The sequence below is a fragment of the Eumetopias jubatus genome, unplaced genomic scaffold (genome assembly GCF_037043125.1).
Source record: "Eumetopias jubatus isolate StellerSeaLion01/CBP00866 unplaced genomic scaffold, mEumJub1_p1.0 scaffold_7, whole genome shotgun sequence".
Classification (NCBI taxonomy): Eukaryota; Metazoa; Chordata; class Mammalia; order Carnivora; family Otariidae; genus Eumetopias; species Eumetopias jubatus.
Genome location: NW_028274813.1, coordinates 139,770,190 through 139,914,368, shown reverse-complemented (window position 1 = coordinate 139,914,368; position 144,179 = coordinate 139,770,190). Strand labels below are relative to the sequence as shown.

The window sequence follows — 144,179 nt, the reverse complement described above, 5'->3', positions numbered from 1 at the left end:
TCAGTTCGATGCAATGAGGTCCCTGGGCTAAGAATAGGATGATCGTGTAATTTATCATTCACAGCAGGACACTTTGTACATTAAAAGCAGCGTTGCCAACTTGAGACAGAGTACTGCTGGAACTGGCAAGCTCCAACCAGAGAGAGGCATGACCAGCCCAGGGCAGGACAGCAGCTGGGACAAGGGAAAAAAAACATGCTGTCCCTCTGTCAAGCTTCTGTCTTCCCTCTTGGCCACACTGAGCATTATGAGACTGTGGCTGTCTTAGGCTTTCAGGAGAGCCCTCCGGGAGCCCCAAGGGCTAAGCAGAGTCCTGTTGGGGTAGAGAGGCAGGACACTGGCCTCTTCATTTCCTTTATCTAAGAATACCACCTGATTGGAGCCAACCACTTTCTGAACCAAGAATCTTGACTCAACTTACTCAACTCAGCAGCATGTACCTCAGCCTCCTGCCTTACCATTCTAGGCTCTGATGGGTAACCAGACCTTCCTAAAGAGTCAGGGCTGTTGGAGTGGCTGGGTGGCTCAATTGGTTGAGCATCTGACTCTTGATTTCAGTTCAGGTCATGATCTTGGCAAGGTCATGAGATCGAGTCCCATGTCAGGCTCCATGCTCAGTGGAAAGACTGCTTGGGATTCTTTCTTTCTGCCTTTCCCCCTGCTTTCTCTCTCTTTCTCTATCTCTCTCTTGCTCTCTCTCTCTGTCTCTCTAAAATAAATAAATAAAATCTTAAAAAAAGAAGTGTCTAAAACTAAACTCTCTAGAACTCATCAACAGGCAATCCTGTGCCATACACACAGCTCCCAAGTTCTCTTTTGACCACCCACTGGGTTCCTATTTCCTCAGAGAGCCAGCCAAAGCCTCTAGGTCATTTGGAGAGCGGTCCGGAATCACACACCTGGAATCCCGTCATAGACCAAACCTTTCTTAATTTAGAACAGCACTTCCACCTGTGTGGTTTTTAATATTATTTTTTTGTGATAACCTCTTTCCCCCTAGGGTGGGAAGATAAAACACAGGATACCCAGTGAAACTTGAATTTCAGTTGAATAACTTTTTAGTGCAAAGATATCTCATGCACTATTTATCCTATCCTGTCTTTTTATGTTCTAAATCTACAAACCCTACCTTCCCTCATTCCCCTCCCCCAAACTCAAGGAGATATTTTCCAAAATCCTATCGTGGTTGTATAGTATCAAAAATACATGTTTAAAAGCTTTATTTGTTTGTTTATTTAGATTGGTGTGTGACGTAGGATACAGTGGTGACTATTTCATACCCACACCATGAATTCCATGAAGGGAGGATCATCCAGTAGAAACTGTACACATGGGCGCCTGGGTGGCTCAGATAGTTAGGCGTCTGCCTTCGACTCAGGTCATGATCCCAGGGTCCTGGGATCAAGTCCCACATCGGGCTCCCTGCTCCTTGGGAGCCTGCTTCTCCCTCTGCTTCTCTCTCTCTCTCTCTCTCTCTCTCCCTCTGTCTCTCATGAATAAATAAATAAAATCTTAAAAAAAACTGTACACATGTTTAGATCTCCTCCATGTTTTATACTCCTAGGAGGGGTGGAGAGAGTCACTGTGCAGAGAAGACAATGTCTTCTGGAAGCTTCCCTAACTCCATCTTCAACTCCAGACTCAGACAATATGTAGGCTGCTCAGGCATGTATGTCAAAGGCTCCATATGATGTGCAAAGGTTCCCTGACTTTGAATATCTTCCTTTGAGTTATTTTGCTAAAAGTCTATAACCAGAAACTTTAAGTTTTATTTATTTATTTATCATTTCCTTATGCTAATGTTTAAAATTAACAATTTTTGTGCAACTCAGTGAGCACACTGGTGGTGAATATCCATTATAGCACCTTCTTTGTTTTTGTTTTTTGAAAAAAAAAATCTTTGAAGGCAGATACATAGTAATTGAAAACTAATGGAGTGTGTGCCTTAGGGACACACAGCAGGAGAGGTGGGAAGGAGAGTTTAAAGGCCCCAGGTGGTTCTCATTAGTTACTAGTAGAATCAGAAGATTAATAAGTGCAGAAAATATGAACTCCATTTTCATGAAGTTACTTCTGGTATTTATTCAGACACCACAAAAAATACAAGGATGTTCTTAGCTCAGAAGGTAAAATACTGAGTGTTCCAGAATCCTCGGGTTTAGCAAAAGTTATATTGTCATGGAATTGATGGCCAGGTGGGGTTGGAATATATAAGTTGTTTTACATATTTCAAAAGACCTCACGGAAATTAGCCCATAAATGCTATCTGAATATATTGTAACTGAAAATGTCCTCCAGCTGGAGACCCACAGGAACATGCTTGCAGTTGAACAAAGTAGGCTTATTGCTCCTTTGGAGCTGGAGAAACCACACATAGGGCACCCATGGGGAGTTGTGGGGCATCTGGGGAAGGGGGTGTCAGAAAGGATTCATTACAGGACTAGGGCTTGTGTTGGGTGACTCTGGAGGAGGGGTCGAAGAAGTGGGGCTTTGCTCTGGATTGGATGCTGTCAGGAAGCATGATGCTTTGCTTGGTGACCTAATAAATCACATCTAGAAGAAAGGCAGACTAGGGCGAGGTGGCATTGTTTTAATTATAAGGAAGCAGCACTCTCACTTTATCTGGGAGAAGGGGATGTTCAGCCAGTTTTGTGGCTTGAACAGTGTTCCTGTTTTGTCTGTATTCAGACATGATGATATACTGGTCTTGCTCTCATCCTGATCCATCACGTGCACCAAATGGTTTTGCCTGCTGTGTGCAATATGATTGTTTACATTCATCAGGAGAGCACCAAGGCCCAGTTGTGAGTGCCAGGCCAGCTCCTGCCTGTCATTTCTCTTTCTCATATCAAAGCACTAATAATCAATGCAAAATGTGACTAAATTAGCACTTTTTTGTTTTTGTGTACTGCAGGATTATTGATGAATAAGGTATCATCAACATTCTTTTCTTTAGAGACACTGGGATGGAACTGAGTGAGTAGATATGATATTTCAAATTATGGGATTCATAAAGGAAAAGTAACAAAAAGTCTTGGGCTAAAGATAATCAAATCTTGCAATATCCAAAGATGCAATGGTGCTGCAGCCAATAAACTGAACCCCAGGAGACCACAGAGAGGTTACGTCTGTCTTCATGAGTGCCTCTTGCACTGTGGTTCCCTCACTTGGGCTGCCCCTCTGCCTGTAGTCCCAGGGATATCTATCCAATACCTTCGCATTTCCTGGACTCCATGGGATGTTTCCCAACAATCCCTGACAATGCATCCCCCCCCCACAAGGACAGTCTATGATAAAGATGTGGGATGTCCCCATTTCACTACCCCATCTACCATTTGGGCAAGATGGGTGGATGCCTCCTTGCTGCTCTAGGCACAACCAGAAACCTAGAATAACACACAGGAGGCAATCAGAGAACTCTAAAAGGTGGTTAGAGGACAGTGGGCTGGTTTGGGACCCTAGGAAGGGAGGAACAGTGGCAGGAAAACCCAACAGAAGATGATCCCAGCCCAGTAGCTGAAGATGGCCAGGTGGATGTGTTCCCCCCTCTGAAGAAATAGGGTCCTTCGGACAATTCCAGCTCAACACCACTAGCAAGGGGGATGGATCCCAAGACCCCCTCCCCCCCCGCCAGTGTGAAATGTCAGGGGAGTCACTTCCCCTTCTTGAAAGCTGAGACCTTCCTCCCTACATAGGAATACCTGGTAGATAAATGTCATCTGCAGGGGGACCACACCTGGGAGGCCTCTTTGTCCAGCACAGGTTACCCTGCCTCACTGAGAGACACCCAGGGCTGGGAGAAGCCTTTTCTGTCTAGCAGGTGGCATCAGCAGGGACCATGGGAGTCCCAGGGACATCAGAGAGACCAAGCAGGGAAAAATAACATAGCAGAGACTCTGACACTGTCGCTGAACTGCAGCCCACAAAATAGGCCAGGGCATGCATGCCTAAACAGGCGACTGCCTGCTGAAGTAAAAGATTTGAAAAGGACTGAGAGTCCCCTACATGACAGACAAATGTGTCCAATATAAGGGAAAATAACCTGTCATATCACGAACCAAGAAAATCACAACTTGAATAAGAAAAGACAAGGGCTGCCAACACAGAGGGAATCATATATTGGAATTATCTGACAAGAACATTTAAAGTAGCCATCACAAAAAAAAAAAAAAAAATGCTCCAACAATGATACACCTTCTTGAAATAAATGAAACCCTGATAACTCTGTCCTTCCCCTCAGCTCCAGGTCTGGCAGTCGCTTTCTGTGATCCCAGCCTCTCTACACCTTAGAGCTCTTGATCTCTCCTTTCAGTCTTGGCTACCTTTGTCTGCTTGACAGTTCTTCATATGACATCTCCCATGCTCACATTTCTGCCTCCCGTCCATACTGACTAGCAGAGGGGGCTTTGCAAAGTTTAGAAAATATCATTGGGTGAGACGAGGGGGGTTTATATCATACTTGTCCAGAAAATGCCTCAAAAATCCCCTTTTGACTTGGTGTTTTCTTCTGAGTCGCTCTGTCCTGGGCTTTGATCAGGGGTTGGTTACTCATTCATTCATCAACCAAGTCTCATTGGTGGTGACCTTCCATCCCACATCCTGCAAATCTCCCCTGGTATCTCACCTTAAAAATGGAGGAACTTCAGGGGCGCCTGGGTGGTTCAGTTGGTTAAGCATCTGACTTTTGATTTCAGCTCAGGTCACGATGTCAGGGTCATGAGATCAAGCCCCACATCGGGCTCCACGCTCAGTGGGGAGTCTGCTTATGATTCTCTCTCCCTCTCCTTCTGCCCTTCCCCCCTGCATTCTCTCTCTCTCTCCCTCAAATAAATAAATAAATGAATAAATCTTAAAGAAGAATGAGGGGACTTCAGCTCCTATTTTCAAACTTGTTCAGGCTTTCAGCTTAGTCCTCAACACATGCTCTCTCACACCCTATGGGGTGAAAGTGGTGGGAAGGGATATGTTGTCTCCCTGAAATCTGTCTTCAAGAATCTGAAGACAGAGGGGGCAGAGCAAGATGGTGGAGGAGAAGACCAGGATTTCGTCTGGTCTCAGGAATTCAGCTGGATAGGGATCAAACCATTCTGAACACCTACAAACTCAACAGGAGATCAAAGAAAAGAATAGCAACAACTCTCTGAACAGAAAAGCGACCACTTTCTGGAAGGTAGGATATGGAAAAGTGAATCCGAGGCAATATTCGGGATGATAGACGGTGGGGGAGGGGGCCTCTGTCGGCCACTACCGGCAAGTGATAGAGCCACGGTGCACAAAATCGGAAATCTTAGAAGTCTGCTCCGCTGAGGAACATCGCTCCAGTGGATAAGTGGGGTTGGAACCCTTGCTGGGACAGTGTGGTCTCAGGACCCTTGGGTCACAGAAAGACCAGGGGTGCCTGAGTGTGGCAGAGCTCCCAGGTATCGGAGCGGGGAAGCTGGCTGCAGAGACGGAGCCAAGGAGCGGGCTCTCAGTTCGGAGATGCCATAAACTGTGATCGGCGACACAGTCGGGCCACCACTCCTCCAGCAGGGACGCAACAAGTGGCAGATCCGAGGAGACTCCCCTTCCTATTCGGGAGGAACGGCACGGGAGCACAACATATGGATCTGCTGGGTTTGGAGACTCCACACTGAGTCGGGTGCCAGAGATAGAAACGCTCGGTCACAGGCCGGGTGAGCACAGAGTGCGGCCGGAGACCGGGGAGACAGGAGTGACTGACTGCTTTTCTCCGGGGGTGCACTGAGGATCGGGGCCCCGAGTTCTCGGCTCTTCCAGGGCGGAGATTAGGAGGCCGCCATTTCACTCTTGTCCTCCAAAGCTGTACCAAAAGCTTGCAGGGAACAAAAGCTCCCGAGAGCTTTCCTGGACGTGGCAAGGGCGGGGCAATTCGGCCTCCGCAAAGACATTTGGGAACCACGGCAACAGGCCCCTCCCCCAGAAGATCAGCAAGAACAGCCAGCCAAGACCAAGTTTACCGATCAATGAGAATGGCAGAACTCCAGAGCTAGGGAAATACTGCACATAGAATTCATGGCTTTTTTACGATGAATCATTAGTCTTTCAAAGTTAATTTTTTTAACTGTCTTATTTTTTTCTTTTTGAATTTTTCCTTTTCCCTTTTTCAAACAACATCTTATCAACTCTTTTTTTAAAAAAAATTTATTTTTCATTTTTAGAGTCATTCCCATCCCTTCATAGTAGTTACCCTTATTTTTGACTTATATATATAAGTTATTCTCTCTTTAAAATTTTGAGATACAGTTTCTTCTAACAGATCAAAATATACCCTAAATCTCTAGTATATGGCTTTGTTATAGTCTCCTGCCTGATCACAATCTCCCTTCTTTTTTTTTTAAATCCTCTTCTTTCTTTTTTCAAACAACTTCTTATCAATTCCTTCTATAATACTTTTTATAATTTTTATCTTTACAGACATATTCCATCATTTCATCGTATCAACACTTCTTTTTGTACATATATGTTTATCTTTCTTTAAAATTTTAGGAGGCACTTTCTTCTAAAAGACCAAAATACATCCAAAATCTAGTGTGTGGCACTGATCTATACACTAGCCTGATCATATTTGATCATATTCTGCTTTTTGTTATTTCTTCTGCTTTTGTTTGATTTTATCTTTTTGTTTTTTCTTTCTTTTTCTTTTTTCTTTCTTTCCCTTTCTTTTCCCCTGGTTTCAGGTCTATTCCGATTGTTTAGAGTATATTATCTGGGCACATTGTTATGCTGTTAGCATTTTGTTCTCTCATTCATCTATTCCCCTCTGGACAAAATGACAGATGGAAAAAATCACCCAAACAAAAAGAACAAGAGGCAGTAAAGACTGCCAGGGACCTACTCAATACAGACATTAGTACGATGTCAGAACTAGAGTTCAGAATGATGATTTTAGAGATACTAGCTGGGCTTGAAAAAGCATGGAAGTTATTAGAGAAACTCTTTCTGGAGAAAAAAAGAACTAAACTCTAACCAAGTCGAAATCAAAAAGGCTATTAATGAGGTGCAATCAAAAATGGGGGCACTAACTGCTAGGATAAATGAGGCAGAAGAGAGAATCAGCAATATAGAAGACCAAATGATGGAAAATAAAGAAGCTGAGAAAAAGAGATAAACAACTACTGGATCACGAGGGCAGAATTCAAGAGATAAGCGATACCATAAGACAAAACAACATTAGAATAATTAGGATCCCAGAAGAAGAAGAAAGAGAGAGAGGGGCAGAAGGTATGTTGGAGCAAATTATAGCAGAGAACTTCCCTAATGTGGGGAAGGAAACAGGCATCAAAATCCAGGAGGCACAGAGAACCCCCTCAAAATCAATAGAAATGGGTCAACCCTGACATTTAAGAGTAAAACTTATGAGTCTCAGAGACAAAGAGAAAATCCTGGAAGCAGCTCAGGAGAAGAGATCTGTAACCTGCAATGGTAGAAACATTAGATTGGCAACAGACCTATCCACAGAGACCTGGCAGGCCAGAAAGCACTGGCATGATATCTTCAGAGCAAAAAATGAGAAAATTATGAATCCAAGAATACTATACCCAGCTAGGCTGTCATTGAAAATAGAAGGAAAGATAAAAAGCTTCCAGGACAAACAAAAACTAAAAGATTTTGCAAACACGAAACCAGCCCTCCAAGAAATATTGAAAGGGGTCCTCTAAGAAAAGGGAGAGCCTAAAGGCAACATGGACCAGAAAGGAACACAGACAATATACAGTAACAGTCACCTTACAGGCAATACAATGGCACTAAATTCCTATCTTTCAATAGTTACCCTGAATATAAATGGGCTAAATGCCCGAATCAAAAGACACAGGCTATCAGATTGGATTAAAAAACAAGACCATCAATATGCTGTCTGCAAGAGACTCATTTGAGACCCAAAGACACCCCTAGACTGAAAGTGAGGGGATGGAAAACCATTTACCATGCTAATGGACACCCAAAGAAAGCTGGGGTGGCAATCCTTATATCAGACAAATTAGATTTTAAACCAAATACTGTAATAAGAGATGAAGAAGGACACTATATCCTACTTAAAGGGTCTATCCAACAAGAAGACCTAACAATTGTAAATATCTATGCCCCTAACATGGGAGCAGCCAATTATATAAGCCAATTAATAACAAAAGCAAAGAAACATATTGACAACAATACAATAATAGTGGGGGACTTTAACACCCCCTCACTGAAATAGACAGATCATCTAAGCAAAAGATCAACAAGGAAATAAAGACTTTAAATGACACACTGGACCAAATGGACTTCACAGACATATTCAGAACATTCCATCCCAAAGCAATGGAATACACATTCTTCTCTAGTACCCATGGAACATTCTCCAGAATTGATCACATCCTAGGTCACAAATCAGGTCTCAACTGGTACCAAAAGATTGGGATTATTCCCTGCATATTTTCAGACAACAATGCTTTGAAACTAGAACTCACTCACAAGAAAAGTCGGGAAGAACTCAAATACATGGAGGCTAAAGAGCATCCTACAAAAGAATGAATGTGTCGACCAGGAAATTAAGAATTAAAAAAATTCATGGAAACAAATGAAAATGAAAACAGAACTGTTCAAAATCTTTGGGATGCAGCAAAGGCAGTCCTAAGAGGAAAGTATATAGCAATATGAGCCTTTCTCAAGAAACAAGGAAGGTCTTAAATACACAACCTAACCCTACACCTAAAGGAGCTAAAGAAAAAACAGCAAATAAGCCTAAACCCAGCAGGAGAAGAGAAATCATAAAGATCAGAGCATAAATCAATGAAATAGAAACCAAAAGAACAGTAGAACAGATCAAAGAAACTAGGAGCAGGTTCTTTGATAGAATTAACAAAATTGATAAACCCCTGGCCAGACTTATCAAAAAGAAAAGAGAAATGACCCAGATCAACAAAATCATGAATGAAAGAGGAGAGATTACAACCAACACCAAAGACATACAAACAATGATAAGAACATATTATGAGCAACTCTATGCCAGCAAATTAGATAACCTGGAAGAAATGGATGCATTCCCAGAGATGTATCAACTCCCAAAACTGAACCAGGAAGAAATAGAAAACCTGAACAGACCTATAACCACTAAGGAAATTGAAGCAGTCATCAAAAATCTCCTAACAAACAAAAGGGCAGGGCCAGAGGGCTTCCCAGGGGAATTCTACCAAACATTTAAAGAAGAATTAATACCTATTCTTCTGAAACTGTTCCAAAAAATAGAAATGGAAGGAAAACTTTCAAACTTGTTTTATGAGGCCACAATTACCTTGATCCCCAAACCAGAAAAAGACCCCATCAAAAAGGAGAATTACAGACCAACATCCCTGATGAACATGGATGCAAAAATTCTCACCAAACCACTAGCCAATAGGATCCAAAGGTACATTAAAAGGATTATTCACCACGACCAAGTGGGATTTATCCCTGGGCTGCAAGGTTGGCTCAACATCTACAAATCAATCAACGTGATACAATCTATTAACAAAAGAAAGAACAAAAATCATATGATCCTCTCAATAGATGCAGAACAAGCATTTGACAAAGTACAGCATCCTTTCTTGATCAAAACTCTTCAGAGTATAGGGATAGAGGGTATATACCTCAATATCATAAAAGCCATCTATGAAAAATCCACAGTGAATATCATTCTCAATGGGGAAAAACTGAGAGCTTTCCCCCTAAGGTCAGGAACACGGTAGGGATGTCCACTATCACTGCTTTTCAACATAGTATTAGGAGTCCTAGCCACAGCAATCAGACAACAAAAAGAAATAAAAGGCATCCGAATGGGCAAAGAAGAGGTCAAACTCTCACTCTTTGCAGATGATATGATACTGTATGTGGAAAATCCAAAAGACTCCACCCCAAAACTGCTAGAACTCATACAGGAATTCAGTCAAGTGGCATGATATAAAATCAATGCACAGAAATCAGCGGCATTCCTATACACCAACAACAAGATAGAAGAGAGAGAAATTAAGGAGTCGATCCCATTTACAATTGCACCCAAAACCATAAGATGCATAGGAATAAATCTAACCAAAGAGGCAAAGGATCTGTACTCAGAAAACTATAAAATACTCATGAAAGAAATTGAGGAAGACACAAAGAAATGGAAAAATGTTTCATGCTCATGGATTGGAAGAACAAATATTGTGACGATGTCAATGCTAGCTAGAACAGTCTACACATTCAATGCAATCCCCATCTAAATACCATCCACTTTTTTCAAAGAAATGGAACAAATAATCCTAAAATTTGTATAGAACCAGAAAAGATCCTGAAAAGCCAAAGGAATGTTGAAAAAGAAAAGCAAAGCTGTCAGCATCACAATTCCAGACTTCTAGATCTATTACAAAGCTGTCATCATCAAGACAGTATGGTACTGGCACAAAAACAGACCCATAGATCAATGGAACAGAATAGAAGACCCAGAAATGGACCCTCAACTCTATGATCAACTCATCTTTGACAAAGCAGGAAAGAATGTCCAATGGAAAAAAGGCAGTCTCTTCAACAAATGGTGTTGGGAAAATTGGACAGCCACATGCAGGAGAATGAAACTGGACCATTTCCTTACACCACACACAAAAATAGACTCAAAATGGTTGAAAGACCTCAATGTGAGACAGGAGTTCATCCAAATCCTAAAGGAGAACACAGGCAGCAACCTCTTTGACCTCAACCTCAGCAACTTCTTCCTAGAAACACCACGAAAGGCAAGGGAAGCAAGGGCAAAAATGAACTCTTGGGATTTCATCAAGACAAAAAGCTTTTGCACAGCAAAAGAAACAGTCCACAAAACCAAAAGACAACCGACAGAAGGGGAGAAGGTGTTTGCAAATGATATATCAGAGAAAGGGCTAGTATCCAAAATCTATAAAGAGCTTCTTAAGCTCAACACCCAAAGAACGAAAAATCCAATCAAGAAACGGGTGAAGACATGAACAGACATTTTTCCAAAGAAGACATCCAAATGGCCAACAGACACATGAAAAAGCGCTCAACAGCGCTCAGCATCAGGGAAATCCAAATCAAAACCTCAATGAGATACCACCTCACACCAGTCAGAATGGCTAAAATTAACAAGTCAGGAAATGACAGATATTGGCTGGGATGCGGAGAAAGGGGAACCCTCCTACACTGTTGGTGGGAATGCAAGCTGGTGCAACCACTCTGGAAAACATTATGGAGGTTCCTGAAAAAGTTGAAAATAGAGCTGCCATAGGATCCAGCAATTGCACTACTGGGTATTTACCCCAAAGATACAAATGTAGGGATCCGAAGGGGTACATGCACCCCGATGTTTATAGCAGCAATGTCCACAATACCCAAACTGTGGAAAGAGCAAGATGTCCATCGACAGATGAATGGATCAAGAAGAAGTGGTATATATATATATACAATGGAATATTATGCAGCCATCAAAAGGAATGAGATCTTGCCATTTACAATGACCTGGATGGGACTGGAGGGTGTTATGCTGAGTGAAATAAGTCAATCAGAGAAAGACATGTATCATATGACCTCACTGATATGAGGAATTCTTAATCTCAGGAAACAAACTGAGGGTTGCTGGAGTGGGGGTGGGGTGAGAGGAATGGGGTGGCTGGGTGATAGACATTGGGGAAGGTATGTGCTATGGTGAGCACTGTGAATTGTGTAAGACTGTTGAATCACAGATCTGTACCTCTGAAACAAATGATACAATATATGTTAAAAAAAAAAAAAAAAGAAGAAGAGGAAAGCAGGAGGGGAAGAACGAAGGGGAGGAAATCAGAGGGGGAGACGAACCATGAGAGTCGATGGACTCTGAAAAACAAACAGGTTTCTAGAGGGGATGGGGGTGGGAGGATGGGTTAGCCTGGTGATGGGTATTAAAGAGGGCACACTCTGCATGGAGCACTGGGTGTTATACACAAACAATGAATCATGGAACACTACATCAAAAACTAATGATGTAATGTATGGTGATTAACATAACAATAAAAAAAAGAATCTGAAGACAAAACTGGATTACCACTGTCCTGCTGACAACCTTCAAAGCCTCCCCATTGCTCTGAGGAAAAACAGTGACACCCCAGTGTCACCGCTCCCAGCTCTTAGCCTTACCTGACTGCTTGTCCCTCTGTTGCCACACATGGCTGGGGGCCTCCACTGTGTTGCTGCCACTCCTGTGCACCCTGCTGGATAGCTCTGCTCATCCTCGCTTTATGTGCTGCACGAGGTTGCCTTCCAGAGAGACTCCCCTGGCCCCTTCCCTCCACTCCACTGTCCCAGGTCTTCACCCTATCACACCCATCCTGTCTCATTAGCGTCCATGTCCATTTACAAGTTTACCATCCTCCCTACCAGACTCCTAGCTTCACAGGGATAGGCTTCTCCCTCTTTCCATGTGGAAACCTGTGGAGCGTGTAGGAGACAATGAGTACTCATTCTGTGAGGGCTCTGTTGCTTTTCATGGGCAATGGCCCCTCCCTACCCAGCTGCTAGCTTCTCTCAGGGTTCACTACCAAAGCCCCTCTCTTCGTGTTTGACTTGTGTTTTTCAGTACTGGGGTTCTGGAAAATACCACTCAGAAGGGATGGCAGACAGTGTCTCTCTAAACTTTGCTTTTTCTCCCCATAGAACATGTGGCTGGATGTCCTTGCCAGTGGGTAAAGAGCCATTTGTTAAACTTGAAAGCGATGACTGTGACAGAACAACTGGGAAGCTGTTTGTCATAAGCTTTTAAAAATAAGAATAGAGTGTCGCCCGTGTGGGAGGATGAGGTTTGATCTTGGTGAAAATAAACTCAGGTGACATTTTCTGAGTGTTTCCTGTGTCCTGTATCTAGACACCTGTCTCAGCAGATTCGGCTCTTAGTCACTTACTCTTTACAGATGGGGAAACTGAAGTTGAATAGCGTGCTGGAGGTCAGTCACTGGGGGGACAGAATTGGGTTTGTGGGTGTGGTGGGCTGACCTGGAGTGGCCATTTCTATCCACTGCATTAGAGAAATGACAGAGGGTTTGAAGGGAATAGATTTGCAAGCCACAAAGTGCCTTGGAGAGATTTTCTTAATCACTGCCCACCTACACTGATTTGATCTGTGGTAACTTAGAGCACTAAACCACTCTGTGGGAAGCTCTAATTGCATGGCCTCAGGGAACCATTCTCAGCCACCCCTTACTGCCTGTGCCTCAGCTAAAAGCACTTTTAGGGACCACCAGTGCCCCAAAAATCATGGCATTGAAGAATTAACCTTACAAAGAAAAATGGTGTCAACCAAAAATTTCATTCACAGCTAACTAATGAAGACAGCACACACCAGTAACAAAAACAATAAATACTTTGAATGGAAGTAATTCTGAGTCAACAAGGCAGTCATAACATCTCTACATTTTTGTTTAAATTCTGGTGTCAAAAGACAGGACAACATCCTCCATTTCCTGCCATTTCCAAGTTAGGACAGACATGTTTGGGGTAAATGAATACAGTGTTAGGACATTGAGTCTCCAGTCCTAACTCAATCATTTGTGAGAAACTGAACACATGATCAGTTTTGGCCTCAGTCTGGCTGTCTGACTGTAGCTGAGGCACCACCTTCTCTGGGAAGTCTTCTATGATTCCCAAGGCTGAGATGCCTCACCCTTGTCTACCTAAGTCTCTTCCTTGGAAAGACCTCTTGTTCTAGCTGAAGAACTGTTCTTACATATGACTGCATCCACTGTGCACCACAGAGCTTGGCAGGGGGAGCTTTATTAGTCTGCTAGAGCTGCCATACAAAGAACCACAGACTGGGAGCCTACACAACAGGGGCTTATTGTCTCATGGTTCTGGAGGCTGGAAGTCTGAGATCAAGGTGTCAGTAGGCATGGTTTCTTCTCAGGCCTCTCTGCGTGGCTTGCCAATGACCCTTTTCTCTATGTGTCCTCACATGGTCTTCCCTCCGTGGGTGTCTGTGTCCTAATCTCCTCTACTTAGGAGGACACCAGTCAGATGGATTAGGGCCCTCCCCTCAGATTGTAACCAAAACAATGCGTGTTCACTCCTTGGGGAGTCATAAACCAGATTGAGTTGTCGCACAAAGAAAACTTTATTTGCAGCAAATAAGGACATGATGGGGAATAACTTCCAAAGCCAGACTCCCCGAGCAAGGGTGGATGCCCTCCTTTTATTTAGGGTTAAGATGAATATTTAGATAGGGAAGCCTTGTCATAGTATGTAGGGGTGGGCATAAGGTCTTGCAGTGACCTTAAGGAAACATGCCTGTACATGCATCGTATGTTATGTAAACGAGGCTTGTGCTCCCCCTTGGATGGGGATTTTAGTATTATAATGAGGTAAAGGTAGTTGTCCGTCATTCTAGAGGTCACTCAGGGCTCACACCTGCACAGGGGCGAGTCAGGGGTTACTCTCAAACTGGTCTGGGTGGTCTGGGCCGGCTGCAGATCTTGTCAGGGAAGTTGTTATTGTTCAAGGGGCAGTTTCTTTGTCCATTTGCCTGAGTTAAGAGATAAACTGGAAAGAAGAGCTGAAGGAAAAATGTAGGACAAAGATCGGTGAGCACAAGCAGGTGGGCAGTGAAGGTCAGGTCTTGGGGTCTAGCTGGTGACAAACTTAACTTCTTCCCACAAAGGATTTGAGTCACTGATTTCTCAAATGCATAACCATGCTTCCCTTTGTAGAAAGCACGTGGGTCTTGGCAAATGAGGATGCCCGAGGTTGTCACAGTGGAACCAGAGGCCAAGGATGACAGGGTATAGGGAGCATGCTGAAGTATGGACAGGACTAGATCATATTGTAATTTCAAGTGGATAGTTATTTTCTGAGCCTTATTATGTTTGAAGAGTATAACATCAGTTCATACCATATAGTAATTACCAAAAAGCACAGGAGGAAACACCACACTCATTTTAACTCAGAAGTATTTATTCCTTTAAGACTATCCATATCTTAAAAGATAGTTCGGTATAACATGTCTTGAAAAACAGCTATGTAGTCAGTATTAATAGAAAGATACACAACAATGAATGGCCAGTTCTTGGCTACTTGCATTTACTATGGGGAGAAAAATGGGCAAATAGAGGTGGAGGAATATTAAGCTCCACAACTATAGATGCTCCTTCAACATAAAGATCCACAGCTTTGACATAAAGTTAAAAATACCTGCCAGGATACTTTCAAATTATTCAGAATATAACTTTCCACTAGCCTTGGTATTTAAGTATATAATACTTATTCTCCACTGTTACTCATTTTTCTGAATATAGATCAAGGGCCCTAAAAAGGCATTATGAGTGGAGGAAAGCAGAACCAGATATGCTCCCAGCCAAAACAGCGATAATGCTGAACAACAGCAGGGAGGTAAATGAAGTGACAGATTTGCATGCCACACTCTTCAAAATACCACAGCCAAGAAAGGAGAGACCAGAATGGTGTGGACCTGCAAGGCACAGACCTGGCCTCAATGTGACACTCCTACATACACATCCCACTGAAGCACCTGACTCCACTCTGCCCGCCTCATCCACACCAACCTGGAGTGTGGCTCACTGAGAAGGGAAGTTGCAATCCAGAGGGGAACATTTCTAGAAATCCCGTGAGTGCAGAATGCCCTACCGACCCCTTGAGGATCTCTGCAGAAGCCAGAAACCTACCACAGGTCTTCACATTGTCTCTCCCAGATGGACAGAAAGAAAAAGGGAATGTGATTTTAACCACCTAAAAGGCACAACCAGATCAAAAGGTAATGTTCCCACATCCCACCCGCTGGTGGGACTAGCAGCTCCATCCACGAATGTTTTTTCTTCTCTCTGGCCTGATGAATGGGTTTAAAGGTAGGGGTTGGGTCATGCTGCTGCAGAGATCAGGCTAAAATAACCAGCTGGTGGGAGGCTCCAGGATTTGATGCTGAATTAGAGAAATAAATGCAAGTCTTCTCTCAGAGTGGTACCTCACATGTCAGTGGTACTTAGCAGGCCAACAAGTGCAGCAAAAAGGTAAACAGAAACCCTAGATCTTCCATCTCTCCTCTCAGAATCTCAGGGCAAAAGAAAGGAAAAAGAGGGAAGAGTGGGCTTTCACCACAAGCTTGAATGGGAGAATAATTAGAGATTTAGGAAAAAGGGTCAGAGATCTTCTCAATCAGAGGAAATGGAAGGTCCACACAGAGCTGCTCAAATTAAGCAGAAGCAAGACGAAAACAAACGGCAAGGCATCCATGCAAACATGCTCCTGGAGAACAGAAAGGAAAGTGTGGCCCATGGCCTGTGGGAGAGAGGCAAAGATTCTACTCAGCAAGGACAAAGAACCCAACGAACAAAGGAAATGCTCCAAAATTGGATATAAGAAGTTAATGAGAAATTGATTTCAATAAAACAAGAGCTAAAAGATCGATGAATCAAATGAAAGACAAATTGCAGAGCTTGAGAAACAAATTGAGAATCCAAAACCCACCATTTCAGAACACGTGAGAACACTGGAAACAGGTTCAGACTGATAAATCATGAACTATAGATTATATTATGTAAAATATATAGGTAGCCACTTTAAACAGATACAAATAATAAATCTTCCATTTTAACAAAAAGAATACCCATATATCCAAAAGAGGGGAAAGAAAACCCAAAACATAGGATGCAAAAGAAATATTAATACAGAAATCATTTGAGAAAAATAATATCAGGACAAACATATCAGTTATATTTAAAGTGTAAATGAATATTCAAAATGAACCTACAACAAAGCAACTCAAAAAGAGTTAAAACTAAAATCATGAGTGAGGATATATGAGGCATAAGCCCAGGGAAAGAAATCTGGGGCCCTAATTTTGAAAGCAGACAAGTGTGTAATTAAGATAGACATTCAGAATAGAAACGTCTGCCTTCGGCTCAGGTCATGATCCCAGGGTCCTGGGATTGAGCCCCGCATTGGGCTCCCTGCTCCGCAGGAAGCCTGCTTCTCCCTCTCCGTCTGGCCCTCCCCCTGCTTGTATTCCCTCTCTCACTGTGTCTCTCTCTGTCAAATAAATAAATAAAAATCTTAAAAAAAATAAAAAAATAGAATAGAAACAAAATATGATGTGTTATTAAATATTATATGGTAAAAGGAAGAAAAACAAAATAAGTACAGCTAATAGAGAGTGTAGCCCCTCCTGCCGGACTCTGACAGGTCAATGTCAAAGGGTAGAACTCCAAGGTCATACTCTGGGCAAGACCCATTCATACAAACTGATTATATTTAAAAAACAAAACAAAACCTCAAAATATAACTCAATAAATTATAAATAATAGAAATAGTACAGAATACATGGTGCTCAAAGAAAAATGTAATACAATAATAAATTAAATTTTAACTTCTAAAAAATGTGGAAATTTTTTAAATGCTCAAAAAAGCTCATTTCAAAGAAGATATCAAAACAGAACTTAAAGAATATCTAGCAAATGAAGGTAAAAAAAAAACCTACATATCAAAACATGGATTGCTGTTAAAGCTTTGGTTAGAAGAATATTCAGACCCTAAAGTACTTATATGATTAAATCAGAATTAATGAAAATAGATGAACTAGCTACATACTGAATGAGTTAGAACACCAACAACAATAACAAAAAACAATAAAAATAGAAGAGAAGCTACAACTTGGATGAACCTTGAGGACATTATGATAAGTGAAATAAGCCAGTCACAGAATGACAAATACTCTATGATTGCACTTACATAAGTTACTTAGAATAATCAAATTCATAGAGACAGACAATAGAATGGTGACTGTCAGGGTCTGTGGAGATGGGAAATGGGGAGTTAGTACAGAGCTGGGTGTAGAGTTCCAATTTTGCAAGATGAAAAGAATTCTGGAGATGGGTGGGGGTGATGGTTGCACAACAATGTGAATGCCCTTAATACCACTGACGTGTACACTTAAAAATGGTTAAAATTGGGGGCGCCTGGGTGGCTCAGTTGGTTAAGCATCTGCTTTTGGCTCAGGTCATGACCCCACGGTCCTGGGATCGAGCCCCAGGTCAGGTGCCCTGCTCAGCAAAGGGCCTGCTTCTCCCTCTCCCTCTGCTGCTCCCCCTGCTTGTTCTCTCTCTCTCTAATAAATAAATAAAATCTTTGGGGCGCCTGGGTGGCTCAGTCGTTAAGTGTCTGCCTTCGGTTCACGTCATAATCTCGGGGTCCTGGGATTGAGCCCATCGGGCTCCCTGCTCCACGGGAAGTATGCTTCTCCCTCTCCCACTCCCCCTGCTTGTGTTCCCTCTCTCGCTGTGTCTCTTTCTGTCAAATAAATAAAATCTTTAAAAATAATAAATAAATAAATAAATAAATAAATAAAATCTTTGAAAAAATGGTTAAAATTGTAAATTTTATGTTGTGTATATTTTAGCACAATTAAATATTTATAATAATTTTTTATAAAAAGATCAACTTCAAGGCTTACTCTAAAGCTATAGTAATCAAGACTGTGGTATTAATAAAATAACAGACAAATAGGAAAGAATAAAGAACTTAGAAGCAACCCAGTGGAACAGAACAGAGAGGCCAGTAAGAGACATAAATACAGTCAACTGATTTTTGATTGAGGAGCAAAGGCAATCCAGTGGGAAAGGATAAATTTGATTTTTTTTTGTTTTTTTTGTTTGTTTGGTTTTGGTTTTTTTGAGGGGGGAGGGGCCAAGGTAGAGGGAGAAAGAGAATCTTAAGCCAGCTCCACATCCAGCACTTTCCTGACGCGGGGCTCGATCTCATGACCCTGAGATCATGATCTGAACTGAAATCAAGAGTCAGATACTTAACTGATGGAGCCACACAGGCACCCTGGGAAAGGATAGTTTTATTTGTTTGTTTTGTTTTGTTTTTTAACAAATGATTCTGGAGCAACTGAACATCCATATGCAATACAATGGAGCAGACAGTATTTTCAATAAATGGTACTGGAAAAACTGGATATCCACATACAAAAATAAATAAATAAATACATCTAGATTCAGACTTTACACTGTCTAAAAAATTAACTCAAAATGGATCACAGGCCCAAATGTAAAATATAAAATTATAAAACTCCCAGAAGATAATGTAGCAGAAAACCTAGATGACCTTAGGTATGGAAATGACTTTTTAGATACAATAGCAAAGTCATGATTCTTGAAAGAAAAAATTGATAGACTAAACTTCATTTAAATGCAACACTTCTGCTCTGTGAAAGACAATGTTAAGAGAATGAAAAAAAAATCACAGACTGGGAGAAAATATTTGAAAAACACATCTGATAAAGGTCTCTTATCCAATAGATACAAAGAACTCTTAAAACTCAACAACAAGGAAACAAACAACTTAATTAAAAAAAATAGGTCAAAGTTCTTAACAAATACTTCATCAAAGAAGATAGACATATGGCAAATAGCATATTGAAAGGTGCTCCACATGAAATGTCACCAGGGAAAGGAAAATGAAAACAACAAGGAGGTACCACTACACACCTATTAGATGGCCAAAATCTGATGACTGACAACACCAAACTCTGGAAAGGAAGGGAAGCAACAGAAACTCTGATTCATTGCTGGTGGGAATGCAAAATGCATTCCACTTTGGAAGAGGGTTTCTTACAAAACTAAACATATTTTCACCATATGATCCAGCAATCGCACTCCTTGGTATTTACTCAAAGGAGTGGAAACATTATTTCTAAACAACAATCTGCTCATGGATGTTTAAGCATCTTTATTCATAATTGCCAAAACTTGGAGACAACCAAGATGTCCTTCAGTGAGTGAATAGATAAATAAACTGTGATACATCCAGACAACAGAGTATTATTCACCTGTAAAAAGAAATGAGCTATCAAGCCATGAAAAGACACAAAGAAACCTTAAATGCATATTACTAGGCAGTCAATCTGAAAAGGCTATCTACAGTATGATTCCAGCTATATGGCATTTTGGAAAAACAAAAACAGAATTATGGAGACAAAGATCAGTGGTTGCCAGAGGTTGGTGCAGGTAAGGGGATAAATATGCAAAGCGCAGTTTTAGGGCAGTGAAACTGTTGAGTGTGTTACTATAATGGTAGATACATGTCATTATATATCTGTCCAAACCCATAGAATGTGTAACATCAAGAGTGAATCTTAAAGCAAATAATGGGCTTTGGGTGGTTATATTGTGACAATGTATCTTTATCAGTTGTAACAAATGTGCTACTCTGGTTGGGGGTATTGATAATGGGGGAGGCTGTGCATGTGTGTGGCTGGGAGGTGTACGGGAGCTCTCTGTATCCTCCCGTTTTTCTGAATCTAAAACTGTTCTAAAAATAAATCTTAAATACAAAAAAAATAAAATAAGAGTAGAGGTAAAGGACTGAAATATTGAAAATAATAGCAGAACTTTAAGAATTATAAAACATTGCAGTATAATTTGTTAATGGACAGTATTTATTAGAAGATAAATTCATAAAAATCCAACCCAGCAGAAGAAGAACTGGCAATAAGGTTTTTGGAGGAAAAATGATCAAATTTAGGAGAGTGTACAATTTTAAATAAGACTTTGGAAAGTCAAACAAGAAAGGTGAAGAACTGGGCTGAATTGTGGAATGTTGTGCACTCCTGTGATTCCTAAAATGGGGTGTGCTGAAGACACAATGATGTTTAACCACAAGAGTTCAAAAAGGCTGAAACTGTGGACAGTACTTCCTGCCCTCGCCCTCCCCCCTGGTGTGAAACATCAGGACCCCCTCCCCATATTATAATAAGCTCTGATATTAGAAACATCAAACCCATATGCAAATGAAGTAAATGGTAATTAGATAAGGAGCCATGAGCAGTGAGGTCAGTCCTGGGTGGACTGGGGAGGGTTTGGGTCAGAAAGAAGGCAGTAAATCAGAACATTAAATTATGAGAGAAAGGGTTACATCTTGTGCCTCAAGATGGCTTCTGGTTAAAGCTTTAAGTCAGTCTGTTCTCCAGCTAACTGTGGTGGTCCCATCAGTAGAATGGCTAGTCACGTGTGCCACATCTGTGCTGCCTGGCCTGGTTTGACCCTCTAGCTCCCGCTGCCAAGTGAAACTCCTGTCATGGCCCCAGAAGCCAGTGGGGAAGGTGGCTCCTCCCCGCTGCAGCTCTCCCTGCACAGGGTGCAAGCTATCCCAGGACAAGTCAGGTCAGCACAAAGCCAACAGGGGCTGCAGCCAGTTCCCCAAACTGATGAAAAAGTCTAAGGGTTTGGTGTCTGAAAATACAAAAACAAAATCCTTGGCGAGCCGTATCAATAAAAACAGAAGAAAGGAGAAACGTACACAATTAGAAATGGAAAACTGAGAAGTAGCCACCAATACAGAGGAAATTAAGAAATCCTAAGTGCCCGTATTGTAAAAACTGTACAAATATGTTTAAAAAAATGGATTGTCATTAATTTTCTTAAAAATATGTAACTAAAGTTTACTCCAGAAGTGCTTGCGGGCCTAACCTTCCCAATGGGAGGAATTCAGAAACATACCAGTGGATGCCCAGGCAGCCCCCAGGTGAGTTCTTTTACACTTAAGAAGATGATTCTAAAACCACGTAACCGGTTGCAGAATATAGAGATTTTTGTTTAGCACACAAAAGCAAATGGCAGAATGATTAATCTCAATTATCAATATTAATAGGGGAAATCACAAGTAGGGATCATCTCAGGACCCTAACAGTGGTTTGGTCTTAAGGAATCTATTAATATAATACAACATACTACCAGAGCAAAGGGGAAAACCTTCTGATCATCTCCATGGATACTGAGAGGCTGTGACAATAATCTAACATCTACATTTTCCCCAGAAAGCCTTAATAGTTGCAGAATACATGGATACTTTTTTATTATGACAAGGAAAATACATGTCTTAATACAAGTTGAATAGTGAGACATTGAACCATCCCATTAATGTCAGGAACAAGATAGGTATGCCACCTGAATCACTATTATTTGATACTGTTCTCAAGTGCAATTGCCTAAGGGATAGAAATAAGGGAAATTATTGGAAAGAAGAAGGCAAAAGAAAATCTTAGAAACAATAAGAAAATACAATTAAAGTGGTTGATTAAGACATTAATACACAAAATCAACTATATTCCTATACATCCAGTTAGCAAATAAAATGGAAGAAATATCCCATTGAAAATGGTAGCCAAATCGTAAACTATCTAGAACTAGACAAGAAATTCATAGGACCTATCTGAACAAAACCATAAAAATCTACCAAGCAGCGTAAGATAAGATTTGAACACAAGCCTAGGCTGCAGCACTCTTGAATAGGAAGACTCATATAAATTCACTGTGACTTCAATGAGGGAGACAAACCATGAGACTCTTAACTATAGGAAACAAACTGAGGGTTGCTGGAGGGGAAGTGGGTGGGAGATGGAGTTACTGGGTGATGGGCACTAGGGGGGGGCACATGATGTGATGAGCACTGGGTGCTATATGCAACTGATGAATCACTGAACTCTACATCTGAAACTAATGATGTACTATATGTTGGCTAATTGAATTTAAATTAAAAATATATGTATGGGAGAGGGAAATAGAGAAGAGAGAGGAAGGGGGGGAAGGGAGAGGCAAAAAAGTGTTAAGGGGATGGTTAACTTGAAAATATTAATATATGAATATTTGATATTAACATGAATAAAGCTTCCAGAAATGAAAGGCATTCACAGAGAGACAAACCAATAAGTATAAATAGCCCCAAAACACTTAACAGGAATTTAGTTTACAAACAGGGAGCCATTCTGAACAAAATGGGGAAAAGACTAACTGTATTATAGGGATACACTATTATATATTTTGTTGGCACAACTGACCATTTGGAGAGAAAAAAATTTCATTTTTACCTTCATTTCCTGCAGTAAATGAATTCCAGGGAGTTAGAAGATGTAAGCAAATGAAACCATAAAAATTTAGAAAAAAATATGAGTAAATTTATTTATAATCTCAGAATGGGGAAAGGCCTTTTAGAACTGGAAACAAATCCCAGGATCTACCAAGGCAGATATGGATAAATTGACAACATAAAACTTTAAACCTTCTATATGCTAAGAAATAAATCAATAAATAACATCAAAAGACAATAAACAAAAATATTTTCTAAACAAATAAGAATATTTTCAAGATATAAGACAGGGAAGTTCCAAAGTACACAGGCTAAAATTAATTAAGAAAAAGCCAAATAACCCAAAATTATGTAAAGGACATAAATTTACAAAAATTGAAATTTCTAAAAAATATCTGAAAAATACTTAACTTCATTCATAATAAAATGAACTACATCAGAATAACATTGCAATATAATTTTTACCAGATTGGAAAAAAATATATATGAAGTTTAATAATACCCAGTACTGAGAAAGTTGAGAAACCTGCCTTTTCTTTATATTCTTGGTAGGTATATCCATTGATCGGTGTTTGGAGGGTAATCTGGCAATATCTACCAAAATGTTAAATGCACATGGCCTTAAATCCAGCAATTCCCATTTCCCACTTAGAATTTATACCAAGATATGGTCAAAAATGTATCCTAAACTATAAATCAAGGTTGCTAACTACAGATTTGTGTATAAAAATAAAAACTGGAAATACTCTATATGTTCACTAATAGATTAACCAAAGAAATTATATCCACCAAGACAATGGAATGCTAAGCAGCTATTAAGAAGAATGAGGTAGATCTTTATATGTTGTTATGGAAAGATGAAATACTAATCGCAGAAAGCAAAGTGCAGAGTGCTGTGCATATCATGAGTGGTAGCAAAGGAGTCTCTCCCATGCCCCCTTCCTCCCCCTCCTGGCCTCCCTCCCTTTCATTTTCTTCCTTTCTGGAAATGTCCCCCAGCCCTCAGAAGCTCATTCACCAGTGGTCTCTGTAGTTATCCATGCCTTTCTTACTACATGTGCATCTTTTCCTTATTATTACTTTTTAAATGGCAGAGTATTAGTCGAATGGTCAACATATAAACTACTTTTGTTTGCTTTTTTATGTTTTTCTGTATAAAATACAAAATCAAAAAAGTTTTTTTTTCTAAGCAAAAGTGTTATGGGGTTAATTTTCAGGTAGCAATAAGAAATGAAGCATTCTCTGATATATCAAAACACTTCTACTTGTGTCTATAATAGAAAAAAGAGAGAGAGAAAGAAAAGATTGTGCATTGTTCATCCATCCCATGTAGAATGGCTGAACTCCGAGGACAACCTTGCTCCAAATGGCGTGATATTAGCTAGAATGCGCTTACTTATCAACCTTCTTGTCCTAAACAAGGTGTCCCCCTGCAGCTGCACACTCAGCGCTCACACACCCCCACACATGGAGCATGCACAAGCCTCCATTCTCCTCAGGGCAAACAAATCCATGTGCATTACCCAGAAATGAGTGAAATAAATGGCCGGAGAGAGGTATGCAATTTCTTTTGCTCTGAAAATCTAATCTTCTCCCCATAATATACCCATTTCAGGGGTTAGAAGCAAATTAAAGATCCCCAGGAGCTCAAAGCCTTCTGCAGTTTTGGGCTCAGATCTGTTACTAGACGAAACAACAGAACAGGAGAGATTTTGTTGTCTCCCTCTGATCGCATTAAAAAAAGGAGAACAGGAACAGGCAGGGTGACCATTGTCAGCTAGATAATGTAAGTGGAGAACTGTGTCATCACACAGGTTTAAAATGAAAGTTTCCCTTGCTTTCAAAATGCTTATCTCCAGGGAATCTACCTGTTTGAGCCACCTTTCTGGGCTAACGCTGGGGTCATTGAGCTGTGGGAAAGCAGATCCCTAAATGCCAGAGACTGGAGTTACTGGGTGTGTAGCCACCCTCAGCCCGTCAGCCCCTCCTGCTGACTTCCACTGGCCTTGTGTCCAGGAAAGCCACTGGCCACATCATCCCCTTTCCTGCCATACAAGGAACCAGAAGAGGTCCCAGATCCTGATCTTTGGCCTTGAGACATAAGGAAAAGCCTAGCATACTTTCACTTTATGTTGTGCATTTGTACGGACCCACAAGTTTCTAAGACTAATCAACTCTAGTACACGAGAAACATTTAACGCATTATTAAACACACACACACACACAGCTGGCTTAATTTAACTTTAGCTATTACATTGGGCTGGTAATTCTAATAGAACTCTATTTGTCCTTTGGGTTTTTCAGAATAGAGCAAACTCCACTCCCCAATGTCTGAGGGCAGCACAGGAAGTTTGGGAGTCACCTTGTATCTACAGAAATCCCCCTAACTTGTGCGGGTCTGGTCCTAGTTCAGAATCAACACACATCCGTGTACCTCCTGATTCCCACCACAGGGTAGGTTGGCAGAAATCAAGCTGGTAAAAGCATAATTTACAAGACCAACTATGTCTCTCTCTCTCTGTTATAAAACGTAGGAACAGTGTAAAATTGTTTCTCCCTACCATCTTTGGCAGAGAAAAATAAAACCTGAATCACGGAAAAACCAGCAGTTAGGTTTTTAGTTTTAGTTGTGTGTCCTTTTACCAATTATTTGAATGGATCTAGTGAGTGTGGTTTATTACTATTATTATTACTTTCAATCTAGGTTTGTAAAGAGGCAAAAGCTTATGTTGAAGTTTCAGTAGGTCTTCTTGGCAAGTGACATGCACGCATGCAAAACCAACTGTACAGGCCTCCCCTGGCAGTCCTGAGCCACCCTCACCTCTCTGAAGGGCTCACCAGGCATTCGGAAATGGGCAAAATGACCTCTCAGTGGTCCTGGTGACCCTAAGGATGTTCCAAGAATATCAAGCAGCCCATCTGAGAGGATTAAACAAAACCGTGCGGAGATCCTATTACGGAAAGTAACAAGGAAACTATAACGGACATGACTGGCAGCGAGCGCTACGGGTACATCAGCGTCCTCACGTCGAGTATGGCTGTGGGATTAGCACCCCAAGTTCTCCCCAAGCCAACGGCATCGCTCATCTGTGCGTTTCCTACATGCTGGGAACCAGGACCAGGTTAAGCGAAGTCTTTGGACACAGCCTCGACGAAGTTTGGAGCTGACATCAGGATGCCGATAGTGCAGATGATGGTGAAGACGGAGAAGGCCATGAGACACAGGCGGTCCACCACGCAGGCCGCAAATTTCCACTCACTGCAGATGGCCTCGCTCTCGTCCTGACAGCGGAAGCGGTTGGCGATGTAGCGGACCTCCTCCAGGATCTTGGCCAGATCCGGGTCCCCCTCGGAGGGCTGCCCGCCGTGCAGGAGGTGCTCGTCGTGCGTGGGGGAGCAGGCCATGCGGCCGCACACGACGCCCGAGTCGGGGGTGGGGGCGCAGTGCACAGCGTCCAGGCCGCGGAAGCCGATGTAGAGCAGGTTGCCGTTGGTGGTGGGCGGTGCCGCCACTGCGCTCATGTCCACACTGGCCAGGCTGCAGCGGCGCGGCTTGTGCTGGCATGCCGGCCTCACCTTGTCCTCCCCCGGCCTCTTCATGCGCAGGAACCACGCGCACCAGTTCAGAAGGATGACTCTGGTCTGGGGAGACGACAGGGCGGTTAGGAGTGGGCGGAAGCGAGCATCAGCGGGCCCCGATCCCAGCCCTACTTGGGGGACCCTGGGGGAGACAGGCCCCCACTCCTTCCCAGGTGAGTTTACACAGGCAGGCACGCGTTGCAGTGGCTGAGTCAAATGTGAGACCAGAATAAACCAATGCAGAAAGTCACCCTGGGAATAAGCGGAATTCTGTGGCTGACACACTGCCTTCTCTGGGCAGACAGGCATGTGGGAGGAGAGCCCTGTCTCGGAAAGAGCCCTGCCTGAGCTGCATGAACAAGAGAAGTCACTTTCCCTCTCCAGTCTTTCCTCATCTGTCACTAGCGACCATCATACTCAACTGCCCGTGAGACACCCCAGTGCCATGGTGGACTTGCAAGGGCACACCCCTGGAGATTTTTAAAATGTTCAAGGACAGCCCTGTGACACCTATCAGATGCTGCGTGAACCCCTAGTCTGAAGCAGTTCCAACTAGAACATTGGGTTCCTTGCAATGATGGCATATCCTTGCAAAGCAGGTTTCTGTTGTCCTGACGAAAAGCAAGTGCCAAGACAGTCAAAGTGGAACAGAAAATGGGGGCACTATGCTCCTAAGATTTGAAAGGGTGTGCTGCCAACAGGTGCCTAGGGGTCAGGGCATAAATACTTAAGTTGTTTTGACCGATGTAATAAAGAGCCATTAGGTATTTCTTTTGCCCTAGGGGCTGTGAAAAAAATCCCTGAGACACTAAAGGTGCTGTGAACCAGGGAAGTTTAGGAACCGCTAACCTAATTCGCTAGGCTGAAGTGAAAACTGAGTATGATGATGTGCAGGAAAGTACTTGGACTTTCTTTAAAGGGCCATACAATAAAGTCCATAAGGTCTCTGTTGCAGCTACTTGGCTGTGTTAATAAAGTACAAAATAGTCATAGAAAGCATGTAAAGAAATAAGCGTGTCTTTTTTCTAAAAACATTTTATTTGCAAAAGCAGCTGGTAGGCCAGATTTGACTACTGGAGCCATAGTTTGCTGACCTCTGGTTTAAAGTGTTTTATCAACATATATTGCCTACATGCATAGACGATGCTGGAGAGAAATCATGGAGATTTCTTGTTTTTCCCTCTAATGAAAAGAAGGAGCCATATGAAACCTCAGGCCAGGTTAGAAAAATTCTTGGAAGCCTATTTAGACAAGTATATGAAAAGTGGGCCCTTTCCCTGAGATTATCCAGATACTGATTTTAATTTTGGTTTATGACTGTGGGTGAATTCCATCAGCAACATAACAGGTTATGTTTCCCATCTGTAAGTACAGGCAGTAAGTTCTGAAGGTCATGTCTGTAGTACTTTTTATGGCATCTTATCAGAGATAACAGCAGTAGACCAGTTTGGAGACAGGCAATGAAAAGAATAAGAAGGCATAAGAGCAGATTCACTGCAGATGTAAAGAAAAATCTTTGCTCAGAGCAGACAGCACTCTATATATCCTGCCCATACCCTATGGACAAACCTGCAGAGCCTGGAAAAGCCTGTCTGCCTACCCTGGAGGGTTTTCCATGATTAGTAGAGAGCAGGGACACATGGTCCCACGTGAATCTGCAGGTCAGTCTGGCCCTCCACAGAAGGCTCATAAGACATGCCAGCTCAATTGGGCCTCTCAGGGGCTCTGTGAAGTGAGTATAATTCCCCCCAGCCATTTTACAGATAAAGAAACTGAGGCTTCAAGGAGGCTAATAAATTGGCTCAAGGTCACACAGTAAAGCAAGTCACCTATGTGTTTAGGCTTCCACAGCTCATCTGTAAAAGGGTCTACAAAGTCTTCTTCAAAACTCCTGTGACTTTAGCCCAACCCCCACTTCGAAGGCACTGGAAAGACTGGACCAGAGCTCAAGGGAATGCACTGGGCAATGAGTGCTTCCAAACCCAGCGACAGCTGTACACATGGACTGTGTATGTGTGTGTTGTGTGTGTGTGTGTTGGGCGGGGGGCGGGCTGTGCCTACCCCAGAGCACATCTCAAGCTACTGTGACCCACACTCCCAAGTCTGTTTTGAATTCCAAGGCCTGAATCATTCGCTTTCGAAGCTAAAGCATCTCAAAAGATGAAATTATCCTCTTGGCACTCATCCAACTGTGCTCATGACCTCTTCTGTTAGGTTAGGGTCTTGTGTCTGGCTGCGTAAATGTCACATAATGCCAGGGCACCGGCAGTATCTTCTTCATTGCAACACATCATAATAAAAGTTCCTTGGAGGCTGTTTATTTTTTAAATACACACAGAAAGAAAGAAAAATGCAGGAGGCTTTATAAATTGAAAGCAAGAGATATAAGCTTCATATTTCATTTGCAGCCATTGGTTTTAACATACTCCTGTGCTGAGAAGTGAATAATTAACATAGGCTCGTAATTAAGATTTTTTTCTGGACAGTAAAGTACTACCAGGTCATTAAAAATGGTTTTGTGTCTTCACGTCTTAAACAGAAGAAATAATAATATGCGTTTTGAGTCTTACATTTGCATAAATAAACACTTGAAGGATAATGGAGAAATTGCTTAAAATGGCTATCAGTATTGGTGGTGGAAGCACAGTGAGGGGCAGGAACGAGAGCAGGATTTCCTACGGTAGGATTTTACTTTGATTTTGACGTCCGGAACATGTGAATGTATCACCTATTTCAAATGAAAGGAGGGTAGCCAGAGAGTGTATCAGGGTTCTAAAAGTCAGATGGCAATGTAGGTGACTATGTGCAAATGTGTCCAGATTTTAATGAGGGGACCTTCTCAAAACAGCCCAGGGACCACAGTGACGTGAATGTGTGGGGGACAGCACCACTTCTGGGAGCTCACTGCATTGCTATGAGAGAAAGTCATTATTAGTGTACAGATTTGCAGTGGAAAAGAACCCAAGAGGACACAGTAACTTGGTAAAGTCAATTTTTTTTTTTAAATTGGTCTTTCCTAAGTTCACTTTTGGGTAACTGTAAATTATTGCACAATGAATATCTTTAGAAGGCCTGGGAACTCTCTCTTCTCGGAGGTTAACAAAAAGCACCCTACTTCTTGCACCTGTATTTAGCATGTTGGGGAGTCTTAGACTCCCTTCTGAACTTGGATGCAGAGTTACGGGTCTCCAAAGAAAACAGGCTTGTTTTGACAGGAGAGGGCTCCTTTAGAACCTGCTGTCTGTAGGCCATGCTCTTGGGACAAGAACACTGGAAGGTTTGCAGGGCCCGAGGAAGACTCAATCCCTCCCCTGGCCTTGGATGTTGTCACGCTGTTCTCACACAGGTGAGAAAAAATTTGGCCCTCATCAAGGTTTCCTGAGTGTTAGGTGAGGCTGGGCACACAGCTTCAGATCCTGGACTCCGAAGGGCACAGCATGGGTAAGCATCTGCCCACGTCCCAGTGCACGGGGCTAAGCAGGTGCTGGGAAGGGGTGGTGTGCCCCGGGGCTGACACAACAGGCTGTTACATTGTGTATCTTTCATCCTTTTGCTTTTATCCTAGCCCCCTTCCCCACTGCTAACTACTGACCTGTATTTTAGAGGCCTGTGGTAAGATTACATTCCTACATGTATTGCCTACACGAATTATTACATGGCTCACTCTCTCTCACCATTTTGGCTCCTCATTCTGTTTGGAAGATCCAACCACATGGCTGGGTGCTTATCTCATCCGTTGCTTCCAACCACTGTACTGTTCTCCATAGAGCACGTACAAAAAGCAGTTTTAGAAATACTCTGGTAGCAAAATGTACAGAGCGGTCAGTGTGTGGGCCGTGTTCTGGAATGTCAGATTGCAGGAACAGTGCCATGGGACCCTGCGAGCATGCTCACTGTAGTGGTCCAGAGATAATGCAATAGTGCAGACAGGTGAGGAGGTATGAGAAACATGGCTCTGTGTTGAGGAACACTAGCTGTTTTTAGGACTTTTAACATAGATAATTCATCTGTGGAGTCACCCCTGGCGAAGGCCCCCGACTCCCCATGGTGAAGGGCAGGAGGAACGCACCCACTTGGGCATCTTGCCACCGTCGGGGTCGTGGTGGTGGTACTGCAGCACAATCACCGTCACGACCACAGAGAGGCCCACGATGATCATGGTGCTGGCAAAGTACTGGGCTGCAGAGACAAGAGACGCAGGTTGAGCCCCGGGCCCTCCACAACACAAGCATTGCAGCGTGGCAGGCAGACCCAGACGGCGCTCTCTGATCACCTGCAAGCAGGTGGCGAAGCCTAGAGCAGGGCAGGGCTGTCTCCAGGCCGGCAGACCTGCACCGCCCCCCCGCCTCCAGTCCACATTCCCGGCAGGCAGAGGTCAGCGCAGAGCATGGACACCTGCTTTCCCATCCACGCAAGCTGCCTGGCCAGGCTGCCTGCACTCCTGTGAACTCCATCGGCCTCTTCCTCCAGTGAGGGTTAACAGTGCCTCACAGGATGCTGATTCGGTTGTTCTCAGGAGAAAGGCTGTGGACTGTTATGGGACCTGAGAACACTGGGGTAGCGAGGGTCTGGTCCCCACCATGATAATTGCAGGCCAGGGACATGCTGGGGTGGGCAAATCTGGCATCACTGGTGGGGTACCTAGTATTAGTGTGGAAGATGAGTCTGCTTCCATCTAATGAGAGATAGGAGGAGGTGCCAGTTGTCTGAGGAAGACGGGAAAGACATTGACTTTCCCGGCTAAGATCAGCTTCAGCTCCGATGGGCAAGGATGAATTTCTCCACCCTGGCCCAGGTGAGAAGAAGCATGGAGCATCCGAAACAGCTCTCCCCTAACCCACTGGCCCTGTCCATGAGTTCAGACATCTATGAGTTTAGATAGGCTACTCAGCCTGCCTGGGCCTCAGGTTCTTCACAAGTATAACAGGGATGGCAATGCCTTCTTTTGCAGGGTTGGTGCAGGAATTAGCAAGTATATGAGCCAAGAATCTAGAAGAAAGCCTGGCAAAGGGAAGACATTCCTTGATTGGCAACTCCAGTTATTAAACCTTTGGTGTGGCTTTCAGCTCAAGGGGGCTGATCTCTAAGCAGAGAACATCCTGGTGCAGAGGCTAAGTGCATGGCCACACACCTGGTTAAGAACACCTCCTTCTCTCCAGGCAGGAAAGAACTCACTGCCCCACTGTGAGAAGCTTCCAGAGATGGACGTTTGAGACTTCAAGTTAGCACCAGGGACCTCTAAGAAGGGGAAGGAAGGTGAACAAAACTGTGACTGCTATGGGCTGAGTTGTGGCCTCCTAAAATTTAGATGTTGAAGCTCTAGCCCCTGGTATCTCAGAATAGGACTGTATTTGAAGACAGGGCCTTTAAAGAGAGGGGCTTAAGTTAAAATGGGGTCCTTAGAGTGGGACATGCCCCAATCTGACTGGTGTCCTTATAAGAGGGGAACTTTGCACACACAAGGGGGTACCTGGGATGCACCCAGACAGGAAAGACCATGTGAGGGCACAGCAAGAGGGTGGTCATCCACAAGGCAGACAGAGAGACCTCAGTAGATATCAAACCTGCCAGCACCTTGGTCTTGACTTCCAACCTCCAGAACTCTAAGCAAATACTTTTCTGTTCTGTAGGCACCCGGTCTGTGGAATTTTACTGTAGCAGCCCTAGCCGACCAAGACAATGACCTGTGGAGGTATCCAGGGTCAGAGGATCCCACAGCTGAAATTTCAACCACAGAGGTCAGAAGCCAATAGCATCCCATCTTTCTAGACATGGGCTATGCATCAACCATGCCTTTTCCCCACCAGTCCATCAGTCAAGGCAGGGCTGCCCATTGCCCCACAGAGGGTGCTTCCTGTTGCAAGGCTCTACTGAAAGCATTGTGCTGGAAGGTAGGAAGAGTGGGTCAGACCGTCAAGGTGAAACATGGTTCCTTGCCCTCTGGATGGTAGTGAGAGAACTAGGAACACCCACAAAGGCTTTTCATACCAATACTGTCTCTCTGGCCAAAAGATTACACATTAAGGGAACAAAGAAGAGCTTTGGGAGTATCTGTGTAAGAGAAATAGGCTCCCCTACTCCTATCCTCCCTTGTTAACTACACAGGGTGGCCCTCCAGTGGCCTGGGCCAACAGGAATAATCATAGACTCCATTCCTCTTTCTGAACTCCATCACCAAACCGGAGGAGTGATTCTCATATTAAACCAAATATCTACTATCAGACTGTTTGCTTTCCATTCCCAAAACTGGCCTGGGGCTCTGGTTCCCTGACCAGTAACAGAGCCCTGGCTGTGGTGGCAAGAGTACCAGATCCTGACCGCTAGACCGCCGAGCACCCCTGTGCACACTCCTGCTTATTCCAATCCAGGGAGGCGCACAGGCACAAGGGATGTTCTCTCCTGTTTCTGTCATCCTGCCTTGGGCAGAAGGTCATACCTTATATCTGTCTTGGCTAAAACATATTTGTCCTGTTTACATTTCCTCACAAGCTTTAATTTTATCCAGAGATGTCGAGGTATCTCGGGAAACGATGGCCAAGTGTTAAAATGTGAGCTCCTCCCATTTTGACAAAAGATTTGTGGAAGAACAATGACTCAAAGCTAAAGTAACAAATCTCTGATGGTACAATCTCTGGCTGCGTAACAAGTGTGAGGGGGAGAACGGTGGGAGGAAGGGTGCGTTTCTGCAACTTCAAGCCAAACCACAAAGCTCGACTCCCCACACTCCCCCTACATGTGCCCAGATGAGGAGAGGCCATGGGCCACTTGAACAGGTACAGAAAGTCACTCCTCCTGGGGCCATGTGGCTCTCCAGGGCCCTCTCTAAGCCCGTGTCTTCAAGAGAGGCCTGACACTTGCTTACCTATCAAGGGCACCGAGTCGGATGTCGCAGGCATGATCTCAGCCACCAGCAACATGAAGACAGTAAGAGAGAGTAAAACCGTTATCCCTGAAACATAAACACAGCAGTGCCTGAGACAGAAGAGGTGATAAGGCCTCAAGTCCATTAACTGTGCCTTAGCGGAGATTCAAAGAGCTCGGGAGGTGCAGGGGAAGGGGCAGTGACATCCTGAAACCCAGTGCAGGGTTCTCTGTATGTAGGGGCATGGCCATTTTTCTGGGGGCTGTTCACAGCATTTACCAGAGTCCCAGATGGAGGTAAGCTTAGGAGCCAGAACTGTAGAACAACAATACAAAATGAATTACTGAACCTAACACAAGTATCTCTCATTTTCTTAATTACATTAGGATTGAGAGGTAGTTACATATAGCAGGGGAAAAAAACATGCAATCTTAAGACCTGACTTTTGGTCTTGACTTTGCTACTTACTACCTGTGTGACCGTGGATAAGTCACTTAACGTGCCTAAGCCTTGCTGTCAGAAGATAGAGGTTTAAGGACGATTTCTACATGTACTAAATATGACCTTTAATAACTCTTTAAGATGTTGAGAAATTCATTTCACCATTCTAAGTCTTATCCTTATCTTCCTGTTGGATGATCATAAGGAATTACCCTGTGTACCGCAATATACAGATGCAAACTGATACTAAACTAACTAAACTGTTTCCTGTCCATAACAAATGCTGGCCAGTTGCCCCCAAGGAACAGGATGGGGTGGCAGGAGAAGAGAAAGTAAGGCCCCTCAGGACAGAACCCAGTGGTCTCTTCCTGGGCATTCCTACCTTCTGTGGAGGAGCAGAGGATATTACAGATTTTCAGGAGGGCATTGGGCATCTAGCATGAAGCCTAACTCAGGAGCCTGTGGTGTTGGGGAGATGCCCTGGGCTGGGAGGTCAGTGTGTGATGCACCAAGCAGGCTCTGCAACATCTCTGCACCCAGAGCCGTGACATGTCCTGCACCGTCCACAGGGATCCCTACAGAGCTGACCTCAAGGCAAGGCCCTCCCATCCTGTCTCAGACTCCTGCCCAAGATCAGGACACTTACCCAGGGAAATTTTCTCCCCTGAATCTGCAGGGAGCAAGAAGACGAGGAGGGCCAGCGCAGAGATGAGCACACAGGGGATGAGCAGATTGAGGCCATAGTAGAGGGTCCTGCGGCGAATGGTCACTGTGAAGGTGACGTCTGGGTAGGGCTCTTTGCAGCACTCATAGAACTTCTCACTCCGCTTGCCTGGGATTCCTCCATGAGCAACAGGGGAAAGGAACAGTGTCTGAATAAAATTACCCTGCTTGTTTATTTTAATGAGTATATCATACAAATAACCATGGAGTTTGCTAAGTGCTAAAAAAACAAACAAAAAAAAAAACTGGGTCATCAGTGTTTGCATAAACTCTGGTATGTTAGAGTTGTGCAGGAATATCTTAGTGATAATGGAACAAACTGGGAGAATTTTTTTAATGGATTGAAACTAGATGTGTATATGGTAAATGTTTGTGTCCCTCTCAATATTCCTATGTTGAAACGCTAATGCCCACAGTGATGACATTTGGAGATGGGACCTTTGGAATGGGATTATTGCCCTTACAAAAGAGGCCCAGAGAACTCCTTAGTCTCTGCGATGTAAGAATACGGCCAGCTATGAACCAGGAAGCAAGCCCTCAGGAAACACTGGATCTGCCTTGATCGTGGACTTGATCTTGGACTTCCCAGCCTCCAGAACTGTGATAAATAAACTTCTGCTGTTTATAAGAGACCCAGTCTATGGCATTCTGTTTTAGCAGCCTGAAGGGACTAAGACACCATGATTATAAATAATACATTATGAGCTTTACAACATTATAAATGTAATTATTGTTTTTCTATTTAAAATCATCAAATATAGGTTCTCATGAACTGCAATTTGCTATCCAACCTGATTTTAGGAATGGAGCAGATTTGAATAATATAGGGATGCCTATACTATAGCACTGACTTGTTTAAATAGCTGCACGTTTTCTTGGAAAGTGTTGGATTTTCTAATTGTTTTTTATTTCTTACTGTATAGCTCTCAGTAAATTATAGAGATTGCTGCAGGGTTCAATAAATGCTCACACTGAAAAGCAGAGTGGCAAGTCCCAAACTTTCAAAGCCAGCACAGGAATAAAAAGTGGCTTTCTACGAGGCTGGTAGCCTCATATCTTTGCTGGGCTTACCCACAAGGTCCCATTCTCCGTTTGGGATATAGCCGCTGATATCTGCCTCTTGCATCTGTAGATCCAAGGACCACCCTCCGTAAGACCAGGACCCAAACTTCAGTTTGCACTGCTGCACATCAAAGGGGAACCAGCGCACGTCGATGTAGCAGGAGCTCTTGAATATGCCTATATGGGCAAAAAAACAGTCAGAAAACCGAAATGGAAGGGGACCAAGCTGGGCTTTAAATACACAGCAGTCCCACACTGCTGGTGGGAAAGCAAACTGGTGCTGTCATTATGAAAACAGTATGGAGATTCCTAAGAATATTAAAAATAGAACTACTATATGATCCAGTGACCCCACTTTTGGGTATATATCCAAAGGAAACAAAATCATTATCTGGAAGAGATATCTGCACCCCCATATTCATCATGTTCACGGCAGCATTATTTGCAATAGCTGAAGAATGGAAACAAGCTAACTATCCATCGAAGGATGAAAGAAAAAAGAAAAAGATGATCAAATCATACACACATGCAAACACATACACACACAATGGAATACTATTCAGCCTTAGGAAAGATGGAAATCCTGCCATTTGCAATAACATGGATGAACCTGGAGAGCATTATGCTAACTGAAATAAGCCAGACAAAGAAATACTGTATGATCTCACTTACATGTGGATTTTGAAAAAAAAAAAAAAGCTGAACTCATAGGAACAGTGAGTTGCCAGGGGCTGGGGGAGGTGGGGAAATGGACTGTCCAGGGGTACGAACTTTCATTTACAAGGGCAGTAAGTTCAGAGGATCTAATGTACAGCATGGTGACTCTAGTTAATAATACTGTATACTTGAAATTTGCTAAGAGAGTAGATCTTAAACATTCCCACAGAAAGCAAAACAAAACCCAACCATGTAAGGTGATGGATGTGTTAACTTGAGTGTGGAAGTCATTTTACAATGTATGTGTATATTAAGTCATCATGTTGTACACCTCATTACATTTTCATTTATCAACCATACTTCAATAAAGATGGAAAAAAATTGAAATAATCATAACTAAATAAATAAATAAACACAGAGCTATCTATCCCTTGGGTCTCTAACCTCGTATGCTGTTCACAATATGCAGTGACTCTTCTTCCTGGAAAGGGCTGGTGAGTTAAATGATACATTATTTTTGATGTTCAGCATGTCTTTTTGATCAGTGTCTCATGCACCCATTGTTCTGGCCCACCTGTGTTCCCTTCAAGAAGTGGAGACGTAGGCTCCTGGGTCTCTAGACTTGAGTGCAACCAGAGAGTTCTTCACCCCCTCCTCCTCCTCCAAACTACAGCTAGACCTGTCCAGAATAAGCTTTTTTTTTTTTTTGAAAAATCTCTAGAAAGGAAGCTCAGCTGAAGCTCCACTGTCTTTTTAAAATTCACAGACAACACCATCATGCTCTGTTGAAGACAATTCTTAAGGATTTCTGGGCAAAGAATTAGAAGTTCTGTAAACTTGCTCCTACCATGTCTATGCATCTTCAAACTCTAATAGGAGAAAAGTAAAGAATGTACAAAACAATGCCAGAAAAACTGATAAAAATGATGAACGGTTTAGAAGCAGAATATAAAAGGGATGTGTGTGTGTGTGTGTGTGTCTGGTGAGGAGCAGGGTGGGCATTTCCTTAGGTTAAAAATTGAGAAAAAAAAAATACTGGGGCACCTGGGTGGCTCAGTCAGTTAAGCATCTGCCTTCAGCTCAAGTCATGATCCCCAGGGTCCTGGGATCGAGCCCCGAGTCGGGCTCCCTGCTCAGCAGTGAGTTTGCTTCTCCTTCTCCCTCTGCCCCTTCACATCCCCCGCTCAAGCTCTCTATCAAATGAATAAATACAGTCTTTAAAAAAGTTGAGAAAAATACTTGGTTATCTAGATATATATGTGGAGGATAATTTTAACTAGTTTAGATTTTAGATTAAGAACAAAGGCTGCTAGGTTTAAGTTGAAGACAGTGCTTGGGCACAAGTGGGAGTTTCCACTGAAAAGAGTGACTTCCCCCTAAGACAAGTTGGAGGTGAATTTCTGGCAGGTTATGGAGAGAAGACCAGATAAGCCCCCTCCAGCAATTTATGCCCCTGTGCTCTTCCCTGCCCAGAAAAAGGCTTGAGGGCAGTGGAAGGCACAAAGAGCTAAGGGTGCACTCTGTTCCTGGGGACAGGGTCAGAGCTCCATATATTTTTGCTACTAAATTAAAAAAAAAAAAAAAATGAATGGAGGAAGGGACTCAGCAGCCTTGCAAACACGAACCCTCACCCCATAACCAAGCTGGGAAAGGATAAAAAAATGTCCTGTCCTCTCAAGTTCCTTTAAGTACCATGTCCAATGTTCATAAGAACACATGGATGCTGCCCTCCCATTAATGGGAGAGATCTCCCAAAACCCACACTAATTGTGGAAAATGTAACTCTATAACTGAATTATTCCATTTCCATGAAATAGCCAGAGAAAGAAAGTCTCTAGAGATGGAAAGCAGATCAGCGGTGGCCCAGGGCTGGCAGTAAGGGTGGGGATTAACTGCAGAACGGCAAAAGGGATCCTTTCGGGGTGATAAAAAATGTTCTAACCCTAGATTTTGGTAATGGTTGTACAACTGTGAATTTACTAAAAATCACTGAATCGTGTACTTAAAATGGGTGAACTGTATGATATGTAAATTATACAATAAACCTGTTAAAAATAAAAATATGAAATAGAAACATAATTTCATAACCAAGTCTCTATTTCAAATCCTGCACCCAAAACATTTTTTTTTTTTTTTTTTGCCTGTACTTGGTTGCTTGAACAGAACAGCTTCCCAGATCAGTGTTCCATGACCCCAGGGCACAGGCTTGCTCCCCCAGGCCAGAGAGCTCCACAGGGCTCCTGCCAATGTAGGGGAGACTCCCACACTCACAGCACAACACACCCTGTCCTTCCCAGGCTCCTGGGGCCATGAAGGCTGGGACAAACGCAAGAAGCCCCAGAGGGGGCTGCTACACACAGGCAGCTTGGGGCTCAGGCCGCTTCTTGTAGCTAAAATAGCCTCAGCCCTCAAAACAATCTGCAGCACCATATTCTTGTATACCGATGACTGCTGGAGATCATTTTCTAAAATATCCCTCATAATAGAAACTGCAACTCACAGGCTGGGGAAAAAGAATGTATGGGTGTGTGATGGGAGCCTCATCCCGTAGCTTCCATCCCGCAGGGGCCTGCTGTTAGGCAGAAAACATGCTTGGGCTGGGGGAGGGGTGAAGGAACCAGGGAAGGAGCAAGGAAGCCCGAGTTTTCAGATGGAAAACCTGAAAATCTCTGGTTCTTCAGTCTATACAAGCATTATTGGGAAGAATCTGCCTTTGATGGGTTTAATCACTCACGCATTCATTTATGAACAGGTGGGCCAGGCACCTGGTTGATTAGTGGTGGTTCTAAGGTGTGTAAACACAGACTCTGCCCACGGGACGCTTCTCATCTGCTAATGAGGAAGAATGTGTAAGTAACAACTAAGAAGACAAAGCCAGTTTTGCTGTGTGCTGTGAAATGAAGATGTGAGACTGGGGTTCACTGCAGCAGAAAGGCAGTGTGTATGTGTGTGGGGGGGTATGTGTGGTGTGTAGTGTGTGTATGCAGGGGTTGTGGTTGGTGTGTGAATGTGTGCAGGAGGTATGCATGTGGGGTGTATATGTGGTGTGTGTGGAGGATAGCAGGTGTGTGTATATGGTGTGGGGTGTGTGTGTGTGGTGTGTAGAATATGTGGGGGATGTGGTTGGTGTGTGAATGTGTGTGGATTTGTGGGGGGGAGGTATGGATGTGGGGTGTATATGTTGGGGGGGTGTGTGATGTATAATGTGTGTGTATGGTGTGTAATGTGTGTGTCAGGGGGGAGTGGTAGGTATGTGGATATGGTGTGGGGTGTGTGTGTATGGTGTGTAATGTGTGTGTGGGGGGGGAGGAGTGGTAGGTATGTGGATATGGTGTGGGGTGTGTGTGTGTTTATGTTGGTGTTGAGGTGGGAGTTGGCTGCAGATTGCCTGGGACCAGGAAGTTAAACAGTTGCAGTGGGGGAGATAATCTTGGAAAAGAACTTGTGAAAAAATCATCCTAAAGATTTTTAAAACTCTGTTAATATCTGCCTCAAAGCATTAAAATACAGGTTCCCTATGCTCTGTATTATTCAGTGAGCAGCCCAGGGCCCAATGAATTCAGAGAAATGAGGGGCTGGTGGGAAAAAAAAAATCAATCCCAAGAAGCAGTTAACCATCAGCTGGTTGCAAAGGAGAGAAGCTCAGTCAGGAATAAGGCACTAATGAGCCCCACTTTGAAACCACTTGCTCTTATATTTAACACGCAAGTGCTCCTTCATGCACATCCTCAAGAAGCCAGCAAGTCCACCATCTCGCCCCCAGCACCTGGAGAGCAGCCCCTGCCAAGACACACAGTCTGGCAGGAGAGAAAATGGCCAGCTGACATGGAGGAGGGAAAGGCTGGGGGGTTGCCTGCAGGCTGTAAGGAGAACTGGAAGTGACCTGAGGAGGGAGACTTGCTTTAGCTGTGGATTAACTTTAAAGAACACTTGACACACAATAAGGACAATGACACATGAGCCATGACCCCAAGACAAAAAAGAGGAAGATGGTATTGTCATGTTCAGGAAATATTTGCAAGCACAGAGGGGAAGAAAGCAGGAGGCGTTGGGTGTGAATGAGGCAACGGATGCCCCACATGCGTGCGAGCACCATTGGTCTGGCACACTGAACTCGCTTAAATTGTCTAACTATAGGACAAAGAAGTGGGTCTTACCTGGAGGCAGGTACTGGCAATGCCCAGAAGAATTAACTAACACGTTGGTGTGGAATGTGGCATCGAATCGCTCATCAGCACTAGAAACATGAGAAGGATTTCATGAGTCAGCACTGCCAGGTGGTAGATTTCCCGGGGCCCTTAGGTCTGTCCTGACTGCAGCAAGAATAGCTTTGGGAAGTGCCACTCTTTGTGCTCGGGTCATGCCGACACCATTTGCAACTGGCCTAGGAGATCTCAGAGCGCAGGTTGCTAGTGGCCAATGTCCACCCACCCCCATTTCATATGCACTATGATTTTCATATGCCCATAAAACAAAGTTTTCTTAGCAAAAGTTAAACCTGAAGACAATTTCATAGGACATCAGCTGATGAGACATTTCTATCTGTAGGAGATAAAGAGTGGGTAAAGCACTCTGTCACTGATCAGGGATTTTGACCCACCAGCTCCAAAGCTCCAGTTCCAGCTTCCTGAATGCACCTAATGCTTGGTTGGTGCTTAACCAATATATCTTGAGTGACTGAACTGCAAGCACAGGAGGTGGCGGGGCACCAGCTGAGCCCAGAGGCATCCTGGGCTCCATGATTAGCAATGACAGGAAGGAGGCAGGTGAAGAGAGCAGAGTTAGGTACAGGTTTTAGACAGGTGCACCCCAGCCCCCTCCCTGCCCAAGTTCAGAACCTCCCACAGCCAGGAGTTACCAACTTGAACAAAGGGGGTAGAAGACACAAAACAGGAAAAAAGGACAACAACTAAAGCCAACAGCCCTTATTATCCATGTCTTTTATCTTCTGTATTCTGATGCTTTGCGGACCCTGGAGGAACTGTCCCCACTCCACTCCCAGGTTAGCCAGTTCCTAGAGACAGGAAACAACATGCTTACCAGTGCATCTCTCAATCCAGAGCCCATACCCCAGCCACCTCCTTTATCAGGGTTTCACACTCCAGCCCTCTATCCCTCTGCCCTAATAACCTGAGGGCCAGGTACCAAGTAACTAGGGACAGCCCCTATGACCCAGAGCCCACTGAAATTCTTCAAACTAACCAATCCTAACCCTGCTCACCCTGCTTCACCAGTTCCAGTCCACCGAAACCACAACAAAGCCTCTTTCCCATCCAAGAAGATGCTGTCAACGAAAGGACTAAAAAATTGCTCCTTAAAAAGGTAATATCCTCACAGAAATTCAAGAGGACATTGCATCTAGTAATACAAAGAGCAATATGAAAGTTAAAATATGATTTATGAAATAAATTTTTATAAATGGGTGGGAGGTTTGGGGCTGAGAAGAATCAGAGACAAAATGTAGGACAGAAATGAGGAAAGCCCCCAGAGTACAAGACCAGAGGAACTCACAGGACAGATGCTGAAGAGACAAAAGGGCGGGAGATAATCACCCAAGAAATCACACAGAGACATACTAGAGCTGAAAGAAACTAGTCAAGCATGAAGGCCAAGTGAGGCACTTTCACAAACGTTGGGGGCTCAGAGGGCTCGTGTCCCACGTATATTTTCTCGGTCATGGATTTGAGGATGAGCTCTAGGAAAATGAGGGTGAATACTGAAAAAAGAAGAAATAAACTCTTGGACTAAACCTGGGGATCAAGAAAATGTATTTTCATGATGAGCTGTGCAGTGGGCCTAGAAAAGGCAGGGGTGGGGGACGTTCCCAAATTATAGCAAGAGATGAGGAGTCTCTGAGGAGAGCGAAGTAGATTCAGAGCAAGAGAGAAGAGAAATAAGCTGGAAAACACCATGCATTCTATCAAGGACGCATTTTTAAAAATTACTGTAATAAAAAAGAAAAAATATCAACCAGACACTTCGGGGGGAAGAAAACCTATACAAAAAAGCCAGGGTTTGACTACGAAACAAAAACGTGATGAAGTGCAGAGGGAGAAGGAGGGGAGAGAGACAAAGCGACCAGAAACGGATAATCCTTTGAGATGAAGGACACTCCTACCTCCTTACTTGCAAGCACGCACAGGCAGAGAGAGGAGGAGACAGGGTCAAGATGCAAATATTCTTTGCTTGATTGTGGTCTGTACCCAACTTTCTCCATGAATCACATGATAAACAGTGACTGAGCACAAAACAGCTGAACGTGTGGACCTTCACAAAATTGCTCTAGATCAAACCACAATTTTCAAACCAGGTTCTCTGGAACTCAGAGATTCTCTGGGTGTGCTCTGGGGTTTCTGCACCTGTGGATTCCGATATTCTCTTTTCCTTGTAGTCTAAAAGGCTAATAAAAGTCCAAACACACTCAAATGACTTTTGGAAAATTCTACCAGATGACCAATGGATTACTACATGTGGCCCATTTAACTCCTTTTTTGGTTGAAAGTTAGGCTAAAACTTCTCTTGCCATGCCTGTGCATATCTTTGAACCTCTTGTAAATGAGTCACCCAGTAAAGTTTCAGTTTTGCACTGCTTTTTTTAAAAATCCACATTTGAGCCTACAATTCCAGCATAGACGCTGGACCCCACCTCATAGCACCTGATCTCACCACTGCAACAACTGAAACTGTCTTGTGACACATGACACAGGATGCATGGTTTTGCTTATTTTAAGCTTGGGTTTCTTCTTGTCTGATTTTTACATTTATAACAAAGACTGTGAGCATCTGTTAGATCAGTGACTTAATTCTGGAAGGAAAAAAAAAAAAAGAATTCCTCCCAGCTCTTCCTCCACACACTTGGATCAATTTAATTGAAGAGACTCTTGAGATCACAAGACAAATGAGTAAAAGCAAGATAAAAATCGGTTTCCATTAGCAACAGTTTACCTGTGCGACTCACTGATTTCTAAATACAGTTCAACCAAAACAGAATATTGAGATAAACAGAACTGTAACACTGTTATCCTTATCAACATGCAAATCTTAATATTCATTTTGGCAGACTTAGAGTTCTTTGCTATTTTATACATCAATGATATAAAAGTAAACTGCTGTAATAATTGTATGCTAATACCACTTATCTGTTTCAGCCATTAGAGCTGGAGATAAGGTTTGTTTGCAGAAGGGCTCTATTCTTAAAAACTGAGACTGAAACGTGAGTGGCCCCAAACCAGCCATGACACGGGAGGTAACAGTACCAGCTGCTTGTCTCAGGGCCCAGGACTAGGTGCACCGTGAAGTGACGTACAACAGGAGCCAGGGGATAGCAAGCATGAGGCCGTGTGATAATACAGCCTTGCAGCCGGCACACACAGATAACCCTGGGAGCTGGGGTGCATCCACAGGACTCAGTTCACTCCTCCTTCTGTTCTGGTGAGCATGTGAAACTTTCTGTATTTAACAGTTTGAATATATATACTGTTTATGTACTTAAGATCCTTTTTGACGACTCAGGCATGTGGCCACTTCATTTTGTTCAGCTGCCTGGGTCCTTGTCCAGCCAGCAAAGAACAGACAATTGGTGTGGGAACTCTGATTGGGCAACAAAGGGCAATGGGGCCTTGTCACTGAAAAGTGACCATGGAGAGGAGGGATATTTAGCCCAATTATTCAGGGTGCAGATCCTAATATCCTTCGTGGAACGGTCAGAAAGAAAGGGCAACTGGACAGGCTCTAAAGATGGGCATAATTCCAGCAGGTAGAAAGGAAGGTTGGTGTATCCCCAGCAGAATGCATGGTCCAATCACATGCCTGGAGGTAAACTAGACAGAAAGAAACTTCATGAAGGTGTGGTTTGCCTGGACGCTAGGGTGAATGAGGTGTTGCCCCAACACCTTACATTAGCACTTGCCTTAGCAGGAAGGCCAGCATCATGGCTTGAGAGAAAACCATGGGTGGCCATGGCTGCAGGATCCAGGGTTCAATGCTTATGGATTAACTGCAAGCTGTGCTTTCAGAAGTCAGTGAAGGCACAGGCACGCAGAGTGAACCTGGGGTCTACGATTAGATTTCTTCCTGTTCTCCATCCCCCTGGAGCTCATGCACTGCTTGGTTGCACCCCAGCTCCTGACTCTGGAAGCAGAGCCTCTGAACCCAGCTCAGTGCAGCTTCCTGCTCAGCTTGCCCTGTAGCACTGACCCCCCACTGCCGAGCCTGGAGGAGCTCAGCCCTAAGCCAGGGAAAAGAAAGTGACCATGCCACTCACAGCATCATCTGGCTCTGAGTCCAGCTGTCAGTGCCCTGAGAGAAAAGAACAGGGTGGCTAGCCATAAAGGATGCCCAGAAAGACCAACGCCCATCAGGACACATGCTCACTAAACCAAAACTCTGCATAGAGGTAATGCTGAAGGATTAGGAAAAAAGAATCCAGGGTCACCCTGCTGTATCAAAGAGGGCACTGGGTGTATGGGCTCATGAGGACTCTAATGAATAAGGACTTGTATGCAGCCCATCCTGTCCCCTCTGAGCTCACATAGTCCTTTAAAGAGAAACAGAAAAGCAGAAGAGAAGAAAAATGATCTCAACTGTTCTCACCACAAAATGAAATAATGATTATGTGATGTGATAGAGGTGTTAGCTAATGCTACAGCGGTAATCATATTGTAATATACACATGTATCAAATTAACATGCTGCACACAGTATACTTACATTAGGTTATATGTCAATTATATATCAATACAAAATAATAAAATTAAAATGTTGGAAGGGAGAAAAAAAGTAAAGGAGGAAGACAGAGAGAGCCAATCTATCTCAAAAGACAGTGATTTAAGGTATCATTTATATTAAATCTCTTAAAAAAAAGCTGTCAATTACATGCTAAGACACCTCTGATGTAAGGTATGCCTAGATGTCAGAGGGAAAACAGTCTGTTTAAAATAGAGGCATGGGGTGGCTGGGTGATAGACACTGGCGAGGGTATATGCTATGGTGAGCGCTGTGAATTGTGCAAGACTGTTGAATCACAGGCCTGTACCTCTGAAACAAATAATACATTATATGTTTAAAAAAAAGAAGAAGATAGTAGGAAGGGAAAAATGAAGAGGGGAAATCAGAGGGGGAGATGAACCATAAGAGACTATGGACTCTGAGAAACAAACTGAGGGTTCTAGAGGGGAGGGAGGTAGGGGGATGGGTTAGCCTGGTGATGGGTATTATTAAAGAGGGCATGTTCTGCATGGAGCACTGGGTGTTATACTCAAACAATGAATCATGGAACACTACATCAAAAACTAATGATGTAATGTATGGTGATGAACATAACAAATAAAATAAAATAAAATAAAATAATAAATAAAATAAAATAAAATAAAATAAAATAAATAAATAAAATAAAATAATAAAATAAAATAATAAAATAAAATAAAATAAAATAAAATAAAATAGATGATTTTTGTTTCAAAAGAAAGTAATGAGTCCTCTTTCTGGATACTTTGATTTAGTTCTGTATTTTAATCTAAGATGTTAAGGGTCTACAACCAGCATTGTGTCCAGTCATAGTCCATGAACAAAAAGTCTTGAGCAGAACTGAAATTTTATGGTCATTTCTACCTGTCAGAGATCCCAGGAGGCAGATATCTGGGCATCAGCAGGAGGCTTCCAGAGGAATGTATGCAAGATCCTTCCTTTATCCACCAATTTACATGTTAGGTGGCATATAACATGGATGTTATTATTTTTTTAAAGATTTTATTTATTATTTGACAGAGAGAGACACAGCCAGAGAGGGAACACAAGGGAGGTGGGGGGAGAGGGAGAAGCAGGCTTCCTGCTAAGCAGGGAGCCTGATGTGGGGCTCGATCCCAGGATCCTGGGATTATGACCTGAGCTGAAGGCAGATGCCCAACGACTGAGCCACCCAGGAGCCCCACATGGATGTTATTATAACAATTGAATGTAACATTGGATGGATTATAATAATGTTATAAATAGGATAATATTATCACAGTAGTATCAAGTTTCTGAGCTCCCTATTTTGTTCCTTGAACTGTATGACTATCCCTGACCTAGTATAATATCATTTTTTTTTTTTTAGAGAGAGAAAGAGAGAGGGTGGCAGGAAGGGCAGAGGGAGTGGGAAAAAGAATCCCAAGCAGGCTCCGTGTTCAGCACAGAGACCGATGCAGGCCTTGATCTCAAGACCATGAGATCATGACCTGAGCCAGAATCAAGGACCAGATGCCCAACTGACTGAGCCACCCTGAACCCCTAGTACAATATTATCTTAATCACTATGACATAATGAAAATGTTGGTATTTAGCAGAGTGAGGGCCCTAACTTCGTTCTTTTGTTTAAACGTTGTATTACCTATCCTTGACCCTTCACTCATCACTGTAAATTTTAGGATCCACTTGTCCAGTCCCACAAAGACCTTGTTGAGACTTCAGTTGGAATCAGATTAAATTTACAGAACAGTTTGGGAAAATTGGACATCTTTGTGATACTGAGTTTTCCCAGAATTAAATATGATATAATCCATCCTTTGTTTTGGTCTTTCTTATGTTTATTTATTAGTAATTTTTACCACTTGCAGATATTGGAAATAAAATTTGTTAAATTACATTTTCTAATTGTCACAAGGGTAAAGAAATACATTCAGTATTTTTACACTTGTTTTGTATCCAAGATATTTTGTCGAGATAGTCTCTAAGGAGTTCTTTTTAATGTAAAAAAATCACAGTTTATGAATGATGGTAATTTAGTTTATTCCTTTCTAATCCTTGATATTTTATCACTTTGCTTTTATTACTACTTAGATTCATACTATTATTAAGATATGTGATGACAATGGGTATCCTTATTTTGTTGCACATACAGAAACTTCTAATGTTTCAGCATTAAATGGGCCTTTGGTAAAGACCTTACATCAGCTGAAATCAAGTTTTATTCTATTTCACAAATGGGTATCAAATACGGTCAGTTGATTTTTCTCCACTTACCAAGATGATCACATGAGGATGAATTATACAAATGGATTTTTCTAAAGTTAAACAACACTTGTATTTCTAATAGAAAACTAAATTTGATTGGATTTGTTTTTAATTATTGCTAGATTTAGTGAACTAATATTTTAGTTAAAGATTTATACCTGTATGTTCATAAGTGACATTGTACATTAGGTGGAACTTGACTATAAATCCCACCTTTTCTGATTTCTTTTTCAAAACATGTCAATCCAGAGAATGAAAAGGCAAGCTTCAGACAGGGAGAAAATATTTGAAAAAGACATACCTAATAAAGATTATTACCCAAAATATACAAACAACTCTTGAAATTTAACAATAAGGATAAAAATAACCTGATTTTAAAATGAGCATGGGGCACCTGGGTGGTGTTAAGTGTCTGCCTTTGGCTCAGGTCATGATTGCAGGGTCCTGGGATCAAGCCCCAAGTTGGGCTCTCTGCTCAGTGGGAGCTTGCTTGCCCTCTCCCTACCACTTCCCCTGCTTGTACTCTCTCTCTGACAAATAAATAAATAAAATCTTTAAAAAAAAAAATGAGCCAAAAATCTGAACAGACACTTCAGCAAAGATATACAGATGTCAAATAAGCATAAGAAAAGATTCTCCACATCATATGTCATTAGAGAAATGCAAATGGGTTTTGGCCAACCTCTTAGATTGGCCAAAATCCAGAACACTGACAACACCAAATACTGATAAAGATATGGAACAACAAGCACTCTGATTCATTACTGGTGGGAACACAAAATGGTACATACAGCCACTTTGGAAGACAGTTGGTCAATTTTTTACAAAACTAAACATACTCTTACCATACAATCCAACAATCCAACAATCACACTCCTTGGTATTTACCCAAAGGAGCTGAAAACTTAGGTACACGAAAATCTGCACATGGATATTTATAGCAGCTTTATCCATAATTCCTAAAACTTGGAAGCAACAAGATGTCCTTCAGTAGGTGACTGGATAAATCAACTGTGATACATCCAGACGATGGAAAATTATTCAGTAATAAAAAGAAATGAACTAACAAGCCATAAAAAGACATGGAGGAACTTTAAATGCTTATTACTAGGTGAAAGAGGCCAATATAAAAAGGCTGTATGTATCTGATTCCAACTATATGATATTCCAGAAAAGGCAAAACTATGGAGACAGTAAAAAGGTCACTGTCTACCAGGGGTTGTGGTGAGGGAGGGATAAATAGATGGAGCAGAATGTTTTTAGGGCAGTAAAACTACTCTGTATGATATAACAATGGCAGGTATATGGTATTACACATTTGTCCCAACCCAGAGAATGTACATCAAAAGTGAACCCTAATGTAAACTATGGACTTAGGTGATAATGATGTGTCAGTGTAGGTTCATCAATTATATCAAATGTCCCACTCTGATGTGGGGAGGTTGAGCATGTATAGGGGCAGGGGATATAGGGAAAAAATCTCTGTCTCTTCCACTCAATTATGCTGTGAACATAAACCTGCTCCAAAAAATAAAGTCTATTTTTAAGAAATATATATTGATTCAATCTTATCTATTTTTTTTCTATTTTTGTCTAGAACCAGCTTCTGTTTTTCCAGAAAAAAATTAATTCTGGCTAAATTTCCAAATTTATTGACATAAAGTTATCCATAATAGTCTCACTTGTTTTAAAACACCTGTCCATAGTTATAAACACTTTTTATTGCTTATAATCATTTGTTTGTATCTTCTTTATTTTCTTGATAATTATTCTGAGGTGTGTTCATTTTATTAGTTCTTTTTAAAACCAGCTTATTGGAGCATGTAGGTGGTTCAGTCAGTTAAGTGTCTGCTTTCAGCTCAGGTCATGATCCCAGCATCCTAGGATCGAGTCCCCCATTGGGCTCCCTGCTCAGCAGGGAGCCTGCTTCTCCCTCTCCCTCTGCCACTCCCCCTGCTTGTGTGCTCTCTCTCCCTCTATCAAATAAATAAAGTCTTAAAAAAATAAATAAAACCAGCTTATTCCTTCTTGATTTCTATTTTTCTTATTTAATGAATTTCTACTCTTTGTTCTTCCTTCTACTTAGGATTTATTCTCACTTCTTGAGATTGGTGATTAAATCACACATTTTCCTTTTTAAACCTTTTCTAATGTAAGCATTTAAGGCTATGTATTCCTCCTACACACCCACACACACAGGCACACAGAGACAGAGACACACACACACTAAAGGTTTTTTTTATTCATATATATTTAGTTCTCCAGATGTTTATTTTTAGTATAACAAGGATAAATCTATTCCTGTATCTGTTGCTGTGTGTATCTCTATAAACTGTCTCTATATTTATATATTGGGTAAGTCTTGTTAACTGTGTAGTTCAAAACTTAGATATCCTTATGCTTTTTACTTTTCTTCAACTATCAATTACTGAAAAAAGTACATCAAAATCTTCTACCATAATTAAGGATTTGTCTGCCAGTTTTCTTCATTTGTTTCAAAGATATTTTGTATTTAGTGCATACATGTGAGATTCATTATGTATTCTTAGAAATTGTTTCTTTTTTATCATTGACTTGGCCTTTAATTTTAATTGTATCTTCTTTTTCTTACAGTGTGTGTTGCGGTTTTTCGTTTTCTGTTTATTGGGTTTGTTTTGCTTTTTGTTGTTGTTTTTCTGTTGTAAACATAGCCATTCTCATTCCTGTTCCTCTTTGTCAGGTGTATCTTCTCATTTTTTACTTTTTATTTTAATTAATGTGTTTGTTTTTTGTGTACTTAAATGCTGTAGTTCCATTAGCTATATTTTTAAAAGTATATACAATATAGTTGGGAAATCTCAGTACTTTTAACCAGCTGCCTAATCCATTTACTTTTATCTTTTCTGTTGCTATGCTTGGTTTTATCTCTACTACTTAATCTTGTGCTTTTGATTTCTCTCTCTTTTGACTGTATTTTTTCCTCCTTTTTCTGGGTTTTTTTATGTTTTCCTTATTTTTCCCCCACTCTCTCTCCACCTGTTTGAAAGTTCACTATATTATTCTTACATTTCTAATGGTTCTTCTTACATTTTTAACATGTGTCTCTTACTCAAAACTGACCACTCCGTGGCCTGCCAGAGCAAAAATGGAAGGTTTTACCTCCACCTGCTATCCAAGTACCACCTTCCATGTTATTATTTTCCAGCATCTTAACCTCTTTGTTTTTAATACCCCAAGTTCATCATTATTATTTTATGCATTCCATCTTGTTTATACTTACCTGAACTTTTTTTAAGACTTTATTTGAGAGAGAGAGAGACAGAGAGCATGTACGAGAGGGGGGAGGGGCAAAGGGACAAGCAGGCTCCCCGCTGAGCAGGGAGCCCATCACAGGGTCTCCATCCCACAACCCTGAGATCATGACCTGAACCGAAGTCGGACCCTTAATCAACTGAGCCACCCAGGTGCCCTTATATTTACCTGAATTTTTAACCAACTGCTTTGCTTACCATTCCTTCTCAAACTTTGTTCCTAAATGTTCATTCTGGTAGTTTTTTTAATAGTAGTCTTTCTGGTCATTTCCCACTTCATGGGAAACTCTTTTAGTCTGTTTTTCTGAAAATGTCTGATTTTGCCCCTCACATAAAAAATGGTTTGGCTGGAGAAAGAATTCTAGGTTGATAATTATTTTCTTTCAGTACTTAGTAGATACTTTCTCTCTCTTTTTTTACCCCCTAACTTCTACTGTGTCCTTTAAAAGGTCTACAGTCAAATTGTCATCTCTTTGTTAAGAAGCTGCCCTTTTTGTCTTCCCTTGTTCCCAGGATCTCCTTAGCTTTGGGTGTTCTGCAGCTTTTAGCAAAGTATGTCTAGGGGCTTGTTTCTTCCTATCTACCTCTCCTCAGGCTTGTTGTATGTCCTGAATCTGAGGATTTATGTTTTTCATCAATATTATTAAATTTTCAGCCATTCTTTCGGAACATGACTTCTGTTGGAAAAAAAAGATATTGTGTTTCAGTGGAAAACTGCATCTTCTCTAACACACAATTCTGAGTTAGCCTTCGAGCTATTTAGCGGTTCTTTGTGAGCCGTAAGCAACTGATAGATGTATAAATTATATGTTGTCTGGTAGTGATTTAACTGGTAATGATTTGACTTTCTGTGCCCTGTAGATAAACAAGTTTTGTGTCCATCTACAATTTATCTCAACATTCCCAGTCCATATAAATTTGTCCTGATTTGATTTCTCCTTTGAACTGGTTCTAATATCTGCCTGGTTCCCTTGTGTTTTATGAGTAAAATAAATTCTTTAACATGTGTTCACTTTTTATATCTGTATACAAGTCACAATTTTATCTTTCTTCTGAAAATAATCTTTTAACACTTCTCCCACATTCTTTCTATTATTTCCTTCTATTGTACTAGCAAACATGTGTGGGAACACTAATCCTACAAAAGAGAGGAACCCATACTCCAGATCTTGCAGGATTAAGTACATGCTGTCTGTTGGGTGGATTCATGCCTCCATATCTGTTTTCTGCATGACCTCAGACACACTGTACTTTATTATGATTATGATTATTTATTCCTATTTTTCCCTATTGGAAAATAGGAATAATAATAGTACCTTCTTCATAAGGCTGTTAATATATATAAAACTTCTGGACCAGGACATGGCACAGAGAAGCATCATAAATAGTGTTAGATATTTTTGCAACTGTTCACTATTCTTTCCTATTTTCATCTATTTAGCTTGCTATGATTCATCTGGGAAATGGCATCTTCTTCAACTGTGCCTCATCTGATAATCAATGCTTTCACCAAGGTTTTAATTTTGATGGCTAAATTTCTCACTCTATTAATTTCACTTGACTTTTTAAAGCTGCTTTTTTAGAGGGTGTGCTGCTCTTTTCTTGTGTTTTCAATTCTTAATCATGTTTAATTATCTTAAAATTATTTTTTTATAATTTTTTAAGACTTTATTTATTCATTTGACAGAGAGAGACACAGCGAGAGAGGGAACACAAGCAGGGGGAGTGGGAGAGGGAGACGCAGGCCTCCCGCGGAGCAGGGAGCCCGATGCAGGGCTCGATCCCAGGACCCTGGGATCATGACCTGAGCCGAAGGCAGATGCTAAATGACTGAGCCACCCAGGCGCCCCTATCTTAAAATTATTTGTTAGTTTCTATTACCTAAGGTTTAGATCTAAATCTGTTGTTTGTCATGTTTACTATTTGCTCCAAGTGAGCTGTTTCTTTATAAGTTTTATAATTTTAATTTTCAACTCATCTTCAGCAGGGTGTGTGTGTGTGTGTGTGTGTGTGTGTGTGTGTGTGTGTGTGTGTGTGTTATAATGGAGTTCTGTCTTACTTTCTCTACTGCTTCATTCCTGGTAGTTTTGTACCATTTTCTGTAAGAACGAGAGCTCAGGATGCATAGATACAGCAACAGCGTTGGTGGGAGAGGAGGCTGGGCAAGTGAGGGGAAAGTGGGGTAAAGAATCCTGTGGCTTTCTTCTCACAGCTGTACGCCCCCAACTCCGGACACTTATCTACTTGTCATGCCCTGTACTAGTTGTCAGGCTGCAGAAAACTCTTGGTTCAAGCACAGATGTCCCACCCACAGAGCTTGAACAGGACATGTTGAAGCTTCTTGATGGGACAGACTGGAATGAACCTTCAGCCTTTTAGCCCCAAAAGGCAGCTTCTGCTGGCACATCCTAAAACAGGCAAGCTTCTTTTTCATCCTTCTGCACCAAGAAGTAAATGCTCTTTCAGTCCAGTTTCTCATTGAGAGCAGCATTTCCACAGCGGGCCAGCTTTCTCAGTTCCAACCCACCTTGTATGGGGCAAGAGAGAGGAAGCACCACTATTACTTCTACCTTGGCGGGTAATTAGTTTTGTGACACAGAACAGTTCATTGAACTCCCCAGGGCTCAACTGGGAAAGAGAGAGCTGATGGCCATTTTCCTAAGTCTGCTTGTAGCCTGGGCATTCCTTCTAGCAGTGTTTTAGGTAGCCCATATAAATCGATGTGAAGATGTCAATGAAATAAAAAGTAGTTTTTCATAACTATGTAACCTATGACATCCTTTCTGGCTCTAGATCTGTGAAACAAAGAGAGAAGAGGAAAAGCTAATCACCCCTCCCAGTGGAAAACAAAGTGTTAAAAGACTGTAAATCATATGCAGAAATTCACACGTGTGTGTGTGTGTGTGTGTGTGTGTGTGTGTGTGTGTGTAGAGTGACTGGAAAACACAATGGTAAAGGTAACAAAATCACACTTTGCCCACCTGTATTCCAGTGATCTCTGTGAGCTTAAGAAATGCCCACATAAATGGGGGCCCAGGTCCATGCTTAGGTAACTGGCTAAAAAGTGTCCACATTAATTTTTTAAGGGGGCTTTTCTCTTCAGATTCAAGACAGTAAAGAAATCCATCAACATTAATCTGAATGAATATGATGTCTAAATAAACTAAGCATATGCTTTCAAAGAATACCAAAAATACCACTTGCTAGGGTCTTATAAAAAAATGATAAAACAAAAACATTGTTTTTGTCTTTAAGAAGTCAATCTAAAGATTTCCTGCCCATAATTATTTCCACCAAAAAACTGAAACAGGTTCATAATTAATTATAAACACCACACTTGGTTTAGAGTAAGTGGAATATAATACTGGGGGCCTAATTTTCTTTTCTTTTTTTTTTCTTTTTTCTTTTCCTTTCTTTTTTTGTTGAAATTATGCAAAGTTTAGGCCAAAGAGGTAAAATAAAAAAAGCTGTTGGGAATGAAGTGGACCTATTTTCTTTATGAGTAAACCAAGGTGGTATAACATGCTTGGAAAGAAATTTCACAAAATATAATAAGAGCATTTAGGAGCCTTAAAAATTCCATGTTTTGTCTGGAAAGTTACCTAAGATTAAAACAATTATGGTCACATATGTTTATTACTATTTTGATAGAATAAAAAATAGAGCTCAGACAGTTATAGAAAGACAGAACATCACCTATTTACTATGGACTGATTTGTGTCCTCCCATCCCCAAAATCCACCTATTGAATCCTTAACCCCCAAAGTGAATGTATTTGAACATAGAGCTTAAAGGCTTAAGAGAGGTAATTAAGGTCAGATGAAGTAATAAGGATGAGGCCCTAGTCCTATAGGACTGGCAGCCTTAGAAGAAGAAGGAGAGATCTCTCTTTCCATCTCCCTTCCCTGTGAGGTCCCTGTGTGTTCCATTTGTCTACTACCTTCCAAACTGGGTACTTGAGAAGCACCAATGGGCACAGACTAAAAGAAAAAAGAAAAAAGCCCTGAGAAAAGCCTGCTCTATCTAGCCCAGTGACCAGAAGGGCAACAGGGAGACAGAAAAATTTTAGACAATATCCATGTATCAGCTAAACACCAAAGAAGAAAATAATGTTCCATCACCAACCCTATCAGCAACAGCCAAGTGAGGACTCTAGATTTCCAACCAAATATACCAGGAAGATAGTGGCCAAAAAAGCAAGAATGACTATATTATTATCAGATAAAATAGACATTAGAGGACAGAAAATTACAAAGGGCAGACATAAATTTACACATTGAAAAGGACTCAATCCACCAAAAAGACACAGTAATCATATGTTCTTTCCCACAAACAAGTTGCAGAGTATGTGAACCAAAAACAGATGGAAGTGAAAAAAAGGAAGAGACAAACAGTTATAGCTGGAGACTTCAACACTCCTCCCTCAACAATGGAAGCCAGGACAAATAGACATAAAACCAGCGAGGATACAAAAAAACTTAACACACCCTCAACCAAAAGGACCTAACGGAGAGAAAACCCTTCCCCCAACAACAGCAAAAACACATTCTTTTCTTTTCTTTCTTTCTTTCTCTCTCTTTCTTTCTTTCTTTCTTTCCTTCCTTCTTTCTTTCTTTCTTTCCTTTCTTTCTTTTTAAGATTTTATTTATTCATTTGGGAGAGAGAGAGAGTGAGCATGAGCAGGGGGAGTGGCAGAGGGAGAAGCAGACTCCCTGCTAAGCTGGGAGCCTGATGTGGGACTCCATCCCAGGAGAAGATCATGACCCAAGCCGAAGTCAGATGCTTAACCATCTGAGCCACCCAGGCACCCCAACACATTCTTTTCAAGATCCTATGGAGCATATACTAAGACTATATCCTGAGCCACCGGACAAATCTTGACAACATTTATTAGAATTGAAACTATACAGAATGTTAATATATGCCCACAACAGAATCAAATTAGAAACAACAGGAAGTGTCTCAAAACACTTAGAATCAAACACCAAATTTATAAATAATCTATGAGCCAAAGAGGAAGTCTAGAGGGAATTCAAGACATACACTGAACTGAATGAAAATAAAAAAATTATTACATATCAAGATCTGTAAGATGTAGGTAAGGTACTGAGAGGGACATTTATAGTAGCAAACTGCTTATGTCAGAAAAAATTCTCAAGTCTATAATCTGTGATCACCTCTCAACTAACTAGAAAAAGAAGAGAAAAATAAACCCATAGTAAGTAGAGCAATGGAATAATAAAGATAAGAACGAAAATCAATGAAAGGGAAAAGAGAAAAAAATAGGGAAAATCAACGAAGCAAAAATCTACCTCTTTGAAAAGATCAATAAAATTGACAAACCAGTATCAGGAAAGAATCTGAGTATATCACTGCATGCTCTGTAACAATAAAAGAATGATAAGGTGATAAGGGAATACTATAAACAGCTCTTCACACATAAATTTGACTGTTTAGATGAAATATGCCAATTCCTTGGAAAGCACAAACTACTAAAAATTTACTACTAAAATTTAACCAAGAGGAAGTTGAGTAGCCCTAAAACTATTTCACAAATAATTAAAAAAATTCTTAAATGAATTCTCTAGATCCTGATGGTTTTACTAGAGAATTTTATCAAACAATTAAAGAAGAATTAATACTAATTCTATAACTCTCTCCCAGGAAGCAGAGAATGAGAAAATATCTAGCAACTCATTTCAAGAGGCTAATATTCTGAAACCAAAACCACAAAAATAGTCCCCCCCCAAAAAAAAGGAAAAACAATAGCTACAAACTACATTCCCTCATAAATAGACATAAAAACCCTTAACAAAATATTAGCAAATATAATTCAGCTGCATATTTAAGTAATCATACATATATGACCAAGAGGGGCTTGGTCCATAGGTACAAAGCGGGTTCAGTATTTCAAAACTGATCAGTGGAATCAACCATATTAAGAGCCTAAAGAGCATGATTATATCAATTGATATATAATTGATTTAATTGATTATATCAATTGATATATAATCACAGAAAGAAAGAGTGATAATATTCAACACTCATCCATAAAAAACTTTCAGAAAACTAGAATAATAAGGAACTTTCTCAGCCTGATAAAGAACATCTACAGAAAAACTAAGCTAGCATTATACTTAACGGTAAAAGGACTGTATGTTTTTCCCCTAAGATCAGGAACAAAGCAAAGACACCTGTTTGCAACACTTTTATTCAACATAACACTGGAAGTCCTCACAACAAAAATAAAGGAAATAAAAGGCATAAAGATCAGAAAGAAAGAAAATTGTCCCTATTTGAGTTGACATGACAGTAGAAATCATCTACATGATTATGTAGAAAAAAAAAAAAATCCCAAGAAGTCTCTAAAAAAAAACCAGCTCCTAGAATACATGAGTTCAAGGTCAGAGGATATGAGATCACCATTAAACAAACAAACAAAAACAATTATATGTCTATATACTAACAATAAACATATGGAAACTAAAAACACAATACCAGTTATAATCACGCAAATAAATGAAACACGAATATAAATCTAAAAAGACATTTATGGGACTTTTATGCTGAAAATTACAAAATGCTGATGAAAGAAATAACAGAAGATTTAAATAAGAGACACATACCGTGATCATGGATTGGAAGACTCAACATAGGATGTCAATTCTCCCCAAAATAATCTATAGGTTTAACAAAATTCCTATCAAAATTCCAGTATGTTATTTTGTAGACATAGACAAGGTCATTCTGCAATTGATACAGATAGGCAAAGGAATTAAAATAGCTTAAACAATTTTGAAGAAAGAAGAATAAAGTGGGAGAAAATACTCAATGTTTAAGTCTTACTGTAAAGCTAAAGCAAGGAATACAGTGTAGTATTGGTGGAGGGAGAGACACAGAAATCAACAGAACAGATAACCCAAGCATAGACCCACATGAATACAGTGGTTCCCCCAGCCCTTACCCAAGATTTAACTTTCTGTGGTTTCAGTTACCCAGGGTCCAGAGGCAAATCATCCTCCTTCTGTAAGAAGGTCAATAGTAGCTTAAGTCGATGTTACAATGCCTACATCATTCGCCTCACTTCATCTTATTAGTGAGGCATTTTATTGTCTCCCATCACATCACAAGAAGAAGGGTAAGTACAGTACATCAGGATATTTTGATATATATAGGGAGAGACCACATTCATATAACTGTCATTACAATATATTATTATAATTGTTCTATTTTATTATTAGTTTTTATTGTTAATCTCTTACTCTGCCTAATTTATAAATTGAACTTTATCATAGTTATATATCTAAAGAAAAAAAATAGTATATTTAGGGTTCAGTACTATCTGTGGTTTTAGGCATTCAGATCCCCACTGAGGGACTTGGAATGCATCCCCCACGGACAAGAAGGGACTAGAGTATGCCCAACTGATTTTGACAAAGGTGTGACACACAAAGGAGGAATATAGCCTTTTCAACAAATGGAGCTGGAGCGATTGGAAAACCATAAGCAAAAAGAGAGACCTCCAGCTAAGCTTCACCTGTTATTCAATAATTAACTCAAAATGAATTACAGACTTAAATGTAAATCTTAAAACCATAAAGCTTGGAGAAAATCTTGAGGACTTGTGTCTAGGTTAAGAGTTCTTAGACTTGATACCAAAAACAATCCTTTAAAGTAAAATTTGATGAACTCGATTTCATTAAGTTTTTTTAAAAATGCTCTGTGAAAGACTCTGTTAAGAAGGTGAAAAAAACTGAGGGTTTTAGAGGGGAGGGGTGTGGGGGGATGGGTTAGCCTGGTGATGGGTATTAAGGAGGGCACGTACTGCATGGAGCACTGGGTATTATATGAAAACAATGAATCATGGATCACTACATCAAAAACTAATAATGTGGGGTGCCTGGGTGGCTCAGTCGTTAAGCGTCTGCCTTCGGCTCAGGTCATGATCCCAGGGTCCTGGGATCGAGTCCCACATCGGGCTCCCTGCTCAGCAGGAAGCCTGCTTCTCCCTCTTCCACTCCCCCTGCTTGTGTTCCTGCTCTCGCTGTCTCTCTCTGTCCAATAAATAAATAAAATCTTAAAAAAAAAAAAAAAAACTAATGATGTGGGCGCCTGGGTGGCTCAGTTGGTTAAGCAACTGCCTTCGGTTCAGGTCATGATCCTGGAGTCTCGGGATCAAGTCCCTCATCAGGCTCCCTGCTCAGGGAGGAGCCTGTTTCTCCCTCTAACCCTCCCCCCTCTCATGTACTCTCTTTCTCTCTCTCATTCTCACTCTCCCAAAATAAAAATAAATAAATCTTAAAAAAAAAAACTAATGATGTATCGTATGGTGACATAACATAATAAAATTAAATTAAAAAAAAAGAATGTGAAAAGACGACCCACAGAAAGGCAAAAGGTATTTTCATGTGGCATGTCCAACAAATGACTCATATTTAGAATATATGAAGGACTCTCAAAACTCAACAGTAAAAATTAAATGAATAATAAAAAAGCAACAAACCAATTAGAAAGGAGGGCAAAATACATGAACAGAAATTTGATTAAAGAGGATATACAGATGACAAATGAATACATGCAAAGATGTTCAGCTTCATTAGCCATTATAGAAATGCAAATGAAAACCACAGTGAGATATCACTACCTGCTTATCAGAATAAAAAATAGTAATAACATCAAATCTTGGCAAGGACACCGAGTAACTCAGTCACTCATACATTTCTGGGGGCAGGGGGAACGTAAACAGTACAGATACTCTGAGAAAGAGTATGGCAATTTCTTGTAAAACTAAACATCCACTTATTATATAAGTCAGCAATGGCATTCTTGTATAATTCATACCAGATAAATGAAAACTTATGCTCACATAAAACCTGTACACAAATGTTCACAGGAGATGCATTTATAACAACTAAAGACTATATAAACACCCCAAATGTTCCTCAGTGGATAAATGGTTAAACAAACTGTGGTACATCCATACCACTGAGTGCTATTCGGGATAGGAAGATAGACCTCAGTGTACACTTTCTGAAAAATTTCTTGTGAATCTATAATTATTTAAAAATGAAGTTAGAATTATTTTTTTAAAAAATTAGAAACTTACCAAATATCCAACAATGGTCAATTAAAATACATTTTCTCAATGGGTTATTATGTCACCATTAAAATGATGATTAGGAAAAGTCCATGGAAACATGGAAAATGTTTATGATGACTGAAAAATACAGTCATTATAATCACATAAAAGCATATTAAGCAGATGGACTGAAGGAAGACATATAAAATGAAATTTAGCTGTTTAGGGAAGGAGGGACAGAAATTAAACATTTTGACTTTGTTGTGGCCATTGATGGTAGTCTTGAAATATGAAGAGGTCTTTCTTTACATTGCCCTCAATCTGAAGTTAGCTTTCATAATATGTTCATCTTATCAACAAGATAAAAAGTGACAACATTTACTGGAAGGTCAGAAGGTACTATAACCTTCAAACCCAGATGCTACTGCCACTGGCCTTCAGCAAGTCTTTTGGAGGCACCATCTGGAAGATCATCAAATGGAACCCATATTATGTTCTGCTTACCAAGAACATCAGAGGACTAGGTTATAATCATAACACATCTGTTGATTACAAAATGTGTAAGAAATCCTGTAATGATTCACTAAAGTTGTCTAACATTAATGAACCCCTGGGAAAAATGAGAAGCACTCACTAGGTAAGTACCAGAGAGAAACATTCAGATGGTTAGAATCAAGTTCTCATTAGTTCTTTTGTTGTGTCCTCCAATGGCATGAGCATAATTCACCATTCATTTGGTCTTTCTCTGGACAGCAAGAGGGAGGCAAGAATATAACTGAGGTTAGTATATGGGCTGAAATTCAGCACTTCCAGCCACCAAATTCCTGCTAGCTTCCATCTAATTAAAGGAATGCAAGAGGATATTAGTGCTCGGAAGGCAGAGTCTTTCAAAGTTTGGTCTGGGGACCATATGTGGCAGAGTCCTGAGCTGTACTTCACACCTTCTGTACCAGACCCTGGGGGAGGTAGAAATGAAGTCTCCATTGTCAACAAGTACTCAAGGAGCTTCTTAAAGCAGAGAAGAAGCTGGAAAATCACAACAGAAGAGTCAAAATGGGCAGCAGGATGTAGAAGACCCTTATGGGCCACAGGGATTCAGAGGGCCACCGAAGGAACCACTGAGCAGCCTGAGAATTTTCAAAGCTAATCTACTGTCTCCTTGTGGACCCTTTGACCTGGTGCAGATGGACTGCAGATGTGGTTCTAGAGCCAGACACAGGAACCTTCCCTAGTTCTCCTGCTGCATCCTGCCTCCAACATCTGGGTGGCCACATGGGGAAGAGGGTTGGGAAGAACACACATGCCACTTCTGGCTGTTTCACTCTCTCTGAGGTTCTTTGGTGAATTTTTATAGTTTTCCTCACAATGGTATGGTGCATTTGTACCAGATTTATTCCTTGGTATCTCAGGGTTATCCAAGATCCTTTATTCCATGTTGCTATTCACTGATGTGTAACTCAGCTGTTATCTTGTCTTCCTTGCTCTACTCTCTTATGAGCTCAAAGTTTGTCAGCTAATTCTATTTTTAGGTAAAGAATCAACTAGGAGCAATGACAGTGTTATGTCTTCCTCTGTAATGTTTAGATCTCTTATTTTTAATTTGTTCTGGCTAGGGCCTTCCAGCAGACTGCTGACAGCAGGAATATCTGGTATCTTTGCTTTATCTCGGACTTCACTGTGAATCCGTCTAACTTTTCAACAGTTAGCTTCATGTTTGCAGGAGTTTTCTTGTGGATAATATTTATCCGATTATGAAAGTTTTCTTCTAGTCTTAGTTTATAATGTGTTTTGATCAAGGATTGCAGCTGAATTTAAAAAGTTTTCTGCCAGTTGAGATTTTTGTCTTTGTTTCCTTGTTCAACATGGATATGGAGTGAATTCCATTAGCAAGCCTACTAAGTTAATCTAACTTTGCATACCTGGAATAAAATTTATTTGGTCTTTTTCACCTAATGCACTGCTGGATTTTATCTGCCAGTATTTCATTTAGAATATGCAAGATTTGTTGATAGTTCTCTTCTATTGAGATGTCTTTACCATGTTAATTTATATCAGTGTTATACATTTTCCATCTTTTATGCATGTTCTAGAATAATTTATATAATGTAGATTTATCTATTCTTGAAGATGTAAAATTCAAATGTAAAAATGTATCTTTCAAAATGTAAATCTTTGCCTACTTTTTCCATTTTTTAAATGTATTTTTAAATCTATCCTGATTTTCTACTCTTTAGGCACATTTAGTAGTTTGTATTCCCCTAGAAAATCACTCATTTCAACCAGGTATTCAATATACATACATATATATATAATTTCTTCAATTCAAAATATATATATTCTTTCATTTATTCATTTAGGGCTTTTTTATGTTCTCAAAGAACTAGATTTTAGTTTTTATTTTCTTTTGTCTAAATGTGTGTTTGTTTTGTATCTTTTAAAAATCATTTCTGTTTATATCTTCACTAATTCCTTCCTTCTGCTTTCTTCAGGTTTGTTTTGATATGCATTTTCTACCTTTCTGAGGTACAGACTTACTAATCAAATTTCAAACTTCCTTGTTTTCTAGCTTGTGCTTTGACAATATCTCCTTGGTCTTGTTATGTTCGCTCTCATTGTCATTCATTCCTTAAAAGGTATTTATTGAAAGGTTCTATAAACAAAGATTAATTTGAGAGTGTCTTTAAAATAATTAAGAGGATAGTAGGAAGGGAAGAATGAAGGGGGTAAATTGAAGGGGGAGATGAACCATGAGAGACTATGGGCTCTGAGAAACAAACTGAGGGTTCTAGAGGGAGGGGGGTGGGGGGATGGGTTAGCCTGGTGATGGGTATTAAAGAGGGTACGGATTGTAGGAGCACTGGGTGTTATAAGCAAATAATGGAACACTACATCAAAAACTAATGATGTAATGTATGGTGATTAACATAATAAAATAAAAAAAATTAAGTGCAGATTATAGATACATACGCACATATAATACCCTATCATAATCCCTTTGTTGTTATTCATCTTTTACAGCATTTGATCAGAGAATATGAGCTATATGAGATCTACTTTTTAGAATATACTAGATATTATTTATGGTTCAAAAATAATTTTTGGCAAGTATTTCAAGTGTTTAAAAGTATTTTTGTTGAGTATGAATCTCTCTATTTCTTGGTTCAGTCTTATCAACTATTTTATTTTATCCTATTAACCATATATTTTTTCTTGAGATTCTGGTTTTGTCTATTTCTCGTATGTATTTCATCAGCATTAGTTGCAAATATCTTGAAGCTACACTGTTTGCCACATAATTGTTCATAAACATTTTGTTTACTGAGTAACTTTGCCTTTAATCAATATAAAAAGATTCATTTTGTTCCTTTTCATGCCTTTTGGTTTTATTTTTTATTTTTATTTGTTGAATAACAACACTGCTAATTCAGATGTCTTTTTCTGGCACTTTCCAGACATAACTTTTTCAATTCCTTTATTTTCATTCTGTGGCATCATTTTGATTAAAATCCATCCTCTGTATATAGCCTACAGTTGGGGTTTTGTTTGTTTTTCTAACCCAATCAGAGAGTCTATTTTATTTTAGGAATTGTTATGGGATTTAAACCTATTTGCATTTTTGTGATTAGTGACTATTTTAAGTTATTTCTGCTTTTCTATTAATTGTCATTTTACCATATTTTCTTTTATTGTTTCTTATTTTTCTATTCCTGCATTTGGTGTACTGGCTGATTTCTTTGTTTTGTGTCTAGTGATTTGGAAGTTATTATACCCTGTCTGTCCCTCTAATATCAACTAAAATATGCAACACATTAATTTACTTGTACTTTTTGTTCATTCTGTACATTTAACTGGGGTATCTATCTCTACCATACATGAACCAGAGAACAGGAAACTTCCACATCACTCCTCTATGTCTCAATCTCCTACTGACTCAAACCTTTTAGTTATTATTTTATTTAAAAATATTATCAAATATTTAAACTTAGCCGTGACTTCTAGGGTTTTCTTTGGTAACGACTGCTGACTGTATTCCATGCTTGCCTCTTTTTTGGTTTCATCTCATCTTGTTGAGTACATCCTTGAGTAAATCACTCAAGTCTTCACAATTTTTTTTTAATTTTATTATGTTACGTTAGTCACCATACAACACATCATTAGTTTTTGATGTGGTGATCCACGATCCATTGTTTTCGTATAACACCCAGTGCTCCATGCAGTACGTGCCCTACTTAATACCCATCACCAGGCTAACCCATCCCCCCACCCCCTCCCCTCTAAAACCCTGTTTGTTTCTCAGAGTCCATAGTCTCTCATGGTTCGTCTCTCCCTCCGATTCCCCCCACCTCATTTTTCCCTTCCTTCTCCTAATGTCCTCCCTGCTATTCCTTATGTTCCACAAATAAGTGAAACCATATGATAATTGACTTTCTCTGCTTGACTTTTTTCACTTAGCATAATCTCCTCCAGTCCCATCCATGTTGATGTGAAAGTTGGGTATTCATCCTTTCTGATGGCTGAGTAATATTCCAGTGTATATATGGACCACATCTTCTTTATCCATTCATCTGTTGAAGGGCATCTCGGCTCTTTCCACAGTTTGGCTATTGTGGACATTGCTGCTATGAACATTGGGGTGCATATGGCCCTTCTTTTCACTACATCTGTGTCTTTGGGGTAAATACCCAGGAGTGCAATTGCTGCGTCATAGGGTAGCTCTATATTTAATTTTTTGAGGCACCTCCACACTGTTTTCCAAAGTGGCTATACCAACTTACATTCCCACCAACAGTGTAAGAGGGTTCCCCTTTCTCCACAACCTCTCCAACATTTATTGTTTCTTTCCCTGTCCATTTTTGCCATTCTAACTGGTGTACGGTAGTATCTCACTGTGGTTTTGATTTGAATTTCCCTGATGGCTAATGATGATGAACATTTTTTCATGTGTCTGTTAGCCATTTGTATGTCTTCTTCAGAGAAGTGTCTTTTCATATCTTCTGCCCATTTTTTGACTCAGAATAAACCTAACCAAAGAGGTAAAGGATCTATACTCTAGGAACTACAGAACACTCATGAAAGAAATTGAAGAAGACACAAAAAGATGGAAAAATATTCCATGCTCATGGATCAGAAGAATAAACATTGTTAAAATGTCTATGCTACCCAGAGCAATCTATACCTTCAATGCCATCCTGATCAAAATTCCAATGACATTTTTCAAAGTGCTGGAACAAACAATCCTAAAATTTGTATGGAATCAGAAAAGACCCCGAATCACCAAAGAAATGTTGAAAAAGAAAAAGAAGGCTGGGGGCATCACGTTGCCCGATTTCAAGCTATATTACAAAGCTCTGATCACCAAGACAGCATGGTACTGGCACCAAAACAGACATATAGACCAATGGAACAGAATAGAGAACCCAGATATGGACTCTCAACTCTATGGTCAAATAATCTTTGACAAAGCAGGAAAAAACATGCAATGGAAAAAAAAAACAGTCTCTTCAATAAATGGTGCTGGGAAAATTGGACAGCTATATACAGAAGAATGAAACTCGACCATTCTCTAATACCATACACAAAGATAAACTCAAAATGGATGAAAGACCTCAATGTGAGACAGGAATCCATCAAAATCCCAGAGGAGAACACAGGCAGTAACCTCTTTGACATTGGCCATAGCAACTTCTTTCAAGATACATCTCCAAAAGCTAGTGAATCAAAAGCAAAAATGAACTTTTGGGACTTCATCAAGATAAAAAGCTTCTGCACAGCAAAGGAAACAGTCAACAAAACAAAGAGGCAACCCACAAAATGGGAGACGATATTTGCAAATGACACTACAGATAAAGGGCTGGTATCCAAGATCTATAAAGAACTTCTCAAACTCAACACCCAAAGTCTTCACAAATTCTAAGCTACATTAGTTTTTGCCTGGGTAGTTCAGTTCATCAAAATATTTTATTTTGAAAAGAATTTACCTCTAATACTAGAAAGTAATGCTCTATTAACTTTGGCAAGTTTGTTTCTTGTAATAAAGATCTTTCATTTTGAGAGCTTTGAGAGGTTTTCCTTTTATCCTCAATGTTTTTAAATTTCAGCCTGATATTCAAGATATAAGTCTCTTTTTGTTTACCGTACTTAGTATTCAGTATGCTATTGGTACATGAAGAGACAAATACAACCATCCCATTTCAATTCACTGGGGAAAAGATGGAACGCTCACTAAATCATGTTAATCATTTCCTATTCTTTAGAGTGAAATAAAGTTAGACTCTTACCTCATACTATACAGGAAAATTTCAGGAAAAAAAAACCCCACAAAATAAAAAAATCAGCTCTTTGGTTTACTTTAGCAGTTTAGTACAAACTTTTTAAAGTATTAAAGGAAACTCTAATAGAATGCAGGTGTAATCTTCTGGTATGGAATCCCAGATTCTTAGAGGATACATAAAAAATATAACAAAATACATCTGATTTACTAAGAATGCAAATTTTATTTTAAATAAAAGACCATAAATCATGCCAAAAGACAACTTGAGTAATTTAAATTGAATAATCCTTCATGACAGATTGGTATGGAAAGTGAAGGAGAAAAGATAATGACAGTCACTAGATTAATTTGTTTCTCAGACTACATCCATGTATATTTTATAACCCATCCCCAACACACCCACTCCAAACAACCAGAATTCATGCATGTATATATGTATGTATGTATGCATTTGGTGTTGGGAAGAGTGAAATCCAGACAGTGTGAGTCCCTAGTGCTATTACCCAAGTTGTGGCTTCCAGCTATCCCATACTGGACCCAGTAGTGCACGTGCCCACGGTAATTTGACCATCTCCAGTGCTATTTGCCACACTAACTTTTGGGGATAAAACATGTGTACCGAACATGGCCTCCCTGACAGAGATCACTGACCAGTGGGGAGGAAGGAGAACCTGATTTGCCATGGGAAAATCGAAAGGGTTTGGAGTCAAGGCTATGGTTCTGTGTGAACAGGCCGTTTAATCTCAGAAACAGCTGAACTGGGGACAGTAATTTCATGAAATCAAATAGATGAGACCACCCAGGGTAAAGTGATTTTTTTACTGATTACAAGTGCCTTCAGGGCATTGAATGTGTGTCCTTTTAGAAGCACAGCATCTCACACATAGTAGGTCCTCAGAAAATTCTCCTAAGCTGAACTGACAGCATCATTCGCCTCAGACCTGGGCACTGGCCCACAAGTAAAGTCCCGGGTCCTCCAGGTTTTCATACACCCCATGGGGCACATTCACCTAGGGCCCCACACTCCGTAGATGAGGTTGTGAGGGCTTGCTGGGGAGGACCAGTTTCTCTCTCATGCATCTCTTCCTGTGAATCACAAACCCCTATGTGTGCCTCCATGCAGGCAGCCTTGAGCACAGCCCTGGGCGAGGAGTGGGGGAGCAGTGGAAATTTGCAGGGACACCCACAGCAGTCTGAGGAGGGCAGGAAAGGGCTGACCTTGTCCCCTGCCACTGTGCTACTTGCCCCGCCCTCCTTCAGGCAGCTCATGATGATGATTGAACTTCCCATCGAATTCCTGTCTCACATATTTATTACACAGACCCTTACAATCATGTTGGCTCTGTGTCCGATGTCACTAAGATCAATAAGCTCATCTCCAAAAGCCATGCTCTTGGACTCAATCAGTCTCGCAGGCCTTCAGGGTACAGCGAGGGGGCGGGTGCTCAGTGGACTGGCCCTGCGCCACAGGCAGAAAGACTGTTTGCCTGGGCCATCTGGATGCAAAGCCCTCCCTAGAAAACTGCTCCCTGTAGCACCTGGCCCTCTGTTTGAAATTCTGCTCAAACTCTTGTGCAGTGGTTTGTATTTTGTCATCCCACTCTGGCTGGCAAGGGATTTGGTGAAAGAAAAGTGGGATGTCAGATGCTCTGAAACTGGGAAAAGACAGACTCACCTTTTCAGAATAAAAGACAAAAGAGAGTCCCAGAGAAGGTCTAAAAGTAGAGTCAACTCATCGGGAGGGAGGGAGAAATTACTTTGCTTTGTAGAAAAATAAAGGAGCTCTGAAAGTATGACCAGAGGCAGGCCAGCCTGAGGTACATCAGATTCGAGTTGGGCACACCCTGCTGGGGGGCTTTGGCAAGTGGCTGAACCTCCCTGAGCACCAGTTTCCTATCCTGAGAAATGTGGATGCTGAAGACTGACTTTGGAGTCATCCAGCCCTTTGCCCAGAGAGTGGAACCAGGCAGAGGTGCTAAAGGTCGAGTAGGGACAGTCTATGATGTCCAGTGCAGACAGGCTGGCCTCTGAGTCAGCTTGAGGCAGACAAGTATCTGGGCTGACAGTGGCTGAAGGACGACATGTGTTCATGTGCCCTCCCCCCCTCCCCAACATGACCAAGAAGCTAGAAGAAATAACAGAGGCAAAATCCATCCACTGCCATTGGCTGGGAGCAGTATACAAGCAGAGACCAGGTAACTTCTGGACAAAACAACCATTGGATGGGAATCAGTTGATAGCAGAAGGAGAATATGAATAAGTATTTTGACAATTATTCAGAGCAAGAAAGAGATGAAATTCTATGGATGAGAGCCTCTCCCATCTCACTCATGATAAAAAGCAAGACCTCCAACACTTGGGCCACATCCTGCCGTGTCTCTGACCTTCTCCACCCATGCACTCCAGCCACACAACCACCTCGTGTTCCTGGACAGACCCAGATGACATGTTCCTGTCTCGGGGTGATCAAAAAAGATAAATTTTCTCAAAGATAAAAGCATTATGTATATAATGTATATACATAAAAATATGAACATGTGTCAAAGTTTTTACTTATGTCATTAATTAACAAGAGAAAGGGAAAGAAGCAAGGTGTCAAAGACCAATTCCAAGGAGCATCCAAAAAGCAGACACAAACAAAGGCAATCAGGAGTATGGATCAGATCAGTTAACAGAGGAATCAGTCCATCAGACAAAATCCATTTGCTTCTCTATGCACTGAAGTCATTTGCATTACTATCGGTTTCCTAGAACATACAGAGTTGAAAAGTAGTTCAAAGATCATGACAGAGTTTGAGATAGTTTCTGCTAACCTGGAAGGTGCATGTGACCACACAGAGCATGCCGTAGGCCCTCTGGTCATCTTTCCCTTGTCTGTTTTGTTCTCACATTTCAAGGCTTTTCACAACATTTCCTGATAGGCCTTGTTCTTTCCATCAAGAATGTTCACCTCCCTGATGCCATAAGACATGTTTCCCCTCCTTCTGGACCTTCTGTTGGCCTCATGCCCCACCCATGGCTCTACCACTCCCTATGTGCTCTCCCTGCTTTCTTTTTCTTGGTTCCCCTATAATCTGGTGTGTGTGCTCCCCTCTTCTCTCTCTCCCTTTCTCTAGAGAGCAGGGATTTCTGTCTGGCTTGATTGCTGCTGTGTCCTCAGATCCTAGGACAGTTTGTGATAACAGCATATAAGCCTTCACTAAATATTGGTTCAGTGAATGAACAAATTAAAAACAAATATCAAAGGCACCGGGGTAAGAAAGGGGAGGTTTGGGCAGACAGTTCAGAGGATAGCTTTAGAGATGCACACAAAGATTGGCCAGTTCCGCTCACTTCTTGAAAACAGATGACTGCTCCAACCTCTTCCTATCATACCTTGTGAGAAACAGCCTCCCTCCAGATTAGGTCTGAATGTTTGATAATGCAGATAATGCTGTAACAGCACATCCTAAAACCTCCTTCCCTGGGAGGTCCAAAGCTGCAAAATTACCTTTGCTCAACTGGAGATTCCTGCTGTATCCAAGAGCTGCTACTGATGTCCTTTCAGTGATGGCCTCCTGCCCCCAGGCCCACCCCCACACCAGCCATGACTGCATTATGGCCCCTTGAGCACCAACCCATTAACCCTCTCCAAGAGGCATTAACAGTGATAACACTGAATAAGAGTTTCGTTCCCTAAGATCCCATTCCATATGTGGACTGATGTGAAACCATAACACATGAAGCCCACAGTGGGGCTATGGCTACTCAAGGATGTTGATCCCAGCTCTTCTCTGTTACCTTTGCTACCTGCCTGTCTCCTCTCTGCTTTGGCTGAGAAACCCACCTAGCCCTTATCATGCTCTCCTTTCTACTTGCATCACTGCTGCCTTCCCCATCAGGAGGAGGAACTGGATTGGAACTTCAATCAGGCCAAGGTGACAACAACTGAAACTTGAGTGTGCAACTCTTCTGTGCTGTAGCTGACGATGCTGACAGCCATCCTCCCCAGGCCCAAGGCCCTGATAGCTGCCTATTCCAGGCATCAGCAGCCTGGCTTGAGGCTCTGGCCACCAGCGCACACTCGGTCCGTGCATGGGGAAGGCAAGCAGCGGTGGTGTCAGGGAGCTGACATTCCTGGAAGCAGTTGTCAACCTATGACAGATAGAAAGCAGTTGGCGATAAACACCCCAGAGGTCTCCAGCGGGAATGGGCCCCACTGCCCAGAGCAATAGCTTGCTTTTTGATGCATCCTATGTTGGCTTTCCTCCCTTCCCTGTCTTGCTTCCTCTCCCAAATAAACCATGTGCTGAAATACTTGTCATTTCAAAAACCAAAGACACTTGGAAAGGAAATTCTATTTCACTGGTAACTCACTGATCAGCACACAATTACTGGCCCTCATCGGCTGGATCACACTGCACCCAGGCATGTCCTGCGCACATCACCCTTTACCCAGGCTCTGCTATCAGGTACAGGGTCATGGGAATATGTGAATATGTGAGGAGGGTTATAGCCAGAGGGCAGTAGTCTCAGAGCCAGACATGAGTCTGCAGACATGCAAATGCAGTTTTGCACAGGAGGTAAGAAAGAGATGGCCGACACGTCACGCTGTCCTAAAAATACAGAGCTAACAAAAACATCTTCAAATACATTCATCAACAAAGATTCCACTATTATGACTGACTGAGCAGCTCAAGAGTGGAGAAGCCCAGAGACGCTGGGGCAGTTGCCTGTGGTTGCAGGGAAGGCAAAGCTGTCACTGCGTTTCAGGCTTTCTTCTGCAAGCCGACTGCTGATAAGTGACGCCTTTCATTCTATCCGAATGGGAAAATCATGGAAAGCTATCCACAACTGCTACTCGCTTTGAGCAAGACTGTATTCAGAAAAATCCTTGAACTGCAGACTTAAAGTAAAGCGGAAAAAAGCAACTAAGAAACTACTGGGATCAGCATCTGGCAGGGATGCTTTTATCAGTGCCGTGCCTCTCCTCCGTGCCACCCAGCCAACTGGCTGGCCACACTGTAACTTGTTCACCATCCATCAGGGAAATAAAGCAGCCCATCCCAGAAATGATGCAGAGATGGCTGTTTTGCAGTGACCCAGCCTCGTCAAAGCACAGAAAATGCATCATATCCCCAAAACCATTAGTGGCTCACACTTGGACTCCACTATCAAACCAGAATAGACCAAGAAATATGATGGACATGTTTGTGATGCTTCCCCTAACCTGAATCAATGCCCCTTTCAAACCCGTGGCTTACCAAGAATGATGGCATGCCCCCGTCCTTAAGGAAAAGCTCCCCCCTGCAAATACAACATGTTAATGAACCATTACGCAAGCCCACTGAGAGAACATACCATTTGGAGTGCCTGGAAGCTGGCAGAAAGTATTACGCTCAACATTTCTCAAAATCCCCGATAACAGAGTATCAGAAGGTCGGGATCCTATTAAATTCAAGCCTGTTTTTGCTACTTCCTGTGTCAAATTTTTGGCCCTGTCACAGGTTCATATTTTCCAGCTTGCCAATATGATTTCTTTCCTTTCTTCTCTTGCTGTTCTTAGCAGCACCCATGTCACATGGATCCATCCTCTTCTCACCTGCTCTTATTCCTGCATCTTCCCTTCCTCCTTCCATCCTGCCTGGCACTCTCTAGACCCCCAGGGAGATGGCAGACCCCATGTGCCCTGGGGGACAGGGACCCCTTTCTGTGACAGAGCATGACAGAGAGACACACCAGGGACTCAGTGGGAGAGGGCGTCAAGCTGAAGCCCACAGGATGACGGACGGGTGAATATTCCGTGTCCAGAGGGGAGCTCATGAAGATGTCCTGTAGTGGAAAAGAGTCCAGACACACCAAGGGACTGAAAGACAAACTTCTAGCTGGGCAGCAGCAGGTGTACGAGGTAGCTGCAGGAGCTGGGCCCAGCCACTCCCACCTGCTGGCCAGGCCTTGTAAGTTGTGTCCATATAGCAGAGGTAAGCCAGTGAATGGAGTCAGGGGATAAGGGGATCACTTTTCCTTTGGAAACTCTCTCTGCTTGCCTCCTTGTGCTCTCTCTCCCTCCTACAGGTCCCTCCAGGGTGCACTTAACTGAATGCTCCTTCATTACAAATGTCTGTTTTGGTCCTGCATCCCCTCCCCCCACCACACTCTAATCTGGCCTTCCCACTTCACCACTCCCCTTCCACAGAGCATTCCTTTGTCTCCCTTTCCCTCCCTCCCTGTGTGCCCTGGAGAGGTGAGGTTGACTTCTGCTCCCATGATCCAGGCTGAGCCCCTGCCTATTCTGCCCAACAGAGTGTAGTGAAGGGGCCGTTCTGGGGTTCTTAGGATCAGTCCCTACAGAGCCTGGTGGCCCTCATTTCCTTCTTCTCTGAGCACCCCCTGCCACCACCCTGGGGGATGCCTGTGCCAAGTGGAAAGGCTTTTAGAGGGAGCTGAGGTGGCAGAGGTGACAGCCTCAGCTGAGCTCCCACCAGCAGCTGCCACCACCACCAGCCGTGGGGTTGAGACCCTCCACATTCCAGCTTGTCTGAGCCCCAGCCCCCTGCTTTCTGCCAAAAGTTCACATGCACAGACAGGCAGCCACCTGGATCCAGTCGGTCCACAGCCTGGTGAGAAGTGATATGCATACATTTTTTTTTAAGACACTAAGTTCAGGGTAGTCTGTCAAGCAGCAAAAGATAAATGACACTGTGTCTATGATGCCTTAAAATACATTCTGTAACCTGCTTATGCTACGCCATGTTCGCGTGGACATGCAAGCCATACACTTAACAGTTACTTCAGAAAGGAGGTTCGACATCCCGTTTCTCAGAAAAACTGAGGCAGAAGAGGAGGCTGGTGATAGAAGCTAGCAGACGTGGCCAACAGGGAGATGGGGGAAAGAGGGAAGAAAAAGATAGTTATTTAGAGCTCAAGGGGAAACATGAGAGGGGTTCTGGGACCGTCAGTTGGGTCACACATGTGGGAGGTAGCATTATTTCTGAGGGCCTGCTCCCTGGTGACAGCAGGTGGAGACTGTACCTTTGCTCCTTGAAATTCAGTGTATATAGGACTCTTGGTAACTCTTCATAAGCCAGAACATTAGAATCATCAAACATTTTATTTATTAGAGTTCGAGGTCCTGCATGTAAGACACAAGAACCATCTCTAGAGCCTTATTAGGATTCTACCACATTATAATATTTATTCTTGACTTCAAATGAAAAAGAACTAAATTAGGCACAATGCAAAACCCTTACTGACATTTCCTTCTGAATTGTCCTACCATCTTACTCGGAGCAGAAATCCTCATTACCATGCCTGTAAGAGCACAACTGCTATTTGGTCTTTGCCAAGTACCACACTAAGCATGCGAGGTACATCCATAGAGTGATCCCTTCCAAACTCTGTGAAGCTGGCATCTCCCCTGTTCTGCAAAGGAGGAGTCTAAGACTTAACTGCCCAGTTATAAACACAGTAAATATTACAGCTAAGATTCATAACCCCGACTTCTCCAATCCTGACTCGTTGTCCTTAAGTAGTCAACTGCAATGGCCCTGTTAGGGGCTGAATTGTGTTCCCCCCAAAATTCACACGCTGAAGTCCGAGTTCACATGCTGAAGTACCTCAGTACGTGACTGTATTTGGAAAGAGTCTTTAAGGAGGTAGCTAAGTTAAAATGAGGTCATTAGAGTGGGCCCTAATCCAATATGACAGCTGTCCTCACAAGAAGAGATTAGAGAGCACAGACAGGCACAAAGAGAGGACCATGTGAAGACACAGGGAGAAGGTGGACATCGACAAGTTACAGGAGAGGAGCCTCAGAAGAAACCAAACCTGCTGACACCTTAATCTTGAACTTCCAGCCTCCAAAAGAAAATACGTTTCTGTGAGAAAACAAATTTTTGTTGTTTCAGTATTCAGTCTGTGGTATTTTATTATGGCAGCGCTGGGACACTGATGACCCCAGGATGAGCCATGGGATTTCATGGGCTTCACCTACTCAGTAGGGGACCACTTACTCTGATTTTAGACACGTTGCAAAACTCAGGTGTCAGAAGCTGAAGAGCGGCAGCAAATCAGGAGGGAATAATATTCTTCTAGAAACAGGCCCAATGATTCAAATGAAATGTAACTGCTAGCAAATTAAATTAATAGCTGATACAAGATAAAGAATCACCCAGCCTCCTAGACGCAGTCAGTACAGGACAAACACGCCAGCTGGTCCCAGAATCACTCTGTGAAAACCACGGGCAGTGGCCAATGGTCACACTGTTTCCTAAGTCAGGAAGGCATGGGGCTTCCTTCTCTTCTATGTAAGACCAAAGGCAGCAGTCACCACCAGGAAATAACTTTCTTTTATATTAAGCTCGTTATCATACTCCAGACCCAGGGAAGAGGTGCTCTGGATCCCAATTTTGATTATGTAGTTTAGCCAAAAATTTTAGTGCTTCTAGAAATTTACCCTGCCTGAATACTTGCCTTTTGGGCATCTGGTCTACAAGTCAGACTGTCCTGGATTACTGATGTATCCCTCATTTCCTGACCTCAGAAGCAGGACTATTAGAATATGACTGTTATATGCCTTCTGTCACGTACTCAACCTGTGTCACAAGCTTCCAAGCTCAGCTAGAGGTGACAGTCCTCATGCACTTCAGCTACTGGCAGCAGGGCTCTCCCAATGCATATTGGGGAATGCATCAAATGAGGAGCTGGGTCCAAACAGTGGATTTCAGTCATGCATGCCATGGGCCAGCAACTTATGCTGTGACCATAACTGCTGCCCTTCAGGTGCAAAGGTACTTCCACATGCAAAAATGCCTCAGTGCCAATATGCACAAACGTATATGTGTACCTATAATGCACAGCCCCATGGACATGGTCATCGTAGGGAGAGTGCTAAGTAATGCAAGCCTGCATGCCAAGGCAGAGAACATGGAAGAGGGGGACAAAAGGCTTCTCAAAGGCCTGGCCATTATGAAGCATCATGGGCAGCAAGGATCACAAATTACAGATAATGTGTCTGGCATTTCTATAAAATACGCAAATATGCTTGGTTGTTATGTGTAGGCAAGAATAAAATCATTTTTCCTTTTTGTCCAATGTGCTTACCTGTTATAGAGAAGAATGTCTGGCTTCCAAATCACGCCATCTGGGAAACGAACAGTCTTCACGCCCGGATATTCTGACACATTCCATTGTAAATAGTGATCTGTCCAGGACTGAGACAATGACATTAACAGCACTTTGCTTCCCTGCCTACTAATACTTCTTCTACAAGATCATTAGATACATTCAAAGCCAAAACGAGATCCAGATACTTATTTACATAACTGAATTATTATCTGCAAAATATAAGGAAGCTGGGGATTAAATAATCTCTTCCAAAATGACCGTGAATAGCATAAAAAATCACATTTAAGATCCTGCTGTCACCATGACCACATTCAGACTGTAGCATTAAAGTTAATTCCGGTCCACTGCATGCCCCCAAGCCTTCCCCTCCCACAGCAGATGGGGTTTTTCTAGCCAAATGAGTGACTGTTTTGCTTTCAAAGTTCTCCACTGAAACAACACTTGGGAAAAATAAATTCATTTATTTCAACTGGAATACAAACTAAGCTGGAAAAAAAAAAGGGGAGTATTTATTTCCATGAAACAATTCTGTGCAGCTGCTGGGGAACCTCTCAGAACCTTCGAAGGAGGGGTGTGTTTTTGGACTGGAATTCATATTTTCATGCAGGAATAGCGCTTCTGATGCCACAACCCCAAAATGCTAACACTCAGCCTTGGTGGTCAAACACTGAATCACAACAATGGTGCAGATGAAGACTCAGGACATAGTCATAAACACACCAGAACAGACGCATCTCCTCGGGGCCAGGCCTCAAGTTGGTTTTTGAGTGACTTCTGCCAGAGGAAGGCCCATGCCTGGGGTCCCTTGTCCCAGGACCACACACCCCAGCCCTACCTGGGGTCCACCAGCTCTATAAAGACTGGTCAGGTAGGATCTCCCTGGCAGCTGCTATACAAACAGCACCACCAAGCCAGGGTTGCAGAGCTGGCCCATTTGGGCTTAGCAGCTCCTATATATGTGCCATAATCAGGGCAGACCCCAGTAAAGGCCCCATCCTGTATCCAGTGTCCCTGAGGCCACCTGTACTCTGGAGCTCAGACCCTCTCAGACTTAGAAAGGTACGTGATGCAACACTTCCAGCTGGGACCAAGGCAACTCCCCATAATCAAACATATCGCTATTTCTGCAGCAAAACATGCATACTGATACTAAGTCAGAAAAATAAATTCCTCCCCTGCATATCTATTTCAGTTTGATTTTTAAACTCCGTGAGCCTGATGCAAAGTTACCAAAACAACATCAAGGAGGACAAAAGCCCTTTAATTTTCAAAGCTGTTGAGATTTGGGAATTGCAGGCAAGTGGCAGTGGATCCCAGAGCATGTCCCAGAGATCCCACCATCCTCTAGAGAGGACAGGCAAGTTATCCAGAAAGGCTGTCCCATTCTGGGACCATCTGAAGTCAGACAAGAGGGATTAGCCAGGTGAGTAATGTCACTTTAAAGCCATGAGCCTCTGAGAATGAAGATTTGTCGATGTATAATGTGCTGGAGAGAAAGCCACCCCACTGATATTTCTAATTGATGTGGGTGGTTGGTGGAGAGGAGGGGAGGGGGAAAAAGGAGAGGGGAAGGACAGTTCCCAGAGGGCCAGTCTGTTGAAGCTGGTTTTGGGGAATGCCTGGGCATCAACCAAACTGTGTTTGCTCCAGCCTGCTCTGTCTCTGCACCATTGGTCCAGAGCTCCGTTCTTTTTCCTCCTTTGCCCTGGTGATGAGCCCTTCCATACCCAACACCTGTGATTTCCTTACTAGGATCTCATCTTACCCTGGGATGCTTCTCCGGGTTGGTGACTATCACAGAGCCTGTCACTGTCATTATTACCACCATGCTAATCAGGGTCATAGGGCTCCCAGAATGAAGGTGAGCATGGTAGGCAAATGCCCATCTCCCCTGCCTGCAGAAATGATGGGCAGAGCAGGGGTGGGGGAGGCAGGGAGTGGAAGTGCTGGGTTGGTCAAACCTCAGCCTCTCCTGATGGCACCACGTGTGAGCTGCAGGATGCCTCCCCAGCAATCTCCCCCTACCTGACTCATGATCTTAGCTGCATGTGTCCCATGGGCATGTATCCTGACCATTTTGTTTGCTCCGTGTCGTGTGTACACCTCGCTTGCCAAGATCCAGGAACGCCAGCATGACAACTACTCATATTTACAAGAGGAGACCGGGGCACAGAGAAGCAACATCCTTTCAGTCAGTCACTGGGTCAGGACTCAGGACTGCATTATTTGACTTCAAGAAGACTGACCAGTAGGCTCTACCATGGCTGACTCTTCCAACCCCATCTCTCTGCACTGACAAACTTCCTACCACAAGGAAGTGGGCTGTTCATCATCCCAGAAGATGCCTCACATCTGCTCACTTGAAAGTCAAGCTGGGTCTCCCCAACCCACAGGACAGAAAAGGCAGGCTGCAGGGAGAGGTGGAAATCAGGCAGACCCGGATTTTCACCAAGGCTGTGGCAGAGCCAGGTGTGTGAGCTCAAGCATGTTGTTAAAAAAACACAGGTCCCAAATTACTTAGGCCAAGTCACCAAATTTGGGCTTAATACTTACCTGCAGTTTCAATCACCCCCAGAATTGTAAGCTTTAACGGGTCAGTCAGGACTCTTCTGATCAGCATCAATGAGGTCAACTGTCACATGGCCCTCTCCAGCACGTGAGGTGATCTGCCTGATAAGACCCCCTGCCCTTCCCCCTAAGGGAAGGTGACCTTGCCTGAAACAATCCTTTCTTTTCTCTTGCTTATAACTTTCTTGCCCTGCCCTCCATCCTATAAAAACTTTCCATTTTGTACAACTCCTGGGAGTTCCTCTCTACTTGCTGGATGGGATGTTGCCCGACTCACGAATCAATCATTTAATAAAGCCAATTAGACCTTCAAGCTTACTCAGTTGCATTTTGTTTTTTCACACAGTAAACCCCCCTCTCTGAGCTTTGGCTTCCTCACAGGGCAGGGCGGTGCTGTAAGGATGAAATGTGTACAGCAGCAAGTCAGTCACATGGCCCTGGTAGGCATGGGACAAATGATGGCTTAAAAAAAAAAAAAAGAAAGAAAAGAAAAAGAGAAAGAAAAAGAGGGATTCCTCCATCTCACAAGATACTGCAGGACAGGAGAGCTGTAATAACCAGGCTTTAGCCAAAGGTACAGAAGCACCATCAACTGGGCACAGGTTGGAACACCACAGGTTTCCATGAACATTTCTGAAGAATGAATATGTAAAAGGGCTTGTAAACAATCATGTTCCAGAAAGAGGTTTTCTATCCTCTAGAAGCACTCACTCCCCACTCAGAGAGTAGATCCCTGGAAGGCAGAGGTCCTGCACAAAATCTTCCTACAGAGCCTGGCACATCAGGTACCTGATAATAAGTGTCAACCTAGAAACGAGGCCCACTTTCTTCATCTGAGATCAAAACAGTTGCCTAGAAGACGTTTCAAAACACATATGTATGGAGTTTTCCCACACCAAGTACATGCTGTCTTTCACACCAACAACCAGTTCTCTGATTCTCTGGGCAGAAATTGGGTGTCCAGCCATTCAGTTCTATTCTGATCCTCTCTACCTGGAGTTAGCCTCAGATCAGTACTCCCAGATCATCTGGAAGAGTCTCTGCTTTTCCTTCTCTTCCTATTTGTTTGGGATCCCCTCTCATTAAATCTTCAAGATATAATTATGTAGGGTTGTTACAGGGAAATGCAAGGAAGGATGGGGTCCTGGATCTGAAACACACCACGGGAAACCCAATTCTTCCATGCGTCTGAGAACTGGCCTCATTAACACCTGCCTTGAGTCCAGAGGAAACATTTTAAGCATGTATGCATGCACGTGCATGGAAATATTTATAGCAGGAGAGTGAGAGAGTAGAAAGAGAACATTTTCTTTAAAAAAAAAAAAATACATATGGTATAATACAAAACATATTTGGTCTATGTCCCAGGTTCTTGGCACAGGGTTTCTAAAACCTTGGGAATTCCCTGACGATAGGAGTGTTTCTTGTTATTCACATAGAGTTCCTTCTGAGCCCACCAGAAGTTATTCTAATGAGGTGAGGTGACTTAAGGTGGGACCCCTAGATCACCTCAGGTTGCCAGCATGCAGTTGGTCATCAGAAAGACCAAGCTTTGACTAGTGGGTGGGAACTTTCAGCCCCACCCAACCTTAATATCCAGGCAGAGGAGAGAGAATGGAGACTGGGTTATAAAAACTTGAACAACAAGGTTCAGAGAGCTTCCGGATTGGTGAACAGGTTCCAGGACACAGAAGGCAGAAAAGCTCTGTGCCTCCCCCACACCTTGCCTTATGCCTCTCTTCCTTTCACTTGTTCCTGACCAGTATTCTTTATAATAAATCAGTAAATGTGTTTTCTTGAGCTCCATGAGCTGTTCTGAATTTGAACTCAGCTAGACAGAAGTGTGGGTAGCCTGGACAACCCCTTGGCAGGTGGCACCCGATTTGCATGTAGTCTTGTGGGACTGAGTCCTTAACTTGTAGGATCTGATGCTACCTCCAGGTAGAGAGGATCAGAATAGAACTGAAAGGCTGGACACCCAGTTTGTGTCCAGAGAATCAGAGAACTGGGTGTTGGTGTGAAAGAGCATGTACTTGGTGTCAGAAAACTCCATACATATGTGTTTTGAAAATTCTTCTAGTCAACTATTTTGATCTCAGATGAAGAAAGTGGGCCTCCTCCTTCCTCCTGCCCCTGACGCTTTTTTTCTCTCAGTATGACATAATGATTGAAATCATCATTAACTATGGGTTGTTATGAGGGCCCTAAGCAAGCCACTGGCTGGCTTGTGTATGAACGTAACGTGCGGCATTTCTATGTATCAGAGATGAAGTGCTAGAAAATGCAGAAATTAAAAAAGCAAACATTTTAGAAATAAACATGGTTTACAACCTAACATTCTACAATGTGAATACTATTCATTCCATAATTAGAATTAGGAAGTAGAAAATAGAGAACATAAGAAGGATGGGAAACGTAGAGCCAGAAGAATGGTCAAAATTCCAAAATAAGAGAGGCCAGATTCTTTTGAAAAGCACAGGCAAGTCTTTGGATGGCTCAACTGTCTCCTCAGAAACTGAAATGGTTCTTCCATTTCTTCTCATAGATTAAATCAGATTACATCTGACAGGCCTCCCAAATGATAAAACTAATCTATAGAGAATATACCCCAACTGCTTCCTCCTAGGAATAAGAAGAGGTAAACAGAACAGCAATTTTCGCTTCCTTCAGGTTATCTAAATAACTGGAAAGTGCTACCAAATCAAGGGCAAGTGAAAGAAAGGAAAACGCAATAACAACCTGTAAGTCAAAAGAAAACCTAATTAATTTATTTATTTTACTTCTCTTCCCTTCTATTCAAACTGTATAGAAAATCTCTCATTTGCGGAATATTGACCTCAGAGTTTAAATACCCCTGGTAAAAGATTATGTAGATTCAGATTTTCAGAACAGCAATTCAGCAACAGGAAGCTCTGGGAAAGAAAATTTGCTGAAGGCAATTTCCTTGATTTTCTGTCCCCTCCTGTCCATATTTCTGCCCTGGTCTTCTGCTTCCTGATCTTCACATTTAGAAGAGTCTGTGCCTTTCCTTCACTCCCTTCCATTTCTGTAAAGCAGAGATTTTTCCTACCTGTGAACTCCACTGTCCACACCACCAGCCTGCCTCCTGCCATATCTCTAGGGAGTCATTTGGTCACAATATTTTAACCTTTTTGTTAGAATGTAAATTGTACAGCCTGATTATAAATGGCTTAAGAGAAGAAAGTGAGCCTCATCCACTTCTGGGTCCCCCTCACATGACCCAGTTCAATGCCTTCCACAGAGGAGGTGCTCAAAAAGATTCATTGAATAGGTAAGTGAGATAACAATGTGAATTTTAGAACAAATGAAGTTGTAGACACTTCTGCAAGTGCAAGAATTAATTAGAAATAAGCTGTGCTTGAGAGAAATTTAGAAGTCTCCAGTGACATCCTCCAAAGCAAGCATGTTTATTTATGGAGCCCCTGAACTCAATGCAATAAGTGATAATCCAGTTACTATTTTCCTGGAAAACAACATCCTTTGAAGAAAAACGTTTGCCAAGTCATATATGCCACTGAAGATCATTTGCTTACTGTGGGATAAGGAATGTAGGCATCAGGAAGACAGACCTGTCTGTGACCTAACATGCAGTGAGCATATTAGGTGTTTCTCTCTATAAGAAAAATGTCAACAGCAGCTCTGTACCAGAGAGGACATGGGGAATGTCTGGTTTTATGTTAAAAAGTAAACATCTGCATTATCTCCCAGAATTCCCAGAGCTTCAACCTTACACTACAGTGTTCAGATGTTATTTGTAGTTGGCTCTATCTTGTATCATGATATCTTAGCCCTTCCTAGGTTGAGTTTTCCGTTTCATTCATTCATTCCACAAAAGGTATTCAGTGCCTACTGGGGGTAGAGTAGTGAATAAATGCAACTGGAGTCCTGCCCTCCTGGTGTACACATTCCAGTTGCTGGAGGGAGACTCAGAGCCAGAGAACAAATAAACAAAGAATAGGACAAGCACTTCAGAAACAAAATGAAGTGGACTTATGGATACATGTTTGTGTTCCCTCAAATTGCTATGTTGAAACCTAATTCCAATGTGAGGGACGGCAGAGGAGGGCCTTTACCAGGTGGTTAGATCATGTGGAAGGAGATCTCCCAAATGAGATTAGTGCCCTTATACAAAGAGGCCAATGGCTAGCTCAATCTCTCTCCACCATGTGAGAACACAACACAAAGGCAACTCAAAAGAGTGCCCTGAATAGAACCCAACCATGGCAACACCATGATCTTGGACTTCCAGCCTTCAGAACTGTGAGAAATAAATATCTGCTGTGGATAATCCACCCAGTTTATGGTAGTTCATTATAGCAGCCCAAACAAAGACACCAGGTAAGGAGAATGGCATGGGCTGGGGTAGTAGGGGAGGGTTTGAGACAGTACCCAGGGACTCAGAGAACACCTCACTAAAAAGGGATCTTCAGGAAGAGACTAGTAAGAAGCAAGGGAGAAAAGCAAGTGGTTCTTGGGGAAAGAGCCTTCTAGGCAGGGGGAGCAAGTGCAAAGGCCCTGAGGTGGGTGTGTGCTTGGGTGATGTGTGAGGGCATCAAGCAGGGCAGGGACCACAGCAAGAAGAAGAGGGCTGGAGGGGATGTGGCAGATGCAAGGGCCAGGCAGAAAGAGTCAGAGACCACCTCAAGGACTTCAGCTCACCACTGAGTGAGACAGGAGCCCCTGGAAGGACCAGGGCCAATGAGGCTTGTGGCTGAATGTTCATCTTCTCTTTTTGGGATCATACTGACTGGTATATTGAGAACAGATATCACTAGGGGAGATAAGGGCTGAAACACAAAGTTGGGATAGGAGTCTCCAAAATAACATAGGTGAGACATGATGCTGGTTTAGACCAGGGTGCAAGCAATGGTGTTGACATGCAGTGGTTAGAGCCTGGATCTCTTTTGAAGGTCGAACTGCCAGGTCAGAAGTGGGTGTGAAAGACAAGAGTTAAGCCTCATCCCTGATCTGAGCAAATGAAGACATGGAACTACCATTTATTCCAAATGGAGACAACTACTGTAGGGGCCAAGGTCAGGCTACCCAAAATGTTCCACTTTGTCATACTGATTATTTTATTTTATTAATTTACATTCAATTACCCAACATACAGTACATCATTAGTTTTTGATGTAGTGTTCAATGATTCATTAGTTGTGTATAATACCCAGTGCTCATCACAACGTGTGCCCTCCTTAATGCCCATCATACTGATTATTTTTTTAAAAAATTTACTTAAAAGGGCCTGTGCGAGAAGGACCTTCAGACCCTCCTCTGTCCCCCCAAAAGCAGGAAATAAATTTCTCCCATGAAAGGTACCCTCCCTGTACCAGGAGCTAAAGAGACATCCTTATCACCAGAGATAGGAAATTTAGAGCCAAGAAGGCTGTAGAAACAACCCTTGTTACTTTTTACTAATTTCCCAGCACAGTCCAAATTCCCTTCAGAATCCTTTACTAATTAAAGCTCCCAAAGTTAACGGCTTTTGTCCTGTCAATTCCTCACAGATTTAGTGTCTCTTTTTCTAAGAAACCTTAAAAACTATCCGCCTTGGTCATTTCGGTAGGTCTCAATATCATTATTGGGCCTCCGTGTGCATGTAATAAAACTTTGTTTTCTCCTGTTAATCTGTCTCATGTAGGGGCGCCTGGGGTGGGTCAGTCGGTTAAGCGTCTGTCTTCAGCTCAGATCATGATCCCAGGGTCCTGGGATCGAGCCCCGCATCGGGTTCCCTGCTCAGCGGGAAGCCTGCTTCTCCCTCTCCCACTCCCCCTGCCTATGTTCCCTCTCTCGTTGTATCTCTCTCTGTCAAATAAATAAATAAAATCTTAAAAAAAAATCTGTCTCACGTAAATTCAATCTTAGTCCAACTAGAAGACCTTAAAGGGTAGAGAATTTTTCCTTCTTATCACTATGGAGGGGGCAAGTGTGAAAGGGAAAGAAGGGGTGGTCTAGAACACACTGGGGTTAAGAGCCTGCTGGGTTCTTGCATGGGGACACCAGGGAGGAAGCTGGGTTGGTGCTGTTAGCTCCTGAATGGTGCCTTAAGCCAGGATACTGGGTCCTCCAACTCCTGAAACAAGGAATGGCTGGACAGACATGAAGAGACAGCAGAGGGAACTCAAAAGTCACGAGTGAGTTAGGAGAAACACCTAAGGAGAGGTACCCAGACACTAAATGAAGAAGGATCTCAGGAAGAGGGACCAATCAACTCTACCAAATGCTCCTGAGAGACCCAGTAAGATAAGAGGGGGAAAAAAACCAATCCCTAGAAAAAGTGAAACAATGGTGTTCTACTCCTGGTGGGGAGTAGGGGGCTAGGGCAGGTGTTGGCAGGTAAGAGACACAAGATATCACTTGGGGTGATGGCAACGTTCTGCTTCCTGAGGGGAGTGGGACGGAGGAGCTGAAAGCATGCCTGGCAATTCACTGACCAGTACACTTAGGATCTGTGCATTGCATCACACCTAAAATTTTTACCTTGAAAGACACCCTAGTCAAAGAGCTGCAAGACACATGGGTGAAAGGGACCACTGTCCACTATTCTACTTTGAACTGAACTTAAAAAGAAGATAGATTTATAGAAAGTTGGACAGCTAGCCAAATATGGGAGAAAGCGAGAATTATAAAATGCTAATTACAGAATCTAAGAGGTGAAGATACAGACTCACCATAAATTCAACTTTTCGGTATGTTTGAAAATGTTCATCAAAAAAAACTGGGGAAAATTGTTATTCATAATAAAGCATTCAGCAACCTGGGGGCTAGTGGCTTGCTCACCCCAAGCCAGGCGAGGTGAGTTTAACTGAGAATGCATGGGAAGAGACTGGGGGCAGTCTGAGCCTGGGGAAGCACCACTTGGAGAAACATTGCTGTAAAGGTGAGGAGGAAACCAGAGTCACTGGGGAGGGTTAATGGGGACAAACTGAGGTTTGTCTGTATGCTAATGAGAACAACCTGCAGACACTATTATGATGTTAGAGGCAACAGGGACAACTGTGAAAGCAAGGTTCTCAGAAGGTACCAGGAGGGGGAACCTCCTCCCAAGAGGGAAGGCCCTTCTCTAAGGGGAGCACTGACCCTGTGCCCATGACAAAGAAGGGAAGCTACAGCAGGTGTGCACAGGCTTTGAGGGTAGAATGTGCTCACTAAAGAATGTTGCTTTATTTTTATTTTTTTAAAGATTTTATTTACTTATTTGAGAGAGAGAATGAGATAGAGAGAGAGAGCATGAGAGGCGAGAGGGTCAGAGGGAGAAGCAGACTTCCCGCTGAGCCGGGAGCCCGATGCAGGACTCGATCCTGGAACTCCAGGATCATGACCTGAGCTGAAGGCAGTCGCTTAACCCACTGATCCACCCAAGCGCCCAAGAATGTTGCTTTAAATACTACAGGGAAATCTCTCAAATGTTCTGCAAGGGATCTCATGTGTAGCGAAGAGTACTCGAGGGACACATAGCAGATGGCTTTATGTGAATCTGTTTTCTTTCCCTCAACTTCCACATGCATTCCCATTAAAACTCACCTGCCCAAGAACCCCCTGGGAGTACCCCTTTCCTTACATTTACTTCTCTCATTTCTGCCTTACAAAGAAAGGTGTATTTCCCGTACCTCGACTCCTATCTTGGGACACTGGCCCAAGAAGCAAACAAAAGGTCAATTCAAAATACCAGTGTCTATGTGTTAAAACTTGGGTGACAAAAACTTTCAAAGATCAGGTGGATTTTAATTCCTTTAATTCCCTGCTTTCAACAAAATTGAATGAGAAAGTAATCAAGCTGTCAGCTGATAGATCCTGATAAAACTGTATTATCTTTGGCATGTCATCTGGAAGAAGTTCAAGGAATTGATTAACACTGCTGTAACAAAATGTCTTTCATTATGAATGACACATTACTACATCTATTTTAAAAAAATCATAGAACTGATGGTGAAATCTACATCAGTGTCTCATTTCTGATAATAAAAAATAGTCATCTATGAATACATGAATTAATTTAAAACAAAGCCTCATCTTTGGTAGAGAGACAAATGTCACCTTGAAGAATTAAGTACCAATAATCATTGTAAACCTAAATCAATCTAGGAGAAAAAAAAAATTAACACTTATTGTCTAAAGGAATATTTTTTATGTAAATATTTACATTTAAGAGAACCAAGACAGAGTGATTAATAAAAGACCTGCAAACACAAAATTATACTACGTTAGGATAAAATTCTGTGTGAAAATTGGAATCACAATGCCAGTGCAAAGAAGACAGGAACTGTGAAATACCTGGCAGTTAAAGAAGGCTTTGTTTATATATTTCTTAAGTGAATGATACGGACATCAAATTATTATGGCATTTAGATTCCACTTAAAATAGAGACTAACAGTTTTAGTTTCAAATGTCAATATTTACAATTTGCTGGAAGAGACATCATTTGCAATTCATTAAATTTAGGTGAGAATTTTAGATGTCAAGTTAAAAATCCATGAATGGAATATAGCATTTCAAAACTTTTGCAGGGGCCACTGGAGCACTAAGTATGGAGGCCTCTGGCTTAGGCAACTCTCTAGGATTCCAAGGGGGCATGGGGAGGGAGGCAGGTGCCCCTGAGCCCTGGGGACCAGTTAGTGCAGGTTACAGACAATGCAGATCTTAATCTTATTATTTGTCTTGCATGAAGTGCTTTTAAAATGTCCCCAAATCACCCTATAGTGAAATACAAGCATGCACTCAGTCCTGCAGGATGCAGTGAGAAACACCCCAAAGCAGATGTTCTATTTCACTTACATTGGCATGTGTGCAGTGATGAAGGACTGCCCTGGCTTTTCTCAGGGGCCCTCTGCTTCCCCTGTATTTCAAGCACCGGCCTCTGGGAAGGAAGAGCAGGAAGACCCACAGCAGAGGACTGCCATTGTCTCAACTTACCATCTGCAGCCAAATGTTGGTGGTTAAAACTTGGTTCTTCTCATCCTTCAAAGAAAAAGAAAGAACCATAAATACGGTTTATAGGGTTTACAAAAGAGGGAGTGATACCGTTATTTATGCAGGAATTGGGCTACTGGGACTGCTGGAGTGTGTGGAAATTAGGAGGCGCCAAGCACTTCCAAATATCCGCAAACAGCACTTCCCCAGAGTTAAGCACATTTATTACAGAGTACTTACAAAATATGAAGAAGTATAAAGAAGAAAATTGAAACCCCACAGCCCCACATCCAGAGATAACACTTGCTAATGATTTAGCTTATTTTCCTTTGTACCCTTTACAATAATTTATATGCTTAAGAAAATAAAATTGGGTACAAATTCCAATTTTTTTTAAAGATTTCATTTATTTATTTATTTGACAGAGAGAGAGACAGCGAGAGAGGGAACACAAGCAGGGGGAGTGGGAGAGGGAGAAGCAGGCTTCCCACCGAGCAGGGAGCCCGACGCCAATGCGGGACTCAATCCCAGGACCCCAGGATCATGACCTGAGCCGAAGGCTGACGCTTAATGACTGAGCCACCCAGGTGCCCCTCCAATTCTTTAAAGTCAAGTTTATTACCAGAATGTATACAGTTTTAAACAAATGTAAATATCTTGTGCTTCCTTCCACCAGGAAAGGGAGTATGACCTGTGACAGCAGCCACGATAGAGGCCAATGACACTGCATGGGTCACATTTCTGCCTGGTCCCTATGGATCTGCCTTTCTCTTCTCTCATCTTCTATCTACCAAGAAGCATGCCTGGCCCCTGACACACACCTACAAGGTAAATTCTGTCCTAATAAGCAAACCAAGTTTCAGAAAGGTAAGATGACTCTCTAAAGGAGCTATTCAAACTTGGATCTTTCTGACTCAAAGCTCCTTTTTCCACATTCCCAAACCACCTGAGGATGGGATCCAGCAGGGTGCCACTTCTGTGCTCCAACCAGAGCTTGGGATAGTGTACCAACCATGGCTTTGACCCAGAACAGGACATCAAAAAAAAATTCTGGGGAACATCAATCTTTCCAACTGGTATGCAAGCAGGGTCTTATCACTGCTGGCCAACCCCAACATGGCCTAGAAAATGAGCAAGTTTCATGCAATAGTTCTACTGAGATGGTGTTTTTCAGAACTTAGCCCCCAGTTCCCACCTAAAGGACTCTGTAAATTGGCAAGTGTCACTCTCTTTAGGAGAAAGTATTTACTAATGCCCCCAAACAGATGTGCCTAGAAGCTGAGACTGTGAGCTCCTCCAACAGGAATTACCTGGCCCTGTTAACTGATGGCATACACAAAAACAGATCCAATGGCAGAAAGAACATGGCATCTGCTGGGGCGGGGTCAGAGGGCTGGAATGCCAATGAGAAATAAATGCTGTTTCTCATTAAAATAGAAATGTGTTGATCATGTAAGGAGCTGGCAAAGATTCTTTGATGCATCAATGCCCCTGGCTCAGCAGCTCAAATTCTGAGCAACTTTGAGAGGTGAACTTGGCAGGCAGGGAGGTATGTGAATCCCAAAGAAAGACAGAGCTGCTTGGGAAGGGACAGGCGACAACACCATCCTAGTACAGTGCCAGGTCACAGCTGTATCCAGAAGAAGCTGCCAGTTTGGTTACAGGAAAAATACATCCTATTTTCCAAAATAAAACATGGCAGAGTCTTTTTGGTGGAAAAAGTTATGTAGCTAACATTTCTCGGTATTCTGTACTGAGCAAATTGTCCCCGACAGAGCCATATATTTGAACTGCACAAGTACTCTAGTTCTGGTTCAATCTCCAATATTATTTGAAAGCATCATTGAACTCTTTTAGGACATATATCTGTTGCGTCAACTTATTAAGGAGTTGTTGTTTTTAATGGACTTAAAATTAGCCAGTGTTCCATTTGGGTGGCTTTCCTTCTTTTAATTGCATCTGTGTTTTCAGCTTCTGAGAAAAAGGCTTCTGTGGTTTGGGAGCTCAATTACTACCAATCTAATTAAAAGGCTTTCTTCTTTCCAACATTCTAACTGAAACCTCATTACAGTGAAACGGAATGTCTGTGGTGTGTAGCAGCATGGGACTGAAGCGCCGGCATTTCAAACTGTAATCAACACTGAGCAGCAGCCAGCCACCACCAGAGAGCACAATGATGCCAGGTAGGGGAGCCCTCTCTGCAGACTCTGGGGGACCAGCCGGCAGATCAGCAAGGAGGCTGCTGTGCACCTTCCCAGAGTGGGTCTCTTTCTTCCACTTCCATCCCAGGGCCACCCGCTGGCTGTGTCTCTCAGCTCTCTCAGTCTGTACAGAGACAAGATGTCCTATGTCCTTCCCACCCCTATGTCCTATGTCCTATGTGGTGCCCCCTCTCCATCACACCCTGAATGTTTGTGTCCCCCTGGAAATTCACATGTTCAAACTTAACCCTCCACTGTGATGGTATCTGGAGGTGGGACCTTTGGAAGGAGATTAGATCATGAGAGCAGCGCCTCCGTGAATGGGATTGGTGCCTTATAACAGAGACCCCAGAGAGCTCCCTCGCCCCTTCTGCCATGTGAGGACACAGCTGTCTATGAACCATGAAGCAGGTTCTCACCAGACACCAGACTGGCCAGTGCACTGATCTTGGATTTCCCAGCATCCAACCTGTGAGAAATAAATGTTGCTTAATGTTGTGTTGCTTAAGCCACCCAGTCTGTGATATTTTTGCTATAGGAGCCCAAGATGATGAAGACAGTGCCCCACCACACACTGACCTCTACTCAGCTCCAGATGGGGCTCTCTGCCTTCATCCAGCTGCACTGCTCAGAGAATGAATTCTAAGGTTCTTAGTGCAGTACACAGCCTTTTCTACAAGCTAGAGTCCAGCCAAGTGTCCATTCATTCATCTATCCATTCATTCATTCATTCATTCATTCATTCAACAAATGTTTACAGAGCACTTCCTGTCTCAGGCATTAGGCCATCTGGACATATAGAGTAGGAATTGAACATCATTCTTGAGCTCATGGAACATAAAATGTGAGTCAGGTGTAGGATTACACAACTCAACAATGATATAATTACAAAAGGTGACAGCAAAGGAACAGGGTGCCTTCAGAGAGGATGACAGGGGTGGAGGAGTCCCAAGGATGAGCCTTCATTTTTACACCCTATGATACTGGAAGACCAAAAGACATGGATCCCTCATGCCATCACCTGTATCATTTGCCCTTCAAGACCTTATTCCTCCTCACCTCCCAGGGCCTGCTCTCCCCCCACCCTCCTTTCTCCTGCCCTGAACTGAGGCTACCTCCTGGCTCACCAGGGGCTCCAGCATGGAGCCAGCAACTCAGGCAGACCTTGGCTTTGCATAGGAGAATGAGGAGCAGCGAGGAGAGACATAAGAGAGACAGGTTACAGGTCGCCATGAGGAAGAACCTCCCTGGCCTACAACAGCCCAGCCTACTTCAGAAGGCACCTGGCAACCAGGTCCTGGAGTTATAAGCGCAAAGGACAGCCACCTGCCTGCAGAGGACACTGACACCCCTCAGTGGCCCTCCACAGGTACAGCTCAGGTGACCCAGGGCTTGTGCAGTCTACAGTGGCCAGGTCTCCTACACACCCTGGTGCCCATGCCAGCCTCTAGCCCTTCCTTCCTGCCACCCCCAGGATACCCAGATTGCCCTGCTTCCTGAGCCTTCTACAAGAGGGCCCAAGGCAGAATTTCATCCTGCATTCAACCGCCGTGCCCCAGGGTTTGCATCGCTGCACGTGCTGAGGTGATGTGGAGAACTGGGCACAGAGACCAAGCCTTTGGTTTAGAAAGTTGGCAGACGGAGCTGTGGTTCCCAGATGCCTCTCTGGCCTCGGGCATTAGGATGTTCCTGGCAGCGTATGCAGGGGCTCCACTCCCATCGCCCAGAACCTACTTATTCAACCTAGGAGGGAAACTTCCTTCCCTCTCACCTAAACATCGTCCACTGACAGCAAAGCCACCAGCCTCCTGCACTGCACTTGAGCTCGTTTAAATCCTGAATTAGCTGATGAAGCTGCATTCAATAGTCTCTTTCCTCATGAGCTGGATGGTACACTGGTCAAACACTAGGATTCCTGCAGGGAGGAGGAATGATATCTCCAAACCCTAGCCCCAAACCCTGGGCCAAGGATCTCTGAATAAATCACCAGCAAGCAGCACAGAATCTGAATATGGGTTTCAGTGATTCCAGACCCTCAGGCTGCCACCTGGCCATTCCTGTCCTGACCCAGCCTGGCAGGACAGAGTGGAGGGGCAGACCCCATGCCAGCAGAAGATCCTCCAGGCTCCACTCTCAGCGGTCCAATCTCAGGCACTCAGTTTCTGTGGGTTTCAATTTTCTCTCCTGGGAACTAAGGAGATAACAGTTGCCCTGATCACCTCCCAGAGTGGGAGAGGCGAGGAGAGCATCCAAGCCATGACATGTGACTCAGTGCCAGTGTCCGTCCCCGTGGGGCTGCTCTCACCACACAGGTCTCCTGAAAGACCCATTCTCCTTCCTGGCCTTGGGATGACACAGGAGGAGACAGAACCTGTGGTTGCCATGGAATCACAGGAGGCCCTTGTGGCAAAGCACCCCCAAAGCCAACTAGTCTAATGCCTCTTTGGTTTTGGTTTTTGTTTTTTATCCTGAGCACTTCAGAGTATTATTCAGCCTTAAAAAATGAAGTAATTCTGCTATCTGTGACAGCATAGATGAACCAGGAGGGCACGATCCTAAGTGAAATAAGCCAGACAGAGAAAAACAAATACTACCTGATTCCACTTATATGAGGAATCTACAGTAGTTGAGCTCACAGAAGCACAGAGTTGAATGGTGGCTGCCAGGGGAATGGGAGGTCTTAGGCCATGGCAACAAAAGTTCAGCTTTGCAAGATAAACAATTCCTAGAGATCTTCCGTGAGGCATGGAGCCTATACTTAGCAATGCTATGTTATATACTTAAAAATCTGTTAAAAGGGTATGGTGATTAACATAATAATAAAAAAGAAAAATAAAAAATAAAATAGAAAAAAAGGGTAGATCTTATGTGAAGTGTTATCATAGAAATTAATAATAAATAAATAAAGTTTTTGTATGTCAATCATACTTCAATAAAGGGAGTGTTGTTTTTTTAAAAAGTACACTTTGATTTAAGCAGCCATGCTTTTTGAATCAATCTCCCAGAATAATCATGTATCTGCTTTGAGTACAACAGTTCTGATGATGTGTATTGTGCTATCTTGTATTTCATATAGCAATTATTCTTCTGGAAGTCGTACAGCAACATTATTCAACATTATTTTGCAGAGCTCCCAACACTTTTTCTTTGCTTTTTTATAGATGCTGAGAAAAAGTAGATAACAATACATCTCACTGTGTCTAAATTCTTGTTTGCAGAGAAAATTGCTGGATAACATAAATTCCTATTTGTGTAGTCTCTATAGTTTATACCAAGGATTACTTCTTTTATCTAATTTAATTTTATACCTATATTTTTGCCCTAGTTTTACAGAATAATAAACTAAGGGTCTGATTTTCCCTAAGTCGGCAAGATCTGACAGACACACACACACACACACACACACACACACACACACACACACACAAACCCTCAAATCCAGAATAAGAAATCAATAAGAAAAGGGCAGACAATCAAATAGAAAAATGGGCAAAAGATGAACAAGCATATGATTTTCACCACAGAGAATATCAGTAAATGATATCTGAAAATAACACAGCTAAATCTTCAGTAGACATTTGCATTCTTCCAAATGTCATGCATGCACGCACGCATGCACACACTTTGTTTTTAACTCATTCAGTCTTGTGACAACCCAGCAAAATCAGTACTATTATTATTTTCATTTAATAATGGAGATTATGGGAGAGCTCCCATGTCTAATCTAATATGTCTCTGTTCTGCTCGAATGTCTTCAGGTGAGCATATCTATCTTTATAATCAAGAGGAAATGGGTGCAAAAAATGTCGACTGTGAAACAAAACAAGCTCCTGGCCCTATGTCACACGGCTCAGTGTGGAAGCTGAGATCCAACCCCTTACCTGTTTATTCCAACACCTGTGTTTGAGCCACCATGAGACTCTGTCAAAACAGTGAGCACCTTGGTGATGTTAATGAAAAGTGGTTGTCTTTGGTATTTGTATCATATAGGAGTTCTCGAAGTACAGTCTGCGAACCTCTGAGGTTCTGAGATGCTTTAGAGGATCAGTGAAAAACTTTTTTCATAATCGTTAGAAGTTACTAAGCTGTTTCCCCTCATTTCCTCATGAGCACTGAGTAGAGCTTTGCAGAGAGCCCATGGCATATGATGTCAGCAGCAGACTGAATACAGAAGCAGGTAAGAGAATCCAGCTGTCTTCTATTAAGCTTGGCACCAAGGAGATTTGCAAAATATAAAACAGTGCCATCCTTCTCACTAAAATTGTTTTGCTGGGCACCTGGGTGGCTCAGTTGGTTAAGCGACTGCCTTCGGCTCAGGTCATGATCCTGGAGTCCCGGGATCGAGTCCCGCATCGGGCTCTCTGCTTGGCGAGGAGCCTGCTTCTCCCTCTGACCCTCTCCCCTCTCATGTACTCTCTCTCTCTCATTCTCGCTCTCTCAAATAAATAAATCTTAAAAAAATAATAATAATAAAATAAAATAAAATTGTTTTGCTTGGGTAAATATAGTTACTTTTTAGAAAAAAATATTGGTTACATTAACATGGCATGGGTTTATTATAATTTTAAATGAATTAATGAACTTAAACTATTTTCTTAATTTTCATTTCTAACATGGTAAATATTGATAGATATAACCCATGTAAAGAAAATTGGGAGGAATTCCCTATAACTTTTATGAGAGTAAAGGGGTCCTGAAGCTTAAAAGTTTGAAAGCCACTGGTAAAGGGCTCAGCATTTGTTAAGACAGTCTGTTTCTCGTACCTAAGACCTGGCCCTCTCAGGGTGCAGAGCCCTATGTCATCTCTGTTCTCATTTTGGGGTTGCTCATGGTCTGTGACATGGGAGTACAACTGAAAAGTCTAGACATACAGGCAGACCTGGCTGTGTTACAAACAAGCTGTGTAGACTTGGGGTGGTCACTGAGCTTTTCCGAGACTCAGATTCCTATACATAAAAATGGGAAACTGATTGCCATCTCTCCAGCAAGTTGCAAGGATTAAATGAGTAATGCACAAAAAGTGCCGAAAACATAGGAAAGTTTTCCACCTTTCTTTTTTTTAAAGAATTTATTAATATATTTGAGACAGAGAGAGAGAGAGAGAACCTAAGTGGGGAGGAGGGGCAGAGGGAGATGGAGAAGCAGGCTCCCCACTGAGCCAGGAGCCTGATGCTGGGTGCAATCCCTGGACCCTGGGATCATGACCTGAGTCAAAGGCAGATACTTAATCGACTAAGCCACGCAGGCATCCCACGTTTTCCACCTTTCAATGATCAGAAACAAGTTCCTCCAACACAAAGGTACTGGGGAGACTTAAAAGTTTGGCCCACTGAGGCAAAATCTCATCTCTATCCCTGACTGCCTACCTTTGGAAGTGGCACATAATTATATTGCTTTGATTCTCACTGAAATCTGGGCCTAGAAGGTAAATGTCTTGATGTTAACATTTACTTTTCCTAATAGGTTAAGGGTATTGTGATGTATGAATGTGCAGATGTGAATCTTTTCAAAAAGAATGTGTGCAACACAGTTTCAAGTGTTGGATGCTCATGTCCTTCCACCAGCTACCCAGCTTCTCAACAGGCATGGCCCAGGAACCTCACTATTTTCCTACTGAGGCTCTGGAAATCTTTAATCGTCACTGGCATGTTTAGAGATATATACTTATTTCTAACAGTATTGTTAAGTACTAACAAATAAAGGAAATGTGTTATGCTGTGGTCCTTTAAAACACAGCACTCTGAAGAGCCTAATACTGTAGACAGTGCTCCAAAGAACTCCACTGAAGCAAATTTTGGTCCTTGGAAAACTGCCTCTGGAACTCCCTGAAGTGATTTTGAACACTTTTATCTTATTTTTTAACTACCAAAATTAATCCTGCATAGCTCTAGAACACTGTTTTCAGGAGCAATGCAGAGAAAGACTTGAAGAAATCTGTAAAATCAGGCCAGAATACTTATATATTTTATATATATATACATATTCCTCCCAACAGGTCAGTGTGTAATTCCTTACTGACTTAAGCCCAGGTAAGACACACCATAACCAAGGGTACAAAACTGGCCCATCAAGCTGATTCCTTGGGAAGTATGCATGCCAGGTGAACTAAGGCAAGTGTGGCTCCTGAGCTTAGGTCCTTGACTTGGCCAATGCCAACTGATTTTCGTTCCCCTGTGAAACCTACTGCCCAGTGCAATATTGAAGGGACTGGGGCTCATTACCAAGCCACTCTAGCTGCCTGTGTGTGCAGGTATGAGAGGCATTCCCTGGTGAAGTGACCCACCCTGACCCTGTATGTTTCCTGCTGGGTCCCCGTCCCCAGCACTGCCCAGGTTCCCCGAGGAGAGGAGGGTGATTTCAAGAGTGCACTTTTAACTAGGACTGAGAGGCCTTCTTTCCACTTCTGCAAGAAGAAGAGCCTCCCTCTCTCCCCCAGAAGACCCAAATCTGGAGCAACAAAGCCGGGGAAAGTGATCATGAGAGTGGAACCTAACCAAGAAGACACCATGCCTTGAGTTAGCAGAGCTGGGAAGTGGAGGGTATGGTGGCAGGAACAGGGGAGATTATGGAGTGCAGGGGAGGGAGAAGGGCTTCAGTGTCACTGGGTGACCCAAGAATCAAGCTTTATCTCAACTCTTCTTGAACAGATACAATAGATTTCCCTTTACACTTAACCATCATCCTAACTGAATCAGTGTCCAAGCATTGCCTTCACTACCACACATGCAGCACACAGAACACATTATCTTTGAGCTAAGAGCAAATAATCACGTGTACCACCAGATCCCCACGAATGCCTGAGAAATTGCAGAAATGTATGCAGCATCAGCACCAGGCTTTTCCAATGAACTCTGGCAGGAAATTATTGTGGTGTGTCTCATTATAATTGAGGTCCTCTAGAGACACCCGCTAGAGACACAGCGTTCCCAACAGAACACCCCACGTGTAACTGGTACAAAGGTGGGTTCAAAAGGCCAAAGAGGAGGGGATGAAGCACATGAAAGGAAGGTGAGAGCAGGATATAAAAGCAGTAACGTTTTCTTTCCTTGTTGTTATTTGGCATTTCTAATATTTCTACAGGTAATACAGATTAATTGGTTTAATAAATTGAGGAAAAATAAACAGGACCACAAATAAAGAAAGAATGATATGAAAAAATAGTTCACCACCACCATTGTAACCCAGAAAATTAAAAATCATGAGTAGACACATTGTGAGGATAAAGCCTGGGCAAGATGAAAAAAAAAAATTTTGAAATGACAGCTGCATAAAAAAAATATGGCAATAAATGAATGAACAAATGGATGGATACATTTTTAAAAATAGCAAAGACAAGGAAGAAAGGAAGGCAAGCAGATACGCACAACTAAAATACAAAATACAGTCTGGAAAAAAGCCCAAACAAGAAGAGCATGCTTCCCATGAGTTCTTTAATAGTATATAACCTAATAAAATCTTGGATCAAATTAAACATGATTTCAAAGACAAGATTATAAAATAACCAGATGAAATGAAAGGGAAACTGCAGAGTTAAATAAATGAACTGAGAACCAAAACAACATGATTACATAGCTAATAAATCGGACACAGAAAGGGACAAAACAGGCCCAGCTAAAAATTGAGTTACTGGCATGAAAGCAAGGCATGAGATAATCGCAGTTTGTGCAGAGGAAAAACACAAAGAGATTAAGTCAGTTAAGGAAGATGTCGGAGATGGAGGTGATGCAGGAAGACAAAAGTAGAGCTGAAATGGAGAACAGACCCATGAGAAAAGTGCGTGCCCAGGAGACATACTCCTGGTTCTGTCAAAACAGTAGACTCCATAACCTGAGCACCGTCATGCCACAAAACACCTAGAAATGCTGGAAGAAATCAAACCAATCTTTTTAAATGCAAACCTAAGATCATAAAAACAGTATGAGAAATCCCTTGAAACAAAAATCCAAGAGAAAACTAAAAAGAACATTGTGAGTACATGAGTTGATGCTGCCAGAGGCCGGGGGGTTGGTGCAGTGGGGGCCAGTTATATCCATAGAGAGCTTGAGCAGTTCCCTGGTGGGACTGAGGACAAAGCTGTGATTACACAGGTGGAGCGGAACCAAACCAAACCCCCACACCACATCTCTCCACATGACACCAGCCACAATCCTTTGTACACCCCTATACTTCCATGGATTTTTATCTCCAGCAGCATCCCCCCCGCCCAATTCTCATGGAAAATATGCAAAAAAAAAAAAAAAAAAAAAGATCACCTTTTAACTCTGACATGGGGATGGAGGGAGCAAATCTAGGGAAACAGGCCACCTAGAGCCTTCTCCTTAGCAAAGGCCTACTCTCCAGACTTTGTCAGATTTATTCTTGCTGGGGAGAGGGCATCCCGCCCACACCAGTACCCTGTCATCTTTGTCTCACCAGACTGGGGAAGGGAAGAGCTGTATCACCAGGAAACACCCAGGAGCACAGGCCCACCAAAAGACTGAGATTTCATCATAAGATTATAGAATGCTTCCTCTTCCACTCACCTCTCTACCACAACACTCCAGTAGGACAGCAGTGGGTACGGCTGAAAGAGCTACAGACTCCCTGAGCAAGAATGCCAAGGGCAGGCCAAGGTCAAGCAAGGAGACAAAAATAAGGACACTAGAGGAATGTGAAGTCTCTGGCTCCTAAAGCTACAGCAAACAGTAACACGTAACCACTAGCCAAACTAACATAAATTCTCATACCAAGGTGTATTTGCCTCATCTCCTATTACCTTAGAGGTCATTTCTGACTTATGACAGAAAAACCACGAGGCAACTAAAAGACAAGAAAAAATCATCTGAAGAGATGAAGCAAGCATCAGAACAAGACTCTGACATCCAATCTAAAATGCCATTCAACTGTAAGATACATGTACTTCCCAAAAATGTTAAAATGTGAAAAAAAAGTCAGAATTGATGGACTATGGTGTACAATGTATTTTTACAGATAATGAAAGTTAAAGAAGGTATGAGAAGTAGGAGACTTGTAACAATCCATCCCAACCTCATTCATTCCAGGGTTCGAAAAACAAGTGGGGGCAAAGAGCCTACCCGGGGGTTTCTTCCAGAATCAACATTGAGATTTTTCCACATTACCTGAAAGGCAGAGAAATTTCTAAATTTGCAGATGTTCCTAAACTCATTCAAACATAGAATATGTTGCTAAACTATAGGAACTAGAAAAACAATGAATTTCATCGTGGTGGTTTCAGAACACTAACAACTACAATTCAGGAAGAGAATTTGAGAGTCCTTGTCACCCATTTCCAAACAGCATGTTACCCTGCACACCTTAATCAAGAAGGAGATAAGAAGCAAAACGGGAATATTTCCCTCTTCCAAATAGTTCAACAAAACATTACAGAAAAGGAAAAGATGGGCATTTAAAGCAACCAAAGATCTACTAAGGGACAGGCCAGATGGTGGGGGCTTCTGTAAAAAGATAAGCCAATATCTATTCCTGGACCCCTCAGAGGAGTCAGAGGTCAGGTGGTGGCTGAGAGTGGGTGTGGACGCAGTGTATGCAATGGGTCCCCAACACATGCATGGGGGAGTGAGCACTGATGAAGCAGTCTAAAGGCCCTTCTCACAGCAGCTGACCCAAAGTGTCTTCCTCTTCAACCTAATTATGGGACCAAATGCCCACCCCTGGTGATGCACTTTTACTAAGGACCTGCTCTCTGTCATACAGATACCTGAGGGAGAGGCAGGAGCATTATATGGCAACACTTCAACCTCTATGGAGGCTCCAGAGGTCCCACACAGACCTAAAGGTGGCCCCACATGTCCCAACATGCCTGTTCTGAGTTCTTGATGTTCTCATGCATGCTGCTACCTAGGCAGCCCCCAGTGCCAACTCCAAACCTAGCAACACAGTAGCAGAGAAGTCTGCATTTAAGGTTCTACCCTTTAAAGAAACCACGCTGGGGTCATCTTGGAAACCTGAGGGCTAAAGAGTACTACCCAAATGATAGACATCAACAAAGAGAAAGCACAATGATGCCTTCTCATAGAACCCCAGTTCATGCTGTTATCACAAGGATTTTGAGAAATCCCAAAGAACCTGACTAAAGTTGTGGTTCCCAAATGGAATTATAGGATACTTTTTGTTCTTCTATACAATCTATAAATAACGAGTCCTCTACAGATCTTCAGACTCTAATCCTTTTCTTACAGACTTGTAGAAAGCTAATAAATTACCAGTGCCCAGAAATAACTTGGCAATTCATCCTAACTAATCACCGCAGAGTTCTAACACTAAGAAAGGAAAATTCTACACCTTTCCCTTCCCCAGCCTGGAAGTCCATTTGCCATCTAATACAGAGCATATTCAGATGCCCTATTCTACATGGAACAATGAGGAGCTAAATAAGCCAAATTCAGACTATTCACAGACCTCATTTCTTCTTCTGGAAAGTACAATGAAGTGATTCATGCCATAAAGCACACTATACCAATTACCAAATATCACAAAATCAGGAACAGAATGACTTTGGAACTTTCCTGTAATTCTGGTGATTAAATAGTTTGCATAAAGTTCCAAAGTATGCTCTTCCTTAATAAATGACCTTTTGTTACATGTCAGCCACTTAATATTTCAGGGAAATTTTTTTCATTATAAACCCTGAATTCGCTAGGAAGAAAATGCTCAATGCAGGGGATGCCTGAGTTGAAGTCTACAACAATTGCAGCTGACTCTGTCTTCCACAACTTCCCATCTCCCAATCCCTATCTATAATTATGCCTTCACCAGTAGATCAAAATGAACCTGCACCTATTTTTATGTTCATTATAATCTAGAACAACAATCAGTTTCTCTTCAGTTTAACAATGGGATGCACTTGCCATAAATTGGATTCCATAAATACATTGTTATAAAGGATTAGGTTATGAAATAAGGAGAGATTCCCAGGGAAGGAAGTGCCCCCTTGATATTTCTTTTTTTCTTTATTTTTTTTATTATTATGTTATGTTAATCACCATACATTACATCATTAGTTTTTGATGTAGTGTTCCATGATTCATTGTTTGCGTATAATACCCAGTGCTCACTGCAGAATGTGCCCTCCTTAATACCAATCACCAGGCTAACCCATCCCCCCACCCCCCTCCCCTCTAGAACCCTCAGTTTGTTTTTCAGAGTCCATAGTCTCTCATGGTTCGTCTCCCCCTCCGATTTCCCCCCCTTCATTCTTCCCCTCCTGCTATCTTCTTTTTTTTAACATATAATGTATTATTTGCTTCAGAGGTACAGGTCTGTGATTCAACAGTCTTACACAATTCACAGCACTCACCATAGCACATACCCTCCCCAATGTCTGTCACCCAGGCACCCCATCCCTCCCACCCCCCACCACTCCAGCAACCCTCAGTTTGTTTCCTGAGATTAAGAATTCCTCATATCAGTGAGGTCATATGATACATGTCTTTCTCTGAATGACTTATTTCACTCAGCATAATACCCTCCAGTTCCATCCACGTCATTGCAAATGGCAAGATCTCATTCCTTTTTTTTTCCAAACAACACAAGTTTATTATCTCACTGCTCTGTAGGTCAGAAGCCCACACTAGTTTGGCTGGTTTCTCTGTTCTGGACTTCATAAAGCCCAAATCAAGGTGCCAGTCATCTGGGATTTTACTGGAAGACTCTGGGAAGAAAGTGCTTCCAAGTTCATTCAGGTGGTATGCAGAATTCAGCTCTTTGTGGTTGTAGGACTGAAGTCCACTTCCTTGCTGGTGTCAGCTGCATTGTATGCCTTATAACACTCTCTGTCCTCAAACTCCAAAACTGCTAGAACTCATACAGGAATTCAGTAAAGTGGCAGGATAAAAAATCAATGCACAGAAATCAGTGGCATTCTTATACACCAACAACAAGACAGAAGAGAAAGAAATTAAGGAGTCGATCCCATTTACAACTGCAACCAAAACCATAAGATACCTAGGGATAAATCTAACCAAAGAGGCAAAGGATCTGTACTCAGAAAACAATAAAATACTCATGAAAGAAATTGAGGAAGACACAAAGAAATGGAAAAACGTTCCATGCTCATGGATTGGAAGAAGAAAATATTGTGAAGATGTCAATACTACCTAGAGGAATCTACACATTCAATGCAATCCCCATCAAAATACCATCCACTTTTTTCAAAGAAATGGAACAAATAATCCTCAAATTTGTATGGAACCAGAAAAGACCCTGAATAGCCAGAGGAATGTTGAAAAAGAAAAGCAAAGCTGGCGGCATCACAATTCCGGACTTCCAGCTCTATTACAAAGCTGTCATCATCAAGACAGTATGGTACTGGCACAAAAACAGACACATAGCTCAATGGAACAGAATAGAGAGCCCAGAAATGGACCCTCAACTCTATGGTCAACTAATCTTTGACAAAGCAGGAAAGAATGTCCAATGAAAAAAAGACAGTCTCTTCAACAAATGGTGTTGGGAAAATTGGACAGCCACATGCAGAAGAATGAAACTGGACCATTTCCTTACACACACAAAAATAGACTCCAAATAGTTGAAAGACCTAAACGTGAGACAGGACCCCTTGATATTTCTTAAGAACTTTCACCAACTTCCAGAGTGAATTGCTCTCTATTTTATTCCTAGCTCCCAAAGACACTCTTCTGACCAACCCCATGCTGCAGCACTCACTTCCCCTTTGTCCCCAGGAGAACCTTCCCAAGATGCCACCTAAGTTGTTTTGCCAGGAGTTTAAATGTACTCTTCTGTTCTCATGTGTCCCCAGAGTCTCTGACAGTGGTCAACTCCATCAGAAAGGCAAGGGGAATAATGGTTAAGAACACACCTTCTCTTCTGGCTCTTGCAAACTGCATAAACACACGAATAAGAAAGAAAATCTTGCCCAATTAACTCACAAATGAAAAGGAAAGGAATAATACCACAAAGATTATGAATGTGTTTTGATGATTTGGATAAGAGGGATAAAATAAGACTTCTCAAAACATACAAATGGGAAAAAAAGTGACAGATTGCCATTGAATATGGTTGTCTTCTCTCATTTTATTGGATTAATTCTAACATCAAATTTATAAATAATGAACAAAACTTTGAAATACTGCTACATTTCCACATCCTGGACTTGTCCTTCTTTGGGTATGGGCTCATGGATAGATAGTAGGAAATGATTCTGAGAAACTGAAAGATCGACTGGCTTCCACAACTATGGACCATTTTCTTAAATCTGTACTAATGCAAAGGTGTGTTTATATAAAATAAAACAAGTCAGCTGTTAAGAAAGTATTTTAAAATGATAAGACTCAGGAGCTGTTGATGGTATAGTGAAACTGGTAGTTTCCAATACTGTGTGAGTCAATGTGTAAAGTGCTATGTACTTTCTTCAAAGCAACCTTTAAATTTGCCTTTATGTCAAGAAACTTAAAAAAAAATAAAGCTATTAACTTTTTGGGCTAATTCCACATCTAAGAAATGACCTTAAAGAAATGGCCAGGAATCAGAATTAACAAGGAAGTCCAAAGGTATGGTTATATACTTATAGTGCTTACAATATTATAAACAAATTAACTGTCCAATAATAAATTTTTAGCATATCCATAAAGAGAAATACTATGTAATTACTAAAATGTTTTTTTTAAAAAATGTAATCATCTGAAAAACACATTAGAATGTGTTTTGGGAGAAAAACATCCCATAAAATTGTACTTACAGTATTATCCATTGTTTAATTGTATTATGTGATCCTCCTATTTCTCATCCCCTGTTTACTCATGAATATGATCTGATACTTTCAGTACTGAACTGCTCTCTGAAATCTCCTCTCACATCCAACCTGCTTTACTAAGAGTCACTTGACTTCTCTAAATAAAATACACACAGGATGTGATACTGATCTTAACATACACATAACTATAGAACTTATAATTCTTATCTCATTTTTGATACTATATATATTTTTAAATGCTCATTGCAAGAGCAATAAAAATGATTAAGTTCCAGAAAGATGAAGTAGATAAACTTTTTCCCATTCTTACCACTAAATACAACTAAAAGCAACTAAAAACTCTGGATGTTATATATAAGGCAAACAGAAAAAGACTCTAAAAAGTATACAGAAGAAGGCAGACTGCCTCTAGACCTTAGTACCAAGGAATAACACTGCAGTGAATCCCCTGGGTTTTATTTTTGATTCTTATATCCCAGAAGGACAATTTGGAAGCCATGACTTTCACTAGGTAGTAACGTAGGGAGGAACAGAAATTCGTATCTGCCTAGCAGTAAGAAGGGGCCCATCCCTTTCCCCTTCCCTCATGTCAACCAACGAAGCCAAGTATGAAATCTCAACTTCCACCCTCACCTAGCATTTAGGCAATGCCCCCTCTTCCTCTGCTAGAGTGGTGTCAGAGAAAGACACATAGACAGAAAATTTAAATAAGACCCCAGACTCTCATAACATAATAACCAAAATGTCTAGGTTCCTATTGAAAATCACTCATCATGCAAAGAACCAGGAAGATCTCAAAGTGAATTTAAAGAGAAAATCAATATGGGGTGTCTGGGTGGCTCAGTCGGTTGAGTCTGGGATTGAGCTCCACATCGGGCTCCCTGCTCACTGGGGAGCCTGCTACTCCCTCTGACCCTCCCTGCTCTCATGCTCTTCTCTCATTCTCTCTCTCGAATAAATCTTTATTTAAAAAAAGACAGTCAACAGATCCCAACAAGATGAATAATTCAAAGATGTTAGAATTATCTGATAAAGATTTTAAAGCAAACATCATAAAAAATCTTCCAAAGAGCCATTACAAGCATAAGAGTAATAAGTGAAAAGATAGTCTCAGCAAAGAACTACAAGATATAAAGAAAAATCATGAAAACTTCAGAGGTGAAAAATAAAATAACCTAAATAAAAACTAAATGGATGGGCTCAAGAGCAAATGATTGAAGAATGAGTGAACTGGGGGATAGAACAATGGAAATAACCCAATTTGAAAAACTGAGAAAAATTAAAAAAAAAAAGAAAAACTGAACAGAGCCTCAGCGACCTATGGGACTACAACAAAGATCTAACAATTGTATTATTGGAGTCTTGAATCAAAAAGAAGGTGGAACTGAAAAAGTACATGAAGATGTAATGGCTGACACTTCCCAAATTTGAGAAAAGATACAAATCTGTAATTTCTAAAAGTGAGCAAATCCCAAATAAATCTAAAGAAATCCCAACCAACACACATCATAGTCAAAAAGTAAGGACAATGAATAACCTTTAAAAACAGCAAGAGAGAAACAATACCTTACCTATAGGGCAAAAGCAATTCAAATGCTAGTGTATTATTCATCAGAACCATAGTGGCCAGAAGGACATGGCATAACACTTCCAAGTGTAAAAAAAAAAAAGGATCAACTCAGAATCCCATATGCAGTGGTCAGGAATGAAGGGGAACTCAAGGCATTTCAGGTGAAGGCAACTAAAAGAATTTGTTGCCTATGACCCTATCTTAAAAAGAAAAAAAATGGACAAAGAAAGTTCACTAAGCAAAAAGGAACCAATAAAAGAAGAAAGCTTGAACATAAAGAAGGAAAAAGAGAGCAAGTGAAAATATGGGTAAATATGATCAGCTTTATTTCCCCTGTTGAGTTTTCTATATTGTGTTTCGTGGTTGAAACAAAATTATAAAACAGCCTGAGGTGATTCTAAATATATGTAGAGGAAATAGTAAAGATGATTATATTATAAAGGAGGGATAGTAAAGGATGCAAACAGAGGTAAGATTTCTACTTTGCGCTCAAGCAGATAAGATGCCACATCAGCAGACAATGATAAGCTATTTATATGTACAGCAACACCTAGAACACCCACTAAAAATCTACATAAAGAATTTCACTCAAAAACACTATTGATAAGTCAATAAGGAAATTCCAAAAAAAGTTTAAATAACCTACAGAAAGCAGGTAAAACAAAACAGAAAAATGAAAGAAAGGAAGATAGAAGATAGAAGCACCAGAAAACAAAAACAAAATGACAGACTTAGAACCTAACATATCAATAATTATATTAAATGTAAATGGCCTAAATATAGCAATTTAACGAAGGAAACTGGCAAAGTACATTAAAAAACATAACCCAACTATGCTGTCTAAAGAAACTTAACATCAAATATAACAATATAGGCAGGTTGAAAGTAAAAAGATAGAGAAAGAAATAGCATGCAAACCTTATCCAGATAGATCAGAACTGGCTATATTAGTATCAGATAAAGTAGCATTCAGAGCAAAGAAAATTACCAGAGACAGATAAGGACATTACATAATGATAAAGGGTCAATTCACCAAGACATAGGAATCCTATATGTGTGTGCATAAAACAAGAGAACTTCAAAACACATACAACAAAAAAGTTGAAAAAACTTAAAGGAGAAATAGAAATATCCACTATTATGGTTGGAGCTCTTCATACTTCTTTCTCAGTACTCTAAAGAACAAGCAAAGAAAATCAGCAAGCTTATGGAAGAACTTATCAAAACACCTATCAACAGGATATAACATTTGTAAAAAACTTCACCCAACAACAGCAGAATACTCTATTTTCAAGTGTCCACTGAATGTATACCAATATAGAGCATATTCTGGGCCATAAACAAACCTTAACAAATTTAATCTAATTGAAATCATACAAAGTGTTTGTTCTCCAACCACAATGAAATTAAACTAGAAATCTATATCAGTAGGACAAGAAAATATTCAAAGGCTAAAACACTGAAGAACATATATCTAAATAATGTGTGTCTCAAAAAGGAATACACAAGAGAAATGTTTAAAAATACATTGAAAATGAAAATATAACATCAAAATTTGTAGAAGTGAAATAAAGCAGTGCTGAGAGGGAAATTTATAGCACTTGAATGCATACATAAGAGGAAAAGTCTCAAATCAATAGTCTAAATTATCAGCTGAAGAATCTATAAAAAGAAGAGCCAAAATACCCAAAGCAAAAATAATAAAAAAATAAAGAGCAGAAACTAATTTAAAACAAGTAGAGAAAAATCAGTAAAACAACGAGCTAATTATTTTAAAAGACCGATAAAATTAAGAAACCTTTAGCAAGACCAACAAAGAAAAGAGAGAGAAGTCACAAATAACCAAATCAAGAATAAACTGGGATATAAAAATAGGTCCTGCAGACAACCAACAGATAAGATGGTATAATACAAAAAACTCAATGCATATAAGTTTGAAAATTTAGAAGAAATAGACCAATTCCTCCCCCCACCAAAAAAAGAGAAACTATCACAATACATCCAATATGAAATAATTTAAAAACCCTATAAAAATAGAGTTACCCTATGACCCAGCAATTGCACTACTGAGTATTTACCACAAAGACACAGATAGAGTGAAAAGATGGGCCATATGCACCCCAATGGTCAAAGCAGCAATGTCCGCAATAGTCAAACTGGAAAGAGCCGAGATGCCCTTCAACAGATGAACAGATACAGAAGATGTGGTCCATATATACAATGGAATATTAATCAGCCATCAAAAAGGATGAACACCCAACTTTTACATCAACATGGATGGGACTGGAGGAGATTATGCTAAGTGAAATAAGTCAAGCAGAGAGAGTCAATTATCATATGGTTTCACTTATTTGTGGAACATAAGAAACAGCATGGAGGATATTAGGAGAAGGAAGGGAAAAATGATAAGGGGGAAACTGGAGGAGGAGATGAACCATGAGAGACTATGGACTCCGAGAAACAAACTGAGGGTTTTAGAGGGGGGTGGGGGGATGGGTTAGCCCAGTGATGGGTATTAAGAAGGGCATGTATTGCATGGAGCACTGGGTGTTATATGCAAACAGTAAATCATGGAACACTACATCAAAAACTAATGATGTACTGTATGGTGACTAACATAACAAACAAACAAACAAACAAAAACCTATAGCCAAAAAAGAAACTCAATTTGTAATTTTAAAACTCTCAAAAATGAAATATCCAAGCCTAGATGATTTCACTAAATTATACCAAACATTTAAGGAAGAATTAGCACCAATTACATACCACTGCTTCCAGAACTATAAGAGGAGATAATACCAATATATTTATGAAACAAGTATTACCCTGAAAACAAAATTAGAAAAAGATAAAGTACAAAAAGAGAAAATATATGACAATATCTCTCATGAACATAGACAGAAAAATCAGTAACAAATGTGAAAAAATGGAATTCAGCAAAATATAAAAAGAACTATGTGTCATGTCCAATCAGAGTTTATTCCAAGGATTTGAGGCTGGTTTAACATTTAAAAACCAATCAATATAAAAATCAGAATATTAGCAGGCAAAACAAGAAAAATCACACAATCATATCAATTGCATCAGAATAAACAGTAAACTCTAAAAAAAATAGGAATAGAGGGAAATGCCTTCAACTTCTTAAGGAATATCTACAAGAAATCTACAGCTAATGTTATATTTAATGGTAAAAGAATCAATAATTTCTCCCCAAGATCAGAAATAAGGTAAAGATGTCTGCTCTCGATACTCCTATTCAATATAGTGCTGGAAATTCTAACAGTGCAGCAAGTTCAAGAAAAAAAAATGAAAGGCATAAATAGGGGGAAGGGTGAAATAAACTGTCACTATTTGCAGAAAACATAGTTGCATAGAAAATTCCAAGGAATCTACAAAAAAAGCTCCAGTAATAAGTGAGTTTAGCAATGTGGAAGAATACAAAATGAATACATCAAAATCAATTCTATTTCTATATACTAGTAATGAACAAAAATGAACAAAATTAAAAATACATTACCATTTATAGTTGCTTAGAAAAAGATAAGAAGGCATAAAGGAAAGGAAGGGAAAGGAGGAAGGAAGGAGGGAGGGAGGGAGGGAGAGAGAGGGATCAAGGGAGGGAAGGAAAGAAAGGAGGGAGGGAGGGAGGAAGGGAGGGAGGGAGGAAGGAAATCTTACAAAGTACCTACTGGACTTATACACTGAAAACTAAAAATATAGATGATAAAAATCAAAGATCTAAATAAATGCATAGTCATTTACATGAATTAGAAAACTCATTATATTTATATATATATTTATTTCAAATTATTTCAGTTTATATCAAAATCCCTGCAAGATATTTGTAGATTTCACAAGATTTCAAAATACATATGGAAAGATGAGGGGCGCCTGGATGGCTCAGTTGGTTAAGCGACTGCCTTCAGCTCAGGTCATGATCCTGGAGTCCCGGGATCGAGTCTCACATCGGGCTCCCTGCTCGGCGGGGGATCTGCTTCTCCCTCTGACCCTCTTCCCTCTCGTGCTCTCTATCTCTCATTCTCTCTCTCTCAAATAAATAAATAAAATCTTTTAAAAAATAAAATAAAATAAAATACATATGGAAAGATGAAAAAAAACAAGAATAACAAACAATTTTGAAAAAAGTGTGAGAAATGATTAAACAGATTCAGTAATCAAGACTGTGTGGTATCAGTAGAGGGTTTAACATACAGATCAATGGGATAAAATAAAGAACCCATTAATAGACCCACAGAAGTATAGACAATTGATTTTGACAAAAGTGCAAAAATTCAATAAATAAAGGATAATCTTAATAGGGCTGCTGTAATTAGATATCATATTTAAAAAGTCAACCTAAATCTTATATCTTATATAAAAAGTAACTTAAAATGGATCTCAGATTTAAATGAAAAATGTAAAACTGTAAATTTTTTTAAAGAAAACATAGGAGAAAATCCTCAGGATCTTGGGCTTATCTTTTCACTTTCTTATAGTACCCTTTCATGCACAAGTTTTTAATTTTGACAATGTCCAATTTATTTCTTGTTTCAATACTTGTGCTTTAGATGTCATATCTAAGAAAACATTACCTAATCCAAGGTCATAAAGATATACCATTTTTTTAAAGAGTTATATAGTTTTAGCAGTTACATGTAGTTCTTTGGTATATTTTGAGCTAAATTCGGTATATGGTAGGAGGTAGAGGTCCAATTTCATTTTTTAACATAGATATCCAATTGTCCCAGAATTGTTTATTAAAAAGTATCCTACTTATCTTGGCATCTTTGTCAAAAAGCAATTGACCAATAATTTGTAGATTTCTAGATTCTCAACTCTAATCCAAGGATCCATATGTCTAATCTTATATCAGTATCATACAGTCTTGATTACTGGAGCAAGTCTTCCAACAGTTTTTTCAAGATTCTTTTCTCTAAAAAAACTAGCTAGAAAGTTGATTGGAATTGCATTGAATCCGCAGATTAATTTGGAGAGTATTCCCATTTTAACAATACTAAATCTTTGAATCCATGGACATGAGATGTCTTTCCATTTATTTAGGTATTCTTCACTTTTTATTGAGGTATAGTTGACATATACTAGTTTCAGGTATACAACATAATGATTCAATATTTGTATGTATTGCATAATGATCATTAACATCCATCACCATATATAGTTACAAAATGATGTGGAGTTTTAAAATCTGAGAATATATTCATTTCTCCTTCATTTTTGAAAGATAGTGTTGCTGGATATAGAATTCTTGCCATTGAGGAAGGCAGGTGCTATGAGGAGCACTGGGTGTTATACTTAACTAATGAATCACTGAACACTACATCAAAAACTATGTACTTTTACAGTGGCTAACTGAACATATAAATAAATAAATAAATAAATAAATAAATACTTTTTAAAAAGAATTCTTGGTTGAGTCTTTTTTGCTTTCAGTATTTTGAATATGCCATCCTACTGTTTTCTGTTCTTCATGATGTGTATAGATAAGCAGCTGTTAATATGAGGATCCTTTGCATTCTACTGTTTTCAAAATTCTTTCTGTACTTGGCATTCAATATTTTGATTATGAAGGTTTTTTTAAGTTTTTATTTCAATTCGTTAGTTAACATACAGTGTTACATTAGTTTCAAGTGTACAATATATTGATTCAACAATTCCATACACTACCTGGTGCTCATCATGACAAGTGCACTCCTTAATCCCCATCACCTAATTAACCCATCCCCCCACCCATCTTCCCTCTGTTAACCATAAGTTTGCTCTCTATAATTGAGTCTGTTTCTTGATGTCTCTCTTTTTCTTTTCCCTTTGTTCATTTGTTTTGTTTCTTAAATTTCACATATGAGTGAAACCACACAGTACTTGTCTTTCTTTGACTGATTTAATTCACTTAGCATTATACTCTCTAGATCCATCCATGTCACGGCAAATGGCACTGATTTTAGTGGCTGAATAATATCCCATTATATATAGTTTAAATATATATCTCACATCTTCTTTATCCATTCATCAATTGATTACGAAGTGTTGATCTCTTTGAGTTTACCTTGTAGTTCATTGAGCTTTTTGGATATGTAGATTAATGTTTTTCATCAAATTTGGGGAGTTTTTGCCCATTATATCCTCAAATAGTCTTTCTTCCCCTTTTTCTTCCCTCCTTCTAGGACTCCCATTTTACATATGTTGATATATTTGTTGGTATCTCACAGGTCTCTGAGACTTAGTTCATTTCTCTCTCTCTTTTTTAAATTCTTCAGATTGGATAATCTCAATTGACTTATATCCAAATTCCTAGTTACATCCATTCACTTGCTTAAATCTGCTGTTGAAACTCTGGTTTTTCATTTTAGTTACTGTAATTTGCAACTCCAGAATTTATATTTAGCTCTTTTTTATAATTTCTATCTCTTTCTACAGTATTTGGTGAGACATCATTTTTTTTAGGTATTTATTTATTTTTTAATTTCCTTCATTATTTTATTTTCTTATTATGTTATGTTAATCACCATACATTACATCATTAGTTTTTAATGTAGTGTTCCATGATTCATTGTTTACATATAACACCTAGTGTTCCATTCAGTACATGCCCTCTTTAATACCCATCACCAGGCTAACCCACTCCCCCAACCCCCTCCCCTCTAGAACCCTCAGTTTGTTTCTCAGAGTCCATAGTCTCTCATGGTTCATCTCCCCCTCCGATTCCCTCCCCCAAAATGAAGGGGGGGTGAGACATCACTCTTACATTTTCCTTTATTTCTTTAGACATGAATTCTCTTTAGTTCACTGGACATATATAAATCCAATATGTGTGCTTCCTCAGAATTATTTCTATTGATTGCTTTTTTTCTATGTATGGGCCATACTCTCTTTTTCACTGCATGTCTTGTATATTTTTCTTCAAAAGTGGACACATTATATAATATGATGTGACAACTCTGAAAATCATTCTCCCTCTGTTAGGTTCTATCTTATTGTTGTTTATTTATTAACTTTTCTCAATTAATTCTATAAGTCTGTATTCTTTGTTGTGTGTGGCCAGTTAAGTATCTGTTTGATTACTTAGTTTTCAGTTAATGATGGAATAGAGATTTATTTAAATTCCTGGCACCAGTAAGTCTCCCAATCTTTGTCAACAGGCTCTTTGTATGTGTTGCAGTAAGTTTTCAACAGTCAGCCAGGCAGTTGACTACTTTTCTTTGGCATTCACTTCCTGCTTGCACACAGCCTCAAGAGCAATCAAAGGTGAAAAGAAAGGGCTTCTCAGGTCTTTCCTGAGCATGTGCATAGCCTTACATGTGCTTTTTGGAGATTTTCAAAGACCCTATGGGCATCTAATTCCCTAGCTTTTCTTTTAGTCTTTTGGTTAGATTGATGTTTTCCTCACGTGTCATCCATTGACTCAGGCAGCTCCAAGCTTAAGCCATTACTTCTAAAATTTTCAACCTGGAAAACATAATTCAATAGCAAAAACAACATACAATCCAATTTAAAAAATAGGCAGAAGATCTGAATAGACACTTTTTTTTTCAAAAGAAGATAGATAGATGGACAACGGGTATGTTAAAATATACTCAACACGATCAATCATCAGGGAAATGCAAATCAAATTCACAGTGAGCTATGACCTCACACCTGTTAGAGTAGTTCTTATTAAAAAAAAAAGAAAGAAAGAAATGTTAGCAAGAATGTGGAGAAAAGGAAAACCTTATGCACTGTTGGTGGGAACATAATTTGTTGCAGCCATTATGGAAAACAGTATGGAGATTCCTCAAAAAATTAAAAATAGAAATACCATATGATCAAACAATTCAACATCTGAGTATTTATCCAAAAACAAAAACACTAATTCGAAAGGTATCTGCATTTCCATGATCATGGCAGCATTGTTCACAACCAATATATGGAAGCAACCCAAGTGTCCATCAGTGGATGAATGGATGGAAAAATTGTTGTATACATACATACAATGGTATATTATTCAGACATAAAAAATGAAATCTTGCGACTTGTGTCAACATGGATGGACCTAGAGGGTATTATGCAAAGTGAAATAAGTCAGACACAGAAAAATAAATAACCATATGATCTCTCTTATATGTGGTAACTAAAACAACAATAAAAAACAAGCTCATGGATACAGAGAACAGGTGGGGTTGGAGGTAGGGGGGAGAAATGGGTGAAAGGAGTCAATAGATAAAAATTAAAAAATATAAAAACAAAGAAATTATGATGACACCAAAGGAATATGGAAATGGAAGTCAGAGGGAAAACTTTTTTTTTCTACAAATGCTCCCAGGGAAAAGGCTTTATAGACTGGGCAAGCTCTGGATTAAGTCTGCTAAAGGTAACTTTGTAAGTAGGGTTTTCTAAAGAATCACCAGACAAATAAATAATGACCATTCTCTGGAACTGAGACTATAAAGGAATCCTAATGCTGTTCTGTTCCCTTCAGTGCTGGTAGGCTGATGGCTTTCAGTATGATTGCAGACTAAAGGTGTCAATGCTACTGGGCAGCTGGAGATAGGGGAATGGAAATAGGGCAAGTTACAAAGTTCACGGTTATTATCAAGATTCAGTTGATTTCCTTCAATAAATGTTCCCCCAGACATCTATAAGCCTTTGGTTAATTTCCAAAGTTTTCAAAAAAAGTTTTTGGAAAAAAATGTTAACTTTTCTTCTTTATTTTTGTGGAGGAAAGAATCTTTGGGGGTTCCTTATTCTACATTCTCAGTTATATCCTTCAGGCACTCATATTTGACAAAGTTCTTCACAGGGTTCTGGCACATAGTCCTGGGTCAGTACCACCATTCAGAAAATTCCTATTGAGATGCAATCTGGACATAAGCATACATCCTTTTCTTCCCAAATTAAAAAAAATTAAAGAAATATGTCAAGGCATAAATTCACATTTACAATAAAAGGCAAATATGAAAGGAGATAACATAAACAACTTGGAATCTGAAACAGAAATGAACAAGAAATAAATACTTGTCAAAGTCTACAAAGTGCAAATCTAAGTCAACATAGAGGAAGCTGACACAGAACGCAGAACAGCTTACAAATTAAAGGGAGCAGCTAACTGTGACCGTAAAAGTATAGATAGGGTTAAAACAGGAGGATTGGAACAAAGTATAAGAATCATTTAACTGCCCCAATATACTCACATGCACATCTGGCAATTGCTCCTCCCTGGCCTAGAAGAATACTAGAACTCTCTGGACTCTGTATGAGAAACACAGCTACAACTACAACACAGGTAACATACTGAAAACAGACATGGGGTTAAGAGTACTTGACCTCTCTAGCCTCTGTCCCTTCTTGGCTCCCAAAACTTGGTCTCATACTGCCCAGGCTGCATAACAGCATTACTTTCTCTAGGCAAATTGTTCATCCCCAAGAAAAGATCTAAAAATACTACGGTCCCCAAAAATATCTTCCCAGTCAGATCAAGCTATAGTGAAGCCCATTCCACCACCATCACTGAGATGTTTGGACACACACACACACACACACACACACACACACAGTTCTTATCAAGGATCACCTCTCATTATGGAAAAGCCTCTAACATGAAAAACAGAAACCAAAATAAGCAAAGATGAGACTCTGAAGAAACAGACAATATAGGGAGATGAAAACTTTCAAAACTTTAAAAAAAAGAACTTCAGAGATGGAAGAGAAGCTATGGCATCAATGTAAAAAGAACAAATTTCAACAGGAAGAAGATACCACAATAAGGAACATTCAGAGTACAAAACAGAATTCTTGGAAATTGGAACACTGGAAGACAGAAGATGAAAAAAAAAAAATTCTGAGGAGAAAAAATTTAGTTTATTCCCAGCCAAACTATCCATTAAGTACAAGAAAAAAATAAAGTCACATAATACCTTGAAAACATGTTCTTCTATGCTCCCTTTCCCAGACTGCTACTGATGGACACCACCCACCAGAATGAGAACAGAAACCTATAAAGATGTCATGGGTCCCTGAAAAGGATATAACAAGAGAACAGCAACAGGATTTCTCTACTTGATAGTTGTAGTATAGTAAAAAATAATACACACATATACACAATCTTTGTTCCACGTTCCTGAGATTACACAGAGTTTCAAAAATGTTTGCAATTTCCTGAATGATGGGGATGACTTCATTATGTTAATGAAGTACTTAAAGCAAAAGCAGGGGATTCCCTGTAAAGGTTCAGGATGGGGGCTGGTCATCAGAGAAAAACCTAGATGAGATTAAAGGGCTGGAACTTATAGTTCAACCTTCAAGGAGGGGAGGAGGTGCTGGAAATTGAATTCAATAATGTGGCAAATAATTTAATCAAGCATGTCTACAAAATAGAATTTCATTAAAAATTCTGAACAACAAAGCTTGGGAGAGCTTCCTGGTTGGTGTACCAGAGGGTAGCACGATCTGGCTTCTGTGCTTGGGACCCTCCTAAACCTTGCTCTATATATCACTTTATCTGGCTACTCTTTGTATCCATTATAGTAACACAGCATTTTCCTAGGTTGTGTGTGTTGTTCTAGTTTGATAATTGTCAAACCTAAGGGGGTTTTGGAAAGCCCTGAATTTGCTCTCAACCAGGTAGAAGTCTCTGATAGCCTGGAGACCCCACCTGGGCTGGCATCTAAAGGAAGAGCTGTCCTGCTGGGCTCTGTGCCCTTTATCTTGCCAGATCTGCTGCTAACTCTGGGTAGTTGGGGTTAGAATTGAATTGAATTATAGGATACCAAGTTGCTATCAGAGATTTGACAGAACCCCATGGTAAAAAAAAAAATACCAGTTTGACAGCTCTGCAGCAAACCTGGAGAACAACCAATTTTATTTCAAATAGGAAGACAAAATGCTTCAAAAGATATGTCTCTAAGAACCAGAAAGTAAAAAACTACATGTGTCTGAACATAAGAACAATTTAGACTTCTACTAAAAACTAGGGGATGAAACTGATTTTTTACACAAAAGATTCAGCAACTGAAAAAAAGATAATAGCATTAGCCCTGAGGAGAATAAAAAAAAATGCTAGAAAATAAAGATAATCATGGTCTACTACATTGCTCGAATGTGAATAATATCATAATTATTTTGATATACATATACATACTGTACATTAACTTAACCAAAAACAGTGATATAATTCCACTGAGAGAAAATGGGAAGAAAAGGGGAAGGGTATTACTTGTTTGGGGGGGGAGTGAATGGAGAAATAAATCCTCACCTTCAGTATTGGGAAGTCCTTAGATATTGAACATAACTCTAAACCAAAAAGTAGTGGTTATTACAAGGATCTTATTTAGAGATATAGATATACATCTCAAAGAAACAGCTAAGAATCGAAAGTGGTTGCTTCTGGGAAATGCAAATGGAGGCAGGTATATAAATAAGCCATACAGACTTATTTCAGTGCTTAATTTATGTGCAAAAATGCAAATTTTTTAAAAAGTATCACCACCTATAACAGTACTGTGACATTATCACAGGAAGTAGTATTATTTCAAGGGACAGGATCCAAGAGGTGTGGCAGCATTCCTGAGCTCACACAATTACAGAAGGTGAGTTCAGTTTTAAACTCTCCTCTCATGATCCCAAATCTTGTGTATTTCTCTGAATCTTCCCAGAGGAACTTCTAAGTAAGTGAAGTGTTCTGATATCACCAAAGGGAAAAAGATTGATTCTGACTAGAGGGGACCAGGAAATCTCTATAGAAATGTCATTTGAACTAGGCCTTGAGCCATCTCAGGCTGCTCTTTGCAGGCAGGGAAAGTGCCTGGATGAGTCTCCTCCCTTCTCTCTTGCCTCAACCTGGCTTCTGGTCTGGGCTGGGTGGAGGATGGAGTAAGTGCAGTCCACAGCATGACTCCTGATGCAGGCACCTGATGAGCTCCCAATAGTCTGTAAGCCATTTGCAGTTTCTCAGTGCATCATGGTCCCACTATTACAATTCCCTTGAACTCACACCAACTCCGGTGTTCAATTAACAAAATAAGGTGAATAGCAGTACATCTGACAGGGATGCAGCAAGGAATAAATGGAGAGCCAGGCATTGACATTGGCTACTGCTATCATCCCTCTGATCTTTCTTTTTTTTTAAATGTTTTACTTATTTATTCATGAGAGTCAGAGAGAGAGAGAGAGAGAGAGAGAGAGGCAAAGGGAGAAGCAGGCTTCCTGCCTAGCAGGGAGCCGGATGCGGGACTCGATCCCAGGACCCTGGGATCATGACGTGAGCCGAAGGCAGACACTTAACATCTGAGCCACCCAGGGGCCCCTGATCTTTCAATCCATAGTGAGCATCCAGAGCCCCTTGAGGCCCACAGTGCTCCTCAGGGTATGAGGTTCTGCCATCACTTCTTGACATGCATGCTTTGTCCTCCCACTGGACTTTGATACCTGTGTCAATGCCTTCACACCTCACTGAAGCCACCCTCCCACCCAGGCCAGTTGCACGTGGCTTTTCTTGATTAATGCATTAGCCAGGGTTCCCCTAAAAGAAAAAAGAAACAAAGAAACATACAAAAGGATATATATAAAATGTATTACTGGAATTGGTTCACACAATTATGAAGGCCAAAAAATCCCATGATCTACCATCTGCAAGCAGGAGAATGAGAAAATCTGGTGGTGTAATTCAGTCTGAGTCCCAAAGCCCAAGAACTGGGGGGCCAACAGTGTAAGTCCTTCCAGAACTGAGAAGTTGGAAAGCCCGTGACTCAGGAGCACTGATGTCCCTGGGTAGACAATGGAGGTCTCAGTTCAGGTAGAGAGAATGAAATTCACCCTTCCTCTGCTTTTTTGTTCCATTAAGGTCCTCAATGAATTGGCTGATGCCCAGCAGCATGGATGAAAGTGATCTTCTTTACTCAGTCTATGAATTCAAATGCTACTTTATTCCAGAAGCACCCTCACAGACACCCCCAGAAATAATGTTTCTACGAGCTATCTGAGCATCTCTTAGTCCAGTCAAGCTGTCACATTAAATTAATCATGCCAGTGAGCCTCCAACAGACGAAGATACAATAGTGAGTCTACTGTTAACATCTCCTGTTGTAGCTTTTGCCCATCTAATATTTATTTAGGCCTGTTTCTTTTTACCTGAGTATTTTTAATTTAAAAGTAGCATAATTTGATTATTTGAAATTAATATGAAGGTAGCATATAGCTGGAACATTTTTTAAAAAATAAATCTGGGGTTCCCATTTTTAAATAGGTGTATCTACCCATTTCACAGTAGCGATTATGGATGAGACTGGGCTTGTTTCTCTCATCAAAATGCATTGCTGTTTTCCCCACAGCATTTTGCTGTGTTTGGTAAAACCATTTCTATATATTACTGGAGTGTTCAAGTTTCTTTTCTTCATTTTTCCCCTTTAAGGTTTGAAAATTTTATAATTTTCTTACGGTGGTTTTTAAAAATTTTGATTACATATATATTTGATTATATATATTTGTGTGTATATATATACTTTGTGTGTGTGTGTATATAAAATCAAGAGAGTACAGGAGAGATCTGGGTTACAGATTACTATGAACATTTCAGAGACTGTTGTTGCTTGACACTTAGGCTTAATGGGAATTTTTTTCTGGTCTCTGACCACTTGCATTTCTTATACCCCACTTACAAGGATTTGGTTAGGGTTTGGGTTTTTTTGTTTTTGCATAACTGGAATGCACTTCCTAGCAATTCTTTTAGATAGTTTGAATCCTTGCATATTTAAAAACTTTTTTTTATTTTCTACTTGACTTGGTAGAAATTTGGGGGATAATAATCAGTTTGTCATCTGAGCTTTGACATTAGTCAAATGTTTTCTCAAATCCCAGGTTTTCCTGGTAAGATGACCGATGTCATTTTGGCACTCATCCTTTAGCAAATGATTTTCATCTGTTCTGAATGAATTAAAGATTTTCTTTTCTTATACTTGGTGTGCTGAAACTGAGGTATTTGGTGTGACTTTTTCATCTGTTTTCATGTCTTCCTTGAACTCCAGAAGCTTTTTAAAAAAATAATTTATTATTCTTACTTCCCATTTGTTCAGTTATTTCTTTCTGAGATATACAGTAGACTCAAGTCAGAATTCATTCTACTACTTACTGTCAATCAGTGATTTCCAAACACAATTTCCCACTGACAAGCTTCTTTTTTTTTTTCTTAATTTTTTTATTGTTATGTTAATCACCATATATTACATCATTAGTTTTTGATGCAGTGTTCCGTGATTCATTGTTTGTTCATAACACCCAGTGCTCCATGCAGAACGTGCCCTCCTCAATACCCATCACCAGGCTAACCCACCCCCCTACCCTCCTCCCCTCTAGAACCCTCAGTTTGTTTTTCAGAGTCCATCATCTCTCATGGTTCGTCTCCCCCTCTGACTTACTCCCCTTCATTCTTCCTCTCCTGTTATCTTCTTCTTTTTCTTTTTTCTTAAAATATGTTGCGTTATTTGTTTCAGAAGTACAGATCTGTGATTCAACAGTCTTGCACAATTCACAGCACTCACCGTAGCACATACCCTCCCCAATGTCTATCACCCAGCCACCCCATCCCTCCCACCCCCAACCACTCCAGTAACACTCAGTTTGTTTCCTGAGATTAAGAATTCCTCATATCAGTGAGGTCATATGATACATGTCTTTCTCTGATTGACTTATTTCACTAAGCATAACACCCTCCAGTTCCATCCACGTCGTTGCAAATGGCAAGATCTCATTCCTTTTGATGGCTGCATAATATCCCATTGTGTATATATACCACATCTTCTTTATCCATTCATCTGTCGATGGACATCTTGGCTCTTTCCACAGTTTGGCTATTGTGGACATTGCTGCTATAAACATTGGGGTACACGTACCCCTTCGGGTCCCTACATTTGTATCTTTGTGGTAAATACCCAGTAGTGCAATTGCTGGATCGAATGGTAGCTCTAATTTCAAGTGTTTGAGGAACCTCCATACTGTTTTCCAGAGTGGTTGCACCAGCTTGCATTCCCACCAACAGTGTAGGAGGGTTCCCCTTTCTCCACATCCCCGCCAACATCTGTCATTCCCTGACTTGTTAATTTTAGCCACTCTGACTGGTGTGAGGTGGTATCTCATGGAGGTTTTGATTTGGATTTCCCTGACGCCGAGCGATGTTGAGCACTTTTTCATGTGCCTGTTGGCCATATGGATGTCTTCTTTGGAAAATGTCTGTTCATGTCTTCTGCCCATTTCTTGACTGGATTATTTGTTCTTTGGGTGTTGAGTTGGATAAGTTCTTTATAGATTTTGGATACTAGTCCTTTATCTGATATGTCATTTGCAAATATTTTCTCCCATTCTGTCGGTTGTCTTTTGGTTTTGTGGACTGTTTCTTTTGCTGTGCAAAAGCTTTTTATCTTGATGAAATCCCAATAGTTCATTTTTGCCCTGGCTTCCCGTGACTTTGGCGATGTTTCTAGGAAGAAGTTGCTGCGGCTGAGGTCGAAAAGGTTGCTACCTGTGTTCTCCTTTAGGATTTTGATGGACTCCCCACTGACAAGCTTCTTGATAAAAGAGGATCCAGGTCTAGAGAGAGAGATATACTATAAGCCTGGAACATTTCATTTTATTTTGTGCTAGAAACAGAGAAAATAGCCATGGTCACAGAAACTACACCAAAAAGACATAGGAGTCAACCTGACAATTTGAGCATTAGAAACAATAACTGCAATAAAATAAAACATATCAAATATCCCCCAAAATAATTCAAAATGATAATAAAATCTCATTGGTCACCTATTTAAATACCCTGAATATTATATTTTTTTTAAAAAAATCTCCAAACAAACCTGGGTTCAAGTCCCTAAGCTTTTCTGCCTACATGAGAATGATTATAATGTAACACATTGTTCATGTGATCATTGAAGAGACAAAAATAATGTGTGTGACAGTGTTTGAAAACTTTAAAGTTCTACACACACAGATGATGACATCTTAAGGTTCTTTTCAAATATGGACATTGAGATATACACCCAACATCAAACCATCAAAGCTACCTATTAGTAGGGGAGCCAGGCCGTGAATCCCACCCACCTCAGGTCAAACCCACAATCCTTTCCAGATTTTTCTGACAGATACAATGTAATGTCAGAAGCAGACTCATTTACCTTCAAAAGAGCAGATTTCTGAAATCAGCGCAATCTTTCCAATCTGCACAAAGCTACAACATGTATCCCATCTTGCTATTCATTTCCTCCATTTGAGATCAAGTTTCAAGCACTTTATAAGCATTTTTCTCTAATTTGGTGTGCTTTTAAAGTGATATTTGGAAAAATGCAGGAAGCCAGTGGAAAGATGGTTTGTGATGAGACATCAGTGAGCAGCTCTCCCCGCTGATGCCAACCACCACTGGAAAGGAAACAAATTTCCTGTCATGAATATTCCTTTTCAGTTTTTAATTTAATCCACTGCCCATAATTTACCCTGTCAAAGACAATGAAGGTGCCATCTGTACACTGCTGTTTTAATACATACCCGATGGTTACTGACAAAGGATTGTCCAGGCCATGACTGTTCCAATAATTGCTCCATACACAGGAAGAAGATGCGGGGTCCAACTGGCCTGACTCCTGCTGAGGGATATAAACTAAGGAGAAATTCCCTGTGGCTGTGGACCATCTTCCAGTTCACCTCCAGCTTACAGAAAGCTGCATTAAATGCCTCTCTCATTCCTGGGACCCTAAGTCAGTACATAACACTCCCTGGCCTAACAACTTTGAGAAAAAGGCCTCTGATACAGTTTATTTACCCCAGAGCAATAAAATACACAACTACTAATATAAAGAAGAGGGAAGTCTCAAAGCCATATTTAGAGAAATTCTCCTGCTTTAATTATCTATACCACCTGCTCTTTATTTAACTTAAAAAAAAAAATAGCATCTCCTGACTTCTAGCTGTCTCAGGGATGTATCCCTGAAAATTAACCAGAAATGTCTGAATGTTTGCAAATATCAAGATTTTATGTAATCTGTCCATTTTTAATCAACATTCCTATTATTCTTTAGTTTTCATCAATTAGAATTTTACTGATCTTCAATCTATAGATATTTTAGGCAAATATAAAATATTGTCCTAACTGATTCAGTAACAATTTGCTGAGTATAGCTATAATATTTAGTGAAAAATCTAAAAGTAACACTTTTAGTTTTAAAAAAGAAAACCTTGTAAAGAAGTTTTTTTAATGTGTTTTTTTAAGTATTTTAAAAGCTTTGGCCAATTCATAAAAATAGATGCACAGATCAATGGAACAGAACAGAAAACCCAGAAATGAACCTACAATTACATGGTCAATTAATCTTCAACAAAGCAGGAAAGAATAGGGACATCTAGGTGGTGCGGTCAGTGAAGCCTCTGACTCTTGGTTTTGGCTCAGGTAGTGACCACATGGTCATGAGTTTGAGCCCTATGCTGTGCTCCATGCTCAATGCAGGGTCTGCTTAGAGTATCTATTTCCCTTTCCTTCTGCTCCTCCCCCTAGTTCTCTCTTTCTCTCTCTCTCAAATAAATAAATCTTTAAAAAAGAAAAAGCAGTAAAGAATAGCCAATGGAAAAAAGACAGTCTCTTCAACAATGGTGCTGGGAAAACTGGACTGCTACATGCAAATGAATGAAACTGGACCACTTTCTTACACCATACACAAAAATAAACTCAAAATGGATGAAAGACCTTAATGTGAAGGAAACCATCAAAATCCTAGAGGAGAACACAGGCAGTAACCTTTTGGACATTAGCCATAGCAACTTCTTACTAGATACATTTCCTGAGGCAAGGGAAACAAAAGCAAAAATGAACTATTAGTACTTCATCAAAATAAAAATCTTCTTCACAGTGAAGGAAACAATCAACAAAACTGAAAGGCAATCTACGGAATGGGAGAAGATATTTGCAAATGACATATCCAATAAAGGGTTAGTATCCAAAATCTATAAAGTACTTATTAAACTCAACACCAAATAAATAAATAATCCAGTTAAGAAATGGGCAGAAGACACAAACAGACATTTTTCCAAAGAAGACCTACAGATGGCTACCAGGCACATGAAAAGATGCTCAATATCACTCTTCATTAGGGAAGTGCAAATCAAAACTACGAGATACCACCTCACACCTTCAGAATGGCTAAACTTAAAAACATAAGAACCAACAGATGTTGGCAAAGATATGGAGAAAAGGAAATCCTCTTACACTGTTGGTGGGACTGCAAACTGGTTCAGCCACTCTGAAAAATATAGAGGTTCCTTAAAAAGCTAAAAATAGAACTACCCTATGATCCAGCAATTTCACTACTAGGTGTTTACCCAAGGAATACAAACATACTAGTTCAAAGGGATAAATACCCCCCAATGATTATAGCAGCATTATCTACAATAGCCATATTATGGAAACAGCCAGTATCCATCGAATGATAAATGGATAAAGAAAAGTGGTATATATATACAATGAAATATTATTGAACCATTAAAAAAGAATGAAATCTTGCCATTTGCAATGACATGGATGAAGCTAAGATAAGTGAATTAAGTCAGTCAGATAAAGACAAATACCATATGATTTCACTCATATGTGGAATTAAAAAAAAAACAAAACAGATGAGCAAAGGGAAAAAGAGAGGCAAACCAAGAAATAGACTCTTAACTATGGAGAACAAACTGATGGTTACCAGAGGGGAGGTGGGAGGGGGATGGGTGAAGTAAGTGATGGGGATTAAGGAGGGCACTTGTGATGAGCACCGGGTAATGTATGGAAGTGTTGAATCACTATATTGTACACCTGAGAGTAATATTACACTGTATGTTAACTAACTGAAGTCTAAATAAAAACTTAAAAAAAAAAGAAGAAAAGCTTTGGCCAATTAATTTTAAAACCCATAAACACACTTCATTTAATATATAAGCTATGAATATAAACTAAAGATTTTTCAAGCTTACATACTAAAAAGTCCATTACTTCATTACAGACTCTCTTTGAAAATAGTACAGAAAGGTTTTACATTGCTTAGGACACTTTGGGGAAGTTTCTTTTGGTTTTTCTTCAGTATCAGATTATAAACATCCAAAAGATAAAAACAGAAGATCCATCCCCATCTCATTTAAGAGCCACCAATCTTCATCATGAGACCCTACTTTGAGGTATGCCCTGTCATTCCTAATAAACTCATCCTGAAAATAAAAATATCCCAACTGAAAATTTTCAAATTTTAGAGCTTTAATCCTAATAGGAGTCCAAAAGTATTCAGTAAGTTAGTAGTGTTGTTAGAGTAAATGCATCATTTTCTACAGTGACTACTTTAAAAGAAAATATTTATTTACATTTAAATAAATTCTATATGTAAGAAGTATGAGAAAATGCATTCTTTTAAAGTCAAAGGTGTTGCCAAGGAACAGGGAATTATAACTTTTAATTGTATTTTTTAGATAGTACCTTTTAAGCATATATTCAATAAGTCATAAAGGCTACCTGAAGGACATGATCATACACCATTCGGAGGAGCTTCACTGATCTAAGAAAAATGACAGAAACAACTTTACCCAAGTGTTCACTGCTCAGTTTAAAGGATCCCATTAAATATCAAAATGTATTATAGAAGTATCAACATGGACTTGTGAATCAAACAACGGATTAAACATCCAAAACAGCATATTTACGCCATTGGCTGAGTTGCTGGTAAAAATATCCTGTAAGTTTCTAGTTGAAGAGGTCAGCTTAAACATACCCATTTATTTCCCCTTTCCCTCTAAGATCACTGTAATTAAAATAAAGGAGTGAAATGGTATAAATGCCCCAAAACAAAGAGAATGGGAATAGGATCACAAAAAGGCAAGATATTTCAATACATCACATACAAAGAGAGCATGTACATGGAGGCTTAGTATCTGCAAACATAGAGTGAAAGAAGCCCTATGCTAAATACTAGTGAGGGGGCTGAAGGGTGGGAGGAGCAGGTGTGCCCCATGGAACCTGGAACCTCACTGAGTTCAGAAGTGAACTGAAGAAGGCAGAGGCAGGGAGAACAGAGTGGAGCTCACATGGGTGAGTGACAAAGAACTTGGAATAGAGAGCTGCCAAATTCCCTTCTGAGAATAACCATCAGCCAGGGTTTCTCCTCATCCATTGATTCAAAACTCAGAAAAAAAAAAAAATGGATTGGTTAGAACTGTGTAATCTAACATTGGGTAGCCACCAGCAAAATGTGGCTACCAAGTCCTTGATATGTGACCAGTACTGAGATGGGCTGTGAGTGTAATGCACACATTGGATTTCTAAGACTTAGCTCTGCCCTCCCCCAGAAAGGCAAACCATCTCATTAACAATGTTTCTACATTGGCTATATGTTGAAATTTTAATAACTAGTTATATTTTGTTAAGTAAAATTTCTTACTAAAATTAATTATACCTATGTCTTTTTATTTTTTAAGTGTGGCCACTAGAAAATCTAAAATTTGCATCAACATGGATGGAACTAGAGGGGATTATGCTAAGTGAAATAAGTCAAGCAGAGAAAGTCAATTACCATATGGTTTCACTTATTTGTGGAACATAAGGAACAGCATGGAGGACATTAGGAGAAGGAAGGGAAAAATGAAGGGAGGGAAATTGGAGGGCAAGATGAACCATGAGAGACTATGGACTTTGAGAAACAAACTGAGGGTTTTAGAGGGGAGGGGGGTGGGGGGATGGGTTAGCCTGGTGATGGGTACTAAGGAGGGCACATATTGCACGGAGCACTGGGTGTTATACGCAAACAATGAATCATGGAACACTACATCAACAACGAACGATGTACTGTATGGTGACTAACATAACATAATAAAAATAAAAAATAAATAATAAATAAAATAAAATAAAATTACATCAGTAGCTGGCATTGTATTTCTATTGGATAGCACTGAATTAGAGAATAAAGAAGCTAATGTGACAAGAGATGACCCTGAGACAAAGCATCCAGCCCTTTGGCATTTAGCATCTTCAAAAAAATATAACAGTGATCACCCAAGCCCTAAAACCACAACTGACTCTAAATCCTACCCTCAAATACATACTTTCACCAATGTTTCTCTTCCCTAATTTTAAAATACGAAGAGAAATCTAAGAGTCAGAGGCATTTTAGGAAAGTTTGTCAAACAAATCATAAAAATAAACAGGAAAACAAATAAATAAATGAGCAAAATTAAAAGAAAAAGTTAAAATTATCTTAGAAGAAATATTATTCAGTTTGAAACAAATGAATTAAAAAAATAAAGAAGTAAACGATAACCCTCAACTGATAGCCTCTGAGAAGGAGGTCAACTGTATAATGAACAGACAAAATAAATAGCATGACTAAAGACTTGGAAAAAGAAAGGAATGATAAGATTTGGTGAAGAGTATAAAAAAGGAGAACATCTAAACTTGACACCAGGTTAGTTGACAACAGAAACAGTCAACCCCGCTGAATAGCACAGCTGCCACAGCATTAGACCCAAACAAGAAGGAATTAAAGGCTCAGAAAAAAATGGCTTTGCAGAGAGTATAGTTTACATTGTCACAAAATCATGAAGGCAGCTTTAAAAAAAAAAAAAAGAATCAAGATACAATAGAATCAAATTACAGAGAAGTTACATATGGTTTCAGGAGAGAATGTAAATGTTACCAACATGGAGCTAGGAGGAGGTTAAAAAAAAAAAAAAGTAGGGGCAGCTCTGGAGTGCTTACAGACAGGGGAAACCAAATTATGGTTAACAGAAATGACAGTCTTAAGACTGTCTTTTGAAGGTATAAAAGTGATCTGTGAAAGTGACAGCAATAGGGAGAGCTGTGAGTGAATCAAGTTCCTATCTCATCCTAACAAGAAGTCAATAGCAAATGGATAAAGCTGATCAATCAAGGAATAATAAATGAGTATTAAAACAATCATAACCAGAAACAGAGGCTGCTGAAGGTCTCTGAGGAATGGACAGCAACAGGAAATGTGGGATAGGGCTAGGGCTTCTCATAAATCCTTCCTGTTGGCTCTGTAAATGTTGTGTGTCACGTTGACATTTTTAAATATTAAAAAATGTCATAGCCTATACATTTTCTGCATAGTATACACACATTAAATAACTGAAATGTCTATCCAGGGGCCAACACAGTGGATAATAAAATGTCCAAGTGTGATACAGTTCAACAATCATGCAGCAATTACACTAACACCCCTTTAAGTTAATCATCAGTCAAGATTTCCACAAAGCCACTTAAAAGTGAAAACCTTTAAATTATACTAAACTAAAATTCAACTCTAGGTGGATGGTACATAAAATATGAAAGGTAAAACAAAAACAACAAAAAGCCTCTAAAGGAAAATATCTTCATGAGGTTGAGAAAGGGAAGTTTTTAAATACGACACAATAAGCATTAAATATAGAAGAAAGGTTTTATGAGTTGGGTCTCATTAAAATGAAGAACTGCTGTTCATCAAAAGGCACCATCTCTCTAGAAGTATATTATACTTCAATTAAAGATTTACAAAAGACGGAAAAAACAAACCTCAAAAGAGCAAAAAGACAAGCCAAAGAGTCTGAGAGAATATTTGCAAAAACATGTAAGTGCCTAGGGGCTCATGTCCTTAATATAGAAAAATTCATACAAATCAATAAGGAAAAACTAAACAAACAAACTAAGATAAAAATAGGCAAGAGACATGAATAGACACTTCTCAAAAGAAAATAACCAACTTGAAAATTAAGAAATGAAAATGTCCTCGACTCCAGCAGTAATCCGGGGAACTGCTAATTAAAATCACAAAGAACTATCACTCCCCACCCACCAGACTGAATTAAAAAGACTGAAAATACCAAGGGTTGGTGAGTATGTAGAGCAACAAGGATTTTTCATACACTGCTAGTGAGAATGTTAATTGGTATATAATCATTTTGAAACCATTTTGTTTGGCTTCATTTGGAAAACTTAAAGTTCTTGCCACTTTATGCCTTAGAGTCCACTTCCATATATATACATATGTAATAGAAACGCATTCACATGTGCATCAAAAGACATGTAGAATGAGAATATCTATGACAGGGGCACCTGGGTGGCTCAGTCAGTTAAGCGACTGCCTTCGGCTCAGGTCATGATCCTGGAGTCCCGGGATCGAGTCCCACATTGGGCTCCCCGCTCAGTGAGGAGTCTGCTTTTCTCTCTAACCCTCCCCCCTTTCATGTACTCTCTCTCTCTCTCATTCTCACTCTCTCAAAATAAATAAATAAATCTTTAAAAAAAAAAAGAATATCTATGACAGAGGTCTTCATAATAGACAAAAGCTAGAATCTAAATATCCATAAATAGAATAATAAATCTTATATTCATACAATAAAGATGAATAAACTACAACCACAGGCAACAACTTGAGTGACTCTTCCAAAAATAAAATTAAGCAAAAGTAACCAGACCCAAAAGAATACACACTGTGTGCTTGTATAAATTTCCAGAAAAGAGCAAAATTCAACCCTCGTGCTCAACACCATGCTAATGGTTTTCCAGTGAGACATAACACGTTTTTATTGCTTTATCGCAATAAATCTTCTCCCTCGAATATAGACACCACCTCTTTTGCCCCAAGACAGAAATTTTTACAGACAGTGATCCAAGAGTAAATTCCCCACTTTAAGGATCATCTCACAGGTGGCATTTGTTAACCATGACAGTTAAAATTCCTTCCTGCTTTGCCAGCTTCCACCTGCCACTGGGACAGGTCAGGTCCTTCATCTACTACCTGAGTTGGAGCCTGGAGTCAGGCACATCTAAGACTTTCCCACAGCCAATTCTCCCTCAAGCGGCTTTTAACACATAATACAGGATATTATACAATTCCTTATTTAATCTCGTTAGTTTCAGCCAATTATTTTGGCATTCTGGGAGCTGTGATTTCCTCATCTTTTGCTGTAACTTCTAGCTTTTCTCCATGGAAACTTAAGCATATTATGTGATATCTTATTTTGAGATATCATAAGAAAATATTCAACAAGGAGAGATAAGACAACAGATGTGTGTGTGTGTATTTATATACACATAAATATGTACACAGACACACCTTTACAATAGTTTGGTTGGAGGTGTTATTTTTTTTGGTTTTTGCTAAAATGGTTTATAGCTGATGTTGATTGTCAATAAGTAAATCACTGAAATAAATACCATGGGAACTGCTATTAGAAGGTTCTAAATGACTTGCCTCTCCTCTGAGGAGTAAAACACTGCTTAATCCTAATAAATCAATAAAAGGATGGAGATTTTCGTTGACATCTCTCCATAACAAGACTCTTTCTCTTCCTTTAACAGCATGTCAGAGATGAATCAGGAGCTCTGAGAAAACTGAATGCTTTGGGGAATACCTTCAGTGGTAGACCAGAAAAGTAACATTTATAAGAAAGATTCCTTTAGTAAAAGTGTCCATAATCCTCAGTCTATAAAGCTAAAGCATTTTGTATGTTTATGTCCCAAAGCCATAAAGAGGTTTGAGAGGGATAAAATTTCTAGCATAATAAATCTGGATCAATTACAAAGGTGCATTGTAAACAAGTTTTAATTTAGAATTTCAGTTCTGCTCCCAGCAATGATGGACTAAGTGGTTCTCACAAATCCTCCAGTGAGAACAATTAAAGAGGATGGAAAATGCAATGATCATGTGCTTAAAAACACCGGAGAACTTAACAGGGCAATGAAGAACTGCAGAACCAAGATCCAGAAGGGGAGGGAAGCCCTTAGAAGATAACAGGGTTTGGGGCCACTTTTCAACAACCCTTTGATGATTCCTAAAGCAATGCCTAAGAGGCCAAAAAATTATGCAGATCTTGACAGAAGTGAGAGCTAGGGGGACAAAACAGGAGTTCAAGGTCCATTGAAAAGAGGGAAGACTCTAGTAAATTCTCTATATTTACATCCTGTATGTATAAGCAAAAATCAAAAGCAGATCAGCCCTTACAGGGAGGGAAGGCCAGCTCCCCATATTCTCAGTGACTAACTGGATTGAGGCAATTTGTGCTTGCTGGTGCCATGACCTGGTTGTTGGTCAGAAACAAACAAACACTGGAGGAAGATAGTACCCTCAAGACCTTCAGATTATCTCTGCAATTCTCCACATGCACTGGGACAAAATAAAAAGGCAACCAGGCTTAGAAACAACATCATGAATCATTTCATGTAACTTAAAAGTAACATCATGAATCATTTCAATACATGCTTTTTAAACGATTTCTAAAATAAAAAGAGGGACAGAGATTGAACACGCACTGATGGTGAGAAATGCATGATAGTGGAAAAAGAATTCAATTTTAGTTTAAAACTTATATTTGTTTACTACTTGGCATATTTGTATCACTTTAAAATTAATGCCTGCTAATATTGTTTGAAGTGCTGTAATGGGGTTATATAATTTTAATTTTTAAATACTTCCCTACACGGGACCCGAAGGGGTACGTGTACCCCAATGTTTATAGCAGCAATGTCCACCATAGCCAAACTGTGGAAAGAGCCAAGATGCCCATCGACAGATGAATGGATAAAGAAGATGTGGTATATATACACAATGGAATATTATGCAGCTATCAGAAGGAATGAGATCTTGCCATTTGCAACGACGTGGATGGAACTGGAGGGTGTTATGCTGAGTGAAATAAGTCAATCAGAGAAAGACATGTATCACATGACCTCACTGATATGAGGAATTCTTAATCTCAGGAAACAAACTGAGTGTTACTGGAGTGGTGGGGGGTGGGAGGGATGGGGTGGCTGGGTGATGGACATTGGGGAGGGTGTGTGCTACGGTGAGCGCTGTGAATTTTGCAGGACTATTGAATCACAGATCTGTACTTCTGAAACAAATAACGCAACATATTTTAAGAAAAAAGAAAAAGAAGAAGATAACAGGAGAGGAAGAAAAGGGGAGTATGTCAGAGGGGGAGACGAACCATGAGAGATGATGGACTCTGAAAAACAAACTGAGGGTTCTAGAGGGGAGGGGGGTAGGGGGATGGGTTAGCCTGGTGATGGGTATTGAGGAGGGCACGTTCTGCATGGAGCACTGGGTGTTATGCACAAACAATGAATCATGGAACACTGCACCAAAAACTAATGATGTAATATATGGTGATTAACATAACAATAAAAAATTAAAAAAAAATACTTCCCTACACACTCTATAAACACAGAGAAAAGAGAACATGAAACACACCAGAATGTCTTGAGTGATGGTGATTTGGGTGATTGATTTTCCCCCTCAGTCCTTTTTTTTTATTTTGTTTCCTGCACAAACATATATTTTACATTTGTAGTTTTAAGAAATACCATGTATAAAAACATTATTAGAATACTTACTTGTACCTTGGGCTTTCTGCATAGATGGTGTTCAACGTGTAGAATTTTTACAGTTAATATTGGATAATATTAAGTTAGAGTTGTAGCACTTTAAATAGCGGCCAGCAGATGCAAAATCATAGGTCTGACAAAAGCAAAGCATCGTCATGGGGATGTCAGATAACACACAAGCCCTTACCATATTGGGTTCCACAAACACACCTGCCATTGGTTGTAGCCAACCCCTAATGCATGACCACTTAGTTCTATTGTCTTGTGATTAAAGCTTCTGAAAAGTTGAATCTAAAAGTAGAATCTATACAATACCAAAAATCATTGATGCATAATTGTGTTTTACATTGTGTATAATTATGTGTTGATTCACATTATTCGTTTTAAATGCCTTGCCTTCTGGATATGCTTTCATAACTGTTCACATTTATTTTATGCAAATCAACACCTAGAATGGCCTTAAGATGTATGAGTACAGGTGAATGACTATATGGCAGGAATAAAGGAGAAATATTATGGAAACTGTTGGTAGTTTAGAACCCTGCATTTGCATCACTTTAAAATGATTTCTTGTGTAGGAGTCCATCAAAATCCTAAAGGAGAACACAGGTAGCAACCTCTTCGACCTCAGCCGCAGCAACTTCTTCCTAGAAACATCGCCAAAAGCAAGGGAAGCCAGGGCAAAAATGAACTATTGGGATTTCATCAAGATAAAAAGCTTTTGCACAGGAAAAGAAACAGTCCACAAAACCAAAAGACAACCGACAGAATGGGAGAAAATATTTGCAAATGACATATCAGATAAAGGGCTAGTATCCAAAATCTATAAAGAACTTATCCAACTCAACACCCAAAGAACAAATAATCCAATCAAGAAATGGGCAGAAGACATGAACAGACATTTTTCTAAAGAAGACATCCAAATGGCCAACAGACACATGAAAAAGTGCTCAACATCACTGGGCATCAGGGACATCCAAATCAAAACCTCCATGAGATACCACCTCACACCAGTCAGAATGGCTAAAATTAACAAGTCAGGAAATGACAGATGTTGGCGGGGATGCAGAGAAAGGGGAATCCTCCTACACTGCTGGTGGGAATGCAAGCTGGTGCAACCACTCTGGACAACAGTATGGAGGTTCCTCAAAAAGTTCAAAATAGAGCTACCATACGATCCAGCAATTGCACTACTGGGTATTTACCACAAAGATACAAATGTAGGAATCCGAAGGGGTATGTGCACCCCAAAGTTTATAGCAGCAATGTCCCCAATAGCCAAACTGTGGAAAGAGTCAAGATGTCCATCGTCAGATGAATGGATAAAGAAGATGTGGTATATATACACATGGAATATTATGCAGCCATCAAAAGGAATGAGATCTTGCCATTTGCAATGACGTGGATGGAACTGGAGGGTGTTATGCTGAGTGCAATAAGTCAATCAGAGAAAGACATGTATCATATGACCTCACTGATATGAGGAATTCTTAATCTCAGAAAACAAACTGAGGGTTGCTGGAATGGTGGGGGGTGGGAGGGATGGGGTGGCTGGGTGATAGACATTGGGGAGGGTATGTGCTATGGTGAGCGCTGTGAATTGTTCAAGACTGTTGAATCACAGATCTGTACTTCTGAAACAAATAATGCAAGATATGTTAAGAAAAAAGAAAAAGAAGAAGATAGCAGGAGGGGAAGAATGAAGGGGAGTAAGTCAGAGGGGGAGAGGAACCATGAGAGACGATGGACTCTGAAAAACAAACTGAGGGTTCTAGAGGGGAGGGGGGTGGGGGGATGGGTTAGCCTGGTGATGGGTATTAAAGAGGCACATTCTGCGTGGAGCACTGGGTGTTATGCACAAACAATGAATCATGGAACACTACATCAAGAACTAATGATGTAATGTATGGTGATTAACATAACAATAAAAAATTAAAAAAAATAAAATAAAATCCCTTTGAAAACTTAAAAAAAAAATGATTTCTTGTGTATCATCTCATTCCCAGCCCAGTTACAAGCCCACGAAGTAAATTAATAAATGGCGGGAGTCAGAGTATGCATTCAGGAATAATTTAGACACTTTTACATAACAAATTTATCTATGTAGCTACATGAAGTTTATATAAACACTTATACATCATAGGTTGGATATCCAAAGTGTCTCTGGATTCTGTCCACTTCTCACTTTCCCACAATGTTGGGAAGTTTAGACCTCTTCATCCCTTGTCTACACTTCTCCTCTCCAATCTATCCCACACATACTGCCCTCAACATCCTCTATCTAAACAAACACAGGTCTAGTTACATCCCTCCTCTGCTTAAAACTACACCACACCGGGCGCCTGGGTGGCTCAGTCGGTTAAGCGACTGCCTTTGGCTCAGGTCATGATCCTGGAGTCCCGGGATCGAGTCCCGCATCGGGCTCCCTGCTCGGCGGGGAGCCTGCTTCTCCCTCTGACCCTCTTCCCTCTCGTGCTCTCTCTCTCTCATTCTCTCTCTCTCAAATAAATAAATCTTAAAAAATAAAAAAATAAAAAAATAAAAAATAAAAATACACCACACCTTCCCACTCTCCACCTAACATTTCACCTTAGGGGCCTGTTAAATCACTAGAACAGACCACAGCAGGTAAAACAATCCCTTTAAAAATACATGCTTTGTCTTTAAAATGTATGCTTTTTTTTTATTCTAATCTATAATTTATATTTTTTTGATTTAATGCAAATATCATGGTTTGGATTGTTTCCATTTCTAGGAAAATCTGCTATGGCAAGCTGATCCTGCAGCTTCACAAGTCCCCTGGCACACTGCCTCCTCATGCCCTCAGAGATACCCAGACTAAGACAAATCCTCAACTCTGCAGAAGCACTCAAGATACCTCACACTCTGTTCCCCTCCTGTCTCCGAACTCAATGCATACTTCCTCCCCCCCAAATAATCCTATCCTTCATCTTGTAAGGTATATTTCTAGAAATTAATTCTTACCAAAAAAATCTGTCAAGAAAAATTAGTTTGGTCAATACTATAACCCTCTTTTAGAAATTCTCAATAAACATAGGAACACCGAATATTCTAAGAAGTCTTGCAGCAAAACCTATAGCCAAGAATAACTGAGAGCGAGCACTTCTTAAAACCTACCTTGTTGAAAGTGTCCTGTCCTCCACCAAAATCTTCTCACCCTGCCCCCATCACCTGGAGAGTTGTTCCTACTTTCTCCAACTGGCAAATTCCTACTCAATTTTAGAAATCTAACTACCTCCGCTTTGAAACCATTCCCAGCCACCCTCGCTGGAAATAAATGTTTTCTCCTATGTGTATTTGTAGCACTTTGTATAGGCATGTATGTTAAATTATACATGTGGTAATCTTGGATCTACACGTCAGTCTCCCTAGCCAGACTGTGAGTTTCATTATTTTTTTAAAGATTTTGTTTATTTATTTGGCAGAGAGAGTGAGAGAGCACAAGCATGGGGAGCAGTAGAAGGAGAGGGAGCAGCAGGCTCCACGCAGAGCAGGGAGCCCCATGCAGTCTCGATCCCAGAACCCCGGGATCATGACCGGAGCCGAAAGCAGACGCTCAACCATCTGAGCCACCCAGGTGCCCCAGACTGTGAGTTTTAAAAGTAGAAACCATCCCTTTTTCATTTATGAATCCCCAGAATCTACCAAAGTTCACAAAACGAGCTCAGTAAATATGTGTGGAATAAATTGGTGAAATAGAAATGATCTTTCATGAAAATAAAATATGCAGCATCATATGCCATCTCCCTATCACTCCAGCCAGGAAATCTCTGCTGGCAAAAAGGGGAAGAAGAAGACTTGGAGAGCAGGGTAATGGTCTCTAGAACAGCCCAGTCAGAGTGAGTAAATGACCCATATTAACCAAATTTATAAAAAGAATCTCACGCCAGTCAAGACTGTCTGTCACATGAATCCCTTACGAGAGCCACTGTATCTCTGTCCAGGGTGCTAAGATTCCAGCTGGAGAGCCCTGGCTCTGCTTCAAAACCAGGCAGAGCCAAGTCCGAATGGAATACAAATGTTTGCATATTTCATTTTTTCTGATACAGAGACTTCCTTTCCACCTAGGATCTCAGGACAGTCGCACTCAATCAGCTACAGTTCAGCCAGTTTAAATAAATTAAGCTAACTGTCCTGCAAAAGAAGTTACCAACTCCAAAGGAGGCAAGATGCAAAAGCACTTGCAAGTCAGATGTGGGTTTTCCTTGAAGCCCTGCCTCTAACCAGTGAGCAACTTTGGGCAAGTGACCACACCTTTCTAGGCATCAACTTCCCAACCTCTGAGTTGAGTAGCTACATCATCAAGAACTAGCAAACCTTCAGTGAATTACAGTGAATGTTAACACTTTTTCTTATTTAATCCTCTTGAAACCCTGTGAAGTGGGTATTACTACTCTCATTTTACACATGAAGGAACAGGGCTTAGAGAGGTAAAGTAATTTGTTCAAGGCCACACCATGAGCTCACAGCATTGCCTGCCTACGAAGTTCAATGGGTTCATGGCTGGATGGCCAAGGTGAGACCAAGGCTTTTTCCCTTCCCACCTTCCCATGACCTCAGGATGCTCATGGCTGCCTTCACATGTGTTTCTCTAGCACTGGAATGATGATGATACCCAGTACTCATGATTTTTGTTAGTTTTTAAAATTTCCTAACTTGAGGGCGCCTGGGTGGCTCAGATGGTTAAGCGTCTGCCTTCGGCTCAGGTCATGATCCCAGGGTCCTGGGATCAAGTCCTGCATCGGGCTCCCTGCTCCTTGGGAGCCTGCTTCTCCCTCTGCTTCTCTATCTCTCTCTCTCTCTCTCTCCCTCTCTCTCTCCCTCTGTCTCTCATGAATAAATAAAATCTTTAAAAAAAATTTCCTAACTTGACACAAGCTTGTCTTTGTCACATCATGTAACTCTAGCTGACACCTAAACTTCTCATAAGACCCCCAAATCCCTCATTTAACCTGATTCCTTAAGGATCTCTTAAAAGAGGCAAAAGCACCCAGAAAGAAGCTTGCAGCTGCACAATGAGTGATCTCCTCTCCAAAGAGACTGCCATAGACTTAGGAGGACTGCTCTGCTTGCTCACTGTTCCTGCTCCTTGGCTAAGGAGCCACTGTACCTTCACATGCCATCCAGCCAGCACGAGGACCACTCCAGAGAGGCTTCTTGTCTATGTGGAGCATGCCCATGGTGAGGCTATCTGGCTGGCTGGAGCCAATCCTGGGCAAATGGGGTGGGGGAGTGTGGCTTTTACCTTCTCAGCCTATCATTTACCACTTGTGAAGTGTGTTCACTTAGCTGACAGGTCCTCTGTCCGGGTGTGCAGGGGTAGGGTGGGGAGTGTTGTTTGGTTTGGTGCGTTTGATGAAAATGACCATAGTCATGTGCTAGCTTTGTGGTCTCTTAAATTTGTCTTCACATCTTTAGCTCATCACAGTGACCAGTGAAATGCTATTGTGTCTATTTCATTAACAGGAAAGTACAGATTCAGGACACTTACAAAACTTACCTAAGAGCAACCATCCAGAAACTGTCAGAGTCGGAACCCACAAAAGCTCCCAAGTACAAATCCTGAGCCTCTCTCAAAGTAACAGAGAAGTTGATCTTTAATAAGGTACTTGCCTCCCCAAATACGCAGAGCCTTGTGTCACTCCCAAAGCCTCCACACTTCCATTTCTCTGACCTGGCTTCATTCGATACTAGAGCTTCTTTTTCAACCTCTCTTCCCCTAATTCCAAATCTGTATCCTCTCCCCTCTCCTGTAATCCAAGCTCTGTGAACAGCAATTTTTTATCTTTTGTAACCTGTACAACAGCATTTGTCTACAGCCCTCCTGATAAGTCGTCCATGTCATCACATATACACTGAGTATTTTAAAGCAGAGTTCTGTCTGTGGGAGGAAGTGCACATTTAATGCAGGTATAGTATGAAAGAGGAAGCCATTCATCACGGCAATTTTAACTAGGTTAAGGGATGTAACATGCATCAGTGTGGTAGTGTGGGTATTCTTTATTTGTAGGATTATGAAATAATACCTGTCTTCTTACACCACTTATCTGCACCCCTCTGGTGGATAGTAGCACTTTCTATGTGGAACTGAGGCTATCTGCACACCTCTTTCCTACCACAGTCTTCCCTCCCCCTGAACACCATCGTCCCTGTGTCCCAGAACAGAGTCTAATGTCTTGTACAGACTGGACACAGAAACCCATTTATAATGAATTAAACACTTTTGTAAAATATTTGTATTGTATGAAGGATATGTCAATGAACTCTGATCATTCAAAGCAATCTAGAAGAGCAAAAGAAAAAAAGATTTACACACACTATACAGATTTGTCAACTAAAGTGAGCACTAGTAAGTCCACAAAGAAAGAACCCCATGGGGCTGGGAGCAGCTGCCTGAAGGAACAGACAAGTGTATCTCGAGTGTGGAACCTTGCTCACCATCAGAGTAGAACTACCAGCACTACTCCCACCAGAAAGGAAAAAAAAAAAAATAGCCCATTACTGGAATTGGGGCGAGGGGCGTGTAAATGCTCACAGCTGGCCATCTGCCTGGACAGATCAACCAGCTGCAAAGTCCAAGGCCAAGGCCCTACCCAAAGAGGCTACATACTACAGGCGGCAGAAAAGTCTAGAGATGGCTAAATTGACACGGACAGCATGCTAACACTTATACCACAATGGGTACTAAAATGTGACCATTTGGAAATAACCTATTCATGCTGATTCTGGCTCAGGATGGGGATACGTTCATCCTGAGTTTCCAAGCTGAGGGAAAGGTGGGACTGAAGTGCCCACGCACAGGTGGCTGGGACAGTGGAACATGCTTCACCGGGTTCCTTCTCAGCGGGAGGGGAAACTGAGGGACGCAGCAGCGGGCAGGCCCAGGTCAGGGGCAGAGCGCTGGCCCTCCTGGCCTTGAGCCAGCAAGCGTGTCCCAGCCAAGCTACCCCGCCTGGCCGCCTGATGCCTCCGCCACCCCTCGGAACCCACGGCGGGGAGAAGATAGCCTTGCGGCCGCGGCCGGACTCACCACGTCCATGATCTGCAGAAGACTCAGGGAGAAGTAGACGGTGAGCGGCTGCGAGTCGTTGGCCACGGGCCTCTCCAAGGGATTGTAGTTCTTGACCAGCTCCTTGTAGAGCTTCCTCTGGAACTCGCCTTGCAGGGACACTTGAGAGGAGAGCCCGGCGGGCTGCTCAGGGAAGGCCAGCGGGGATGCGCCCCACGCCCCCTGCCCGTGACACCCGCCGCCTAAAGCAAGCAGCCCAGACGAACCGGGCTCGCCCTTCCCGCACAGCCCCCGGTAGCGCCACCCACCGTCCCTCCTCGCGCGAGCCCCCAAACCTGGCCCCGGCGCGGGGCGTTCGGAGCCGCCAGAATGCGCCCGGGATCCCGCGGAGGAGGAGTAGAGGGCTGGGAGACCCGGCGGCTTTACCGTGCAAGAGCGACGCGGCCAGCGCCAGCCAGACCGACCGGCGCATGTTGGGACTCGGAGCTGCCACCGGCCGGCACGCCGCGAGTCTCGCAGATCCGCCCAGGCCTGCGCCTGCGGCCGCGGAGCCGCCTCTCCCCGCTCGGCTCGCGCGCCTTTAAAAGAGCCGAGCGCGCGCCCCCGCCCCTCCCGCCTCCGCGCGCTTCTCCACGTGACGAGCCCCGCCCCCGCCCCCACCCCAGCCGGCCCTCGGGGGCCTAGGAGGCTCCGCGGCTGCCCCGGGTACTGCAGCCCCGCGGGGGTAAGGGGAAGTGCACCCCGGCGCTGGTTACAGTGTGGGCACCCTGCCCCGCCTCCGTCTCCATCGGGCTGTCCCTCCGCATCGCGCCTCGGGCCAAGGCGGGGGCTGTCCAGGGCCAGGCTGTGTCTCTCCCTTCTGTCCTTGGTCCCCACTCCGCTCCCTCCTGCTCTCAGACAGAAGCTGCACGGGGTCGTTGGGAGAGAGCGGGACAATTCTGGCGTGCTGTCCTCCAGGGCCCTCCCTCCCTTTCGCCAGTGGCTAGCGACTGGGAACCAGGCTCCCACAGGTTGGGAAGTCTCTCCAACCAGACACAACAGACCTGAGAGGAAGCCCCCTTCTACCCCCCGCCCCGGGATTCTGTCAGCAACCATTTGCTGGGCATCACCAGCCTGATTCTCATTTAGGTTCTGGAAGCGCTGAGAGGAGAGGGGAAATCTCTGCCTGGGAGACATTCTATAGGGGAGGAGAAGAACTGCAAAAGTGTGTGATGGGATTCCCAGTGGACCTCCTCTTTATGTCTCATTCTTTTTTAAAGGAGATTTAAAAGATTGAAAACTTACTCCCCCAAACCCTTTCTGGAAGGCCAGCCAAAATTTGGTGGTGAGATCTAGGCTTTTTATTTATTTATTTTAACCCGGAGAGAGTTAATTGATAAGGGGAGGCTCGGGGGAGGGCGGGGGGGAACAAAACAAAAAACAACAGTCAAAGGGTCAGGGGCTAAGCCGAGCCCTAGATGTTAAAGAGGGGGCATGGTTTTGGGTGAGCAAGGGAACTAAGGTACTGTGGAGGGGCTTCTAAAGAGGCAGAAAGCCCTGTCCCATTTGCTCTCAGCAAGCAGGTTGCAGAAAGCTGAGTGCAGTAGGTTCCCTGCGCCCACGTAGGGGGCGCTGCGGCTCGCCTTGGTTCAAGCCCCAGAGCATTTGAACTGCATTCAAGAGCTCAAGCACTGTGGACCAGCCTAGGCAATGCCCACATTTCGGAACTGCGTAAGACTCGGGATTCTTGGATGACATCAAAAACTAGAGAAAGGCTCACCAAAACGTGACTAGCCTCGAATGTACTCCAGCAGCAGGAATGGGCGACTGAGCCAGTTATTTGATTTGGAAAAACAAAGAAATTAACAGCCTTGCAAGGAAGTGTCTGATAGCAAATTCGCACCTGTTAACTGATGTATGTATAAACAAATGATCAGTGTAGGCTTTGATAACTGCGATAGGGTCCTGGCGGAAGGAAAGAATTATTCTTTCTGGAGAAGCGTTCATAGAAATGACAGCGGACCTGGGCTTGCCACGGAGAAGGTGTTCCGCCAGAAGATGGGAACACCAGGGCAGGGTTTCCTGTGAGCGAACAAGTGTGCTCTTAGCTTCAATCAGGGCTCCTGAGTTACGCAATCTGTGGCCGTCTAGATACACACAGAGCTGGCACCCGTGAGGAAATGAGCTAAAGGATTGCAGCTGCTGGCAAAAAGGAAATAAGAGAAGGAAAATAAAACAACAGAATAGAGAGGGCATAAGAAGCATCAACAGGAAGAATCTAACAGGCGCGCCATGTCCACTGGTCATGTGGATGCAGCACTGGCTCTCCAAACACATTTTTCTGGAAGTGTCTAAAACCCCTGCCTTGCTTTCTAGAGGGGCCAAGGGAATTCATATACCTTGAGTTTAGTCATTGGGATCACTTTCCTAAAAGCATAACTACTTCCTTACATCCTTTATACCCATAATATCAGAAACCTAGAAATAAAATATTTTCCAGTGGGATAACCAGTCAATTGGTTTTTATTTATGCCCTGTGTTCTGCTAGGTGCCTGGAGGAATTACGAGCACAATCCACTCACTCAGTTTACAGTTTAGAGCTGACCTGAGTGTGGAAAAATAAATTCCAGTCTGTCTGTGCCCGTAAGTAGGTCTGTGAGTTTGGCTATGTTCTCCTCCATGTATGGGACTAGGTTTTTTTCATTTGTAAAATAAAGAAAGTAGTAGGACATTCTGGGAGTTGAGCTGACAGAGCTTCATGTCCCTGTCTTACTCTCATTCCCTACATGAATGGGAAATGAAACTTAAGAGTAGATTAATCCATACTTGAGCTTAGAAAAGCAGGGACCAGAAATAAATCCGGAGTAGTTACTCACAAGCTGGTGCTGTTACTATAGTCCAGGAGAGGGGCACATCTGGACATGGGCTCCAAGGATAAGGGTCTGAAATTTTAACAAACCTCAATGAAGAAACCTGGCCTTGAGTCTATGAGAGGTGAGGGAATGGAATGAAGATATCCACCTAAATCTGGAGTCTGGAAGAATCTCCCCTTCCATGTAAAAGAGACCAGTAAACCCCAACCATGACCAAAGGTAATGGGAGGAAGCATATTTTCTGCTTTGACTCTGGATAGGGGGAGAAAAGACAACTAAAACCCAAAAACACATAGTGCTTAGGTATGTGTCCAAAGGTATACTACCCACATGGTTTAGAATTCAAGAATTCCCCTGGAGTAAGACTTCTATCACTTCCCATACATGGGACTCAAAAAAATTATGACTTTCATGAAAATGAACTCAAACTAAATATATATATATATATATATATATACACATATAACCCACACAGAAATAAACTACATGCCCTATGAGGCAATAGTCAATAGTAAGAGAAAGTACACAGGCAGAATAAACAGAAAAGTTAGTACCCCAAAATTTGAAATAATAGGATGATCTGGGAAAAAAAAAAAACCTATAAAATAAGTATGTCTAAAATGCCAAAGTTATTGGGCACCTGGGTGGCTCAGTTGGTTAAGCGACTGCCTTCGGCTCAGGTCATGATCCAGGAGTCCCTGGATTGAGTCCCGCATTGGGCTCCCTGCTCAGCGGAGAGTCTGCTTCTCCCTCTGACCCTCCCCACTCTCGTGTGCTCTCTCTCTCTCATTCTCTCTGTCTCAAATAAATAAATAAATAAAATCTTAAAAAAAAATAAAAAAATAAAATGCCAAAGTTATTGATCCTGGTTATTAATATCAGCTGCAGTAATAAACCACAAATCCTATTGGCATAACACTATAAAGTTTATTGCTCCCTCATACCATAATCAAAAGTTCCAGTGACTTTCCTAGGTAGCTAAGCTCCTCAAATCTTTCAGAGATACAAGATCCTTTCAACAACTGGATTGACTATGTTCTGAGGACCAGAGGACTGTGCTAACTGAAGTCTCTGCTGAAGCCTCAACATTTACACACCTTGCAAACAAGTAGGAGTGTACCAGGGCCAGGCCTGGAAGTTGCTTGTAGTATTTCTGCCCACAATCCTTTGGCCAGCGTCACTTGATCACAACCTCAAGGGAAGCTAGAAAACGGTCTTCTTATCTGGGCCTGAGAAGAAAAAACAAAGGTAAGCAGTGTTAGTAATATGGTATACAAGGAATAAAGTAGGAATTAAGAGCATAGGGAGAGAACAAAGCACAAAGGAATAGAAACAAACAGAAAATAAAATATGAGCACCTAGGAAAAAAACCCATAGCAATTAAAATTGAAAATCTATGTTAAAGAGGAGATTGGCTAATGATGAAGAGAATATTGGTACTCTGGGAGCAAGAGCTGAAAAAGGTACCCAGAAAAACACCCAGATAAGAAAGGTTAAGGGATGAGAAGGGTAGAATAAGAACTCATCTAATAGGAGTCCTAGAAAATATTGATAAAAAGAATAGGTGAGAAATTATTTAAAGAGAAAATGACTAAGAATTTTCAGCACTGAAAAAAATGTAAATCTCAAATTGAGGAAGTACAAGAAGCAAGGATCCTGTTAAATAAAAGATTCATCACTAGGTAGTGAAGCTGATGAAACTACTAAACAGCAAAAATACAACACAGATTTTTAAGGGAGACAAAGAGTAGCAACCTACATGCAAATCTAAATAATCAATGACTGTTGAATAATAAGAATAATTTGGAAGGGAAAAGGTATAATTGAAGACATTTCTGGTCCTTGCAAGATGGCAGATTCAGGTAACAGGCAAAATCTGCTGCAAAAATAAACCCATCTGGCCAAAATTACAAAGTATATTGGAGATCGAAAAATTTGCTTTAAGAAATTTGACCTCGTGAACATTTAAAAAAACATACACACCCAACAATGAGTGAAAACACATTCTTCTTAAACAAATGAAATATTTACATAAGGTTCCTCCTTTTCATTCTTAATATTATTTTTGTGTATTCTTTTATTTTTTCTTAATTACTCTATTTTTTAAATTTAATTTGATTTTATTATGTTAGTCACCATACAGCACATCATTAGTTTTTGATATAGCGTTCCATGATTCATTGTTTTCATTAACACCCAGGGCTCCATGCAATACGTGCCCTCCTTAATAGCCATCACAGGGCTAACCCATCCCCCCCCCACCCGCTAAAACCCTCAGTTTGTTTCTCCAAGTCCATAGTCTCTCATGGTTTGTCTCCCCCTCTGATTTCCCCACCTTCATATTTATTAGTCTTTTAGTTTTTTCAAATAACCACATTTTAATTTTGTTGGACAACACTATTATGTGTTTGATTATTTTTTCATTAATTTCCTATCTTTTTAAATTCCTTCCTGCCTCTATGCTTCTAGTTTATTTCTATTTTAACTTCTCAGTTAAATGATTACATCATTAATGTTTAATTATTTTTTCTTGTCTAATAAAAAAACCGACCAAACTACTAAGGCTAGTTAAATACTATGAGAAGAAAGAAATATAGGGCAGTACAACTTACAGAATTAGATGCAGAAAACACATTACAACGAGCATACCAAATCCAAAAAAGCATAACAATTCATAATTATCAAACAGGATCATATTAGTTGGCTACCATAATAAAGTAGGCCAGTCTTGGTGGCTTAAACAACAGAAATGTATTTTCTCATTATTCTAGAGGCTGGAAGTCCAGGGTCAAGGAGCTGTTAGGGTGGGTTTCTGGTTAGGCCTGGTTTGTGGGTGGCCTGGGTTGCAGATGGCCACCTTTTCACTGTGTTCTCACATGGCCTTTCCTCTGTGCACACATAGGGAGAGGGAGTGAAACAGGTCTGATGTTTTCGCCTCTTCTTATAAGGACACCAGTCCTACCAATTTAGAACCACACTTTTATGACCTCATTTAACCTTAATTATCTTCTTAAAGGCCCTATCTCCAAATACAGTGATACTGGGGCATTAGGACTTCAACATATGAATCTGGGAGGACATAATAAAGTTCATATCAAGGATTTACCCCAGGAAGGCACAATATGGGCATACCTAGAAGTTATTCTGGATTTGGTTCCAGACCACCGCAGTAAAGTGAATATCCCAATAAAACAAATATCATAGGGGCGCTTGGGTGGCTCAGTCGGTTAAGTGTCTGCCTTCAGCTTGGGTCATCATCTCAGGATCCTGGGGTTGAGCCCCACATCGAGAGCCTGCTTCTCCCTCTGCCTCTGCCTGCCGCTCCCCCTGCCAGTGCTTGCTCCCTCTCTCTCTGTCAAATAAATAAATAAATTTTTTAAAGCAAATATTATAAGGATTTATTTATTTATTTATTTGAGAGAGAGAGAGAGAGAGAGAGAGAGTGTGTGTGCACATAAAGTGGGGGTGGGGGAAGGTGCCGAGGAGAGGGGAGAGAGATTCCCTGCTGGGCGTGGAGCTTGACCTTAGGACCCTGAGATCATGACCTGAGCCCAAACCAAGAGTCGGTTGGTCAACGGACTGAGCCACAGGCAATTAAGCAAATATTATAATAAAGGAAACCCAATTAATCTTTTGGTTTCCCAGTGCTTGTAAAAGTTATGTTTACACTATACTGTAGTATATTAAGTGTGCAGTAGCATTATGTCGAAAAAAAATCAATGTACACACTTTCATTTAAAAAAATACTTTATCGCTAAAAATTGTGGACCATTATCTGACCTTTCAGCAAGTTGTAGGCTTTTAGCTGATGGAGGATGTTGCCTCGATGTTTGTGGCTGCTCACTGATCAGGGTGATGGTTGCTGAAGTTGGGGTGGCTGTAGCAATTTCTTAAAATCACAGTGAAGTTTGCCACATTGATTGATTCTTCCTTTCAGGAACAATTTTTCTGTAGCATGCAGTGCTGTTTGATAGCATTTTACCCCCAATAGAACTTTCAAAATCGGAGTCAG

At 41.1% G+C, this 144,179-nt stretch overlaps 1 protein-coding gene across 3 annotated transcripts; it reads right to left on the bottom strand.

Moving 5' to 3' along the window:
* Window positions 1-25,986: 25,986 nt before the first annotated feature.
* Window positions 25,987-137,787, bottom strand: CHRNA7 (cholinergic receptor nicotinic alpha 7 subunit). 3 transcript variants are annotated; one of them, XM_028122844.2, is made up of 10 exons: window positions 137,651-137,787; window positions 137,337-137,476; window positions 86,424-86,468; window positions 74,897-75,006; window positions 40,345-40,424; window positions 35,540-35,707; window positions 34,392-34,586; window positions 33,305-33,391; window positions 30,512-30,621; window positions 25,987-26,505 (listed from the first exon to the last, which is right to left on the bottom strand). In XM_028122844.2, the coding sequence occupies exons 2-10, from the start codon at window positions 137,343-137,345 to the stop codon at window positions 25,987-25,989; spliced, it is 1,323 nt and encodes a 440-aa protein (XP_027978645.2). In that variant the 5' UTR covers window positions 137,346-137,476; window positions 137,651-137,787. The 3 variants fall into 3 exon arrangements, with proteins under 3 accessions (XP_027978645.2, XP_087881339.1, XP_087881340.1); XM_088025213.1 differs by having other exon boundaries at window positions 34,392-34,688; window positions 137,742-137,787; XM_088025214.1 differs by having other exon boundaries at window positions 137,742-137,787.
* Between the last annotated feature and the right edge of the window lie 6,392 nt (window positions 137,788-144,179).

What these genes read in the sequence shown, in the direction of transcription:
- CHRNA7 (XM_088025213.1), bottom strand. Translation starts at nt 137,787, where the DNA reads ATGCGCCGGTCGGTCTGGCTGGCGCTGGCCGCGTCGCTCTTGCACG. An exon ending in GGCCGCGTCGCTCTTGCACG is followed by an intron (nt 137,477 to 137,741) that starts GTAAAGCCGCCG and finishes TCTCCTCTCAAG; the next exon opens with TGTCCCTGCAAGGCGAGTTC. An exon ending in GACATTCTTCTCTATAACAG is followed by an intron (nt 40,425 to 74,896) that starts GTAAGCACATTG and finishes TCATGTTTCTAG; the next exon opens with TGCTGATGAGCGATTCGATG.